The sequence below is a fragment of the Amblyraja radiata genome, chromosome 20 (assembly GCF_010909765.2).
Source record: "Amblyraja radiata isolate CabotCenter1 chromosome 20, sAmbRad1.1.pri, whole genome shotgun sequence".
Taxonomy (NCBI): Eukaryota; Metazoa; Chordata; class Chondrichthyes; order Rajiformes; family Rajidae; genus Amblyraja; species Amblyraja radiata.
In genome coordinates this window covers 38,335,887-38,479,581 of record NC_045975.1, presented here as the reverse complement: position 1 = coordinate 38,479,581, position 143,695 = coordinate 38,335,887, and the positions used below count along the sequence as shown (strand labels likewise).

General features: G+C 42.8%; 1 protein-coding gene across 1 annotated transcript; it reads left to right on the top strand.

Annotated features, from left to right (window-relative positions):
• Nucleotides 1-46,612: 46,612 nt before the first annotated feature.
• On the top strand, nt 46,613-143,128 carry LOC116984418 (mucin-2-like). The gene is made up of 52 exons (XM_033038570.1): nt 46,613-46,667; nt 51,122-51,383; nt 54,271-54,385; nt 57,670-57,760; nt 57,861-57,976; nt 61,964-62,180; nt 64,193-64,318; nt 66,160-66,277; nt 66,378-66,516; nt 68,739-68,849; nt 70,580-70,649; nt 71,801-71,938; nt 73,399-73,563; nt 75,473-75,567; nt 76,864-76,990; nt 78,495-78,750; nt 78,835-78,892; nt 78,982-79,071; nt 79,872-80,023; nt 81,199-81,337; nt 82,979-83,089; nt 83,197-83,376; nt 83,817-84,056; nt 84,149-84,305; nt 85,976-86,104; nt 87,444-87,585; nt 88,440-88,483; nt 88,582-88,773; nt 90,789-90,839; nt 92,443-94,847; nt 94,945-95,694; nt 95,982-97,856; nt 98,047-98,836; nt 98,923-107,943; nt 110,576-110,787; nt 113,064-113,238; nt 115,470-115,717; nt 116,460-116,643; nt 119,171-119,396; nt 119,830-119,948; nt 120,714-120,968; nt 122,438-122,510; nt 122,664-122,764; nt 122,902-122,933; nt 125,086-125,263; nt 127,420-127,524; nt 133,586-133,626; nt 133,719-133,841; nt 136,442-136,570; nt 137,173-137,212; nt 142,408-142,528; nt 142,634-143,128. Exons 1-52 carry the CDS (start codon nt 46,613-46,615, stop codon nt 143,013-143,015), a joined length of 21,471 nt encoding a protein of 7,156 aa, XP_032894461.1. The 3' UTR covers nt 143,016-143,128.
• Nucleotides 143,129-143,695: the final 567 nt, after the last annotated feature.

Genomic DNA, 143,695 nt, shown 5'->3' with positions numbered 1-143,695 from the left:
AGTGGATGTAGTATACCTGGACTTTCAGAAACCCTTTGATAAGGTCCCATACAGGAGATTAGTGGGCAAAATTAGAGCACATTGTTTTGGGGGTAGAGTATTGACATGGATAGAAAATTGGTTGGCAGACAGGAAACAAAGAGTAGGGATTAACGGGTCCCTTTCAGAATGGCAGGCAGTGACTAATGGGGTACCGCAAGGTTCGGTGCTGGGACTGCAGCTATTTACAATATACATTAATGATTTAGATGAAGGAATTAAAAGTAACATTAGCAAATTTGCAGATGACACAAAGCTGTGTGGCAGTGTGAACTGTGAAGAGGATGCTGTGAGGTTGCAAAGTGACTTGGACAGGTTGGGTGAGTGGGCAGATGCATGGCAGATGAAGTTTAATGTGGATAAATGTGAGGTTATCCACTTTGGAGGCAAGAAAGGGAAGGCAGATTATTATCTGAATGGTGTCAGGTTAGTAAAAGGGGAAGTACAACAAGACCTGGGTGTGCTTGTACATCAGTCACTGAAAGTAAGCATACAGGTACAACAGGCTGTGAAGAAAGCTAATGGCATATTGGCCTTCATAAAAAGAGGAGTTGAGTATAGGAGCAAAGAGGGCCTTTGGCAGTTGTACAGGGCCCTGGTGAGAGCACACCTGGAGTGTTATGTGCAGTTTTGGTCTCCAAATTTGAGGAAGGACAATCTTGCTATTGAGGGAGTGCAACGTAGGCTCACGAGGTTAATTCCTGGGATGGCGGGACTGTCATATGATGAAAGAATGGAGCGACTATGCTTATATTCACTTAAATTTAGAAAGATGAGAGGGGATCTTATGGAAACATAAAAAATTATTAAGAGATTGGACACGCTAGATGCAGAAAACATGTTCCCGATGTTGGGAGAGTCCAGAACCGGGCCACAGTTTAAGAATAAGGGGTACTTTATTCTTTAGGAAACGGAGGTTCCCCTCTTCAACTATAGATAAGGCTCTCACCAGGGTCTCCTCTACATCCCATAGCTCCGTTGTCACTCCCCATCCTCCCACTCGTAACAAGGACAGAGTCCCTCTTGTCCTCACCTTCAACCCTACCAGCCGTCGCATACAACAAATAATCCTCCGACATTTTCGCCACCTCCATCGGGATCCCACCACTGGCCACATTTTTCCATCTTCTCCCCTTTCGGCTTTCTGCAGAGACCGCTCCTTCTGTAACTACTTGGTCAATTTGCCCCTTCCCACCCAAACCACTCCCTCCCCTGATACTTTCCCTTGCAAACGCAGGAAATGCTACACTTGTCGCTTTACCTCCCCCCTCGACTCTATCCAAGGACCCAAGCAGTCTTTACAGGTGAGGCAAAGGTTCACCTGCACCTCCTCCAACCTCATCTATTGCATCCGCTGCTCTAGATGTCAACTGCACTACATCGGTGAGATCAAGCACAGGCTTGACGATCGCTTCGCCCAACACCTCCGCACAGTTTGCATTAACCAACCTGATCTCCCGGTGGCTCAGCACTTCAACTCCCCCTCCCATTCTGAATCCGACCTTTCTGTCCTGGGTCTCCTCCATGGCCAGAGTGAGACCCACCGCAAATTGGAGGAGCAGCACCTTATTTTTCGCTTGGGTGGTTTACACCCCAGCGGTATGAACATTGACTTCTCCAATTTCAGGTAGTCCTTGCTTTCTCCCTCCTTCCCCTCCACTTCCCAGCTCTCCTACAGCCTACTGTCTCCGCCTCTTCCTTTCTTCCCCCCCCCCCCCCCCCGCCACATCAATCTGAAGAATGGTCTCGAGCCGAAACGTCACCAATTCCTTCGCTCCATAGATGCTGCCTCACCCGCTGAGTTTCTCCAGCATTTTTATCCACCTAAGAATAACGGGTAGATCATTTAGAACTTAGATGAGGAAAAACCTTTTAACACAGAGAGTTGTGAATTTGTGGAATTCTCTGCCTCAGAAGGCAGTGGAGGCAGATTCACTGGATGCATTCAAAAGAGAGTTAGATATAGCTCTTAGGGCTAGCGGAGTCAAGGGGTATGGGGAGAAGGCGGGAACGGGGTACTGATTGTGGATGATCAGTCATGATCACATTGAATGGTGGTGCTGGCTCGAAGGGCTAAATAGCCTACTCCTGCACCTAATGTCTATGTATCTATTTAGAAGGGCGTTGAGACAGGTCATTTAAAGGCACTTGGACAGGTACATTGATAGGAAAGGACATTTAGAGGGATATGGGACAAACACAAGCAGGTGGAACCAGTGTAGATTGGACATACTGGTCGGCATGAGAGAGTTGGGCCGAGGGGCCTATTTCCATGCAGTATTATTCTATGGCTCTATGACTATGAGAGACTCCCACTTAATGTCAAAACTGCCGATGGTTAAATCCCTTCACCAGCACATTATAAAGAAAGAGCAGAGTAACCCATCACCCTCCGTTCCCCCAGCCCAGTAAGGATCACCTTCAACTGATACATGTCCATGGAAGTCATAATCCCCACCACTATTGCAAAGTGGCATGGGCAGGCCTCCTGGGCAATGCCAGTTCCCATTAACTGTCGATGGCCAGTTACACTTTGTCATGGCAACCGCTGTGATTTTAAACAAAATCCTGAAGGTGCATAGGATTTGGAAGAGTGTACAAGATAGCTAAGCAGGTCTCTCTTGGAATATGTAATGAAACTGTGTAGTAGGTTCTTTACTCTTTATCTGTAATAATGAGGAGAATTTAATGGGAGAGAACAGACTGCACATTATTAATACTATTATTTTGTATCCTAGGAGGATTTGAAGGGGTGATGTAGAGAAAGTTTGCATGATATCTACTCTACATTTCATTAGGCAGAATGCAGAAACAAGGAACTGCACATGTTGGTTTACAAAAACAAAAGACACAAAGTGCTGGAATAACTCAGCTGGTCAGGCAGCACCTCTGGAAAACATGGATTTGTGACATTTCGGGTCAGGATCTAAGAAGGCCCCGATCCGAAGTGTCACCTATCCATGTTCTCCAGAGAAGCTGCCTGACCCGCTGTTACCCCGGCACTTTGTGTCTTTCTTTGGCAGAATGTGTTGGTTGGGGCATTACTTGGACCAGGGATAACTCCTGCTATGTAACTTAGTTACCCTTGACCTAACAAAGGTGCTACAAAGAACAACACGGAGGGAGCTATACATTATATTATATTGCTGTAGCTTATCAGAATTTAGAATTAATTCATAACTTATAAAGTCAGAGTCCAGATGCTATTGCAAAACTTAATCGGGCAATAATGTTTTGAAATTGGTGAGCCGGAAACTATCTATTGCCGTTTTTATACTGAGATCAATTAACTCAAATCACTTATTTTATTGTTCTTATTGATTCTTTTGTCCTGTTTAATGGTTTAATATATATTTTAATGTTTTTAAATATTTGTTCTTGCTCAAGAATGGTTGCGGTTAAAGCTGGTAGTTTGTAAAATATTTAATATTTTCATGTTATAAAATGTTCTAATGTTTTAAAATATATAATCTTGCTCAAGAACACTTGTGGTAAAAGCTGACGGTTTGTGCTTAAAACCTGTTAAATATTGTCTAATTGCTGAGGACTGAAGAGGATGCAGGTCATTGAAAAGGGAGGTGTGAAATGAGGCATCATTCACATATTATTATGACCGAGGTTAAGATTTGAAAGCGCTCGGATGGTAAGTTCTTTGCGTGCCTGCAGGCAATCTCTGAGTGAACACAGCAGTTTAAAATGGAAACCATTGCTCACCATTTGTCAACACAGAGCCATTTGGGATGTGAGAGCATGAAGCAGCCACCTCTTGGTGACGCACAAGTCTGTTATCAGGAATCACAAGTCAGGTTGCACGGCTGTTATTTGAGTTAAATAAACCAGGTAACTGGGCAAGGTTTTGTTTAAACAAAGGATTCAAGGTGGGAACCATAAACCTTAAAAGGGAAATCTCTACTTGCGTAACAATTTAACAAGATTACCCAAATCTCCTCTGCATTCCTCTGTTCATCTGGTGCATTCTTGCACTTGTCAAGAATGTTAATATTTTCTTAATAAGTCTCCTGCCTTTTAAAACAAAATTTGCATCCCTGCCTGACCCACTCAAATCAAGAGGAGACACGAACAAGTGCAGGTGATGGAGGCTTGAGCAAAAGGCAAGTTCTGGAGGAACTCAGTGGGTCAGGCTGCATCTGTGGAGGGAAATGGAATCTCCTTTCTGCGCCAGCGTTGAAGAGGATTGAGACCTGATATGTCAACTGTTCTTTCCCACCAAAGATGCTGCCTGGCCTACTGTGTTCCTCCAGCACTTTTGTTCCATCAAATCAAGTACTGATGCCACGCACCTTATATATGTACTGTACAGTCGTTAAATCCAGGAAGGCTGACTTTCTAATGATGGGGTCAACCCCCAATGGGCTAGAGATGGTGTAGGTGAGGGGATTCCTATCTGCTAAACATTCCAGAGCATGGTCATCAAGGCGTCGTTACTTATAAATCTATTTCTCTACCCCATTTTCCAAATGACAAAATTACTTGCATGCAGCAACAGATAGAGTCATCGAGTGATACAGTGTGGAAACAGGCCCCTTGGCCCAACTTGCCCACACCGGCCAACATGTCTCAGCTACACTAGTCCCACCTACCTGCACTTGATCCATATCCCTCCAAACCTGTCCTATCCGTGTACCTGTCCAACTGTTTATTAAACATTGGGATAGTTCCAGTCTTAACTGCTTCCTCTGGCAGCTCGTTCCATACGCCCACCACCATTTGTGTGAAAAAGTTACTACTTCAGATTCCTATTCAATCTTTTCCCCTTCACCTTAAACCTATGTCTTCTGGTCCCCGATTCACCTACTCTTGGCAAGAGACTGTGCATCTACCCGATCTATTCCTCTCTTGATTTTATCGATCATGATTTCTGACAGCTTCTGCCTCTTCCATTTTTTGACAACAACTTGGCACAGGATATTGAGCATTTCTGCAAGTCTTCCATAGGTAGGGACCCGTTGCAAGTATGAAGACACAAGAGTTCGGCAGATGTTAGAATCTGGAGCAAAAAGCAAACTGCTAGTTTGTGTCATGGTATGATGGCAGCCTAGTACTTATCTTCAGCAAGGCAAAAGATTGGTTCTTGATGTCAGGAAGCAAGAGGGTGAACACAACCTTGACTACATCAACAGAGTTGAAGTAGAGATGGTCGAAGGCTTCAAGTTTCTAGGAATCCATATGACCAGCACCCCAACCAAATCCCTTCACACTGATGCGGTGTTCAAGAAAGTACAACAGCGTATTTACTTTCTAACGAGTCTGAGAATATATGGCACTTCCTCTGGGATTCGCTTGAACTTCCACAGATGTGCTATGGAGAGTATTGTCACGAGGTGTACCTCAGCCTGGTGTACCTTTTGATCGCTTGAACATGCAAAGTGGTGAACGCAGCCCAGTCCATCACAGGCTCATCACTTCCTTCCATTGAGCCCATCGTCATGGTGTGTTACATCAGGAAACAGACATAGAGTCATATAGTGGGGAAACAGGCCCTTCAGTCCAACCTGGCCATTCTAACCAACATTCCCATCTACATTCGTCCAACCTGGATGCGCTTGGCCCTCTAAACCTATCTTATTCATGTACCTGTCCAAATGTCTCTTAAACATTATGATAGTACCTGCCTCAACTACTTCCTCCAACAGCTTGTTTCATATACTCACCACCCTTTGTGTAATAACGTTACCCTTCAGATTCCTATAAAATCCCCTTCAACTTAAACTTATGTCTGCTTGTTCTCGATTCTATTACACTGGGCAAAAGACTGTGCATTTACCTATTCTTCCCAATAAGATTGTTAAATACACCTCTATAAGATCACCCCTCATCCTCCTGCGTTCCAAGGAATAGATTAGATTAGTTTAGATTCAACTTTATTGTCATTGCACATAGTACAAGTACAGGTACAACGTAATGCAGTTTTGCATCTAACCAGAGTGCAAAGTAGTAAAGTGCTGATTAAGACAAAATATACATAGAAACATAGAAAATGGGTACAGGAGGAGGCCATTCGGCCCTTCGAGCCAGCACCGCCATTCATTGTGATCATGGCTGATCGTCTCCTATCAATAACCCGTGCCTGCCTTCTCCCCATATCCCTTGACTCCACTAGCCCCTAGAGCTCTATCTAACTCCCTCTTAAATCCATCCAGTGATTTGGTGCTCCATTGCCCTCTGTGACAGGGAATTCCATAAATTCACAACTCTCTGGGTGAAAAAGTTTTTTCTCACCTCAGTCTTAAATGACCTCCCCTTTGTTCTAAGACTGTGGCCCCTGGTTCTGGACTCGCCCAACATTGGGAACATCTTTCCTGCATCCAGCTTGTCAAGTCCTTTTATAATTTTATATGTTTCTATAAGATCCCCCCTCCTCCTTCTAAGCTCCAGTGAATACAAGCCTAGTCTTTTCAATCTTTCCTCATATGACAGTCCCGCCATCCCAGGGATCAATCTCATGACCTACGCTGTTCTGCCTCAATCACAAGGATGTCCTTCCTCAAATTAGGAGACCAAAACTGTACACAATACTCCAGATGTGGTCTCACCTGAGCCCTATACAACTGCAGAAGAACCTCTTTACTCCTATACTGAAATCCTCTTGTTATGAAGGCCAACATTCCATTAGCTTTCTTCACTGCCTGCTGTACCTGTAAGCCAACTTTCAGTGACCGGTGTACAAGGACGCCCAGGTCTCGCTGCACCTCCCCCTTACCTAACCTAACCCCATTGAGATAATAATCTGCCCCCTTGTTTTTGCCGCCAAAGTGGATAACCTCACATTTATCAATATTATACTGCATCTGCCCACTCACTCAACCTGTCTAGGTCACACTGCAACCTCCTAACATCCTCTTCACAGTTCACACTGCCACCCAGCTTTGTCTCATCCGCAAACTTGCTAGTTTTGCTCCTAATTCCCTCTTCCAAATCATTAATATATATGGTAAACAGTTGCAGACCCAACACCGAGCCTTGCGGCACTCCACTCGCCACTGCCTGCCATTCTGAAAATGACCCATTCACTCCAACTCTTTCCTTCTGGCCTGCCAACCAATTTTCTATCCATGTCAACACCCTACCCCCAATACCATGTGCTCTAATTTTAGTCACCAGTTTCCCGTGCGGGACCTTATCAAAGGCTTTCTGAAAGTCTAGATACACTGCATCCACTGGCACCCCTTTATCCATTTTACTTGTCACATCCTCAAAAAATTCCAGAAGATTAGTCAAGCATGATTTCCCTTTCATAAATCCTTGGACTAATCCTTTTACTGCTATCCAAATGCCCCATTATTACCTCTTTAAAGACTCCAGCATCTTTCCCACCACCGAAGTCAGGCTAACTGGTCTGTAATTCCCCGTTTTCTCTCTCGCTCCTTTCTTGAAAAGTGGGATAACATTAGCTATCCTCCAATCCACTGGAACTGATCCTGAATCTATTGAACATTGGAAAATGATCACCAATGCGTCCACTATTTCTAGAGCCACCTCCCTGAGGACCCTGGGATGCAGACCATCAGGCCCAGGGGATTTATCATCCTTCAGTCCCATTAGCCTACCCAATACTATTTCTCGCCTAATGAATTTTCTTTCAGTTCCTCTACCCCTTAGACCCTCTGTCCTCCAGTACATCTGGGAGATTGTTTATGTCTTCCTTAGTGAAGACAGATCCGAAGTACCTATTCAACTCTTCTGCCATTTCCTTGTTGCCCATAATAATTTCACCCGTGTCTGCCTTCAAGGGACCCACATTTGACTTTGCTACTCTTTTTCCTTTAACATATCTAAAGAAGCTTTTACTGTCCTTCTTTATATTCCTGGCCAGCTTCCCTAAATACTTAATCTTTTCAGCCCGTATTGCCCGTTTTATTTCCTTCTACTATGAAAGTTTCCCAATCCTCTGGCTTCCAGCTACTCTTTGCTGTGTTATACATCTTTTCTTTTAGTTTTATTCTATCCCTAACTTTTCTTGTCAGCCACGGTTGCCTTCTACTCCCCTTAGAATCTTTCTTCCTTTTTGGAATGAAATGATCCTGCGTCTTCTGGATTATGCCCAGAAATTCCTGCCATTGCTGTTCCACCGTCATTCCTGCTAGGATCCTTTTCCAGTCTACTTTGGCCAGCTCCCCTCTCATGCCTTCATAGTCGGGACTATACAAATGAGGATATATTGGTGAATGTACATAGGCATATACATATATACAGATAGTTGTTAAGGTGCAAAAGATTGACATGCGCTATATTCTGGTGAATAAGAGCTTGACTATAAATTATATAAACTATAAATAATACTGATGAGAAGGTGGGGGAGGCTAGCGCTGGGCCTGTGAGTTCAGCAGGGTAATGGTGTTGAGGAAGAAGCTATCCCTTAACCTGCTGGTGCGAGACCTGAGGCTCCTGTACCGCCTCTCTGATGGGAGGAGGGCAAACAGTCCATGGTCGGGGTGTGAGGGGTCCTTAATGATGTTGCAAGCCCATCTCAGACACCGTGTGCGGTGAAGGACAGCCATGGCAGGGAGCGGGGCACCGATGATGTGATGGGCGGTTTTCAACAGCCGTTGCAGTGCCTTCTGTGGTGCAGCCGCTGTACCACACCGTGAAGCAGGTGGTCAGGATGCTTTCGATGGTACAGCGGTAGAAGTTGGACAGGATCTGAGGGGACAGGTGAGCTTTCTTAAGCCTCCTCAGAAAGTAGAGGCGCTGCTGCGCCTTTTTAATCAGTTTGGCGGTGTTGAGGGACCAGGCCAGATCCTCTGAGATGTGTACCCCGAGGAATTTGAAGTTGGAGACGCGCTCCACCTCAGTCCCATTTATGTGGATGGGTGTGTCTGCCGCCTCTGGTCTTCCGGTAGTCCACAATGATTTCCTTCATCTTCTGTGTGTTGAGGACAAGGTTGTTGTTGGTACACCAAGCTGCCAGGTGCTGGACCTCCTCCCTGTAGGCTGATTCATTGTTGTCACTGATCAGTCACTAAAGTCTTATAGGAAGGATATCAATAATCTGGAAAGAGTGCAGAGAAGATTTACAAGACTGTTGCCAGGACTCGAGGGCCTGTGTTAAGTGAGAGGGCTTGTGAGAATTTTGGATTTTATTTCTTGGAATGCAGAAGGATGAGGGATGATCTTATAAAGTTGTCTAAAATCACGAGGGAAATAGATACTGTAAATGCACTGTCTTTGCCCAAAGTAGTGGAATCAAGAAGCATAGGTTTTAGGTGAGAGGGGTAAAATATAATAGGAACCTGACTGGCAACCTTTTTGCACATATGGATATATGCACAGGTGGGTATATGGAACAAAATGCCAGAGGAGCTGATTCAGGCAGGTACAATAACCACATTTAAAAGACATTTTGACAATACATGGACAGGAAAGATTTGGAGGAATATTGATCAGATGCAGGCGAGTGGGACCAGCGTAGATGGGTCATATTATTAGGCATAGATGAGTTGGGCTTAAGGGCCAGTTTCCGTGCTGCATGACTCTATGATGATTCTATCCTTATGCCCCTGTCCCACTTAGGAAACCTCTGGAGACTTTGCGCCCCACCCAAGGTTTCCGTGCGGTTCCTGGAGGTTCCCGGAGGTTTTTGTCAGTCTCCCTACCTGCTTCCACTACCTGCAACCTCCGGCAACCACCTGCAACCTCCGGGAACAGCACGGAAACCTTGGGTGGGGCGCAAAGTCTCCAGAGGTTTCCGTTCAGGTTTCCTAAGTGGGACAGGGGCATAAGACACCTCGGCACTGTCTCAAGTACAACCACATCCTTCCTATAACAGACTGGAGTAACTCAGACAGCATCTCTGTACCGGTGAGTTACTCCAACTTTGTGTCTATCTTCGCTTTAAATCAGCACCTGCAGTTCCCTCCGACACTTGCTTCCTATAGATCGATGACCAGAACTTCACACAGTACTCCAAGTGCAGTATGACCATTGTTTTGTAAGATTGCAACATAATGTGCCAACTTTTATATTCTGTCTGCCAACTTATGAACGCAAGCCTGCCATTTGCCTACTTTTCCACCCTGTTAACCTGTGTGCCACATTCAGGGAACAATGTACGTGCACCCCCAGATCTATCTGTTCATCAACAGCCCTGAGTACTTTTCCATTTGCTGTACTTGTCATACCCATGTTTGACTTCCCAAATCACATCCATCTGCCAATGCTCCACTCAACTTCCCATCTGACCTATATACATGTGCAATCTCAGTCAACTTTCCTTGCTATCCACAACTCCAAAAGAAAAGGAATAGGTGATGTTTTGGGTTGAGACCCTTCTTCAGACTGAGTTAGGGAAAAGGGAAATCAGAGATATAGAAGATGATATAGAGAGATGTAGAACAAATTAATGAAAGATATACAAATAAGTAACGATGATCAAAGAAAACACCAATTATTTGATCAAGAACAGAGTGCTCGTGGAACTCAATGGGTTAATTGGCATTTATAGGGTAGTAGGGGTGGGCAGAGGGAGGTGCACTGAAGGAAGGAATTGTCAATATTTCAGGTCAAGACCCTACATCAGGACCAGAATCCAAATGCTCCAGATTCCAGCATCTGCAGTCTCTTGTGTCACAACCATTTTTCCGCTAACTGGCTAATCATAAGATCAAAAGAAATAGGAGCAGAATTACCATTTGTCCATCCAGTCTGCTCTGCCGTTTGGTCATGGCTGATCTATTTTCCCCTCTCAACCCCATTTTTCTGTTGTCTCCCCATAAACATTGATATCAAGAACCTATCAATCTCCACTTTAAAAATATACAATGACGGTCTCCTCAGCTTGCTATGGCAATGATGTCCACAGATTCACCGCCCTCTAACTAAAGAAATTTCTCCTCATCTCCATTCTAAATGTATGTTCTGTTATTCTGAGGCTGTGCCCTCTGGTCCTAGACTCTCCCATTACTGGAAACATCCTCTCCATATCCAGGCCTTTCATTATTCTGAAAGTTTCAATGAGATACCCTCTCAGCCTTCTAAACTCCAGCAAGTACTGGCCCAGAGCCATCAAATGCTCCTCATATGTAAAGCCAATCGTCCCCAGGATCATTCTCGTATACGTCCTCTGGAATCTGTCCAATGCCAGTACATCCTCCCTCAGATATGGGGCCCAAAACTGCTCACAATATTCCAATGTGGCCTCACCAGTGTCTTATAAAGCCTTAACATTACATCCTTGTTTTTATATTCTAGTCCTCTCAAAATGAATGGCAACATTGCATTTGTCTTCTACTACCTACTCAACATGTAAAGTAACCTTTTGGGAATCCTGCACCAGTACTCCCAAGTCCCTTTGCAGCACCAATTTATAAGTCCTCTCTCCATTTAGAAAAATATCTACATCATTATTCCTACTACCAAAGTTCATGACCGTACACTTTGTTACGTTGTATTCCATTCTTCTTTGTTCAAGAAGGAACTGCAGATGTTAGAAAATCGAAGGGTTTCGGCCTGAAACGTTGCCTATTTCCTTCGCTCCATAGATGCTACCGCACCCGCTGAGTTTCTCCAGCACTTTTGTCTTCCGTTCTTCTTTGCCTACTATCCCAACCTGTCCAAATCCTTCTGCAGCTTCCTGCTACCTCAACACCACTGCACATCCACCTATCTTCAAATTATCCCAAACCCAGCCACAAAGCCTTCAATTCCATCGTATAAATCATCAACATAAAAAGTGAAAAGTAGCAGACCCAACACCAACCCCCTGCGGAACACCACTAGTCACCGGCAGCCAAACAGGAAAGGCCCCCTTTATGCCCACTCTTTGCCTTCTGCCAGTCAGACAATCTTCTTTCCATGTTAGAACCTTGCCTCTAATACCACGGGCTCCTATCGTCTTCTCGTGTCGCATCTTATCAAAGGCCTTCTGAGAATCCAAGTAAACATCCATTGACTCTCCTTTATTGATCATGCTTGTTACAAATAATACTTCCTCAATTCATACCCAGATTATTAATAAATGTTTAGATGTAATCCGAAATTGATTATCTTGATAATCTTTCCTCGTTACTGCTGATAATCCTGTCATTAAAATCAAATCCTCATTTCGTACCCACTTGGTCATTCAGTGATGCATCACACTCAGACTGACAGCAGGCAAGCGGCAACACAGCTGATGAGATGAGAAACAGGATGCTTTCCATCCTGGCCAAAGCAAACATGAAAAAACAGGCCACTACATCCTGAGCTGCTCCATGTACCTGCACCATGTAGCTACAACCAACAGATTACAAACAACGTTTTCCAAACAGTTAAGCGGATTCCCAAGAATAAAATCAATCAATATAAATATACTGAGAGATTAAACCATGCTGTTTAAAAATTACTGTGTAAATTACTGCGTATCAGCTAACACCACCAACTGCATAGTCCAACTGTTTATCACTGAGCTGATTAGTTTAAAAGATATTTTAAATTATTGCAGGAGGATGCATTAAATCGCAAAGATAAATGCCTCCGTAGAAATCTATGGATTAATGGCAGTGGCCACTTAGTCAGGTTAGATTGGTAAACCCAACCCCAGGACGTGAAAAGCTCAATCCCATAATGTTCAGAAACATAGAGAATAGAAGGAGTGGGCTATTTGGCCCATTGGACCTGCTCTCTCATTCAATGCATCACAGACACAGTCCCTTCCAACCTTCGAAAACATCAACGTGAAGCGCCATCACTTGGGATTGGTTTCGTTTATTGTTATCACGTGTACCGAGCTTTTGTTCATCTATCATCAAGGATCTCCACTATTTGGGCCATGGCCTCTTCATGCTGCTACCGTCAGGCAGGAGGTACAATGTCTGAAGTCTCACACCACCGGGTTCAGGAACAGCTACATTCCTACAACAGGTTTAGTTTAGTTTTATTTAGAGATACAGCACAGAATCAGGCAATTTGGCCCACCGAGTCTGCACCGACCAGCGATCTCCACACAAAGTCATCCCACTATACAAAGACAGAAATCAATTTACAAATTACAGGCCGGTGTCGTTACTCTCTCAGTTCTCAAAAATATTAGAAAAACTGTATGTAAGTAGATTAGATAACTTTATCGAGAAGCACGAATTGCTAGTTGATAGTCAATATGGATTCAGGTCAAACAGATCGACATCCATGGCATTAATGGAGTTAATTGAAGACATTACCAGTTCTATAGATAACAAGAAATATGCAGTGGGTGTATTTATAGATTTGAAAAAGGCATTCGATACAATTGATCATCATTTGCTAATCAAAAAACTGGAAAAGTATGGAATCAGAGGGGTTGTACTAGAGTGGATGAGAAGCTACATAAGTAAAATACATCAGTTTGTGCAAATAGGGGACTGCAAATCAACATGCTTAGAAATAACTTGTGGAGTCCCACAGGGGTTGGTTTTGGGCCCCAAATTATTTATTTTGTATATTAATGATATATGTAGGGTGTCAAACCTCTTGAAATTTGTGTTATTTGCAGATGACACTAATATTTTCTGTGATGGGGACAATTTGCAGCAGCTTTTGGAGGTGGTCACAGCAGAAATGAGTAAACTAAATACATGGTTTGATTTGAATAAATTATTACATTTAAACAAAACCAAACTTATGCTGTTTGGAAAACGCAAAATAAATACACAAGTAAAAGTAATGATAAATAATGTTGAAATAGAAAGAGTGTATGAAAATAAATTTCTGGGTGTGATTCTTGATCGCAATATCTGCTGGAAACCCCATATAAAACACGTGAGAGCAAAAGTAGCAGGGAGTATTGAAGTGATGGGGAAAGCAAGGCATGTTTTGAATGAGAGAGCACTGTATATTCTGTACAGCTCACTTGTGTTACCGTATTTAAATTACTGTGTGGGAGTATGGGGCAAAACCTACAAAACCACCTTACAATCTCTAAGCACACTACAAAAAAAGAGCTATTCGTATAGTAAACAATGTAGGATATCATGAACACACCAATATACTGTATTTAAAATTACACACCTTAAAGATTAAGGATCTGGTAGAATTTAAGACTGCACAAATAATTTATAAAGCAAAAAATAAACTGCTACCTGTAAACATACAAAAACTGTTCAAAGACAGAGAGGGGGGTTATAACTTTAGAGGGAAACTAAACTTGAAACAGCATTATGCTCGGACCAATTTAAAAAGTATGTGTATTTCCATTTGTGGTTTTGTGGAATGGTCTTGACGAAACGATTAAACAAAGTATGAATATAATGCAATTTAAAAAAATGTACAAAAGATATATCTTTGAAAAGTACAGTAATGAGGAAGGAGAATGTAAATCTCACAGATGTTAATGGTGCTTGTTCTTTTTGTTCTTTTCTTTTTTGTTCTTTTTTTTTTAATAGCTTGATTGGAGTAGTTTTATTTGAATTGGCTGTTTATTTTATTTGGTGAAGAATGGGGGTAAGACTTGACAAGCATAGGCTTCTTCCTATCCCTTTTTGAACGAGTCTAATGTGTATTATGTTGAAATTGGCTTTTGATTTTTTAATTTATGTATGTACATATATGTTATGTATATGTGTATGTGTATATGTATGTATGTATGTATATATGTACATGCATATGTATGTATGTGTGTATGTATTTATGTATATATATATATGTATATATATAATTTTCCTTTTATTTATTCATTTTTATCTTTTCTTTTCTTCTTTTTTTTTAATCGTTCGAAATAAAGATATCATTCATTCATTCAAAGATATCATTCATTCATTCATTCATTCATTCATTAACACTTCCCTATACACACTAGGGACAATTTTACTATTACACCACAATTAACCTACAAACCTTTACGTCTGGAGTGTGGGAGGAAACCCAACATCTCGGATAAAACCCACACAGGTCACGGGGAGAACGGATATACTCCATACAGACAGCAACCATAGTTAGGATCGAACCTGGGTCTCTGGCTCTGTAAGGCAGTAGCTCTACCGCTACACCACCATGCCGCCCTTGGTTCTTGAACTGTCCTGCATAATCTTAATCCTAATCCTACATTGGCACACTATGAATAACCTCTTGCACTATCAAGGACTTGTTTCCTAATTGTGTTTATCACAAATGTCTTCCTTTTTGTGCAGTCTTTCTTTTCACTTGATAAATTTGTGTGCAATTTATGTATAATTTCCTGTTTATGCTGTCTGAGTCTACTGTATGTACTTGTGATGCTGTTGCAAACAAGAATGTTGCTGTACCTGTACATCACTGTACTCTTGCATTTGACAATAAACTCGACTTGACTTGAACACAATCAGAGGTGATCAACCACTTCAATACTCCATTTCCACCTCAAAAACATCCCAGTCTTGTAAGCATTAACAATTATATCTGTCTTCTTGAACGAGCTAGCTTCCGCTGGTTGAGAGTAGGGAAGATTCAAACAAGAGGACATGATTTGAGAATTAAGGGACAGAAGTTTAGGGGTAACATGAGGGGGAACATCTTTACTCCGAGAGTGGTAGCTGTGTGGAATGAGCTTCCAGTGGAAGTGGTGGAAGCAGGTTCGATTTTATCATTTAAAAATAAATTGGATAGGTATATGGATGGGAAAGGAATGGAGGATTATGGTCTGAGTGGAGGTAGATGGGACCAGTAGCAGGAGTTTGTGGATGTCTCGTAGCGGCTCGTACGAGTAAAAACTAACAATTTTTTTCATCACAAGTATTTTTTTTACTCGTGGACATTATTTACATGGATGAAACAATGTCACGTGTTTACCGGATGTCCCGAGTACCTACCGTTAGCATTACAAGCCGCTACGAGACATCCATGAACTCCTACGGACCCGCTACGGACATTCTACAAGTTCGAATCAGGGGAAAACTCGGGAGAACTCTTGAATTACCTGATACAGTGGGACAGGGGCTTCAGTCTCTGAAGAAGGGTCTCGACTTGAAGCGTCACATATTCCTTTTCTACAGAGACACAGTTACTCCAGTTTTTTGTGTCTATCTTCGGTTTAAACTAACATCTGCAGTTCCTTCCATCACAAGGCGTAGAAGAATATTGACTTGAGGTAGGCAATGGGATTAGTTGTCAAAGAGAGTTGTAACCTTATTGCCCATTAAATCATTTATGCAACCATTATTTTCAAGCCAGTCAGTCAACACTATTTCAGTGAGGAGGGCGTGCAAGAGCACAGCTCAGGGTTTACTTAAGACTGATGAGGTGCCCGTCAAGTGAAGCTGCAATGCAGGGCTACATGTCTGCTATACAGCAAGGATGGCACGCAATAGATACAAATACCACAATCCATTTATGAGATCAAAGCCACAGCATTGCCACAGTCAATGGGTAAAGGTGGCTGCTGGACAATGAAGCAACTGGTCGGAGGTGGTGCTCCATTAAGTTCTCCATCCTGACCTATACCTCTTGCTTCACTTCTGGCTCTTCCATTCTAGCTACAGAGTGTATCACCTGCAAAGTGCACACCGTTAACTGACCTGAGCTACTCCATCAACGTACCCGCAGTTTCTACCAGCGGGAAAGACAAGGGATGATGTTGCAAGGGGACTCTATCACCTGCAGGTTCCCCATCATGGCTTACACCTTGCCTGGAAATATGTTCCCTCATCACTGTCTGCTCTCAGATCTGGGTTGTACGGTGGGAGAAACTTCTCCAGAATTAATAACGATGGCGGGGATTCATTCATCCCACTGACTGGCCAGAATACAAGATGCAAATTCTGAGCTGACTTCACAGTTTTGGAGCTGAACTTGTGTGGCACTCAAAGAGGTCAATTGCTTGTGGGATGAACACACACTTCATTATGTGCACAAGAATAATGCAGCAATTACATTGAAACAGAAGTAGAAAGCTTTCGTGATAACATACGTCTTGAGCAGTTAGTTGTTTGAGAGGTTTGTTCCATGTTGATCAAGTAGATCACCGTCATTGACTTCTTCTACCTGCCAGCTTGTGAATTGCAAGCTCTGATCAAACAGGGAGAAGAGGCCATGCAGACTCTAAAGGGAGTCCCTGCTTTTCCCTTTCTTTCCCCTCCCCTTCCCAGCTCTCCCACAGCGCACTGTATCCGCCTCTTCCTTTCTTCTATCCGCCCCAACATCAGTCTGAAGAAGGGTCTCGACCCAAAACATCGCCTATTTCCTTCGCTCCATAGATGCTGCCTCACCCGCTGAGTTTCTCCAACATTTTTGTCTACCTTTGATTTTCCAGCATCTGCAGTTCCTTCTTAAACAGACTCTAAAGAGAGATTAGTTTTACTATTGTCAGGTGTGCCGAGATAGAGTGAAAAACTCTGTCTGCGTGCTATCCAGTCAAATCTGTTGGTAAGGAATGAAATTCAGTCACTTGCGAGGGGTGACATAGATTCCAGACATGTAGAGTCAGTATGGATAGAACTGAGGACTTGTAAGAGTAAAAAGTCCCTAATGGGAGTTAAATACAGGCCCCCCACAGTAGCCTGGATATAGGGTGCAAGTTGAATCAAGAGTTAAAATATGCATGTCGCAAAGGTAATGCTACGGTGATTATGGGAGATTTCAACAAACAGGTAGACTGGGAAAATCAGGTTGGTACTAGACCCCAAGAAAGGGAGTTTGTGGAGTGCCTCTGAGATGGATTGTTAGAGCAGCTTGTACTGGAGCCTACCAGGGAGAAGGCAATTCTGGATTTAGTGTTGTGCAATGAACCACATTTGATAAGGGGACTCAAGGTAAAGGAGCCATTAGGAGGTAGTGACCATAATATGATAATTTTTCATCTACAATTTGAGAGGGAGAAGGGAAAATTGGAAGTATCAGTATTACAGTTGAACAAAAGGGACTATGGAGCCATGAGGGAGGAGCTGGCCAAAGTTGACTAGAAAGAGACTCTAGCAGGGATGACAGTGGAACAACAATGGAAGGTATTTCTAGGAATAATACAGAAGGTGCAGGATCAGTTCATTCCAAAGAGGAAGAAAGATTCTAAGAGAAGAAGTATAACATAGACAAGATGAGCGGCAAGCCAGAGGATTGAGAAACTTTCAAAGAACAACAGAAGATAACTAAAAAGGCAATACGGGGAGAAAAGATGAGGTATGAAGGTAAACTAGCCAAGAATATAAAGGAGGAGACTAAAAGCTTATTTAGGTATGTGAAGAGGAAAAAAATAGTTAAGACAAATGTGGGTCCCTTGAAGAGAGGAACAGGTGAATTTATTACGTGGAACAAAGAAATGGCAGACAAGTTGAAGAGGTACTTTGGATCTGTCTTCACTAAGGAAGACGCAAGCAAACTCCCAGATGTACTAGTGGCCAGAGGACCTTGGGTAAAGGAAATTCACATTAGGCAGGAATGGTGTTGAGTAGACTGATGGGACTGAAGGCGGATAAATCCTTAGGGCCTGATGGTCTGCATACCAGAGTACTTAAGGAAGTGTGGCTCTAGAAATCGTGGACGCATTGGTGATCATTTTCCAATGTTCGATAGATTCAGGATCAGTTCCTGTGGATTGGAGGGTAGCTAATATTATCCCACTTTTTAAAAAAGGAGGGAGAGAGAAAACAGGGAATTATAGACCAGTTAGCCTGACATCGGTGGTGGGGAAGATGCTGGAGTCAATTATAAAAGATGAAATAGCGGCACATTTGGAAAGCAGTAACAGGCTCGGTCCGAGTCAGCATGGATTTACGAAGGGCCTTTAAGAAGAGGCCTGAGGAAGGTGTGGGAAAAAGCAACAGCAGAAGAAAGGGAGGGCATCAACCTCCTTCAAGAGGACCTAAAACAGAGGTTCTCAAAGCTGCGCAGAGCAGAGAATTTAATGAAACGGCGCAAAAAGAAGGAAAAAGCAAGAACAGACCTACAAAGATCCCTTTAAGTTTGTGAAAGGCATTTTCACAAAAGAGAAAAGCGGATCCCTGAAAGCATCATAAAGGAGGTTGAAGGACACATCAGAACTATCCACACTGATGAGTTAAAAGATGAACCGATATTTGTCCCCGCTGACATCTCACCAATCTCACCCCCACAACATCAATGTGACATCAGCCCTCCCAAGCTGGATGAGGTAAAAGAAGTAGTGAGGAAGGCAAGAACGGCATCTGCACCAGGCCCTAATGGTATTCCATATTGTGTCTACAAGAATGCCCTGGATATTCTGAAATTCCTCTGGAGGAAAATGAGGGTTGCGTGGGAAAAGCAAGTTATCCCCAAAGCCTGGCGAAGAGCAGGGGGGCTTGCTGATCCCGAAATAAATAAATTTGTCCACCATCGAACAGTTTCGGCAAATGAACCTTCTTAACATAGAAGGTAAGATCTTTTCCAGTGTGTTGGCGAAAAGACTTACAAAGTATCTGAAACAAACCCATTTAATTGATACGGTCAATCTAAAAGGCTGGCATAGCTGGCTTCTCAGGATGCCTTGAACATACCAGCATCATATGGCGTCAAATCCAGACCGCTAAGAAAGAACTAAAGAATCTGCATGTCTTGTTCCTTGACCTGGCCAATGCCTATGGATCAGTTCCTCATTCGTTACTATGGACTGCTTTTGAATTCTTTCAGGTACCTGCAATAATAACAAATCTGGTAAAAAACAACTTCCAGGATCTGCAATTTTGTCTCACAACATCAGACTTTACCACAGTGTGGCAACCACTGGAAGTAGGCATCATGGCGGGGTGCACCATCTCCCCATTGACCTTCACTATGGCAATGGAGCTCATTATCTGTGTCACTGGATCTTGGACTTTCTGACAGAGAGACCGCAGTCAGTCCGTGTTGGCAAGAACACCTCAGGCTCGATCACGCTGAGCACCGGCTCCCCTGAAGTCTGTGTGCTCAGCCCGCTGTTGTTCACACTGCTCACACATGACTGTGCTGCCAGATTCAGGGACAATAAGATCATAAAATTTGCGGATGACACAACAGTGGTGGGACTCATCAGCGGAGATGACGAATCAATGTACAGGGAAGAAGTAAAACAACTAGTGGACTGGTGCGGCAACCACAATTTAGCATTAAATGTCGACAAAACAAAGGAGATGATTGTCGACATCAGGAGGGCGCAGCCAAAACACGCACCCCTCAGTGGCACCACAGTGGAGAGAGTGGAGAGCATAAAGTTCCTCAGAGTGCAAATTACAGACAGTCTCACCTGGTCCAGGAACATCACTGGGATTGTCAAGCGATTGCACTTCCTGAGGAAACTCAAACAGGCCTCACTCCCCACCAACTTCCTCAGGACCTTTCACAGGGGCACGGTGGAGTCTGTACTCACGTACTGCATAAACACGTGGTACTCCAACTGCAACTGCTCAGACAGGAAGGCACTGCAGAGGGTAGTGAGGGGAGCAGAGAGGATCATTGGCGTCTCCCTACCCTCGGTACAAGAACTGTTCCAGAGCCGCTGTCTGATAAAAGCTCTGAGAATAGCTAAGGCCAAACTGCACCCCCTCCACACACATCTGGATCTCCTGCCATCAGGCAAGAGATACCGTAGCATCAAAGCCCGGACTACCAGACTGCTAAACAGCTTCCTGCCACAGGCTGTGAGGCTGCTAAACAGTCACTCTGTACTCACAGCCACCTGATTCTGCGGCTTTGCACTGACATTTTAATAACTCTGGCACTGGCCACTCAAATCAACTGCCCAGAACATTTTAATGATTGTTTTTACTGTATTTTAATGTTGCTGTTTTACCTGCGTTTAACTATTTATACTGTTTCATCAGGGACTGGATTGTTTTTACTGTTATTATGTGTGAAATGTTTTAAGTTTCATGTGCGATGCTCCGGTATTCCCTGGGAAACTACTTCTCATTTTGCACTGTACAACTGTTGCTTTGCAAGATGACAATAAAGGTTGAATGATTGATTGATTGATTGATATCAGAGCATCAAAATGGGTTGTGGGAGGAAAATGGTCAGCGGTTGCCACCTATACGAGCCTACATGAACGATATAACAACACTAACAACAACTATCCCCTGCACCAAGAGACTTCTGGAAAAACTTCATCAAAGCATCACATGGGCAAGGATGAAGATTAAACGCAGCAAGTGTAGAAGCATCTCCATTGTCAAAGGTCAAGTCAAGGATCAAAGATTTCATATTGACAGAATACCTGTTCCAACTGTTTCAGAAATGCCAGTGAAGAGTTTGGGCCGATGGTATGATGCAAAGCTCAAGGACACCAAGCAGTTTGAACAACTCAAAAAGGATGCCATCACGCACATAGCTCGCATCAACAAGACCTTGCTACCAGGAAAACTCAAGCTGTGGTGCTTCCAGTTTGGCATACTACCAAGAGTCATGTGGCCTTTAACTATGTATGAAATCCCCATCAACAAAGTGGAAAAGGTGGAAATAATGATCAGCACACATGTGAAAAAGTGGCTTGGACTTCCACGATGCTAAAGTGCTATCGGACTGCATGTGAGTGGCAAATTGGAATTACCCATTGCAGGTCTTGTGGAAGAGTTCAAATGCACTAAAGCAAGGTTGGTCATGACCCTCACTGAATCTGAAGATACTGTTGTTCAAACAGCAGCCCCCCATGTGGCAACGGGGAGGAAGTGGACTCCATTTGATGCCGTTCAGAGTGCTAAGTCTGCTCTTCATTTCCGGGATGTGGTTGACCAAGTCCAACATGGGAGAGCCGGGCAAACGACCAAAAATGCTTCCCCACAAACATCGGCAGGAAATGTCCACTTCACAACATTTGTACCAGCAGGCCAACCTCCAGAGCACCAGATAACATCAAAGGATGCACGGGGTTGGAAAATGGACTTGGAAAAAAAGCTTGTGTTTCCCCACAGACATTGTGGCTACAACACTCCGGCCAGACATGGTCCTGTGGTCCACAACAGTCAAGTCAAGTTGGCATACGTTGTGGAATTGACAGTACCATGGGAAGATGGTGTTGAAGAAGCTTATGAGAGGAAAAAGACCAAGCACTCTGAACTTGCAACTGAAGCTGCCCAGAATGGCAGGAATACCAAGATTTTCCATGTAGAAGTGGGATGCAGGGGATTTGTTGCGACATCTACGACCAGTCTATTGAAGAAAATAGGGGTGAGGGGTCGCTCTCTCCAACAAGCAATCCAGTCATTATCAAATTTGGCAGAAAAAAGCAACAATTGGCTTTGGATTAAAAGGAAAGACAACAATTGGGCTGCAAGATGAAGACAGGAAGGTATGGAATTGAGGGGGGTGTACCTGGGATGCCAGGTTTCACCGTTGAGCCCTCTGGAGATGTTGTGGGCCTATCACTGAAACGTCAAAGAAGGAGGGTGCCCACCTGATGAACCGATGATGTATCTACCCTACCTTTCACCACTCCAATCCCACTGCCAATATCAAGAGTGCCGACTTACTACAGGGATTGAAACATTGTCCTATTAGCTCTACTGGACTTTTTTGAGGATGTAACTAGGAAAATGGACAAGGGAGAGCCAGTGGATGTAGTGTACCTGGACTTTCAGAAAGCATTTGATAAAGTCCCACATCGGAGATTAGTGGGGAAAATTAGAGCACATGGTATTGGGGGTAAAGTACTGACATGGATAGAAAATTGGTTGGCAGACAGGAAACAAAGAGTAGGGATTAATGGGTCCCTTTCAGAATGGCAGGCAGTGACTAGTGGGGTGCCACAAGGCTCGGTGCCTGGACCGCAGCAATTTACAATATATATTAATGATTTAGATGAAGGGATTAAGAGTAACATTAGCAAATTTGCAGATTACATATCTGTATATATTTGAAATATTGATTATCCTTCAGTTTAAATTTTAATTTTAATTGTTGAAATGATAACAATTTGCCCAATTCATACATATCTCCTACTTTCCTAATCCCCAGTCTATCCCATTGTTTATATGTTTTGTCGATAAGAGATGGTTTGAATGCAGGGTTGTTCAATAGTGGGGTTAGTACTGATAGATTATTTAATTTCAAGGATAATTTTATTTGTTTCCAAATTCTTATTGTATTGTGAATAATTGGGTTCTTCTTATATATTATACTATTCAATTTTATCGGTGAGAACAAGATCGTTCCTATATCGTACGGGAAACACTCCTCTTTCTCCATTCTTATCCACTCCGACTGGTGAGTGGAACTATCCAACCAGTACATTATGTTCTTAATATGCACTGCCCAGTAGTAATACGTAAAGTTAGGTAATGATAAGCCCCCAACTTCTTTAGGTTTACACAAATGCTTTTGTTGAGTTCTGTGTGCTCTGTAATCCCATATAAAATTAGTGATACAGGTGCACAACCTTTTATCCGAAAGCCTTGGGACCAGACACTTTTCGTAATTCAGAATTTGTCGGCCTTCGGAATGGAAATTTTTTAGCGTAGATTTTAATGGCTGTGGTAGAGTGCTCGGCTCATATCCGCAAGGTCGCGAGTTTGCGCCTTGATCCCGGCAGTTACTCGGTCGCGAGTTTGAGTCTTCAATGTCGTTTTTTCTTGCAGAATAAATGTCGGTATGAAATGCAGTGTGTTGAATGAATTCCTGAATTTGTAAATGTGCCCGCAGCATTGAATCACCTCTCGCACTCATGTCACCCTAGCGGGGCTACATGCCCTTAGGCGGTCGCGAGTTTGCGCCTCGATCCTGGCAGTTACTCGGTCGCGAGTTTGAGTCTTCAATGTAGTTTTTTCTTGCAGAATAAATGTTTGTATGAAATGCAGTGTAGGAGAGGTGTACTGACTGTGTGGGCTGTGTATCGTGAGTCTACCGTGGGAACTTTTTAACTCAGCGGGCAGGCAGCATCATATTGTCAATTATTAACCCTCCCGCGCAATATACCCTCACCTTCGCTTTTATGAATGGGGATTTAGTTCCCCTTTCTTCGAGGACCGACCGGAGGTTCCGCTGTCACCTCTGCGGGCCGCCCTCGGTGAACGTTTTCAAGGACCTTTCTTCAAGGACCGAAAAAATGTCCGCTATTCGGAGGTTTTCGTTATTTGGATCTTCGGATAAAAGGTTGTGCACCTGTAGTAGAATCTAGTTTTTTTTTTAATATTTTGGAATATATATTGGGATCGCTTGAAACAAATATATTAATTGTGGTAAGAAAGTCATTTTTATAGCGTTAATTCTACCTATCAATGAGAGCGGGAGCGTTTTCCAAAATGTAATCATATCATTCAGTTTATTTAATAGTGGCATAAAATTGGCGCTAAATAATGATTTGTGTCTTCTCGTAATTTGAATACCCAGATACTTGAATTTTTCTGTTGCAATTTTGAAAGGGAATTTTAGTAAGTGTCTCGCATCCAGTGGTTTTAGAGACATAATTTCGCTTTTATTCCAATTTATTCTATATCCTGAAAAAGAGCCGAATTCCTCAATTAGTGTTAATAAGGTGGGTATACTCGTTTGTGTATTAGTAATATATAAAAGAATATCATCAGCATATAATGAAATGTTATTCTTTGAGTCCTTAGTGTTATATCCGTGAATATTCGGATGATTTCTAATCATTTCAGCCAGCGGTTCTATCATAAGGGCAAATAGCAATGGTGATAAGGCACAACCCTGCCTATTACCCCTTGATAAATAAAATTTTGGAGATAACATATTATTAGTTAATATTCTTGCCGTAGGTTTATCGTAAAGTAGTTTAACCCATCTAATAACATTCTCTCCCGTGTTAAATTTTTGGAGTACCTTATATAAATACTGCCATTCTACCTGATCAAATGCCTTCTCTGCATCCAGCGTAACAACTGAAATATCTTCAATGTCATTGTGAGAGTACATTATATTGAAAAGCCTTCTCAAATTATTAAATTATTGTCTTTTGGGTATAAATCCCGTTTGATCCGTGTTTACCAATTTGTTAATATAATTATTCAGTCTTCTAGCTAGAATCTTTGCTAAAATGTTCTGATCCGTATTTAGAAGTGATATAGCTCTGTAAGAACCCGGTTCATCTAAATCTTTATCTTTTTTTGGTATAAGCGTTATTGTTGCTTCTGCTAAAGTTTCTGGTAGTTTCTTTTCGGTATAAGCCTGCGTGTATAAGTTGAGTAATCTTGGTACAATTGAGTCCTGAAATCGTTTATAAAATTCATTACTAAAACCATCTGGTCCTGTGGTCTTCCCATTTTTCAGTGAGTTTATTATTTGTTTTATTTCTTCACTAGTAATCCGTGCTCCTAATTCCTCTTGTTCTAAACTATCCAATTTAGGGAGATTGCAATTATCTAAAAAATTTGTAATTTTACTAATATCTGTATTTATTTTAGTTGTATATAAATTATGATAAAATTGGGCAAACCTCTTATTAACATCCTGTGGTAATGTTAGAAGCTCACCCTTATCCGATTTAATGTTAGTGATAGTATTTTCCTTTTCTTGTTGCTTCAGTTGCCTAGCAAGTAATTTATGTGGCTTATCCCCAAATTCGAAGTATGCCTGTTTTGTAATTTGGAATAGTCTTATTACTCTTGCCGATAATATTCTATTGAGTTTATATTTCAATAAGGTTATCTTATGTTTATCTATGGTTGGGTCAGTTGCATTGTCCAATTCTAGTAATTTTATTTCCTGTTCTATCCGCTGAAGTTCTCTTTTATTTTCTTTATTTTGAAAACTTTGATAAGAGATTATAGCGCCGCGAATGTATGCCTTAAAGGTTTCCCATAATAGCGATACAGAAATACCCGGCGTCTCATTTATTTCGAAAAAAAATTTTGTTTGTTCTTTTATATGCTCATAACCCTGCGGGTTATTTAATATTTGTGCGTTGAATCTCCAAAAAGGTTTTATACCCGGCATTCCCTCAATTTTAAGTATAAAAGTCAATGGTGAATGATCGGAAATAATACTATGATGGTTTATTCGTAAACGGGATTAATTTTGTATCCAATAAGAAATAGTCAATTCGTGAATAAGTTTTATGAACCGATGAGTAAAATGAATATTCCCTTCCACTTGGGTTTGCTATTCTCCAAACATCAGTTATGTTATTATTTTTTATATAAGTATTTAAAAATTCACAGGTCTTAGTTTTAACAAGACGCTTCCCTACCTTTATTGATTTATCTAAATATGGGTCTATAACACAATTAAAATCTCCCCCCATTATTATATTTTGATAATTATGCTCTGCAATTATATCTACTATTTTCTTAAAAAATAGTGGGTTATCAAAATTAGGCGCGTAGATATTTATCATAGTTAATGGTGTATTATAAATTTCTCCCGTGACTATAACGTATCTTCCCTCTTTTATCAGATATGGATTTCTTTAATTTAAAAGGTATACCTTTCCGAATTATAATGGCCGTGCCTCTTGCTTTAGAGGTGAATGCGGAGTAGTAGGTTTGACCTATCCAGTTTGCCCTTAATCTGGTCTGAGTTTGTTGTTTCAAATGCGTTTCTTGTAGGAAAGCAATATCCATATTTAATTATTTTAATTGTGCCAGAATTTTACCCCTCTTAATTGGCTCATTCGCACCTCTGATGTTCCAACTACAGAAAGTGAGACCTCCGGTATTTATTCGACTATTATCTATTAAGGCAGATAATTATCTGAATGGTGTCAAGTTTGGAAAAGGGGAAGTACAACGTGATCTGTGGGTCCTTATTCATCAGTCACTGAAAGTAAGCTTGCAGGTACAGCAGACTGAAGAAACCCAATGGCATGTTGGCCTTCATAACAAGACGAGTTAAGTATAGGAGCAAAGAGGTCCTTCTGCAGTTGTACAGGGCCCTAGTGAGACCACACCACCTCGTCTACGTTTGTCCCATCGACGTAGAGGAGGCAATGCCGAAATCACTGAATGCATTCGATGAGGTTGGAGGAGGTGCAGGTGAATCTCTGCCTCACCTGGAATGACTGTTTACAGACAAATTCAGCAAGACAGTGAAAATAAAATGATAGCAGAAAACAAAACATCTGTGCAAAAATACAAACAAAACATTAGTGCAAAAATACACAATTAAAAAACGAATTCATGGTCGTGTAAAGGTTGCCCACAGTGTTCCATCGCCAAGGTAAGGTTAGGCTTGTGTAGATTGGTTCAAGGATCTGATGGTTGTAGGAAAGCCGCTGTTTCTGAACCTGGTGGAGTGGGACGATAGCAGCAAGACGAGGGCATAGCATGGATGGTGGGGATCCTTGATGATAGATGCAGTCTTCTTGTGGTGGTGCCTCACACAAATCCTCTTGATGGAGGGGAGGGCAGTGCCCGTGTTGGGCCAGGCTGAGTCCACCACTCTTTTCAGTCTATTGCATTTCTGTGCCTTGGAATTGCTGTATCAGGCGATTATGCAACCCAGCATGATACTTCCTACAGGGCATCCGTAGAAGTTCATAAGTGATAGGAGCAGAATTAGGCCATGCGGCCTATCAAGTCTACTCTGCCATTCAATCATGGCTGATCTATCTTTCTTTCCGAACCCCATTGTCCTGCCTTCTCCCCATAACCCCCACACTCGTGCTAATCAAGAATCTATCTATCTCTGCCTTGAAAATATCCATTGATTTGGCCTCCACAGCCTTCTGTGGCAATGAATTCCACAGATTCACCACCTTCTGACTAAAGAAATTCCTTCTCATCTTCCTAAAGGAATGTCCTTTCATTCTGAGGCTATGACCTCTTGTCCTAGACACTCCCACCAGAAGTCTGGTGTAGTATTCAGTGACATGGCAAATCTCTTGAAACTTCTTAAACGTAGAGGGGCTGGTGCATCTTCTTCATGATTACATCCATGTACTTGGCCCAGAAAAGGTCATCTGAGATGTGGATGCCCTAGAATTATGATCTCTTTACAAGTTAGTTTCCAATTTAGTTTTGTGTAAACCTGAAAAATTAGTGATTAAACCTATTGTGCCACCATCCAAGTAATTTATGAAATTCATACGAAAACTTCAGTGATACATTGCTCATTGAATCTCATCAACCAGAAAAAGATCGATTGATGCCTGTCTCGTGTTAGCAAGCCAATCTCTGGCACATCAACATGTTATCTCTTATTCCATCTGCTCCTGTGCTTTGCAATAACCGTGTGTTGCTTTGCTCTATGTTCCATCGTATGCTTTATTAATGAGTAATAGTTAGAGCCATTTCTCACATGCAATACTGAGTCCCTTTGCAAAGTTACTGTGAACAGCCAAAACACCCACCAATATTAACAATAGTTCAGGAAGTACCTATGGATAAACTATGATTACTGAGGAATAAGATATACATGTGTTTCCATGGACAAGGGCTGATTAGGAATAGTCAGCACGGTTTTGTACATGGGACGTCGTGTCTCACAAATCTGATTGAGTATTTTGAAGGTGACCAAAAAGGTTGATGAGGGCAGAGCTGCCGTATAGTCGTACAGTATATATGGATTTCAGCAAGGCATTCGACAAGGTTACACACAGTAGGCTGCTCTGGAAGGTTAGGGCACGTAGGATCCAAGGAGAGATGGCTGAATGGAGAGAAAATTAGCTTCATGGAAGAATGCAGAGTGTGATCCATAGATACCTAGTAAATAGGTGCAGGAGTAGGCCATTCGGCCCTTCGAGCCTGCACCGCCATTCAATATGATCATGGCTGATCATCCAACTCAGTATCCCGTACCTGCCTTCTCTCCATACCCCCTGATCCCTTTAGCCACAAGGGCCACATCTAACTTCCTCTTAAATATAGCCAATGAACTGGCCTCAACTACCCTCTGTGGCAGAGAGTTCCAGAGATTCACCACTCTCTGTGTGAAAAATGTTTTTCTCATCTCGGTCTTAAAGGATTTCCCCCTTATCCTTAAGCTGTGACCCCTTGTCCTGGACTTCCCCCAACATCGGGAACAATCTTCCTGCATCTAGCCTGTCCAACCCCTTAAGAATTTTGTATGTTTCTATAAGATCCCCCCTCAATCTCCTAAATTCTAGCGAGTGGAAGGTTGCTTCACGGACTGGAGGCCTGTGACTAGTAGTGTGCCTCAGGGTTCGGTGCTGGGTTCATTGATGTTTGTCATCCAAATGAATGATTTGGATAATATTGTACATGGCATGATTAGCAAGTTTGCAGATGACGCAAAAGTCATATCGTAGATAGTGAAGATGGTTGTGAAAAATTGCAGCATGCCCTTGAACGGTTGGGCAGGTAGTATGGGGGATGGTATTTAATACAGAGAAATGTGAGGTGTTACATTTTGGGAAGTCAAACATGGCCAGGACCTATACAGTGAATGGGAAGGCTCTGGAGAGTGTTGCAGAGCAGAGGGATCGAGGAGATCAGGTACATTTTGCAGGCACATGTTATAGAATAATAATAATAATAATAAATTTTATTTATGGGCGCCTTTCAAGAGTCTCAAGGACACCTTACAAAAATTTAGCAAGTAGAGGAAAAACATGTAAGCGGAATGAAATAAATAGTAGAGACATGACTAGTACACAAATTAAAGACAGAATTCAATTCAAAACACAATATGAGGCAATTCAAGCACAGATGAAAAGGGAGGGGGACGTGGGGCTAAGGATAGGCAGAGGTGAAGAGATGGGTCTTGAGGCGGGACTGGAAGATGGTGAGGGACACGGAATTGCGGATCAGTTGGGGGAGGGAGTTCCAGAGCCTGGGAGTTGCCCTGGAGAAGGCTCTGTCCCCAAAACTGCAGAGGTTGGATTTGTGGATGGAGAGGAGACTGGCTGATGTGGATCTGAGGGACCGTGAGGGTTGGTAGGGGGAGAGGAGGTCAGTGAGATATGGGGGGGCCAGATGGTGGAGGGCTTTGTAGGTGAGGACCAGGATTTTGTAGGTGACCCGGTGGGAGATGGGAAGCCAGTGAAGTTGTTTGAGGACTTGAGTGATGTGATGCCAGGATTTGGTGTGGGTGATGAGTCGGGCGGCTGCGTTCTGGACCAGTTGGAGTCGGTTGATGTAGGTGGAGCTGATGCCAAGGAGAAGTGAGTTGCAGTAGTCCAGTCGGGAGGAGATGAAGGCATGGATGAGTCTTTCAGCAGCGGGAGGTGTGAGAGAGGGTCTGATTTTGGCGATGTTGCGGAGGTGAAAGAAGGAGGTTTTAATGACATGGCGGATGTGAGGCTCAAGGGAGAGGGTGGAATCAAAGATCACGCCAAGGTTGCGGGCCTGGGGAGATGGGGAGACAGTGGTGCCGTCGATGGTGTAGTGTAGAATGGACGTTGTCGAGCTGGTAAAGGGTGTAGAGTAGATTAAAGAGGATTTTGCCAGAACTCGGGGACCTGAGCTATATGGAGAGATTGAGCAGCCTAGGATTCGATTCCTTGGAGCGCAGGATAATGATCGGTGATCGTATAGATGTGCACAATATCATGAGAGGAATAGATTGGGTAAATGCACAGTGCCTCTTGCCCAGAGTAGGAATCGAAGACATAGGTTCAAAGTGAGGGGAAATTATTTAAGTTCAAGTTCAAATTTATTTGTCACATTGAAATGTAATTCACCATGCAGAGTTACAATTAAAAAAGGACATAATACAGACATCCACCACAGCATTCTTCACTGTGGTGTAAGGCAAAACAGTTCAGACAGTCCTCCTCCTCCTCCTCCTCCCTTGTTCACCCGTGGTCGGGGCCCTGACCCTTCGTAGTCGCCGCAACGGATGGCCCAATGTTCAGGTCGAGCACACACCGCGGCCCGGAGCTCACAATCGGCCACCTCCTTACTGGAGACTGCGGCTTCCAGATGATGTAGGCCGCAGGCGGAGCTCTTCTCCGGGGACCCCCAGCGAGGGATTGCCCGCTCCACGATGGTAAAGTCCGCTCCACGCCTGCCGCCTGAAGCTTCGCAGACCGACGCTCCAAGATGTTGTAGGCCGCAGGCCAGCGGTCGGAGCACTTCTCTGGCGACCCCCGGCAAGGGGATCCGCAACGTTAAAAGTCTTCTCTGCGCCACCGCTGAAGCCGCAACAAACCAGCTGTAAGGCGGCGAGGAGGGCGGGGGGGGGGCGAAGAAGCAACAAGGAAGAAAGTTGCATCTCCATCGAGGTAGGTGCCTGAAAATGGTTTCCCCCAATCCTCCCCCCGCCACCCCCACACGAGACATACAGAGAAACACTAACACATACTTTTGGACTGACTTAAAAAAAAAAAAACAAGTCGAAACAACGAACCCACTGCAGGCGAGGCAGCCGACTCACAGCGCCATCGGAACCGGGAATTTAATTGGTACCTAAGGGGTAACTTTTTTATACAAAGGGTGGAAGGTGTATGGACTGAGCTGCCGGAGGAGGTAATTAAGACAGATACTATCACAATATTTAAGAAACATTTATACAGGTATATGGATAGACAAAAAGTGCTGGAGTAACTCAGCGGGACAGACAGCATCTCTGGAGAGAAGGAATGGGTGATGTTTCAGGTCGAGAATCTTCAGTCTGATAGTTGGGGAAAGAGAAACGATAGATACAGACGGTCTTCTTCCTCGTGTCCGGCCATCTTCCATATTAGGTCTTTCCGGTCGGTCAGTGACGGTTGACGGTCGGTGGTTGCAGAATTGGCTACTTCAGTCAGTCACTGTGGTACAGTTTCTGTTGTCAGCATTGCCCGGAATGCGCCACATGGGGGGCTTCTGCTTGCATCCCACGGTGATGTACATAGATGTAGAACAAATGAATGAAATATGTGCATAAATGTAACAATGATAAAGGAAACATGTCATTGTTAGCTGTTTGCTAGATGAGAACGAGAAGCTAGTGCGACTTAAGTTGGGGAGTAATGGAGAGAGAGGGAATGCACGGGTTACGAAGTTAGAGAGGACAGGTTTAGAGGGATATGGGACAAATGCAGGCAGGTGGGCCTAGTGTAGATAGGACATGTTAATCCGTGTTGGCAAATGGGCCGAAGCGTCTGTTTCCACGCGGTGAGACTATGACCCTCTATGACTCGATGACTACACTATTAATGCAACAAAAGCAAGCAATTAAACATTTCAGTCTGAGTCACTCCCTTTTCGTCAATGCCCTCACCACACCTCAGTATAAATAGATAGTAATTGAAACTTCTCTGCATCATGTTGTGTTCCTGTTTCTGGATCCTGTTTGGGAATGGGTGACAATTTGTACAAATAGCAACCATTGTATCATTCACTCATAAAGATGTTTGCACTCGTGAAGCCAAACAATAGAAACCCATGTAAATTGTACAACTGAAGATTTTATCGGAGAAATAGTTGAGATAACTGCAAAATAACTCTAAATGTTTACAAAACTAAACACGATTAATTTATTCATTTGAAAAGAATACGATTAATTTATTAACGAAAATAATATCAGTGTAAGCATCTTTCGACTAAATACCAACCCATTGTATAACTAGCTAGGTATAAGTTAGTTGGCTCTTTCCATCAGAGATAGTGGCAGAGCATGGGTGGCTGATTAACATAGCAAGGGGCACTCAAACTCTACAGCTGCAAGGACCCCAGTTCAGTCCTGACCTCGGGTGCTGTCCTGTGGCCGTGTGGTTTTCCTCTGGGTGCTCCAGATTCTACCCACATCCTAAAGACTTTCGAGTGGGTTAAATGGCCAATGCAGATCACTCCTAGGTAAGGAGAAAAAGAGTCAAAAAGGGGTGATGGGAGGTGTGAAGGAAGTTGCAGAGCTATCGGAGAAAAGAGGAAATAGGGGAATGGTGCAGATGTCATCAGTAGCTGGCATGCACTCTTTGGGCTGAATGGCCTCCTGTTTTGTAGTGTCCATTAAAATTCATGCTGATTCAGCAGTCATCGCGAGAGAAGTAATGAGCACTGAGATGAGCAGGCAGCAGCTTTTTCGTTATGAAGGAATTAAGAATACTTCCATCGCATTATTGTTTATCATTTCATAGAAGAAGCACTGTGTCCCACTGTCTGCACTAGGTTTTGAACAGAGCAATCACTGGTTGCATGTACAGATTCTTTCTGAATCCTCCCATTTGAAGGACTCAATGGACCCTGTGTCCATCATGTCTACAGGCAGTACATTCCCAATTCCAGCTACGTACCGCATAAGAAGGGTTTTGCCTCCTGTCACAATTCTTTCCCTTTTATTTTTCTACCTGACTTCTAGCTTCACCCCTTCCACCAACAGGATCATGCTCCCAATATCCACTCCATACAGATCTCTCATCATTTTATACGCTTTGAGTCATAGAATCATACAGCATGGAAACAGGCCCTTCAGCCTAACTAGTCCTTGCCAACCAAAATACCTCATCTTCTTTTATCCCACCAGTCAGCATTTGGCCCATAAACCTTTCCATATGAGGGAACGGGTTGTGTTGGGGGAACAGGCCTCCCGTGGGGGCTATGGGTGAATGGTCGAATATTGCGTTGAGGAATGGGTTGCGTTGGGGGACCAGGCCTCCCTTGTGACAGGAACCCAACAGGTCCCACTTGGTCTAGTATATTACTAAAACTCTCATCTTGTTTGTGAGAGAGATCCCAAAATTACACCAAAATGATATACGATAGCACTAAAATATTTGCACCACCTTACTCACAATTTTCTTGTGGTATGTTTTCAACAAGTTTCGTTCAGATTGATGTTATATTTTACGTTATGAACATTTTTAGCTTTACAAAATTCCACTTTCAGAAAGATTTCTTCCATCTGAACTGGCAGTTACCAGCCTTGATGTCAAAATTCCCCTACCAGCTACAATGTTGCTATCCCAGTCCTTGATAGTGAATGTCCTTCAGGGGAAGAATCTACAGCACATATGTGATTGCAAAGCCACAGCAAAGTGTAATGGCCTTGTCGGTGGCACCTACATCGCATTAAGGAATAAAAACATGTCAGTGCAATTTTTTAAAGTTTAAAATGAAGGAGGGTGAAAAAATTAGCTGACCTGCACAGTTGGGGACTATGTTGGGGAACGGGTTGCATTGGGGTCCCAGGCCTCCCTTGGGTGCTATGGGTGAGTGGTGGAATATTGCATTAAAAATCAGCCGACCTGCACAGTTGGGGGCTATGGGTGAGTGGTGGAATATTGCATTGGGGGAACGAGTTGCGTTGGGGGACCAGGCCTCCCATGTTACAGGAACCCAACATATTACTAAAAACTCATCTTGTTTGTGATTCTGTGTGCGTGCGTGCTCCTGGAACTACACCAAAATGGTACACGATAGCACTACAAATTTTTGGACCACCTTACTCACAATTGTCTTGTGGTGTGTTTTTATTAAGTTTTGTTCAGATTGATGTTACATTTTTCAAGTTTTTCACATTTTTAACTTGACGTAACCAGATTGCGAATGAATCACTTGTACTTGCAGTGGCAGTTACAGCTATGACGTCACAATGGGATCTCATTTACATAAACTGCCCATGAGCAGTGCTCCAACTGACAATGACATCACAATGGGATCTCATTTACATAAAGTGCCCATCAACAGTGTTCCACCCAGTGCGATGAGAGATTTGTTACATTGTTGGAACAAGGAGAGGGAGAGAGTGGGGAAGGGGAGGAGGAGAAATGGTATTTAAACATTGTGTTTAGTGGGGGAGTGCAATAGGTGAGAGGTGAGGAGGGGGAGCAGGGAGATAGAAAGAAAAGAGGGGGTAGGGAGGGGAGAGGGGTTATGGAGGGAGGGAGTGACTGAGGGTAGGGGAAAGGAGAGGAAGGAGGAAGTGAGGGAGGGAGGGGAGGAGGAGGAGAGGGGAGAGAACAGGGAGGGTGAAGAGGGAATGTATGAGCCGCACCTGCGCAGTTGGGCACTATGGTGGAATATTGTGTTGGGGGAACGGGTTGTGTTGGCAGAATGGGTGAGTGGTGGATACAGGTTGCATTGGGGGAACGGGTGAGTGGTGGAATATTGCATTGGGAGAACGGGGCCCAACAGGTCATGGGGTAGGGAGGGGAGAGGGTTTATGGAGGGAGGGAGGGAGTGACTGAAGGTAGGGGAAAGGAGAGGGAGAGGTGAGGGAGGGAGGGGAGGAGGATAGGGGAGAAAAGGAGGGTGAAGAGGACGAGATGAAGGGAAATGAGCAGCACCTGCACAGTTGGGGGCTAAGGGTAAGTGGTGGAATATTACGTTGGGAGAACAGGTTGCGTCGGGGGATGAGTGAGTGGTGGAAACAGGTTGCATTGGGGGAACGGTGAGTGGTGTAATGGTTTCATCTAAATCATTAACAGTTTCTTTGTCCATAGATACTACATGACCTGCTGAGTTTTTTCAGCAATTTCTCGTTTATTTCAGATTTTTGGCTTCTTTGTATTTTTAAGTTTTTTTTGGTGAAATGAACAAGCATTTAATGATCTGGAACTGGACTAATCCAGGTAATTTATAACATGGCCTTTATTGAATATAAAGGTTCAGTTTTTATTGGATTTTTCTCATAATCCAGCCTATTCTCATGTGGCGAGGCTGTTAACAGCTGCGGCTCGCCTGCAGTCCATCTGTTTTTACATTTTTTTGTTGTTTTCTTTGACCTGTTTTAGTTAATTTTGGTTTATTAGGTTGTGTGTGGGAGCGGGGGACATGTTTTCTGTCTCTTCCTTCGGGGAATGCGACTTTTTCTTGTCGTATCCCCCTTCTCTGCCTCCGTCTGCGCTGAGGCCTAATGGCGGAGCAGGTAGCCTCCAACTGTGACTGACCTCGAGGCTCCGGAGGCAGAGCCGGCCAGGACTAGGCTGGCCGACCTCGGGGCTGAGGCGGTGGCGGCCCGACTTGGAGCTGAGGCGGCGGGACTCGGAGCAGAAGCGGCGGGACTCGGAGCTGAGGCGGCGGGACTCGGAGCTGAGGCGGCGGGACTCGGACCTGAGGCGGTGGCAGCCCGACTCGGAGCGGAGGCGGCGTTCCAGTTTCGGCAGCGGCCCGATTCGGAACTGAGGCTGCGTTCCGGCGTCGGCCCGACTTGCTGAGGTGGTGTTCCGGCTTTCGGCAGCGGCCCGAATCGGAGCTGCGGCGGCGGCGACATCACTTCGGAGGTTCGGCCGCGGGCCCAGTGGACGACCGGGAGCTCGCAGGTTGCAGGTTGGTGACCTGTTTCCGGAGCTCCCGCAACTACAGCTGCGTCCGCTGGACTGGAGGGCGGCATCTTCGGCCTCAGCGCAGAGAGAGAACAAGGAGGGAAGAGACAGAGACTAAGACTTTTGCCTCCATCACAGTGAGGAGGTGCTTGGTGAACTCACTGTGGTGGATGTTAATTTGTGTTTATTGTATGTTTTGTTATTTATTATTATTGTGTATGACTGCAGGCAACGAAATTTTGTTCAGACCAAAAGGTCTGAATGACAATAAAGGAATCTAATCTAATCTATTCTAATCTAATCTATCCGTGATTAAGTGGTTGTTAAATGTACTCTGGCAAGGCACGTTCTAAGCACCTCAAAAAACAGGAGACATCAAGTCACTGTAGACAGAAGTGGTAAAGCCATGGAGCTGTGTGCCAGTTAGAAGAAACATGGGTAGACACAAAATGCTGGAGTAACTCAGCGGGAGAGGCAGCATCTCTGGAGAGAAGGAATGGGTGACGTTTCGGGTCATGACCCTTCTTCAGACTGAAGAAACATGGGTCTAGAAATTGAACATTCTTTTTCCTAATATACCCTAAAATTCACTTGATTTTGCACTTCTTGTCTCATTTGTATTAAATCAACTTCTTGTGGACATCTGTTAGATCCTTTGGGCAGTTTACTATTGGAAGCCTTCAGACTGGCAATTGCTGCAAAGCTAGTATTTTGAACAGGTTTTGGAAGAAGAAGAGGAGGCATCCATAATGAGAGGGGATGGGAGCACGGCAATTGCGAGGAAAGTGCGGCTCTTGAGAGTGAGGAGGATCATTCCTGTACCCTGAGTCCACCATCAGAAAAGTGTTTTCCAAAACATTTTTAACAGTACAACACATGAACAGGCCCGTCAGTCTACAAAGTCTATGCTGAATCTGATGCCAAATTAAACTAAAGATAGACACAAAAAACTGCAGTAACTCAGCGGGTCAGCCTGCATCTCTGGAGAAAAGGATTGGGTGGCATTTTGGTACGAGACCCTTCTTCAGACTGAGAGTCAGGGGAAAGGGAAACGAGAGATATAGATGGTGTAGAGAGATATAGAGCAAATAAAATAAAGATATGCTGTAGAGTCAGAGAGCAGGAGGAATCACAGAGGGGGATACCCAAGAAAGTATGTTACAGAACTTGGGTCATATCTCGTCGTATTCGAGAGAGGAGAACTTCTTCAAAGTATGCATACCTTGAGTATATCCTATCTGTCTACATATGATCCATTTACCTTCATTCCCTGCAAGTTCATGTAACTGAGTTTAAGGTCTCTTAAATGTCACTATCAGGATTTTTTCCACCAGCACCCTGGCAGCACATTCTAGGCACCCACTACTTCTGTGTAAAAAACCGTGTCTCGCACATCACCTTTAAACTTTACCACAGACCCAAGTCCTCTCATCTTTGAGATTTTCACCTTGGGTAAAAGGTTCCGACTATCTACACTGTCTGTGCCTTTCATAACTTTGTATATTTCTATCAGGTCTTCACTTGAACTCTCCAGAGAAAACAATCCAAGTTTGTCCAACTGTTCCTTGTAGCTCTAATCCGCCCAACATCCTGGTGAACTTTTTCTGTGCCTTCTCCAAAGCCTGCACATCCTTCCTGTAATGGGGAGACCAGATATGCACACAATACCCCTAACCATAAAGCTGCAACATGACTTATTGACTCTTATACGCAATGTCAAAAACCAATGGACCATGCATACCGTATGTTTTCTCTACCGCTCTATCTGTCCGTGTTGCAACTTTCAGAGAGCTATGGACATCCATCACAAGATCCATCTGAATGTTAATGCATTTAAGGATTTTGTACTCTGTAGAGTGGGATCTCAGGCTTCTATACCTCCTGCCTGATGGTGGCAGTGAGAAGATGGCATGGTGGGGATCATTGGTGATAGCTGCCGCTCTCTTCAAGCACTGCCTCACGTAGGTGGTTCAATGGTGGGGAGAGTTGTGGCCATGTTGGACCGGGCTGAGTCCGACCACTTTCCAGAGTTTCTTGCATTCCTGTATCATCGGAATGTATGTTTCAGCCTATGATGCAACCAGTCAGGATACTTTCTCCAGTACATCTGTTGAAGTTTGTTAGTGCATTTTGTAACATGCTGAATCTCTTTAAACTTCTAAAAATAAAGAGATTCTGGCACGCCTACCCTCATGGTGCCACTGTTTCAGGAGCAGAAGGTGCTCAGGATTGCAGCTCTTGCAGCTGCCAGCATTTAACATCACAGCTGAGAGTTCATCAGCCAGCCCTGGAAGGACTCATTACACAACAACATCCCTATGGAATGTTGGGACAGTTAGTTATCCTGACAGAGGCCGTTTCAAGCTGCAAGCGAGTTGTTAGAGTCATAGAGTCATACAGTGTGTAAACAGGCCCTTCGGCCTGACCTGTCCATATGGACCAACCTGTCCCATTTACGCTATTCCCACCTGCCTGTGTTTGACCCATATTACACAGGAGGTGGTGTGTACATGAAATGAGCTGCCAGTGGAGGTGGTAGAGGTGGGGTACAATTATGGCATTTAAAGGGCACTTGGCCAAGTACACAAGAAAGCTTTAGAGGAAGATGGGACAGGTGCAAGCAAGTGAGACTTGCTTGGTAAAACAACTTGATCGTCATGGATGAGTTAGGTCATAGGGCATGTGTCCATGCCATTTAGCTCTATCAGGATATCATTCTGATTTATTTAACTATACAACCAACGTGTTTTCCCAATCCATCTACCAACGCTACAAATGTAAATATTGTGACCTCGTTTTTTACTAGCTCCATTTCATTCAGATAGTGCTTGTTCCCACAGTGCAGTTCTACTTGGTGTGAGATCTGAGACCAGTTTCTGTGATGTGGGAACACCTGTCTTCTGTGCTACTCCTTCATTCATTTGATCTTCAGATCTGTCAACCAATAGACAGCTGACCAAACTACAACTCGTGATAGCGTTCAGACTGATTTTAATTTAATTCCGAGTCTTTGTTCCGCCCTTGCTCTTCCCTATGCAAATGGCAGTGGCACGGACTGTGGAAATTAGATTGTGGATCTCCCTTACCATTCCTGGTTGCTCCGAGCATTCTTTCTGTAGGCGCACACGTGCCTGGACTCTCCCCGAATTAACTAATCATCTATGACCAACCCCTTCCTATTTGACGTATAAAATGTATGAAATCATGGGAGGAATAAATCGAGTAGATGCACCGTCTCTTGCCCAAAGTAGGTGAATCGAGGACCAGAGGACATAGGTTTAAGGTGAAGGGGAAATTATTTAATAGGAATCTGAGGAGTAACTTTAATCACACAAAGGGTGGTGGTTGTATGGAACAAGGTGCCAGTTGAGGCAGGGACTATCCCCAAAATTTAAGAAACTGTTAGACAGGTACATGGATAGGACAGGTTTGGAGGGATATGGACAAAACACAGGCAGATGGGACTAGTATAGCTGAGGCATGTTGGCCGGTGTGGGCAAGTTAGGCCAAAGGGCCTGTTTCCACACTGTATCACTTTATGACTCCATGACTTCCTGCTCACCAAATAATGCTTCCCTCAATGCTGGCTCTCTATGCACCTTCACCGTTGCCCCAGTACTTAACACCCACATAATTTTGGGATAGAATCAGTGTAAATTTGCAGAAAACACTAATTCTAGAGATATGTGGTACTATGAATGGCTTCATACTACCTTCTCAACGTTCCCTAGATTTCCCATCTCTGGTATCTTACCCTCCTGTCAAAATAATTACAAAATATCTTGCTGGGATTGGAGTGTAAGGTCCAAACATTGATCAGTATGTGCAGTGAGAAGCAAGAAACTGTAGATGCTGGTTTACAAAAATAAAACAAAAAGGTGGAGAAAGTCAACGAGTCAGACACCTTCTCTGAAGGACGTGGATAGGTGACGTTTTGGGTCTGGACCCATCTTCAGACTGATTGTAAATGAAGGGTGAAAGCTGGAAGAGAGATGAGGGTAGGGCAAGTGGGACTGGCAAAGTCTGGCAAATGAAAGGTGGATACAGCTGGGGGGGGGGGGGGGGGGGGGCGTTGGTTGGCAGATAGGTGGACAAATGCTTTAGGTAAAATGGAAACAAAAGGAGAAAGGATAAGTCAGGGGGAGGGATATAGATAGAACGGTACAGAGGGAAGGCATATGCACCCATTTTTCTCTCTTCCCTGGATGGGGCACAGGGAAGAGAGAAAAAAAGATGGGAGTGGGGGTTGTTACCTAAAATGTGAGAATTCAATGTTCACACTGCTGTGTTGGAAGTTACCCAAGTGGAATATGACGTGCTGTTCCTCCAGTTGTTTTTTAGTTTTAGTTTAAAGATACAGCACGGAAAGGAGTCCTTCGGCCCACCGAGTCCGCACCGACCAGTGATCTCCACACATTAACACTACCTTACATACACTAGGGACAATTTTACATTTATAACCAAGCCAATTAACCTGCAAATCTGTACGACTTTGGAATTTGGGGAGGAAACCGAAACCGAAAATCTTGAATAAAAACCCACGCAGGTCACGGGTTAGAACGTACAAACTCCGTACATACTCGTAGTCAGGATCGAACCCGGATCTCTGGCGCTGAAAGGCAGTACCTCTATAGTTACGGCACCCTTATAGCCCTTTTCTACAGGGAATTTGGATTGGGGAAATATATGAACACATCTTGATTAAGATTAATAAACAAATAAAATGCACTTCTAAATGTTATGTAACATAGATACATAGATACATAGAAAATAGGTGCAGGAGTAGGCCATTCGGCCCTTCGAGCCTGCACCGCCATTCAATATGATCATGGCTGATCATCCAACTCAGTATACCCGTACCTGCCTTCTCTCCATACCCCCTGATCCCTTTAGCCACAAGGGCCACATCTAACTCCCTCTTAAATATAGCCAATGAACTGGCCTCAACTACCCTCTGTGGCAGAGAGTTCCAGAGATTCACCACTCTCTGTGTGAAAAAGTTTCTTCTCATCTCGGTCCTAAAGGATTTCCCCCTTATCCTTAAGCTGTGACCCCTTGTCCTGGACTTCCCCAACATCGGGAACAATCTTCCTGCATCTAGCCTGTCCAACCCAATAAGAATTTTGTACGTTTCTATAAGATCCCCTCTCAATCTCCTAAATTCTAGCGAGTATAAGCCAAGCCTATCCAGTCTTTCTTCATATGAAAGTCCTGACATCCCAGGAATCAGTCTGGTGAACCTTCTCTGCACTCCCTCTATGGCTATAATGTCCTTCCTCAGATTTGGAGACCAAAACTGTACGCAATACTCCAGGTGTGGGCTCACCAAGACCCCGTACAACTGCAGTAGAACCTCCCTGCTCCTATACTCAAATCCTTTTGCTATGAAAGCTAACATACCATTCGCTTTCTTCACTGCCTGCTGCACCTGCATGCCTACTTTCAATGACTGGTGTACCATGACACCCAGGTCTCGCTGCATCTCCCCTTTTCCTAATCGGCCACCATTTAGATAATAGTCTGCTTTCCTGTTTTTGCCACCAAAGTGGATAACCTCACATTTATCCACATTATACTGCATCTGCCAAACATTTGCCCACTCACCCAACCTATCCAAGTCACCTTGCAGTCTCCTAGCATCCTCCTCACAGCTAACACTGCCCCCCAGCTTAGTGTCATCCGCAAACTTGGAGATGTTGCCTTGAATTCCCTCATCCAGATCATTAATATAAATTGTAAATAGCTGGGGTCCCAGCACTGAGCCTTGCGGTACCCCACTAGTCACTGCCTGCCATTGTGAAAAGGACCCGTTTACTCCTACTCTTTGCTTCCTGTTTGCCAGCCAGTTCTCTATCCACATCAATACTGAACCCCCAATACCGTGTGCTTTAAGTTTGTATACTAATCTCTTATGTGGGACCTTGTCGAAAGCCTTCTGAAAGTCCAGATACACCACATCCACTGGTTCTCCCCTATCCACTAACATGATACCTGGTGGATTGAACGGACATCAAAATATTTTTACTGTTCTTACTGACATCGAACCCGGTTTGGTACATTTAGTTTGCTTAGTTTAATTACCTTTCAAAATGGGTTAGGGTTAGGTTTTTTTAGTCTCTGTACTACGTGTTTGCATGTGGTCCAGGATGTTCATAGTGCGTACAGCAAACAATTCCATTGCACAACAGCTGGTAAGCACACAGGGTTCCAGGGAGGAACCAGGCCAGCCCTTGGTTGACATGCACTTGTGTTTATTTTATTAATATCTAAAATGGCATTGAAATAAATACGGAATCTTTATGACAAATCTATTCAGAATTTTATTTAGTTTTGGGGTGTTCCAAGACAATTTTATCACACTACTCACTCACTCCTAGAATCTAGTTTGAACCTTATCCAAACTGACCACCTGTTGTGACCAAGTTAAATGCCCTAACTCAGTTAGAGTCGAGAAGTTAGGATTAAGCATTCCAAAACCCTTGGTATGAATTATATAGCACCAACGCAGGCCCTTCGGCCCATCACATCCATGCCAACCTGTTTGGCAATCTACACTAATCCCATTGTTGACAATCTAAGGGTCAGAGGAAATGTAAGTGTGGACGAGAGGGAAATATTTCAGAAGTAAATTTTTTATCTCTTTGTTGAGAATCCAACCAATATTGCAACTGCCCTGAGGAATATGATGGAAGAATATTGGGGTAGCTTTATTCTGAATCATACTAACGCTTCAGTTGGACTCAAAGTAGACAAAAATGAGGATGTAGTCTCTTCACTGTCATTTCTCACCATAATTAATATATTAATCATTGAAAAATTCACATTCAATTAACCTTTATCTCATGTAATTTTGTTGAAATGATGAAGGAAGCTAACTAAAATTTAAATCACAGTCTATATCTACATTCAGGACCCACGGTTGTGTGCTAAACTCACAGTGTAAGAGGGAGAGAGGAAAGGAGAGGGTAATTAACTGAGTTAAAAAGGTTACAACAATACTCATGACCTTTAAGGCACTTTTGACCAAAAAGATTATTTGTAAATGTAGTAAAACCTGCTACTTATCATTTTGACGAGCAGCATAGATTTCTTCAGAAGTTAGACACAAAAAGCTGGAATAACTCAGCGGGTCAGACAGCATCTCTGGAGAAAAGGAATGGGTGACATTTCGGGTCGAGACAGTGTGAAGAAGGGTGTCGACCCGAAATGTCACCTAATCCTTTTCTCTAGCGATGCTGTCTGACCCGCTGAGTTACTCCAACTTTTTGTGTCTATCTTTGGTTTAAACCAACATCTGCAGTTCCTTCCTATAGATTTATTCAGCGTTGACAATTTGCTGTTCAATGTACATACACAGACTGTAGCTGTGGCTTGCAACATTTAACAAACTGGGTCGTGTGCCAGCAAGTATGTTGTGCATGCACATGCAGCACTGAGAGATGGTGATATTGACATTTGCCAAAATGGGGTGAATCAAATAATTTAGCCAAAGGAAGATTTCACGCAGCTCCCGACCCACCACTGCCAAATCACTAGAACATAGAAAACAAAATAGTACCGCACAGGGACAGATCTATCAGCCCACAATGCCTGTGGCACATAATCACCTTCCCCGAGCAAACTATGATCTAGTCTGCATATTTCTTGATCTTCGTCCCTTTTTGACCTCTCAATTTCACACCTTACCCTTCCATATCTCTCGTTTCCTACTCCCCTGACTCTCAATCTGAAGAAGGCTCAACTCGAAACGTCACCCAGCTATCCAGAAATGTTGCCTGTCCCGCTGAGTTACTCCAGCATTTTGTGTCCATCTACAAGATAAACTAATCTCATCTGCCTGCACATGATCCATACCCCACCATTCCCTGTATATCCATGTGCCTACCTAGCAACCTCTTAACTGGCACTATCAAATCTGTCTCCACACACACCCCTGGCAGCGAATTCCAAGCTCCCATCACCATCTGGGAAAAAAACTTGCCCCACACATTACCTTTAAACCTGGCTGCTCTCACCTTTAAGCTGGTGCCCACTAGTCTTTGACATTTCCACCCTTGGAAAAAGGTTCTGACTGTCTCCCCTATCTATGTCTCCAATAATTTTACATATTTCTATCAGGTTTCCCCTTAACCTCTGGCATACCAGAAAAAACAATCCTAGCTTCTGGAAGGAGCGGCCGGATGGGTCTGCCAACTGACTGTGCCAACTCTGCTTCTTCGGATAGAACAAAGCGATCTCACAACCAACAGGTAACATCTGAACTCTGCAGTTCTGCCACATCTGGTTGTGTATTGTGGCAGATAATTAAACAACTCACTGGAAGAGTAGGCTCTACACTATCCCACTCTTATCAAAGATAGACTCAAAAAGCTGGAGTAGCTCAGTGGGTCAGACAGCATCTCTTGAGAAAAGTAATAGGTGACTTTTCGTGTCGAGACCTTTCTTCGGACTCTCATAAAATACTCACATACACAATGGGGCTACAAGAGCAGGTCTAAGACTAGGAATTCTGTGAGTGACAGTTCACCATCTGTAAGGTTCATGTCAGGAAACTCTCCCCGCTCCTGGATAAATGCACCTTCAATAACATGCAAGAAGATTGACACCATACAGGACATTACAGCCCACTTGATAGGCACACCATCCACAACCATTCATTCACTCCACCACCCATCCATAGTAGCAACAGTTTGCACTGTCTACAGGATTTAAGAGAGAGTTAGATAGAGCTCTAGGGGCTAGTGGAATCAAGGTATATGGGGAGAAGGCAGACACGGGTTATTGATTGGGGACGATCAGCCATGATCACAATGAATGGTGGTGCTGGCTCGAAGGGCAGAATGGCCTCCTCCTGCACCTATTTTCTATGTTTCTATGTAACTCACCAAAGCTCCTTAGGAAGCACCTTACAAACCCACAACCTCCACCAGCTACAAGAGCAGAGGCAGCACAATCATGGGAACACCACCACTGGAAGATGCCCTTCTAACCTCACACCATCCTGAGTTGGAAATAAATTGCTGTTCCTGCACTGTAACTGGGTCACCCTCCCTAAGGTGTGGGTATACCCCCCAATGCTGGTACACCCACACTCCAAGAGTTGCATTGATTCAAGAAAGCAGCTCACCAGCACATTACCAAGGGCAGCTCGTGACGGTCTATCAAATTATGGTTCAGGCTGCAAATATCACATCACTTGAATGTACAAAGAATGGATATGTGCTGATGGTTTATGTTGGCAGCTCCCGGCCATCTCAGTCAGCTATGATACTAACACACCACTCTCATTGACGACCAATAAGGTCCCGCACTCTGTTCCCTCGATGCTTCGTTCATGCATCGATCGACATGTGGGCAGAATTGTCTCTTCAGTCACAGGAGGAGGGCTGGTGGTAATCACAAGGAGGATTCCTTACCCTGTTTGACGCGGTGTCTTAATCATCGAGTCATAGAGTGGTACAGCGTGGAAACAGGCCCTTCAGCCCAATTTGCCCACACCGGCCAACATGTCCCTGCTACACTACATGTCCCACCTGCCAGCATTTGGCCCATAATCCGCCAATCCTGTTCTATCCATGTACCTGTCTAACTGTTTCTTAAACATTGGGATAGTCCCTGCCTCACCTACCTCCTCTGGCCACTTGTTCCATACATCCTTTGTGTGAAAAAGTTACCCCTCAGATTCCTATTAAATCTTTACCCCTTCACCTTAAACCTATGTCCTCTGTTCCTCGATTCACCCAGCCTGGGCAAGAGTCGCAGCCTACTCAACCTTATAGCTCAGACCCTCTAGTCCTGGCAACATCCTCGTAAATCTTCTCTGTACCCTTTCTAGCTTGACAACACCTTTACATCTTAAATACTTCCAGTGATCTAGCCTCACATCAACCTACAACGTTTAACAGGACTGGGAAGGCCATGTACAGATATTCCCAATGGTTTGACTTCTTGGATGCAGGTGCCATGTTGCAGATGGCTGGAGCCCAGGACCAATGGATATGGCTTCAGGGCATGGGATGAGCCATTTAAAGCTGAGATGAGCTAATAAGTTTTCACTCAGTGATGACATGTCAGATTTTATCTTCCACAGTTAGGAGTTGATGGTAAATTATTAAATGTATTTAAGAAAGGGCCACATACAATTACCTGGGGTAAAATGATAATGGAAAATGGGGAGAAAGCTGGGACATGGAATAGAACTGGCATGATCTACTGTGATCACATTGATTTGTGGACCAAAAGGCCAGATTGTGGCCTTATTTTCCATGTTTTGTGTTTTTATTTGAGAATGGAAGTATATTGCCATTCCTTCCTTGAGGATTGATGATAATCCCGGCATTGTGTACATCATGTGCAGCACATCTACCATCGCCTCAACTGACAATAGGGATTGATAATAGGGATAGTTCCTGCCTCGATTGCCTCCTCTGGCAGCTCATTCCATAAAACCTACCAAAATTGACTATTTTGACTATTTCCATGCTGGGACAAAGGTTAGGAGCATCTCTACCTTTCAAAGTGTTAATAAAGATATTAGGAGGGCATGCGGATAATCTGGAGTAGGTCAATAATGAGAAGATCAGTAATTAGAAGGAGAAAGCATTCATATCATGGAACACATAGAGGTAGATACATTCCTGGGCCTGATGGGATCTAGCTCAGGTTTTTATGGCGAGCATAGCTGGAGCATTGCTGGATATGTTTCCATCTTTATTAGTCACAGGTGAGATGCCAGAATACTGGAATATAGTAGATGTTATTATTTTATGTAAAATGGTCTGCAGGGATAAAGCAGGCAATTGCATGCCAGTGATCCTTGCAGCATGATAGGGGAGTTATTGCAGATAAGATTGATGTACAATTGAAAAGGGAGAGTCTGATTAGAGATAGTCAGCATGGAGCTCTCATTCATATTTCATTGAATTTAGTTTTTTGAAGAAGCAACAAAGGAAATTATTGAAGTCAGGCCAGTAGACATTGTCTATATGGACTTTAGTGAGGCATTCAATGAGTCCCTGTGGGAGGTTGCTCCAGAAAGTTAGGGCCTAACCTGAAATTTGCAAAGTTGTACATAATACCCAACATGGGATCCAAGGCAATCTGGCTCATTGGATTCAATATTGTGTCATTGATAGAAAGCAGATGGTGGTAGCGGAAGGATGACTTTCTAACTGGAAGTCTATGGCTCCTGATGATTTGCAGGCATCAGGGTTGAAACCTTTGCTATTTGTGAGGTACATTTACAACTTAGATGCTAATGTACAAAGTATAATTAGTAAGTTGGGATTGTGGATAACGAGGAAGTTTGTCTGATGTCACAGCAGGATGCACATCAGATGGAAAGTTGGCCCAAGTGGTGGCAGATAGAATTTAATCTGGCTAGCGTGAGCTGATGTATTTTGGAAAGTCAAACAGGGTTAATCAACATGCTCAGTTCCTTAGGTGAGCAAAGAGAGCTTAGGGTTCAGGTCTATAGCTCTTTGAAAGTAACAGCACAGATTATAAGGAGGTGAAAAAAGCATGCTTCCTTCATAGATTGGTGCACGGAATATAAAAGTTGGGATATTATGTACAACTTTGCAAATTACAGGTTAGGCCGCTCAGTCCTTCTCTCCAGAGATGCTGCCTGTCCCGCTGAGTTACTCTAGCATTTTGTGACTACCTAAGAGTATTAGATGCTGCTTTGGTCACTGCACTATGTAGAGGGTGCGGTTGCGCTGGAGAGAATGCAGAGGAGATTCACTCTGATATTTCCTGGTGTGGAGCACTGTAGATATGGTGAGTGATTGGATAGGTTGGGCTTGGTATCCCAGGAGTGCAGGAGGTTGAGAGCTGACATAGAATTATAACAGGACAGATAAGGTGTATTTCATTGTGTTTTTTCTCATGGTAGGGGAATTAAAACAAAAAGGGCATAGGCTTAAGGTGAGGGGGATCTGAGGTAAATGTTTCGTCCTGTAAGTTTAGTTTAGTTTAGTTTTGCGATACAGCATGGAAACAGGCCCTTCGGCCCACGAAGTCCATGCCAACCATCAATCACCCGTACACTAGTTCTATCACACGAGGGGCAATTTACAGAAGTAAATCAACCTACAAACTTGCTTAACTTTAGGATGTGGGAGGAAACAGGAGCACCCAGACAAAGCCTACATGGTCACCCTACAAATTCCATACAGACAGCACCCGAAGTCAGGATCGAACCCGGGTCCCTGGCGCTGTGAGGCAGCAGCTCTACCTCTGTGCCACTGTGTTGCCTCTTTACAAACAAAAAAGATGTGAACTTGTTTCTCTTAGTTGGTGGTGGTTCTTTGGAACGCTTCTCAAAAGGCCCTGACAGCAAAATCACTGGATCATTTTGAAGGGAGGAGGTGGAGAGGTACAGGATAAGATGGAATTTTATGATTACCACATGTTGTTGAGGTTACAGTTGAATGAATCACAATTTTATTGAATGGTGGCGCAGGCTGGAGAGTCTGAGGGACCTCCGCCTGTTACTCATTTTCATGTTCTTATGATGGTACCACAACCATGACCAGATGCGTGGAGGAATATGGACCAAATGCAGCAAAATGGCATGTGTAGGTAGGCACCTTGGTAAGCATGACCGAGTTGAGCCAAAGAGTATGTTTCCATGCTGTACGACTGACAGTATGATTTTCATAGAATAGTGAAGGGCTTGGATGTGGAGAGGATGTTTCCACTAGTGGGAGAGTCTAGGACTAGAGGTCATAGCCTCAGAATTAAATGACGTCCCTTTAGGAAGATGAGGCGGAATTTTGTTTGTTAGAGGGTAGTGGATCTGTGGAATTCTTTGCCACAGAAGGCTGTGGAGGCCGCAATGGATATTTTAAAGGCAGAGATAGATAGATTTTTGATTAGTACGGGTGTCGGGTTATGGGAAGAAGGCAGGAAAATGGGGTTATGAGGGAGGGAGCCATGATTGAATGGTGGAGCAGATTTGATGGGCCGAATGGCCTAATTCTGCTCCTATCATTTATGAACTTAAGATTTCCCTGCACCAAGCACAGACCGTCTTGTGATGTTGCATCATTAAACAAGTGCAAGATATGTTCTCAGTCTTCACTAGATGGCCAATGTACAGGCATGAGTACCATTTTGGGCTCCAGACATCCAGTGAGAGTGAATGGAGTAGATCAGGGGTGTCAAACTCATTTTAGGCCACGGGCCGGATTCGGCAAAATGTGACTTCATGCAGGCCAGATCAGTTGTACACGCACAAACGCACGAGCACATGTTTCCACAGCTTTCGTTCCCTTCGTTTTTTTCAACCCGCTCTCATGTGTCGCAGTCTCTGCTATAACTACAAAGCGTTTCACTTTACGAATTTTGTTTCTTATGAAGATTGTCTAGCAAGCATTACTTTTATGATTGGCATTAACAGAGAAATAGGCTATAAGAAAGTTGTGAGTAATGAGCGAGAGAAAAAACGATGCTATTTTTTGCACTTGCACTCTATACTGTCTTTTTAACTTCAAGATAGACACAAAATGCTGGAGTAACTCAGCGGGACTGGCAGTCATCTCTGGAAAGAAGGAATGCCCCCCCCCCCCCCCCCCATCATAACACATCTGTAGTTCCTTCCTACACATTTTTAACTTCAAGATTGATCTCATTGTAGAAATCAAACGCAGTGACCACGTGCGTTTAGTTCATGGGACCACCCTGAAGGTCTTGTTGCCTGTCACCGTAAATCTCAATCCTACTCCCACTCCGACCTATTGGTCCTCTATAACTCAGTAAAGATAGGGAATACATGATAATTTTGTATAGGAAGGAACTGCAGATGCGGGTTTAAACCAAAGACTGACACAAAATGCTGGAGTAACTCAGCGGACAGGCAGCATCTCTGGAGAGAAGCAATGGGTGACGTTTTCCTAAATTTCTTTAAAAATAAAAGTTTAGTGGCAGGTCCACTAAATGTTTCACTTAACATTGAGAACGGTTTAAAATCTTTCTGCTGTCCGTGAGATGTGGAGCTTCTAGAGAGGTTGGATGTAGGCGGCAGGCGCTGGGACCCGGGTGAGCACAGGGCTGGTCGCGGGAGCGAGCGCGGCTGGTCGGCTCTCATTGAAGCGGATGGTGGTGCGCGGGCACGGGGGAGACGCAGCGCTGGGACTGGGTCGGGCGGGCGACCGCGGGGTTCCGCTCACCGGAGAATAAAGTGAAGGCGAACCGGGCAAATCATTTCCCCAAATCATCCCGGCAGGCCAGATTGGACCAAAGATACATTGGACCCCTTCGCGGGCCGCATCCGGTCCATGGGCTGGTAGCTTGGCACCGCCGGAGTAGTTGGCATGCACAAGGGTTCCCATGTATTAACTCCACCCACAAGTAGCCATATACATACACTATCACGAGGAAGACTAACATGCTCTTCATAAACACACCCTACAATAAACTTTATATGACACTCGAAAATGGTTTATAAAGGTGCAGCATTGTGTGATTTGCGCCTTTAAGTTTGCACATCCTGATGCTCTGCTTATGATGGCCATTTGGAGTATCACGATATGGTTGCTGAGTTGGGCCATTTCACATACATTCTGTGTGGAAATCAAACATGGTGAGAATTAATTTTGAATATTTCATTTGGTGCTGTGCAATAATAATTGTAATTTGTCACTAACTATTCGGGATTTATTTATTGTGGTAACATTGTAGATTTGGAGGATTGGAAGGGAATAATGAAATTGTTCTGTCTTTTGCATAAAACAAACTGCTGGAGGAAGTCAGTGGGTCAGGCAGCTGTGTGAGGGAAGATAGACACAAAAAGCTTGAGTAACTCAGCAGGTCAGACAGCATCTCTGGAGAAAAGGAATGGGAAACATTACCTATTTCTTTTCTCCAGAGATGCTGTCTAACCCGCTGAGTCACTTCAGCTTTTTGTGTCTATCTTCGCTTTAAACAAGCATCTGCAGTTCCTCCCTACACATCTGTGTAAGGGAAATGGGCAGGCAATATCTCGGGTTGCAGCCCTTCGTCAATTACTCCAGCAGTTTGGGGGTTTTTTAACTAGATTTCAGCATTTGCAGTCACTTGTGTCTGCTTTTCCTTTATTTAATTTTGTGATCTCTACTCTGAAAGTCCAGATTGTAGTTATTTCTCAGTCTACGTTTTTCTCGGTCGTTACTAAATTTGAGACATTTCATTTCACAGCCAGATTACCGAACCATCGGGACCATGTCTGCAGCACCTGGGGGAACAATCACTTTAAGACCTTCGATGGAGACGTCTACCAATTTCCAGGAACATGTGACTATAATTTTGTGACTGACTGTAACTCACAAAGTAAAGAGTTCTCCGTTCATATTAAACGTACCATTTATAAGGGACACCCCAAAATACATGGCATCACAGCAAAGATCAAGGATATTGTGATTTACATGACACCAAAATTTATAGTCATCAATGAAGAAATGTAAGTGAGACAATTATTTTGTATTGAATGTGTGTTTCTTGTCAGTAATTAAGAAGCCTTTGTGGGCGAACCATGCTGATACACTGCTTTTTTTTTTAAAGTTCTCTCCTGCGCTCCCTTCTTTTGCTCTCTGTCTTGTCATTGGCATGGATTTTATGTCTGTGGTGATGAATAGCAATCTCACTCTGTGACTCATTGGACTTTCTTCCTATTAATTTAGGATATATATTAGATAATTGTAATTTGCACTTTTGACTATTTCCCCTGGCAAGAAAGCAAAAATAATAATTCAGCTGGGACAGAAACAGATTTAGCTGTAAGGGAACAAATTTGTAGAACCACAAACTTTTCTCAAATGGTCATTGTTCCTTGTGAGCTAAGCTACTTAACGTCGAGGATCTACAAGAAAGCTAAACCAGTTAAAATTAGTTAGCACAGCATTCATCTGGTGTAATAGACAGGATCTGTCCTATGTGACTGTAATACTCTTTCTATGTTGTAATGAAGTGTGAAAAATAATTTTCTCAGACTGGTTCTTTCTGATGCTTCAAGTATCATTTCACCATCTAATCTCAATTCAACTTGCATATATTGTGCTCGTCATAGCGTTGTACGGCACAGGGACAGGCCAATCGATCTATCATGTCCATGCTGACCATTCCACCCATCTATACTAATCCCATTTATTGCATAAGGTCCATAGCCTTCAAATTCCTTGGCATTTCAAGTAACTGTCAAGATGCTTCTTAATTGTTGTGTGAGTCTCCACCTCCATCACCTCTTCAGGCAGCATGTTCCAGATTCCAACCACCTTCTGGGAGAAAACATACCTCTCAGATCATCTCTAAACCTTCTCCCTCTCACCTTAAACCTATGCACTCCTGGCTCAGTCTCCCAAATCAAGAGGAAGAAATTCTTCCTATCTATCGTATCCATGCTTCTCGCAATTTTGCATGCCTCCATCATGATACCCTTCAATCTTCTCTGCCTCAGGGAAAACAAGCCACATTCAAAGTCCCTGCACATTTGGATTTCATGACCAATTTCAGGATGACAGGGGCTAGATATAGCAATGTTACAAAATTTTGAGATTTTAAAAATCAAGTCTGTAATTTATCCCATCAGATAAAGCATAAAAATAAGTTTAATTTGACACCTAATTCACTTTCATATCTTAAGTATTTAAAAAGTTATGGCCATTTTCATACTCGGAAATGAGCATCTTGTTCCCTATTGATTTTCTATGGACATAACAAAAAAGCTGTGATCGTGAACAGTCAAAAGCCCATAACTTTCTTAAAAATTAAGAGAACTGAATGAAATTTTCAGTTATCATAGATTGAAGCATTCTGAAACAAATATAAAATAATCTTACTTGGATGACCTGAAATTAAAGCATATAATTAGTTAGTTGCCTAATTGTAGCTAATTTCAGACTTCAATTACTAGATCTAAACATCTATCCATTTCTTAATAAATGATTAACATTTTTAAATAGCCTAAATGTCCAAATAATATTCACAAATAATTCACAATAAAACATGATTTTTAAATCTCATTTACATTAATTTATAGACCAAATGGAAGGAATTTAGTGCTCAATTGCTGTAAATAAATGCCCATTTAAATCAGCTTTCCAGTGGGTCCCTGTGGAACGCGCTGGTTTAGAACGTTCACATTGCGGTAGATTTGTGCCCCAAATGCCGAGAAAAATACTGCGGGATATAATGGGCCCAAAATGAGCTACTCGCAATATTAAACTTTGTATAAAGGGATCTTTAGAAGCCCTTTTTAATGTAAAAATATACAGCCTAACTTCAATTGTTTGCTTTATGAGGCCCTGCGGTTGCTGGCGGTCGCGGGTTTAGAGATTGATTTTTAAACTACTATAACTATTATACGAGGCCTTTAAAACTAATAATAGCTTTTGCGACGGGGTCTTCCAGCGATTTTTCGTTAATAATTAACTAGGCTGAACATCTTCGATTTGAACAGCTTTGAAAAATGCAATTGCACTTGCTAGGGCTCCCAGGACTCCGTGTACTGGGATTGCAACATTGTAGCAGGCAGGGCTACAATCGCATTGTAACATCATAGCTGTAACTGCCACTGCAGATGGAAGAAATGTTTCTCAAATGGGAGTTTGTAAAATAAAAAATGTGAATAACTCGTAAAATATAATATCAATATCAAACTTGATTTTTTTTAAAAGACACCACAAGACAATTGTGAGTAAGGTGGTCCAAAAATTGTAGAGCTATCGTGTACTGTTTTGGCGTAGTTCCGGGACCACATACACACACATACAACAGACATCCACACACACACACACGCACGTAGAAACAAACATTAGTTTGTTTAAGACATTAGTTAGGCTACAGATATACACCATGGAAACAATGTGATCATACTAGAGAAAGTGCAGAAGAGATTCATAGAATATTACTTAGGATAGAACATTTATCTTCTTTGGAGCTGAGAGTGAATTTATGGAGGTATTAAAAAAATGAAGAGGGTCATTCACAGCATTGGTCATAATGAACCTTTCTCCGTTGCAGAAGAGTCTAAGACCAGAAAGTAAAGGTTGAAGAAAGCAGTTAGAGGTTTAAAAGAATTTGAGGGAGAATTTTTCACCCAGAATTTGGTTGGAGCCTTGGACACACTGTCCAAGTGATTATACAATGACAGAGACTCTCATAACATTTGAGAACTTAAGCACTTAAATCAACAAGCCACAGAAAAATATGAACCAAGTGTCGGAAAAAGAGCTGGATGTAAACTGGATGGTCAGCATGGTGGGCTGAAGGGCCTGATTCCATGCTTAATCACTTCAGTGTGGCATTAAGAGGGAAGTCTGTTAATGTATTTTTAACTGATTCTTTTTCAGAGTCTCGCTCCCTTACTTTGGGCCTGGTGTGTATGTAGAACATAACACTCAGTACACTAAAGTCTACGGAAAATCTGGGATAACTCTGATGTGGAATAGAGGAGATGCTCTTATGGTAAGTGTGAAGGCTGGAGAGAGATTCCAGAAACAATGACCTTGCTGTAATATCTTGAAGTACATGGATCTGCGTGGAATAGAGGGATAAGGATCAGTTGCCAGCAGAGGCGATTTGATTAACTTAGCATCAATGTTCAGCATGGACAACGTGGGTTCGAAGGACCTGCTCCTTGCTGCACTCTTCAATGTTCTAAGTTCCAAGCAATAGAGAACAGCGATACATTGTTTGTGCCATAACCTATTCAAAATTACATGAACTGGCTCCTCACACTGCTTGGGCACTGCGTACCATGATCCATGCACATTGAATCTCTGAGAATGTTTCTTGAGCATATAAAATATGCTATAGTCTCTATTGTACTACAGGATATTTATCCTGTAAAAGATATACAGGATTTATACATTTGTGTATAAAATCATGGGAGGAATAGAACGGGCAGACGCACAGAATCTCTTGCCCAGAGTAGGGGAATCGAGGACCATAGGCTCAAGGTGAAGGGGAAAAGATTTAATAGGAATCTGAGGAGTAACCTTTTCACACAAGGAGTGGTGGGTGTATGGAACTGTTGGGCCTTGTTGGGCTGAAGGGCCTGTTTCCACACTGTATCACTCTATGACTCTCTGACTATTACACAGAGTCTGCTGAGATGCTAACCATACACAATAGTGTTCACCTAAATTGTAACAAAATTTACTGTTCTGATCCAGGTCCTGATCTTTTCTCACCTCCAGCTCTTAACCACCCACCCACAGCCCCACACACACACACCCACCCCCTATGTTCAGTCTGAAGAAGGGTCCTGATCTGAAACATCATCCATCCTTTATCTCCAGAGATGCTGCCTGATCTGCTGAGTTACTCCAGTACTTTGTGTCTAGCTTTACCACAGAATATAAATCAGTTACAGATAAGGGCAGAGAATTGGCAGATTAACTTTAATCTGAGCAACTGTCTGTCAGGTGCACTTTGGACGGTCAAATGTAAGGGAAAAGTATGCAAGGTTAAGGGCAAGACCCTTAACAATATTGATGCAGAGAGTAAACCTGGATATGGACCAAGCGCAGGCAGGTGGGACTAATGTAGCTGGGACATGTTGGCCTGTGTGGGCAAGTTGGGCCCAGTGGCCAGTTTTCACACAGTATCACTTTATGACTCTGACTCTATATGCTATGTTGTATCATGTATCAAGGCATTGAGAATAAGAGTCAGGAAATCATGTTGCTGTTTTGTAAAACTACGATGAGGTCACATTTGGAGTATTGTGTGGAGTTCTAATTGCATTGTTACGGAAAGGTGTTCAAGGATTTGTTGAAGGTACCGAAGAAGTTTACCAGATTGCTGTCTGGATTAAAGAGTATTTTAAGGAAAGTTTCTATATATTGTTGGTAATTGAGGGGAGCCTTGATAGAAGCATATAAAATTATATAAAGGACACACTGAATCAGTTTCCCAGGGTGTAAATATCAAAAATTAGAGGGCATAGCTAGCTTTAAGGTCAAAGAGGGAAGTTTAAAGGAGGTATACGGAGCAGGTTTTGCATGTAGAGAGAGCAGAGTGCCTGGAATGCGTTGCCAGGGGCGGTGGAAAAGAAGATATGGCAGTGATGGCTTAACCTTGGGTTCTGTTGGTGTCGATGTTGCATGTTCTCCTTGTGACCACATGGGTTTCCTCCGAATTCTCTGGTTTCACCCATATCTCAGATATGCCGACTACAAATTGCCCCCACCATTAGGTGAGTGGTAAAATCTGTGGTATGCACAGTGCAGGGAGAAATGTATTAATGTAGGATTAGTGCCAATGGATGATTGATGACCAGTTTCAATTTCAGTTTGTTTTTTGTCACGTGTACCAAGGTACAGTGAAAAGCTTTTGTTACGTGCGAACCAGTCGGCATAAAGACAATACATCATGAGAATCGACTCATTTACAGTGTATAGATGCATGATAATTGAATTACGTTTAGTGTAAGGTAAAGCCAGCAAAGTCCAATCAAGGATAGTCCAAGGGTCACCAAAGAGGTACATAATAGTTCAGCATTGCTCTCTGGTTGTGGTAGGATGATTCAGTTGTCATAGAGTCATAGTGTAATACTGTGTGGAAACAGGCCCTTCCGCCCAACTAGCCCACACCGGCCAACAATGTCCCAGTTACCCTAGTCCCACTTGCCTGTGCTTGGTCCAAAACCCTCCAAACCTGTCCTATCCATGTACCTGTGACTGTCCAACTGTTTCTTATATGATGGGATAGTCCCAGCCTCAAGTACCTCCTCTGGCAGCTTGTTCCATACACCCACCACCCTCTGCCTTTGTCTGATAACAGCTGGGAACAAGCTGTCCCTGTATCTGGAGGTGTGCGTTTTCACACTTCTATACCTTTTGCCTGATGGGAGAGGGAAGAAGAGGAAGTGGCCAGGGTGCGATGCGTCCTTGATTATGCTGCTGGCTTTGCTGAGGCAGCGTGAGGCAGCGGCAGATATGGTAGTGGCAGTTAAGAGGATTTTGGAGAGGCACCTGTATATGTTGGAATTAGAGGGAAATGGAGCACGTGCTGGCAGAATGGCATCGCGCTTGACACAGACGTTGGGCTGAAGGCTCTGTTCCTGTGCTGTACTGTTCTATGCTACTAGATTTTTGTGCATGTCTACATTTGAAAAATAATAGACAACAGACAATAGACAATAGGTGCAGGAGTTGGCCATTCGGCCCTTCGAGCCAGCACCGCCATTCAATGTGATCATGGCTAATCATCCCCAATCAGTACCCCGTTCCTGCCTTCTCCCCATATCCCCTGACTGCTATTTTTAAGAGCCCTATCTAGCTCTCTCTTGAAAGAATCCAGAGAACCCGCCTCCACTGCCCTCCGGGGCAGAGAATTCCACAGACTCACCACTCTCTGTGAGAAAAAGTGTTTCCTCGTCTCCGTTCTAAATGGCTTACTCTTTATTCTTAAACTGTGGCCCCTGGTTCTGGACTAATCTTAGTTTTGTGCCTGGGTATATAAAATCTTTTCTTCCAGACGTTTTATTGATAAATATGATTTAGGCAAACATATTTCATTTTACAGTCAACAGTATGTCGAGAGTTATTACAACATTCAACAAACGAGCTGGGCTAAATGCCGTTGCCTGTATTATTACCTCCATGAGGATCTATACCCAAACCAGAGGGCAACTACTTCAGACGTGCTTGTATCTTGTGGTCAAAATAAGGTCGTAAATGAGGATGTGATATGTCCATTAAGTATTGGCAAAATACTGATCTCCTTATTATTCATTATTTTAGATTGAGCTCGATATAAAATATCACAATCAGACCTGTGGGCTCTGTGGAGATTATAATGGGATTCCTGTTTACAACGAGTTCATCGTAGATGGTAAGTCAAGAACCCGAGTCTTTTTTTTTACTATGTTGGAAAAATAACGTGTTCATTGTGCAGTTCTACATGTTACTTGCTGTGTCTTCATAAATTGCAGGTCTGAAGCGTTCACCCATTCACTTCGGAAACCTGCAGAAAATACATATGCCAAACGAGATATGTCAAGATATCGACGAGCATGAGATGGAAACCCGTGCGCTGTGTGAACAATACGTAAGAATTCACTGAGGGGTTTGAAAGGGTTGTATTTTGAATCTATGATCGGAAAAGTCATGCTTCTCTCCATCCTTTCTCCACCTCTCCCTTCCATAAGAAAATACTGCATTTAAAGTACATTTAAAGTGAACCATCCACTTGCAAAGACAAGGCCCTATAGTCATAGAGAGTCATAGTGATACAGTGTCGAAACAGGCCCTTTGGCCCAACTTGCCCATACCGGCCAAAATATGTCTCAGCTACACTAGTCAACCTGCCAGTATTTGGTTCATATCCCTCAAACTGTCCTATCCATGTGCCTGTCTAACTGTTTCTTAAATGTTGGGGTAGTCCCTGCTTCAACTATCTCCTCTGGCAGCTTGTTCCATACACCCACCACCCTTTGTGTGAAAAGGTTATCCCTCAGTTTCCTATTAAATCTTTTCCCCTTCACCTTAAAACTATGTCCTATGACAAAACAGTCCTTGATTCGCCTACTCTGGGCAAGAAACTCTGTGCATCTACCCGATCTATTCCTCTCATGATCTTATACACCTTTATAAGATCACCTCTCATCCTCCTGCTCTCCAAGCAATAGAGTCCCAGCCTACCCAACCTCAGCCTATAGCTCAGATCCTTTAGTCCTGGCAACATCCTCGTAAAACTATTCAAGGTATTGTTTAAATGAAGACATCTGCAGAAGCCAAGTAGTTGAGCTGAGAAACCCCTTAAAGGCAGGAAGAGTGAGCAGGTAAAATGTTAAACTTTATAAGGAAGTACCTCTGGAAATTATTCCTGGGAACCATTTCTGGAAATGTCACATTGATCATGGAAATAAAGATAAGAACAAATAAAACAATACATACTAATGCATGTGCCCCATATATCTTATCCATAATCATATTTGAAACTATATTCACACCCATAAATTCACAGACAAAACAAGTAGCTAGAATAATACGGTCAGTAAAACACATACAAACTTACATCAGGTGACACTCCCAGTGGGAACTTTCAGAAATTATATGGACAATTCCATCCATTGGGGAACTGCATGTTGAAAAGATCTTCTGCGGTGTAAGGAACATCACGGGTCAAACACTCTTGCCTTAGCATTCAGCGACAAACATTGACATCCTTCAGACTTAGCCTGAACAATAAAATCTTTGAAAACACTCAGAATATCTACATTTTAATTTATACGTCTAATATGTTTATAAAAGGAGTTTGCATATTGAAAAAGGAGTTAAGAGTAAGCTTAAATTAATAACACATATAAAAGTCCCTTTGCATTATCTGGAATGTCATAACTGCCCCTCCATATCAAGTGGTGGAGAGAGATATGTGTAGGAAAGAACTGCAGATGCTGGTTTAAACCAAAAATAGACACAAAAAGCTAGAGTAACTCAACGGGACAGGCAGCATCTCTGGAGAGGAATGGGTGACTGTTTCAATCCTAATTGGTCTACCTCATCTCAATCCTAATTGGTCTACCCCTTATTTGTACACTGTGACCCCTGGTTCTGGATTACCCCAACATCGGGAAAATTTTTCCTGCATCTAGCCTGTCTAATCCTTTAAGAATTTTATATGTTTCTATAAGATCCCTTCTCATCCTTTAAATTCCAGTGAATATAGTCGACCCATTCTTTCATCATATGGCAGTCCCGCCATCCCAGGAATTAACTTGGTGAAACTACACTGCACTCCCTCAATAGCAAGAATGTCCTTCCTCAAATTAGGAGACCAAAATTGCACACAATACACCAGGTGCGGTCTCACCAGGGCCCTGTACAACTGCAGTAGGACCTCCTTGCTCCTAAACTCAAATCCTCTCGCAATGAAGGTCAACATGCCATTATCCTTCTTCACTGCCTGCTGTATCTGCACGCATACTTTCAGTGACTGATGTACAAGCACACCCAAGTCTTGTTGTACCTCCCCTTTTCTTAATCTGACACCATTCAAATAATAATCTGCCTTCCTGTTCTTGCCACCAAAGTGGATAACCTCACATTTGTCCACATTATATTGCACCTGCCATGCATCTGCCCACTCACCCAACCTATCCAAGTTGCCCTGCAGCCTCATCACATCCTCATCGCAGCTCACACAGCCACCAGGCTTTGTGTCATCCACAAACTTGGAGATGTCACATTTAATTCCCTCATCTAAATCGTTAATATATTTTGTAAATAACTGGGGTCCCAGCACCGACCCTTGCGCCACCCCACTAGTCACTGACTGCTATTCTGAAAAGGACCCATTAATTTCAACTCTTTGCTTCCTGTCTGCCAACCAATTCTCTATGCATGTCAATACCCTATCCCCAATACCATGTGCTCTAATTTTGCACACTAATATCTTGTGTGGGACCTTGTCAAAGGCTTATTGAAAGTTCAGATACACCACATCCACTGGCTCTCCCTTGTACCATTCTACTTGTTACATCCTCAAAAAATTCCAGAAGATTAGTCAAGCATGATTTCCCCTTCATAAATCCATGCTGACTTTGACCGATCTAGTCACTGCTTTCCAAATGCGCTGCTATTGCATCTTTAATAATCGACTCCAGCATCTTCCCCACAACCGATGTAAGGCTAACTGGTCTATAATTCCCCATTTTCTCGCTCTCTCTTTGGCTACCCTCCAGTCCACAGGAACTGATCCAGATTCGAGAGAACATTGGAAAATGATCACCAATGCATCCACAATTTCTAGGGCCACCTCCTTGAGTACTCTGGGATGCAGACCATCAGGCCCTGGGGATTTATCTGCCTTCAGTCCCAACAGTTTACCTAACAACATTTTCTGACTAATGTGGATTCCCTTCAGTTCCTCCTCCCACTAGATCCTCAGTCCCCTAGTAATTCTGGGAGATTGTTTGTGTCTTCCTTAGTGAAGACAGAACCAAAGTACTTGTTTAACTTTTCTTCCATTTCCTTGTTTCCCAATATAAATTCACCCGTCTCTGACTGTAAGGGACCTACATTCGTCTTCACTAATCTTTTCCATTTTACATATCTAAATAAGCTTTTAGTCAGTTTTTATATTCCCCGCAAGCTTTCTTTCATGCTCTTTTTTCCCCCTCTTAACTAATCCCTTTGTCCTCCTCTGTTGAGTTCAAAATTTCTCCCAGTCCTCTGGTTTGCTGCTTCTTCTGGCCAATTTATATGCCTTTTCCTTGGATTTAACACTAGCCTTGACTTCCCTCATCAGCCGCGGTTGAGCCATCTTCCCAGTTTAATTTTTCGCCGTACAGGAATGAACAATTTCTGGAGTTCATCCATGCGGTCTGTAAATTTAGCATCTCCACCGTCAACTCTTCAAGTATAATTTTTCCAGCCTTTCCTAGCCAATTCCCGTCTCATCCCTTCAAAGTCTCCTTTATTCAAGTTCAGGATCCTAGTCTCTGAATTAACCGTGTCACTTTCCATCCTAATGCAGAATCCCACCATATTATGGTCAATGTTGCCCAAGGAGCTTTGCACAACAAGATCGTTAACTAATCGTTCATTACACATTTAACCAGCAATGCCACCCCACCTCCTCTTCCTTTCTCTCCATTCTTCCTGAATATTGAATACCCCTGCAAGTTTAGTTCCCAGTCTTGGTTACCCTGGAGCCATGTCTCTGTAATTCGGACTATACCTTAACTACTAACTGCACATTCAATTCATCCACCTTATTACAAATGTTCCTCGCATGAAGACACAAAGATTTCAGGTTAGTGTTTCTTATCTCCCTTCTATCTTTTGCTTCTGTCCTCCTTTTATGGCCCTCTGTCTCCTTGCATTGGTTCCCATCCCCCTGCCCTGTTAGTTTAAACGTGACCTTTCCTACACTCTCTTTCCCGTTAACTGCATGCATACGCTTCCACGTTGTTGACTCCAACCCCCCACTGTTTGGTTTAAACCCACCCGTGTAGCACTAGTAAACCTTCTCCATTGTGGGTGCTGTTGTTTCAGACAATGATCTCCAATATTTTACCATGCTGTTTTTCAGAGGGATGCCTGTGAAAATCTTCTCTCAAAAAGCACGTTTTCAGACTGTACGTCCCGCTTAAACAACGAGCACTACATACAGGCCTGCATGCAGGACATGTGTAGCTGCAACAAAGTTTTGGACTCCTTCTGCCTGTGCAGTACCATCTCCGAATATTCACGGCAATGCTCTCATGCTGGAGGCAAGCCAAAAAACTGGAGGACAGAAACATTCTGCCGTAAGTGAAATATCAATCCGGTGATTGAACGATGAAAGCTGCTGAATGCTAATTATTCATTTGCAGGATATAGCCAAGTTGGCAGAGGTCAAAGAGCAAGCAGTGATTATATAAAGGCTCCAGAGGAACAAGGGTCTAATTATTTATATACGAACATACAAATTAGCAGCAGGTGTTCACTACTTAGCTCCTCTAGTTTGTTTAATAAGATTAATAAGATCATGGCTCATCTGTTTGTAACCAAAATTCCCCATTGCTGTCTCATCTTTTGTCTCCCCCTTTGCTTATCAAGAACCTATCTAGCTTTGCAGACCCTGCTTCCAAATGTTCCAACACCGAGAGACGAATTCAAAAGTAGACCAAAAATGCTAGAGAAACTCAGCGGGTGAGGCAGCATCTATGGAGAAAAGGAGTAGGCGACGTTTCGGGTCGAGACCCTTCTTTAGAGAAGAATTCATCTCATTTTAGTCTGAAAATAGGTGACCCTCTGTTTTAAAACGGCAATCCCGCCGCATATTCACCCTGTGAGAATCCCTCAGGAACGACATTGTTTCAACCATGTCCCCTCCCATTCTTCCAATAACCAAAGCATAATTGCCAACTTCTGCATTCACTTCTCCTCACAATAAAAAATAAAACATTGTCTTTGCTTTCCAAATCAGTCACAGTATATGCATATATAAATCATGCACTTGGACATCTAGACCCTCTGCATCTCAGAGCTTTGTAACCTGTCGTTATGTAGATAAAGTAGTCCCATGGAGTCGTGCAGCACAGATACAGGTCCTCTGGCCCACCACGTCCATGCCAGCCTTTTTGCCCATCTACACTAATTCCTTGCCCGCACTTAGATGGGTCGAAATGATGAACTTTTCCCGACAAAAGAGGTGCCTAAAACCAGAAGACATAGCTTTACTGTGAGGAGAAAGGTGGTGAGTGGAAATCCGAGGAAAATATTTTTACCGAGAAAGTGGTTGGAATCTGGAAAGTACTTTATGAGGTGGTTGTAAAGGCAGAGACTCGTGTAACATTTATCTGGACAAGCACTTCACTCAGCAAGGAGTAGAAGGTTACCGACCAAGTGCTGGCAAATGAATGAATCTTTTTTTGTGCTTATTGTTTATATTCCTCATTCTTGCTATCTCAGATCCCGCCATTTTGATGTGAACTGATTGATTTGCAACAGCAATTGGAGTCATAATATATTGCAGCATCATGAACTCAGGCCATTCTACCCAACTCGTCCATGCTGACCAAATTGCTGACCTGTGCCTGTCCCATTTCCCTGCATTTAGCCATATCCTTCTAAACCATTTCCATCCATGAGCCTGTCCAAACATCTTTTAATATCCCACCTTTGATACCACCACCATCTGTCAGAGGGGACCACAACATATTAATCCTACTTTGCTGAGCGGGATACATTCTGCATTTCTTTTTTACTCCGGGAGAATGTTTTCTCCTTTATGGTTCCCTTATCCTCTCCCTCCTCCGTTCCTGTCTGTCCACATCCTCCCTTATTTGGTTCAATTTCCTCATAGATTCTGTCACCTTTCTTTCCTGACAGTTTCCATTATCTGCACCCTTTTGTTGCCTTCACCTCTCACCCACTCTGTTGCTATGTCCACACCTCCCCCTGCCTCCCCCTCACCCCACTCCTCTGCCAACCTCTCCTCACCTGTACCCACATATTGTTTTCCACCTCTAGCCCTATCCACCCCCACCTCTTTTACTGGCTATCTCGCCTCTACTCTTTCATTCCAGATTGAGAGTCTCAACCCAAAATGTTGTCCATCCATTTCCCACCACAGATGCTGCTCAGCCCACTGAGTTCCTCCAGCTGGTCATTGTTTGCTCCAGAATCCAACGTGTACTGTCTTTTGTGTCTCCATTTTTCCCCCTTTTATCAAGGCCTGCTCCCGGCTTCTTAAGATGCAACCTTATTTGTTTCATATGAATAATATCAGAAAGTACCCCAGTTTAGCATTTCAACATTGCTTGTTCCTCTACAGCAAAGAAGTGCCCTTTAAACATGATCTACAAGGAAAGTGGTTCTCCCTGCATGGACTCTTGTTCTCACCTCGACACAAGCATCTTGTGTGAGGAACACTATATGGATGGTTGCTTCTGCCCCCCAGGTAAGCAATTGTGGCCCATCTTTTCCAATAAAATGCTTGTAATTTGATGTTTGCTTGCATCTTTAACGATAGTTGTGTCTGTAAAGCTGCAGTAAGTAGGAATTTCATTGCTCCATCCAGGTGTATATGACAAATAACCATCCTTCACTCTTGGTCTGATCAACCACCTCAGAACACACAGAGCTTGAATGACAGATCACACGCGGGTGCAGCAGTTAGTGCAGATTCTTCACAGCTGCAAAAGCCTTTCCACTGGCCCTGACCCTACTACCCACTGATGGTGTGGAGTTTGCACCTTCTCCCTGTGATCGCATGCCTTTCTCGTGGGTGTTCCAGTTTCCTTCCATAGTAATGGGTCACTCTAAATTAGGCAGATAGGCAGCTGGGGGAAGTGGGAGTTGATGGAACGTGGCATGTGAGAGATAATCGGTTACAGAAAAGTGGGTCTGGTGAAATGCTGATAGGCAGCACAACTTGATGGGACAAATGGCCTCCTTTTATGTCATTAACCAGGTTAGAGTCACAGAGTCATCTTGTCCATGCCGACTAAGTTGCCCAACCCAGCTAGTTCCACTTGTCTTGCCTGTTACCACGAAACCATGTAGAGAATCCAAATTGCTATCAGTTTGTATACCATCGCATTTTTGATGTGATGCTGATGCTGAAAATCACAGTTTTTGTGGCCTCTTTCGGCTGGTTAGGGAACCCTGAGGCCAAATAAACTGTAATGTTTACTTTACTGACTGGGCAGTGAAGTGCCAAATAAAATGTCTCTGGGTGATCTAACACCGTGTGGACCTGGCAATAGTCACAGCAGCTGTGTCGACTCACCGTTGCCTCAGAAATACCACAGGAACAAATGCACCAACTTCCAGAAGGAGAATTTGGGTAAAAGTAAACTCCAAGCACCACCAATATCAAACATCACAATTGCAACCAATCCAGCCAGCAAGATAACATCCAGGATGCATTGAACTGGTTAATAGTCAGTAGATGGTTACTGTCTGAATAGTTGTGCTAAAGTGTATTGTGTAATGCAACTGTCTCAGTGCATATGACAACTAAACATTCTTGATCTGATCAGCCACCTCATAATGCATAGAACTCAAGTGACAAGGCAAGGAATCTTTAATATGAGTGTTCCCTGCAGCATTCCAACCTTAGTTACTTTAAGAATGAAGAACAAAGTGTTTAGTTCAGTTTAGTTTAGTTTAGAGATACAACCTGGAAACAGGCCCTTCAGCCCACCAAGCCCACGCTGACCAGCGATCACCCCGTACTCTCTGTTCTGTTTATCAATTTCAAAAACTCTGACCTCAACAAGCTCATAGTTCCCACAAAACATTAGAAGGTTCTTCCATGGATTTCTGCATAAGTCTGCAAGAAATTGCAGATAGTTTTGGAAGTGGTCCAGTTCATCACATGAAACCAGCCTCCTCCCCATCGATTCCATCGACACTTCATGTTGGAAGCAACCGACACAATCAAGGACCACTCATACTCTGGTCATTCCCTCCTCTCCCCCCTCGCATCAGGCAAAGGCTGGTAAGCATGGACCACTAGATTCAGGAACAGCTTCTCTCCCACTGTTATAAGACAACCGAACGGTTCTCTCATGAATGATGGTGCACTTTCACTTTCACCTATAATGCTATAAAATTGCACTGTATTCTGCTATTTTTGTCCTGTGCTTGAGGTACTTGATTATACTCATGCATAGTGTAATTTGATGGATAGCTCGCAAAATTCTTCACTGTATCTCGGTGCACTTGTCCATAATCAACCAATATCAATAGCCATTGAAAACCCACAGCAACAGTTACAGACTTCTCTTCTTTCAGGAATGGTCCTTGACGATTACTCTGACTCTGGATGCATCAAGGTGAAAGACTGCAAATGTACACTGAAAGGCAAACACTACAATCCAGGCACCATGATTTCATCTGAGTGTGAAGAATGGTATAACCAGCATCAAATCTTAATTGTAAAAAATAACGAATCACCTTATATCGCACAACTTTATTAAACTTAACAAATTCTTTGTCCCTTTTCATTCAAGTGTCTGCAATGGCGGTAAATGGCTATGCAAAAACATGCCTTGTCCTGGTGTGTGCACCCTTGAGGGTGGAGCGCACGTCTCCACTTTTGATGGCCTGGAATACACATTTCATGGTGACTGCTATTACATTCTTTCCAAGGTAATATAATCTTTTCAATATCTATCGATTTTATATGTCTAGTCAAAGATGTCCTAATGTGTCTGTGTGCATATTATATCACGGTAAGATATTGGACCAATCTGTCCACCAAAGCCACACCGAGCTCCTGATTACAAGCCATTTTAATTCCTCTTCCCATTCCCAAACACCTGCCTCTCTCCATCCTCCACCCCTGCCAGGGTGAAGCCAAATACAAACTAGCGGAAAGCACCTCCTATTCTGCCTGGGTAGATGATGGCACATTGGTAGAGCTACTGCCTTACAGTGCCAGAGACCCGTGTTCGATCCTGACCAAGGGTGCATGTCTGTAAGGAGTTTGTACATTTTCCCCAGTGACCTGTGTAGGTTTTATTGAAGATCTCTGGTTTCCTTCCACACTCCAAGGACATACAGATTTGTAGGTTAATTGACTTGGTATAATTGTAAATTGACCCTCGTGTGTGTAGGATAGTGTACGTGTACAGAGATCGCTGGTCAGCGCGGACTTGGTGGTCTGAAGGGCCTTTTTCCACGCAGTATCTCTGAACTAAACTTAACTAAACCCATTGGCAAGAACATTGAATTCTCCACTTTCAGGTAACCACATCCTCTGTGCCTTTCTCTCTCTTTATAATCTAATAGAGTGCAAAAAGTTCAATTGATTCACTACAAAATCTACAAATACATAAGTTTTCAAAAAGAGTACATATTTGGAGAAACACCAGGGAAATTTTGATCAAACATTACTACTTGTCAGTACAGAGTAATGAGAGCAGAAAAGTACAGTTAATCGGGGCAGCAGAATAACATTCGGGATCAATTGAAATGGTCAACTGTCAGCAGGAAGTCACGAGACAAGTGTGTTTATTTGTGAACCGGAACAATAAAATTATTTCGTGCTTGCATGTTAATTGCAATGATAAAACAAAAATAAAAATATAATATAATTAGTTATTCTAAATAAACTGGACAATGATAGCATAAATCAAAATACATAGAATAACAATAATAGTGCAAAGTCATAGAGGGTTTTGACTGGGGGAAGGTGGAGTTAGGGAATTCCAGGGTGATGTCAGGAGCCTGACAGTTGATGGAAGAGCTGTTCTTGAACATGGAGCTAACAGTTCTCAGGCTCCTCCTGTACCTTCTTCCCAAAGGTAGCAGTGAGAAGACAGTGTGGCCAGGGTGGTGTGAGTATTTGGTGATATGAGCCGCCATCATGAGGCAGTGCTTTCTGTAAGTCCCTTCAATGGTGAGGAGGTCAATACCCATGATAGGCCGACCAATGAGCACCACTTTTTTGCAGCCTTTTTTGTTCTTGAGAATTCAAATTTACAATCTAAGCAATGATGCAACCATTCAGTGTTCTCTCCACCATACACTTGTAGAGATTTGATACAATATTTGAGACATGCCTGGTCTCCATGAAAGTATATAGTTAGTGCATTTACTTTTTAAAACACCTCAGAGAATGATCCAAAAGCTAACTCTCAGTTAATGCATGTTGTACTTTTATGAATTCTCTTCAACTTATTTTCCAAAAGACTTTCTAGAAAAGAAACACTCTTAAAATGTTTTTTTTTTTAACTTTCAACGTATGTACAAATGTCCAGCCAATGTTCCAACCCCTGATTAGCATTCAACAATCCCTGCTAGGAAGTGTAAGAGTAGATGCTTGCAGAGGTTTGGACATGATGTTACAACCAACTCTGCTAAACAGCCTTCCAACAGAGGCATTTTGGCCCTTGAACCCTTTCCAAGCAAAGATCTGATATAGTTTTGATAAGGAAAATCAGGAAGAACACCTGTCCCTGAGTCCTAGAGGAACATGTGCAAATGACAAGGCAGCAAACTAAAATGCTAATTGAAACAATCAATGCCACAGATCGATTTTGATGATTGAAGCATCGGAAAAAACGTACTGTTCATCTTAAATTACTTTACATATATTATAATTGTAAAATTGTTGACCATCTATGGTGTCTCCTATTCACACAGCATTGAACGTAACTAAATCAGAGGTAATGCAATGAATGTTTAACAACTATTAGGTTGATGTCATAAAACCTCCAGGTTTAGAATTAAGTACTTTATTTTTTTTAAATTAAATATTAAAGTGATTAACTGCAATCGATTCCAAATACATATTTTTGTCTCGCTCATTCCTGTTTCTGAATCTAAACCTATCTCCAATAACACCCATAACATTTTTCTGTTCACAGGTCTGTGATCAACAGCTTTATACTTTACTGGGAGAGATAGTGCCGTGTGGAACAATAGCAACTGAAACCTGCCTAAACACTGTGGTGTTATCAACAGACCATAAACGCAATGTAAGTTCTTTTCAGAGATAATGACGCTAACAATAGACACCAACATCTCATTTTTAATCCCATTATTAACTATGATATACAACAACATTCAGACAATATACCTTCTGATCTCAAACTGAACTCTCTCATAACTTAGTGTTTAAGAAGGAACTGCAGATGCTGGAAAATCGAAGGTACACAAAAAAGCTGGAGAAACTCAGCGGGTGCAGCAGCATCTATGGAGCGAAGGAAATAGGCAACGTTTTGGGCCGAAACGTTTCGGGCTTTCGGTCTGAAGAAGGGTTTCGGCCCGAAACGTTGCCTATTTCCTTCGCTCCATAGATGCTGCTGCACCCGCTGAGTTTCTCCAGCTTTTTTGTGTACCCTCTCTCATAACTTACCTTGCTGGAGTTTTATTTGTTCTTATTGCGGAAGCTTCCCTTTAATATTATACCTGTACAAATATTTTCCTTTCTGTAACTTTTACTCTTTGGAATTGTTCGTGTTCATAAGTTCATACGTGATAGGAGCAGAATTAGACCATTTGCACTTCAAGTCCACTTCGCCATTCAATCATGGCTGATCTATCTCTCCCTCCTAACCCCATTCTCCCACCTTTTTCCCCATAATCCCTGACATCCATACTATATCTCTGCCTTAAAAATATCCATTGACTTGGCCGCCACAACCTTCTGTTCAGCCTACACAAGGCAAGACTTTAATTCCCATATCTCAGGATGCCCATTCTTATAGATTTCAAACACACCTTGAGTTGTTACAAACGGGTAGAATTGAGTTCATTCTTTGCAATGTGAAAGTGGGATCCAGGCAAACATCAAAACTTGAAACCATGATGAAACCATTGTAGTGTGACCATCCACTTTATGGTACTTCACAGTAAGCACAGATTTCTGCCAGCTAAGGTTAGCTTGCCACAATATAGTTGCCACCATGGCCCATACTCCATTCAGCATCAATGCTGAGGAATGCTGACATACTCCTATATAAGCATGGCAATCAACTTGGCTAATATTCTGGCTGGACAGAAAGGCCATAAGGTCATAATTGATATGAGCAATATTAGGCCATGTGGCCCATCAAGTCTACGCCATTCAATCATGACTGATCTATCTCTCCCTTCTAACCCCTTTATCCTGCCTTCTCCTCTTAACCCCTGACATCTGTACTAATCAAGAATGTATCTGTCTTTGCCTTAAAAACATCCATTGACTGGGCCCACACAACCTTCTGTGGCAATGAATTCCACAGATTCACCACCCTCTGACTAAAGAAATTCCTCATCTCCTTCGAAAAGGAATGTCCTTTATTTCTGAGGCTATGTCCACTGGTCCTAGACTCTCCCACCCGTAGTAACATTCTCTCCACATCCACTCTATCCAAGCCGTGTGAAACTGTGTGATTGTTACCCTTGTCCTGGACAGAGGTGGCCATATTTCCATGTAGTGTGCAAGCAGTTTTGGCAAGTTACTGTTAGCAAAATTTTAACTGGCACAGAGAGTTGTGGTGGGTAAATCAGCGGATGTCTGAGATTCAACTGATTCATTATAACAACTGTGAATTCAGATCAATAAAATGTCATTTAAAAAAGGTGATCATGTATTGATCACTTCAAACATATGGGATTGTAGTAAAGGCAATCTGAGGTTAAAATGCAGATAAAAAATAATCCATTAATTCAAATCTTCAATTTCCACCATGTGTTCATCTATTATTATTGGGATTTTTTTCAGATCCTTGTTTTTAAAAATGATGGTAATGTTATCATGAATGGTGCAAGGATGACTTTGCCTCTGGTAACAGGTAAGATCTGGTGAAGTCCGTTTTGGGCGCCTTGTTGCTAATTTAATATTATCAAACATACTTTTACCAGTGAATCAATGAATTTTGAGGATTTACTTGTTGCAACGAACAGCATCTCAATCCTTGTATTCAGAAGTAATTTCTCCTGATAGCCTGACAATAAATTTGTTTAATATTCTAACATATTGAAATAGGAAGCAACAGATGAATATTTCATATGGTAATAGTTAGTCCATTTGAAACATTATAAATATATTTTAGAAACTTCAATGTTAATTTGAGTTTATCTACTATTTCAATTTGCTAAGTTTTCATCTTTATTACAAATCCCCTGCCCCATATATTCCATCTAATCTACTTAAATGTAATGGCAGTTTTTTAAAACGTTCTCAGTAGCCAATTTCGATAGCCATTAATTGTCGGAGATGATTTGAAGGTATAGCACTCACGACACACAAAAGACAGCAAAGATTAATCTTCCAGACGTCCTTTCTTGATTAATTAGTAGTTTATTGAAGTAATACAAAACAAAGAAATAACTCATAACTTTCCGTTCTTAATTGCTATTCCATTCACGTCATATAAATCACATAAAAGCTTCTTCTTATAAAGGTATGTCGTCTCGTAACATGTGTGTGTTGTGATCATGGTAGAAAACTATTTCCCCTCATTCTCCGACACAAAACTAAAATTTCTACTCTACGAGTCTGCGCGAGACTCCTCTAACAAAAGAACACACCCCTATTATGTATAAAATCCCACCCATATTAACACAGGCAGATGATAATTAAAGTTAACTAGACTATAATAAACTTACTTAAGCTTAATGGCTCCAACAAACGGAATATGATATTATGAATTAAAACTAAATTCCTTGCATTGTAGCCTTGTGCTGTAGCCTTGCAATTAAAATGCTATAGTTGCATCAAGAAGTGAATGAGTGAACACCGTTTATAACATCAATAATAGGTGGATATATTGTAAGATCATAGTACAGTGGGTGACGGTTCAACTGCAGGGGAAATTACATAATGTTTTACAATTAATTGTACCATACAGGGATGGATGGAGCGAGAAAGATCAGGAATAATCAGTGAAGAAAAGAGGAATTATAAAAACAGTCAGTCATATTCATGTTTTTTTTCCGGCAGCAAACTATACAGTGTTCAGACCATCAACATTCCACATACTGCTGGAATCTAAACTTGGTCTGCAACTACAGATCCAGCTGGTTCCTCGGATGCAAGTCTACATAACATTGGACCAATCTTATAAGGGGAAGACATGTGGTAATTATATTCCTCCCCATCTCCATGGCTGAATAGTTTGCCTTCAGCAGAAACCACAACTGTGAAGCCAACTTCCAATTCCCTGCCCCCCCCACTGCCTCCTCGTCACCACGGGTGTCCAGTCCTCGCACTGCTCCATCCCCATCAGGAAGGTGAAAGGTCTCTCTGCTGTTTCCTGCAACAAAGAGCCAACCAGCTCTCCTCTGATCGCCTGGCAAAACATGTTCACAGCCTCAACACCCACTCGTCTGATTCCGCTTACTTCCTACGAGTGAAAGAAACAGCCGCAGGCACTCATATGGGACGCGTCTACACTTGTCTTTTCATTGGCCACGTCGTCTGCCCTTCTTCCTAACTTATTCTGGCACCACTCCCCAATGCCTTCTCCACAACATCGATGACTGCATTGGTGTTGCCTCCTGCGCTCATGCAGAACTCACCAATTTCATCAACGTCACCACCAACTCCTACACTGACCTCAAATTCACCACAGCCATTTCAAACGCCTCTCTCCCTGTGTTGGATCTCTCTATCTTTATCTCCTCCCTCACCACCATCCAGGGACCTAAGCAGCCCTTCCAGGTGATACAGATGTTCATCTGCACCTCCTCCCTGGTTCTCTCCACACAAACACACTCACCTGTTCACCTATTTTTCGTTGTTATTTGTTCATCACCTCCCCTCTCCACTTCCCACTTGGCTCTCTCCACCCCTTCTCCTCCTCATCTGGCACCACCTAATTGCCTCTGCCTCACCCTCTATATACTGCTATTCACTGACAGTTTTTTCCCACCTACTCTCAGTACTGATTCAGGATCTCAACTCAAAACGTCACCTGAAGAAGGGTCTCGACTTGAAGTCTCACCAATTCCTTTTCTCCAGAGATGTTGCCTGACCCGCTGAGTTACTCCAGCTTTTTTTGTCTATCTCTGACATCAACTTGCACCTTTTACCTCCATAGGTGCTGCTCAACCCACAAGTTCTTCCGGCACCTGTTTCCATCTTAGATTCCAGTGTCAGCAGTCTCTTTTGTCATCATATTCTCAAGTCTGTCTTTGTTATAAGTCACTCAGGCCATTCAAACTAAATTAATTGAAAAGCAAAATGCTGCAAATAGTGAATGACTGAGAAGAAATTCCAGAAGTACAGGACTGTTCCCAGCCAATAATCCCTCGCACAATAGCTGTGAAGAAAGATCAATTGCCCGAAATATATATTTTTTAATTCTACGCCGTTGCTCCCTGACCTGCTGAGTATTTCCAGCATTTTCTGTTTTGCTTTCAAACAAAGTATTTCCTGTTTCCAAATAAATTTCCAATGCTACAATGGGGCCCATATGGCTTTCCTGTTTATTTTTGATGAGCCTCATATTCTCTGTACTTCTATGCTACATTTACCATCTTTTTTAAGGTCAACATAAAAGGCCAGTGGAGTTGACATTATCATTTTACTTCTCCAAGGTTTCTGTGGGAATTTTAATGACATTCTGCACGATGACTTCAAGGCAAGTAACGGATTGATTGAGGGCACGGCTACACCATTTGCCAACTCTTGGAAGGCCCAGCACAGCTGCCCCTCTGTATTAGATCATCTGGAAGATCCCTGTGCCATTAGCATTGAAAACCGTAAGAACAATTTTAAATGACTGTGGGCTAGATTGGCTAGGGTAATCTAAAGTCAAAACTGCACTCTTCAAGCAAGCCTTCCTTTATGCTAAAGTAGTGCAGAACCTTTTTATGCAGTGTGGAAATGTCAAAGACAAGGGGGCATAGCTTTAAGGTGAGAGCAGCAACGTTTAAAGGAGATGTGCGGGGTGAATGTTTTACGCAGTCATATGTGCCTCGAATGCTCTGCCAGAGGGGATGGTGGAGGCAGATAGTGGCATGTAACAGGCTTTTGGATAGGCATATGGATATGCGGGGAATTTCGGAATATGGATTATGTGCTGGCAGATGAGATTAGTTTTCCTTGCCATCATACTTGGCATGGACATTGTGGGCCAAAGGGCCTGTTCCTGTGCTTTACCATTCCATGTACTGATGCTGAGATTAAAAAGAACATCAGAAATATTTCCAGGAAATATAAATCTGTCCAAAAAAAAGAAAGAACCAGCTTGTTCTGAGATATTTATGTTCCCCCATTAATTGATCATTCTTACATGGTCTTTCATGATCAGTGAACGGGTCCTCCCTCTGCTGATCTGAACCATATTTGGCTGATGGAGGTTCAGCCAGTAAATTATCTCTGATAACACCATGAGAACACAAGAAATAGAAGTAGGCCATTTGGCCCCTCGTGCCCAAGGTGCTGTCTCCACAGTGTAGCTCCTCCTGCACAGACTGCAATCCCTTGATTTCTTTATGTGGCACATGTGTAAAGATACAGTGTCAACCTTGTTTTGCGTGTTGTCCAGGCAAATCATGCCATATATAAATCGTGAAAGGCGTGGATGGAGTGGATATGGAGAGGATGTTTCCACTAGTGGGAGAGTCTGGCACCAGTGGTCATAGCCTTAGAATTCAAGGATGTTTCTTTAGGAAGGAGATGTGGAGGAATTTCTTTGGTCAGAGGGTGGAGAATCTGCGGAATTCATTGCCACAGAAGGTTGTGGAGGCCAAGTCAATGAATATTTTTAAGACAGAGATAGATAGATTCTTGATTAGTACGGGTGTCAGGGGTTATGGGGGAAAAAGGCAGGAGAATGAGGTTAGGAGGGAAAAATAAATCAGCCTTGATTGAATGGGCTGAATGGCCTAATTCTGCGCCTAGCACGTGACTTTAATATCCAAAAAAATCATCGACCCCATCTTGAATATACTTGATGATCAAGCCTCCTTGGATGGTAAATTCCAAAGATTCAACACCCTCTGCGTTAAATTAAATTCTCATCTCTTCCTTGAAGTGTTGACCCTCATTTGGAGACTGTTACCGCTGGTCACCAATTACTTGTTGTGTATGGTATGACATGATTTGCCAGGACAACATGCGAAACAAAGTTTATCACTATATCTTGGTACATGTGACAATAAACCAATACCTGTATGGATTTAAAGTGGAGGAAGGAGTTTTAAAGAGAGCTGAGGGGATAGGTATTTTTTAACACAGACAGTGATAGTTGATTTCTGGAACGTGTTGCCAGAGGAAGCGTTAGAATCAGATGAAATCACTATATTTAAGAGCTATTTTAAAAGGCACTTAAATAGGCACGCTATGGAAGATATAACCTATGAGGGCAAATAGGACAAGTGTAGGTGGGGAAAATAGTCGACCTGGACACGGGTTCAAGGGCCTGTTTCTGCTCTGTACCATGTTATGACTTCACCCTGATCCTGTGCCTCACCCTCTCCTGGAGCCGCTGAAGGATGGTGTGGGCCATCCCAACAGCGGGCTGGTAAAGGGAATGGCTGTAATACTACCATGCCCAGCTTTTAGGCATGTGCTGTGCATATGATTTGCACAGAAAACCCACCAACCTTTACTGCAGAGTTATTTATGTACATTACTCAGATATACATGTCCAAAATTCTCTTGCAGAAAACTATGCTGAATATTGGTGCGCCCTTCTGAAAAAGCCTGAAGGAGAATTTTCTCCTTGCCATGCTACCATCAATCCAAATGAGTACTTCAAGGTAAGACAATACTGTTCCCTGTACTGTTACCAGTGTTTTTGCAGTGAACGTTCCTCTTCTGCCAAACACAAGGAGATGAATCTTTAAACTTACACCAGTTATGGAATTGCCACCCAATGGAGATTCCGGGCCTCTGCTGCTGTATGCATCTCAGTCGAATAAATGAACCACTGTCAGGTTGAGCTGCAGCTGCCAGCACCACCTCATTTGGTAGCACATTTGCCCCTGACTGCAACTATTGCATAGCTGAGGGAGTGCTGCAATAACAAAAATGCCATCTTCAGAAGGCCATAGTAAACCAAAGGCCCATTTATTCTTCTGAACCCTAACATACACAATTGCAATTATGCTACTTTGAAAAAAAGCACAGTTATCCATTGTCTCCTGACATTTTTCTCCATCAATCAATTTTGCTTAAACAGATTAGCTGCTTATCCTTGCTTGCTGTATGTGAGAGTTTGCCATTGTAAAAATAGCGGATGTTATTCCTGCACTACAAGTGGATTCATTTAAAGTGTGTTTTGTTAATTATATCCTACAGAACTACAAGTCTTTCTCAACTGTGCAAAGAGAGTTGGTTGCTTCAGATTTTTCTTCCCTTAAACCTTCACGCGTAGATGAAGTATAATTCATGCAAAATAATTTTCTGAAACTGAGTCGTAATAACTTGGAATGCCACCCGAAAGCTGGGCATTCGCACAGAAGTAAATCTGAGGTAGTCTTCAATGACATGCCCTTCTGTGAATGAAGCAAAAAACTGCATAGGATAGAAATACAAAACCAAACCAGAGAGGATGTTGGAGACATACAGCAGGTCAGGTAGCAGCCGTGGGGAGAAATAAAGAGTCGATGTGTCGGGACATTGAGCTGAAATTTCATTCGCTCTCCATAGACCTGCTGAGTATCTCTGGCCTTTTCTGCTTTGGTTACATCCCTTGTTGTATTCGAAAATAGAACATTTGAGGTAGTAGAGGCACAGGCCCTTCGGCCCACAGCGCCTGTGCAGAACATGATGCTGAGATAAACTAATCTCATCTGCCTGTATATCATTCATATCCCCTCATTCCCTGCATACATATGTGCCTATTTAAAAGCTTCTTCAACACCACCGTATCCGCCTCCACTATCACCCCTGGCAGAGTGTTCCAGGCCCCCACCACTCTCTATATAAAAAAATTTCCCCACTCATCTCCTTTAAACTTTTCTCCTCTCACCTTAAAACTATGCTCTCAAGTATTGATCTCCCTTGTAAGTATGTGATCCAAATGCATGCCTTTTACTTTCCCTTTACCTTAGAAATGTAAATACGACAGCTGCAACTGTGATGAAAACGAGGACTGTATGTGTGCTGCCATATACTCCTATGTGCGAGCATGTGCGACCAAAGGAGTCATATTAACCAACTGGCGAAGAAATGCGTGCAGTGAGTAAACCTTTGATGTTTTCATACAGTGCAGTGGGATCTTACAATTTTGACATATTAGGTTAACAAAGGAAGGAATATTCACAGCAGATCCATTTGACAAGTAATGGCCAACTCCGTTTTCAAAGGTCTCTTAACAACTTATTTCCAGAAATAGTTACGTGCAAACACAACAATGCAGCAGAATATTGATGTTATTTGAAGATGTGTTTTCAGTAATTCATGCATCCGAGAATCATCGAGTATTTGATTAAAGATGCTCCAAGTGAGTGTGTCATCATCAGTGTTTGAATACACTCTCACTTCACTCATCCAGTTGAACTTCCACTAGAACAATGGGAATTTATATAGCACGTTGAACATGATAAACCTATATTTCACACTGTGCCACCGGGAGAGTCATTACAATGAAAAACCTTGTTAAATTGGAAGGTTTGTAAACATATTTTGAAAGAGGAGAGCAAGGTAGAGTAGTTTAGAGAGTGAATCTCAGAGATTAGGGCACAGTTAGCTCTAATTGATAATTAAGTCCAAAGCAATTTAGAATCATCCAGCGGTGAGGACACGGAGACACATGAGTAGAAGGATGACAAGTTTAAACTCAAAATATTGTCTGACATGGAGTTAAGTCTCTTCACTGTCATATGTGCAAGTTTGGTGAAGAGTGAATGCTATGAAAATCTTGCAGCAGACACAGACATTCAGACGACAGACAAAAACACGTTATATATATAAATTACACACATCGTACAAGACAGTGAAAAGAAAGAGATATAAGTGAAATACACAATTACAAAATATATCCATGGTAGTGCAAGAAGTGGTCCATAGTGCTCCTTTGTCAAAGGTAGGTTAGCATTGTGCGTTTGTTTGAACAATCTGATGGTTATAGGAAGGTATCGATTCTTGAAGATAGTGGGGTGCAATTCCATGCTGTTGCCCCTCCTGCCCAACACTGGAAGGAAGAAGTGGACATGGCTTGGGTGCTTGGGATCACTTTCTTGAGACCATTGAGATGCTGTGGATGGTGGGGAAGCCTGTGCCCGCGGATGGCCCCGCCTCGTTAGTGAGCATAGTTCCCACTAGTTTTTATTTAAGTGTAGGAAGTAACTGCAGATTGTGGATTAAAGCAAAGCTAGACACAAAAAGCTGGAGTAATTCAGCGTCTCAGCGGGACAGGCAGCATCTCTGGAGAGAAGGACTGGGTGACGTTTTCCGGGTCGAGACCCTTCTTCAGACCCTTTCAGAAACGTCATCCTGTTCTTTCTCTCCAGAGATGCTGCCTGTCCCGCTGAGTTACTCCAGCTTTATTAGCTCAGTTTTTATTTAATGTAGCCTCTGACATGAATTTTGAGATTGATAAACTATAATCAGAATTAAAACTAGTCGTTTCATAATATCGGAGATATGTTCACACGAGAGCCTCTTTAGCAAGATTTATTGTAAAGTTTTTGATACTGACTAGATTGTTTTCAGCTTTTATGTTTCCTATGTTCTGTCTTAGGCTCCTACACAAAAAGCTGCCCAGAGACACAGACGTACGATTATGACATGAAGAGCTGCAGGCGTACTTGTCATTCACTAAGTGAGAAAGACGTCACTTGTGGAATCCAACATGTGCCGGTGGATGGATGCGGATGCAAGGAAGGAACATATATGAACGAGAAAGACAAATGTGTGCCCTCTATCCAATGCCCATGCCTCTATCAGGGCTCCCTCCTAAACCCTGGAGAACTTTTCAGAATAGGAGATACACATTGGTAAATTAAGTTGCCATGAGGATCTTTACTCAATTACGATGACCATGTGGCACATATGCAATTTAATTTCCTTTTCTGTTGCAGTGTATGTAAAAATGGAAAGGTTCAGTGCACTAGATTACTGGCAAGATCGATGGGTAAGGCTTACTACCTTGTTGTCTTAAAAAAAAAGAATATTTACATATAGTACATGATCCTCATAAGTCTGTCCACTTTGCAGTGTGTTCAAAGCATATGGTCAACATCAACTGTGATACAACTGAGCCAGGCACAACAGGGGTAGAATGTCGAAGGACCTGTAGGAGCCTGGGTCTTGAATGCGTAAGTCGTTTTCAGAATGAAGTTTCACAATTAGTACAATCACAGATTAAACACATGCCCTGTAGATATGTATATATGGGTAATATCCCAAACGTTGGAATTATAGAACTGAAGAATGATAAGTAAGCCAAAATAACCTTTCATTGAAATAATTAGTAACATTGAGATAGACATTTGGATTAATAGGCAATTGATCAAGTTCAAGTTCAAATTGATTGGTCACATGCACCATAAGGTACAGTGAAATGCGCTACAATTAAAAAAGGACATAATACACAACATAATTCAACAAAGACATCCACCACAGCATTCTTCACTGTGGTGGAAGGCAATACGGTTCAGACAGTCCTCCTCCTCCTCCTCCTCCTCCTCCCTTGTCACCCGTGGTCGGGGACCTGAGTCATATGCACAAGTACGGTGATGTACAAGTACAATGAAAATCTTGCTTGCAGCCACACCACAGGCACATAGACAAACAGACATAGTCTGAAAAAGGGCCTCGAACTGAAACGTCACTGATTCCTTTTCTCCAGAGATGCTGTCTGACCCGCTGCATTACTCCAGCTTTTTGTGTTTATCTTTGGTTTAAACCAGCATCGGCAGTTGCTTCATACACATACATAGATACATACAGATGTATATACAAACAAACGTGTATATATATACATTATACATAGATAAATTACGCATAAAATGCCTACAATTAAAAAAAAGATGAATGCAAACACAATTACAAAAATGACAGTGCAAGAAGTGAACCATATTAACCGTAAACTGTATCTGCTTCTTGGTCTCTACAGTACAGTGAAAAGTGTGTGTCAGGTTGCGTTTGCCCTGAGGGGCTCCTGGACGATGGAAATGGAACCTGCGTGACAGAGGAGAAGTGCCCTTGTATGCACAATAATATACAATACAATCCAGGAAGGACACTTGCAGTCGACTGTAACACTTGGTAACTTTTAAACTGTAAAAAGTATCTTCAAATGTTAAATATATCATGGTATGATACCATGTTTGTTTAAGTGTTTCAGAAATGTGATAGTAAATTTGTGAAATTACTCTTTGCTCAGACAGATTTAACGTTAACTATTATACTTTAGAAATTGTGGAAACATTTTGCCTTAATCACGCATGTTAAATTGGTAATGACCATCTACAACAAAACTACATTTCAGAACTAATACAGAGCACATAACCTCTGATAGACTGTGCATCAGTGTGATGCTGCAAAGAAAGATGTTCTCGGCTTGGACATTTACCAATTGCTTGGCTCCCACGTAATGGTGCATTATTTACCCAAGTCCGTATCTGTCTAAATGCATCATGATCTTTTAATAAAATGTATCCCAATTAATCCCAATTATCCTTTTAATTTATCCCAACATTTAAGAATCAGTTAGGTACATGGATAGGACAGGTTTGGATGGATATGGATCAAATGCAGGCAGGTTGTACTAGTGTAGCTGGGACATGTTGGCCAGTGTGGACTAGTTGGGCCGAAGGGCCTGTTTCCACCATGTATCACTCAATGACTCTAAAATCAAGTCTATGCTGAAAGAAATATCAGCATGGAAATGCAGCTTGCTGTCACAGAACTTGGCAAACTCTCTGCTGCAAAAAGTAAGGTGCTGCAGCAACGCAGCAGCAGAGTCTGGTCCACAGATGCTGCCTGACCCATAGAGTTCCTCCAGCAGTGTGTGCTTTTGTTCCAGCTTGCAGCATCTTCAGCCTCTTACCACTTATTTGCTGTGCTGTGGCTGCCATGGAATGTGATCTTTAAAGCCTGACCCATTTCCAAGCACTTGGCAAAGCAACAATGCAGCTCCACCACAAGGTGAAATTATTGTGCACAATGCAAGATATTTCACCCACAATTATCATGAAAAAGGGGTCATCATTTCAGGACTTAGCACACACAGACTAGTTTTGTAGCTCATGTTATGGATCACACTCCCCTGCTGAACTCCAAACGCTTGCAACTCTACTTAAACCAACAGCTTAAATTCATGAGGGTAAAAAGCTTTTTGATTTGAAGTATCGATCAGAATTTCCATACCATAACTCAATGTGTCCCTCAGCTTACTTAGTAATCATGTTATTGCTCTCAATTCATCTTGTTCTGTTTAGCACCTGTACGAAAGGCAACTGGACCTGTTCCGAAAATCAGTGCCTTGGAACTTGTACAATATATGGTAGTGGTCACTACATCACATTTGATGGCAAGCGTTATAACTTTGAGGGAGATTGTGAATATATTGCTGCCCAGGTAAGGTTTCATCTGTCTTCTTTATGTTGGGCACAATGCACCTAGCATTAGACTGGCATGGGAGCAGTCTGTAACATTTCTCAAGGACTCTCACACAATTCTGTGATAGTCCTCCAGCTGATTTTTCTCCATTCCTATCATGAGGAGGCCTTTGGTCAAAACCTTGTCCCCATCATTACAGTTTCATGAGGCAACATCAACATGAAATTAGCTGCGACTATTAGAGTCATAGATTCATATGGCATAGAAATGGGCCCTTCGGCCCACCACATCCTTTAAATCAATCTACTATTTGCCCATACTAGGTGTGTAATGTTCGATGCTTTGCCCGAAAGGATGTGTTTGTGTCTGATTCCACCACCTCATCCGGTAGTGAGTTTCAGGTATCAACCGCCCTCTGTGTAAAAAAACTTCCCCCTCCTTTAAAACCACTTCCCCTCACCTTGAACCTATTCCCTTCCATTTTTAATACCTTTACTATTAGAAAGAGACGCTGAATATCTACTCTATCTACTCTATCTATGCCTCATAATTTTATATATGTCTGTCAGCTCCCCCCCCTCCCCCCACCCTCTTATCCATTCTTTCTGCACAACTAAAGTGCTCCAGTCTGAGCATGACCCGGGTGAATCTATTCTGCACTCTCCCTAGTACAATCTTATCTCCTCTAGTGTGGTCATCAGAACCACACAGCATACTCCGTACAGTATATCCAGTGTTATATTAATATAAATATAATGACTCAACATTTATATTCTATATCCTGAGCTATAAAGGCAAGCACACAATAAACTTTCTTCACCACTCTATCAGCTTGTGTGACCACTTTCAACAAACTGTGCTTGAACTCTAAGGTCCCTCAGTTCATCAATATTAATTGGCAACATACCATTTACTGTACACATCCTTCTCTATTTGATTCATCACCTCACACTTGTTGAAGTTAAACTCCATCTGCCAAGGCTCTGCCCACCTTTCTAATTGATCTGTATTCTGCTGTAACCCGAGACAACTGCCCTCATTATCTCAACACCACCAAGCTCCGCGTTGCAGAATCACAGAAACATGCAGCACAGAAACAGGCCCTTTGGCCCACTCTGTCCACACCAGCCATCAAGCACCAATCTACACTAATATGATATTAGCAAAAAAATGTATTAGAGGAGGGAATTCACAGTGGACACTTAACTTACCTACTGCAAACCAACATTTAAGTTTAGTTTAGAGATACAGCCTGTAACACGCCCTTCGGCCCACAGAGTCCACGTCAACCAGTGATCCGCGCACGAACACTATCCTACACAGTACAGGGACAATTTATAATTTTACCAAACCTATTAACCTGCAAACCTGTACGTCTTTGGAATGTGGGAGAAAACTGGAACACCCGGAGAAAACCACGCAGGTCACAGGGAAAACATATAAACTCCATACATACAACCCCCATAGTCAGAATGGAACCCGGGTCTCTGGCGCTGTAAAGCAGCAACTCTACCGCTGTGCCACCATGTCGCCGTATCACCATATTTTACCTTGTGCTAATCTGCATTTATTTTAAGTTCACAAACTAGTAACAGAACCTTTTTCACGCCAATTTCTGAATTACTGACACTGTATTTTTACTGCACGTTTTATCTGCAGGACTACTGCGGAGATAATAAAAGCAATGGAACCTTCAGCGTAATCACAGAAAATATTCCCTGTGGAACCACTGGGACAACTTGCTCAAAAACAATCAAGCTTTTTTTCCAGGTATCCAGTTTTCGTGCTTGCAATTCCACACCAAGAAATCATTTAAATTCATCTCAATTGTACTTTTGCCTACTGCAATGCTGAATTGTTGTCTCATCCCAATGCAGAATTTTGAACTGAAGTTAGCAGAAGGGAAGCACGAATTGATTCATCGAAATGACAACAAAAAAATCCCTTTCACTATCCGAACTCTGGGACTTTACCTTACAGTTGAAACTACTACCGGATTACTTCTAATATGGGACAAAAAAACTACTATTTCTATTAAGCTGAACCCTTCTTACAAGGTATGAATAAAGTTATTCATATACTATCATTTCTCTTCTCACTACTTAAGTATTAGTAGATATATATGTGTAGGGAGAACTGCAGATGCTGGTTTAAATCGAAGATAGACGCAAAATGCTGGACTAACTCAGCGGGACAGGCAGCATCTCTGGACTGAAGGAATGGGTGGCGTTTCAGGTCGAGACCTCCAGACTGATGTCAGGGGAGTGGGCGGTTCAAAGATAAAATGTAGTCGGAGACAGTAAGACTGGTAGGAGAACTGGGAAGGAGGAGGGGATGGAGAGAGGGGGAAAGCAAGGGCTATTTGAAGTTAGAGAAGTCAATGTTCGTACCGCTGGTGTGTAAGCTGCCCAAGCGAAATATGAGATGCTGTTCCTCCAGTTTGCGCTGGACCTCACTTACAGTAGACATATATGGTTGTTTTTTTTTTAAATTCCAGCATAATACCTGTGGCTTATGTGGTAACTTTGATGGAAATGCCAACAATGACTTGATGACAAGAGGCCGGTCCGTCGTTACAGAAGTGACTGAGTTTGGCAATTCCTGGAAGCAGGGAACCTCTTGTCCCGATGCTGTGGCCGATCGTGATCCTTGCATTATGAATCCACATCGTAAAGCCTGGGCAGAGAAGCAGTGCAGTATAATCACGAGCGACGCCTTCAAAGATTGTTCCACGACGGTTGTGAATTTATTCATTTTAAAAAAATTTGTTTTCTCTTGCTGTCTTTCCTTCCAACTGCCACCAGACGTAGTGATCTGCTTCATCAACAGGTTGACCCGGCTCCATATTTCGAAGCTTGTGTCCATGATTCCTGCTCGTGTGACAGTGGTGGAGACTGCGAGTGTTTTTGCACAGCTGTAGCTGCCTATGGGAGTGCATGTAATGTATCTGGGATATGTGTTAACTGGAGGACCCCTGACATCTGTCGTAAGTTTCACACAGTACTAACTCCAGAAGTTATATTCATGAATGGGAATTGTAATAAAATTATCAGCTTTGGATGAGCAATATAACAGTGTTGTAAACATAACATGTAAAGGAAGGAACTGCAGATGCTGGCTTAAACCAAAGATAGACACTAAATGCTGGAGTAACTCAGCAGGACAGGCACCATCTTTGGAGAGATAGAATGGGTGACGTTTCGGGTCGAGACCCTTCTTCAGAGAAGGAATGGGTGACATTTTGGGTTGAGAGAGAAGGAATGAGTGACATTCAGAATGCGTTTGAAGAAGGGTCTCAACCTGAAACATCACCCAAACATAAACATGTAATGGCCCCAGTCATTTATAAGGACTCCTCGGCAATTCACTATCTTGTTACTTTACAGGCCTTGTTTGATGATAGCATATACTAGTACAGGTAGTTCTGCTACAAAGTTTTTGTTGCATCCCATGTAATCTCGTATTATAGAAAACCATGTTATAATGACAATTGTGTCTTTGGGGAACAGGGGAAGGTTAGGAGCTAGAGTATTTCAGACTTGTAATAATAAATTACTTTTGTCACAGGTTTTTCAAAAGTAAAGGTCTTTTCAATGGCAATGCTACTGCATGCTAAACATACTATAGATTGGATTGGATTGGACACTTTGATTGCAAAGTGTCTATTCAAGCGATCGCTTGTCAATGTCAATGATTTTCAGTGAACTTGACGGTGTTCTTAAGAGAAAATAATGTCCGATTATTGAGGGGAGGTACATTGAAACAAGTCTGATAGAGTTGCTGCCTCACAGCACCAGAGACCCAGATTCAATCCTGACCTCAGGAGCTGTCTGTGTGGAGTTCACACGTTCTCCTTGTGATCGTGTGAGTTTCCTCTGGGTGCTCTGGATTCCTCCCACATCCCAAAGACGTGCAGATGTGTAGGTTGTAAAGTCATCCCAAGTATGTAGGGAACGGAAGTGGGGTAACGTGGAACTATTGTGAACAGGTGATCGATGATCGGCATGAGCTCAGTGGACCAAAGGGCCTGTTTCTATGCTGTATCTTTATGAAAGAAATTCAAGTAAATAAATACATTTTCACCCTATCCAATACAGCTTGGAAATTACTGTCACTTGCTGCTTGGTGCCAGAAATGTCCATTCCCAGCAGTTGTTAAACGAAGAATGGCCCAATGCAGAAAGTGCATGTTGCAGATGGACACAGCTTCGCTCAGTCACAAATTAAAAATACAAATAATGATGAAACTTAAATATTTGCAGTTGTGATTAATAATGAATGCATCTTACTTTAAGCAATACTCAAATTGCAAATGTAGGTAATGAGCTGGAACTCCGCCACTGACTGATTCTATCATAGACATAGCGTGAGATAAAAGAGATGACTGATCATTAAATTTACAGATGAAGGATGATTAGAGAATATCAATGTTAGAAAGATGCCAGAAGATGCAGCGTCATAAGCAACTGAAACATGCAGAGGGGTGAACATTGAAGGAATCAATAGTTTAAGCAGCAATAAAAATGTTCAACTCATGGTTAAAAGGAAAGGAAATGAGACAAGATACTGGTAATAGAAATAACAGCCTGATGGCTCTAGAAAACGATGTAATATCTTAATTTCATGTGCAGTGAATATCTACGTTCTCTTCTTTCAGCCATGTACTGCAGTTTCTACAACCCTAAACCTGAAATGTGTAAATGGCATTATCATCCTTGTGGAGTCCACTGCTTTAAAAATTGCCTCAACCCTCAAGGTCTCTGCAATGCCACGTTACAGCTTGAAGGTAGATATATTTATGATATTTTTAAAACAAATCCTCAAACGCTCTGCTGCTATTAAATATCAACCTATGCCTGATATGCAGGAAAAGTTCCTATAGGAATTCCCATTTTCAGTTTCTTGTCCAAACCAAGTTTGCATAAAAATGACAACATAAAGGGCTTGTCCCACTTGGCGATTATTTTGGCAACTGCCGTCGACTGTCATAGTCGTAGCAGCTCGCCGAAAAACCAGCAACAACCTACGTCATCCTGGTGACAAACTACGACAGCACTTACGTCAAATTGCTCATTGGCGTCAAACCCACTGTCGGCGAAAAATTTAGCGGCAACCAGAAAGACGTTATGACTTTTTGCGTGACTGAGGAGACTACTCCGGCGACCACCAGCGAACATGTGGCGACAATCTAGTCGCCTGTAGTGGCCTAAAAAATCGCCTAAGTGGAACAGGCCCATAAGCAACAGAGGCAGGAGCAATGAAAACTTGCTCAACTTTTGTGGAGGAGAGATCTTGCCTGACAAATCTGTTGGAAGTCTTTGAAGAAGTAAATAGCTGGATAGACAAAGGCGAGTCAGTGGATGTTGTTTATAAAATTTCAGAAGGCCTTTTGACGAGGCAAGGGTGCTAAAGAAGATAAGAGCCCATGGCAGATACTAGCATGGATAGCAGGTTAGCTGGGTGGCAGAAGGGAAATAGTGGGAATGAAGTGGGCTTTTTCTGATTGGCTGCCAGTAACTAGCTGAGTTTCGCAGGTGCTGGGTCCACTACTCTTCATGGTGTATATCAATGATTTAGAATTGAAGGCTTTGTGGCCAAGTTTGTGGATAATATGAAGAAAGGTGGAGGGGCAGAAAAGTAGAGAAAGCAGAAAATCTGCAGAAGGATTTAGACAGGTTGGTGAGTGGGCAAAGAAATATCAGATGGAATACAGTGTAGCAAAGAGTGGAGTCATGCATTTTGGTAGTAAGAATAAAGGCATAGACTACGTTCTAAATGGGAAGAGGATTCAGAAATCAGAGGTGCAAAGGGACTTGGGAGTGCTGGTGCAGGATTCCCCAAAAGCTAAGTTGCTGGTTGGATCAATGGTAAGGAATCCTTCTTCCTGCAGTGGTGCAACCAGATCAGCACATGATACTTCAAACGCAGCCTAGCCAAAGTCCTATGAAGTGGCATCATGACTTCTTGACTCTTATACCTCCTGACTTGAACTCACACCATTCACTAGTTTCTCTCCAAAAGGTGGCCACACGACCCAGCTCCTGGCTTGTTGACTCTAATCTCTGTCCTATGCTGTGTTTCAATTTCTCCCCATGACCCTTATAAATGTGGATTTTTTTTCTTAGGTTGCTACCCTAAATGTCCGGAGGAAACACCTATTTATGACGAACATACCAAGCAATGCGTTGCTGAATGTGGCTGTTATGATAATGGAAAGCATTATGAAATTAATGAAACAATAGAAACCACCAATAACTGTGAAACATGGTATTGTTTGATTTTTATAAACTATGGGATTATACTGTACAATAAAGTAAAAATAAAATGGAATTCATATAGGATTAGTGTATAGAGTGGTTGATGGTCAACATCAGCATTGATGGTTCAATGGGCTTGTTTCCCTGCTGTGTAACTCTAGCGTGATACAAGCACTTTCATGCAAGACTGAACTAATATCACTTTAATCTCTGAATAAGATGTATTTTTCTGCGTTAAATTCCATCAACCATTCCTTAGTCCACTTGGCCATTTGATCAAGCTAATTGATCAAGATCAAGCGGGGAAAAGATTTCATAGGAGTCTGAGGGATAAACTTTTCACATGAACGGTGGTGGGTGTCTGGAACAAGCTGCCAGAGGAGGTAGTTGAGGCAGGGACTATCCCAACATTTAAGAAGCAGTTAGACAGATACATGATAGGACAGGTTTGGAGGGATATGGACCCAATGCTGGCAGGTGGGACTAGTGTAGCTGGGACATTTTGGCCGGTGTGGGCAAGTTGGGCCAAAGGGCCTGTTTCCACACTGTATCACTCTATGTTTACGATTCCTGCTCCAAATGCATGCCTGATACAAATGTCAATTGTGATTCCTCAAGCAGTATCCTTGTGATGCCAGTCAATATTCTGTATATTGCATAGTCAGCCATTAGCCATAGTGTTGATTCTACAATCATGTGCAAAGTGTGTTTTGCATGTATATCCAGCAGCGTTTACTTTTAAGTTATGAAATATTTGGAAATTTCCAAAGGCTTGATAATGCACATAAATTAAAGTACCATTTTTTTGTATTCACTACCATCATGTTAAACTCTTAGAAAAACAAATAAACATTTTTTTTTCAGCCTGTGCACACCAGATGGCATTAAATGCATGAATGACAGCAGTGGCAAGTGTCCATTTAATTCTCCTATGAAATAAATTATTCAGTTTAGAATAATATTGCATATGAAGGTACTCAAATCATCCTGTAAATTCTCTCCACAGCTTGTGTGTGTATATATAATGGCACGGTGTATCAGCCGAATGACGTTATCTACAATATAAGTGATGGCCTTGGGCAGTGCATCACAGCAATCTGTGCTGAAAACGGAACAATTATTAGAACATTTGAGCCATGTGAAAGTTTCACAACCGCAGCAACGCCATTACCATCATCTTCAATCACCGCTAGTACAGGTAACTTTCCTGTTAACCTTTTTTTACTTTACAACTGAAACACTAAAAGTCACGCCAAGGTTCAATTCTGTTCTCGGATTAAATACTGGATTTGCCGCAGATAAGTAGACAACTGAATTCATGAAGTGTGCAAATGGTTAGCAGATTAGAGAAATGGGATTGAAGAGAGGGGATTCTGCAACAGACAGACAGCCAGAGGTCCATCAATGAACAGTTTTATTCAAGCAATGGTGTGAAACTGTTTTCATGAAGGACTGGAGTGAAAAATCAGATGACCTCACCCGAATGCAGAAGTCAAAATCTTCTTGGGAGAACCTCATTGCATTTGCAATCCAAGTTCACATCTCTCATGGAATCCAGCAACAGAATGCTGCCTTCCTGAAATCTCACCATTATTGCCCAGGCAATTGACTCGCTGAGCCTGTGATAAATTGGACCTGGGATCAGAGGTTCATTCATGCCAATGGAGTCAATGGATATTTTAAGGCAGATCGAGATAGATTCTTGACTGAAGAAGGGTCTTGACCTCAAACGTCACCACTTCCTTCTCTGCAGAGATGCTGCCTGTCCCGCTGAGTTACTTCAGCATTTTGCGTCTATCTTAGATTCTTGATTAGCATGGGTGTCAGGGTTTATGAGGAGAAGGCAGGAGAACAGGGTTAGGAGGGAGAGATAGAGCACCCACGATTGAATGGCAGAGTAGACCAAGTAGACTTGATGGGCCGAATGGCCTTATTCTGCTCCTATTACATATGATCTTATGAGTGACCAAATTGCATGTAGGCTTCAGGGAATTTGCATTGTGTGAATTCATGTTTTCAATCATTGATCGCACTTAATTATTTTAGGTACTTTATGTTTACATTTTTTGGCAGATTTCTATTCTAGTTGTTAGTAAATTGCCAGGGACAATTTACAGCCGATTGACCTACAAACCTGCATGTCTTTGAAATGTGGGAGGAAACTAGAGCACCAAGAGAAAACCCATGCGGTCGCAGGGAGATCTTACAAATTCTGTACAGACAGCACCCATAGTCAGGATCAAACTTGGGTTCCTGACACCGTAAGGCAGCGCGACTTCCTAAATGGGGAAAGGATTCAGAAATCACAGGTGCCAAGAGACTTGAGAGTGCTGGTATAGGATCCCCAAAAGGATCATTTGCAGGTTGAGTCGGATGTAAGGAAGGCAAACGCAATGCCAGCATTCATTTCAAGGGGACTAGAATATATAAGCAAGGATGTAATGCTCAAGCTTTATCTGGTGCTGGTGAGGCCATATTTGGAATATTGTGAGCAATTCTGGGCTCCATATCTAAGGAAGAGTACGCTGGCTTTGGAGAGAGTCCAGAGGAGTTTTACAAGAAGGTTCCCGGGGATGACAGGGTTAGGAACGTTTGAAGGCTCTGAGCTTGTACTCGTTGGAGTTTAGAAGAATGAGGGGGAATTTCATTGAAATCTACCAGATAATGAAAGGCCTAGATAGAGTTGAGTTGGAAAGGGTGATTCCAGTAATGAGAGGGTCGAGCCTTAAATGGCACAGCCTCAGAATTAAATGACGTACCTTCAGAATAGAGATGAGGAGGAATTTCTTCAGATAGAAGGTGGTGGGCCTGTGGAATCATTTACCACAGAAGGCCCTGGCAAAGTTATTGGGTATTTTTAAAGCAGATATTTATAGATTCTTGATTAATGTCAAAAGTTATGGGAAGAAGGCAGAAGAATGGGGTTGAGATGATAAACAGATCAGCCATGATTGATTGGTGGAGTAGTCTCGATGGGCTGAATGGCCAAAATCTGCTTCTATGTCTAATGGTCTTATGGTAAGTTCATCAAGGACAATGGCAACCAGAATACCTCGTTAGCCATTTGTACCAGTGTGCAGACTAACCCAAGACCAAAATGTAACAGAGTGATACATTTAAGCACCAATTCACAGATGTTTACATAATTCATTTACACTATTCTGAAATGACCTGCACATTTTTAAAATCAGTCTATTGATTTCTTTTCTGCAGTGATTTTGACATCAACGCCACCTTTCTCCACAACCAGCAAACCATTGACCTGTAAGTAAATTGAAATGTCGGGAATGTGAAGGAACTAAGCACTGATTATCTCGATCTGTCAGGTTTGCAAGGTTTCAGCTTATTGGATGGCAAAGGGAATTAAATGAAAGCCATCAAAAGAGAATTCACTAAATCCTTATTACTCGCAAGGAATGAGGGCACAGAGTACCTGTGGGTGACACCCGACCTGACTCCTACCAGTGCTGGTGGCTGTGACTCATCCATGGCTTAAACTCCTATGTAAACTTCAGTGTGTCGAAACAATATATTTCATCAGTGATCTCCAGATTGCTCCTGGTGCCAGCTGATAGTGAGGGTAGGAATAGGAAGAAAGTACCGATTAATGCGAGAATGAGAATTTGATGTAGGGGGCAGAGACTTTTGGACCTTGGGAATCTCTTCTGGGGCAGAGGTGATGTGTACAAGAGAAATGGGTTGCACCTGAACTGAAGGTAAACCAATATCCTGCTAGGCAGGTTTTCGAGTGCTACACTGGGTGGGTTTAAACCAGATTGGCAGGAGGCCATGATCAAATGCAGGGCTGTGACAGTTGAGAGGTTGGAAGATGATAACGAAGATGATGAAAAAAAGTTGAGTGCACAGAATAGGCAGGAACACAGCAGGGAGGGAGGAAGGACTGTTAGATTGAATTATATTCATTTTTATGCGAGAGGCTTGATTAGTAAAGCCCCTGTCCCACTTTTACGACCTAATTGGCGACCTCTGTCAAGTTTGCCCTTGACTCATATTCGCAGCATGGTCGCCACGAGGTTATAGGAGGTCTTCGTAACTCTTCTCATGCTCGTGAGTGGTCTCCGCGTACTCGTGGCCTCAAGTAGATCGCGGCGTTTTTTCCAGCCTGATAAAAAATGTCCACGAGTAAAAATAAGGTTGGCATGGAAAAAATTGATACCTTTTACTCGTAGGTAGGTTGTAGGTAGGTCGTGGTGATAGTCGTAGGTCGGATACTGGCCCGAGAAAAAAAATGCAAATATGACATCATTTTATCATGTGATCATTTTCCACTCGTAGCTAGTCGTAGTTGGTCTTAGGTGTGGAAGACTGAGGTCGAGGGGGGTCGTAGGAGGTCATAGACATTGTCGTAGGAGGTCGTAGACATGGTCGTAGGAGGTCTTTTAATTCGGTGAATCAACACGACCGTGACATTTTTTTTCAACTCGTCTAGGGTCTTCTAAATTTGTGGATTAGGTCGTCCAAGTGGGACAGGCCCTTAAGGTGATGAATTCAGAGCATGGATAGATATGTGTGACTGGGACATTGTAGCCATTATGGAAATCTGGCTGAGAGTGGGACAAGATTGGCAGCTTAATGTTCATGGTCCAGGTGCTACAGGAGGGATAGAGTTGGGAGTAAAAGAGGAGGCGGTTTTACTTTATTGATTACGCAGAATGTCATAGCAGTAGCCCAAGATTACATTACTGATGATTCACAAGCTGAGATTACTATAGTATATTTGTAAATATGATGCATCTATTCTGATAATAAAGGTATACTGGCTGCAGAACCATGCGTAAGAAATCATCTTCAATTGCTGCATAACACTGCGTTAAATAAATTAATGTATCTTTTCATAACTCCACAGCAACTTGTGTGATCGTGGAACAATGCGAATGGAGCAAATGGATAAGTGTAAGCAAACCGACACATGGTTACGGCGGAGGGGATATTGAAACATATGATAAAATCAATGAGAAAGGAGACCTGCCCTGCAATGCTCCAAGCAGGATTGAGTGCAGAGCAACACATGCACCAGAAGTGGATCTCGAAGACCTCGAACAGACAGTGCAGTGTAATGTTTCCTTTGGGCTGACATGCAGAAACAAGGATCAACATCCAGTGAAACAGTGCTATGACTATGAAATACAGGTACGGTGCTGTGACTTCATTTGCCAACCTCCAACAACAACACCAGAGCCAACCACAACCTCAAGTCCCACAACACCAACTCAGTTACACACAAGCCCCACAACTCCTGAAACAGGAACAACATCCAAAACACCTCATACCACTGAAATCACAACAAGTACAACAGGTCCCACTACACCTACAACAGAGCAGATTACCTCTACATCTCCAGTCTCAGGTACATCAGAAAGTACTACACCAGAATTGACCACAATTTGTACAACTGAACTAACAGAAACTACTGAATTACCTACAACCACCAAGTCCACAAGCACTACCCAGACCCCATTGGTGCCCACAAGCACAACTCCGGAAACAGGAACAACGTCCACAACCACAAGCTCAACATCATCGGAAACCACAACACTGCCCACTCACACCCCAACAACCGTCCCAACAACAGTTACAAAAACACCACATTCAACCACTTTTACAACCACAACCGTAAGTCCCACGACACCAACTCAGTTACGCACGACCCCCACAACTCCTGAAACAGGAACAACGTCCACAACCCCTCATACAATTGAAACCACAACCAGAGCAACTGGTTCCACTTCACCTACAACAGAGCACACAACCACAACGCCTCCAGTGTCAGGAACACCACAAAGTTCCACACCTGAACTGACCACAACTTCCACAACTGCAAAAACTGAATCTACCGAAACACCATTTACCACCAAGTCAATAGGAACTACTGAAACTACACAGGTGATCTCAACCAAAACACCTCAAACACAAACAAGATCCACCACGACCACATCAACACCAACTGAAACCACGACAATACAGACGCACAGCTCCTCAACTGGCACAAGCTCAGAAACAAAAACACCATATTCTACCATTGCTACAAGCACCACAGGAAGTCCCACAACACCAATACAGGTACACACGAGCCCCACATCTCAAGGCAGAGAGACAACATCAACAACACCTCATACCACTGAAATCACAACCAGTACAACTCGTCCCACTACACCTACAACAAAGCAGATTACCTCTACATCTCCAGTCTCAGGTACACCAGTAAGTACTACACCAGAATTGACCACAACTTATACAACTGAACTAACAGAAATTACTGAATTACCTACAACCACCAAGTCCCCAGGAACCATCCAAACCCCATTGGTGCCCACAAGCACAACTCCGGAAACAGAAACAACGTCCACAACCACAAGCTCAACATCATCGGAAACCACAACACTGCCCACTCACACCCCAACAACCGTCCCAACAACAGTAACAAAAACACCACATTCAACCACTTTTACAACCACAACCGCTAGTCCCACGACACCAACTCAGTTACACCCGAGCTCCACAACTCCTGAAACAGGAACAACGTCCACAACCCCTCATACAATTGAAACCACAACCAGAGCAACTGGTTCCACTTCACCTACAACAGAGCACACAACCACAATGCCTCCAGTGTCAGGAACACCACAAAGTTCCACACCTGAACTGACCACAACTTCCACAACCGCAAAAACTGAATCTACCGAAACACCATTTACCACCAAGTCAATAGGAACTACTGAAACTACACAGGTGATCACAACCAAAACAGCTCAAACACAAACAAGATCCACCACGACCACATCACCACCAACTGAAACCACGACAATACAGACGCACAGCTCATCAACTGGCACAAGCTCAGAAACAAAAACACCATATTCTACCATTGCTACAAGCACCACAGGAAGTCCCACAACACCAACACAGGTACACACGAGCCCCACATCTCAAGGCAGAGAGACAACATCAACAACACCTCATACCACTGAAATCACAACCAGTACAACTCGTCCCACTACACCTACAACAAAGCAGATTACCTCTACATCTCCAGTCTCAGGTACTACACCAGAATTGACCACAACTTGTACAACTGAACTAACAGAAACTACTGAATTACCTACAACCACCAAGTCCACAGGAACTACCCAAACCCCATTGGTGCCCACAAGCACAACTCCGGAAACAGAAACAACGTCCACAACCACAAGCTCAACACCATCGGAAACCACAACACTGCCCACTCACACCCCAACAACCGTCCCAACAACAGTAACAAAAACACCACATTCAACCACTTTTACAACCACAACCGCTAGTCCCACGACACCAACTCAGTTACACCCGAGCTCCACAACTCCTGAAACAGGAACAACGTCCACAACCCCTCATACAATTGAAACCACAACCAGAGCAACATGGTTCCACTTCACCTACAACAGAGCACACAACCACAATGCCTCCAGTGTCAGGAACACCACAAAGTTCCACACCTGAACTGACCACAACTTCCACAACTGCAAAAACTGAATCTACCGAAACACCATTTACCACCAAGTCAATAGGAACTACTGAAACTACACAGGTGATCTCAACCAAAACACCTCAAACACAAACAAGATCCACCACGACCACATCAACACCAACTGAAACCACGACAATACAGACGCACAGCTCATCAACTGGCACAAGCACAGAATCAAAAACACCATATTCTACCATTGCTACAAGCACCACAGGAAGTACCACAACACCAACACAGGTACACACGAGCCCCACATCTCAAGGCAGAGAGACAACATCAACAACACCTCATACCACTGAAATCACAACCAGTACAACTCGTCCCACTACACCTACAACAAAGCAGATTACCTCTACATCTCCAGTCTCAGGTACACCAGTAAGTACTACACCAGAATTGACCACAACTTGTACAACTGAACTAACAGAAACTACTGAATTACCTACAACCACCAAGTCCACAGGAACTACCCAAACCCCATTGGTGCCCACAAGCACAACTCCGGAAACAGAAACAACGTCCACAACCACAAGCTCAACATCATCGGAAACCACAACACTGCCCACTCACACCCCAACAACCGTCCCAACAACAGTAACAAAAACACCACATTCAACCACTTTTACAACCACAACCGCTAAGTCCCACGACACCAACTCAGTTACACCCGAGCTCCACAACTCCTGAAACAGGAACAACGTCCACAACCCCTCATACAATTGAAACCACAACCAGAGCAACTGGTTCCACTTCACCTACAACAGAGCACACAACCACAATGCCTCCAGTGTCAGGAACACCACAAAGTTCCACACCTGAACTGACCACAACTTCCACAACCTGCAAAAACTGAATCTACCGAAACACCATTTACCACCAAGTCAATAGGAACTACTGAGACTACACAGGTGATCTCAACCAAAACACCTCAAACACAAACAAGATCCACCACGACCACATCAACACCAACTGAAACCACGACAATACAGACGCACAGCTCATCAACTGGCACAAGCACAGAATCAAAAACACCATATTCTACCATTGCTACAAGCACCACAGGAAGTCCCACAACACCAACACAGGTACACACGAGCCCCACATCTCAAGGCAGAGAGACAACATCAACAACACCTCATACCACTGAAATCACAACCAGTACAACTCGTCCCACTACACCTACAACAAAGCAGATTACCTCTACATCTCCAGTCTCAGGTACTACACCAGAATTGACCACAACTTGTACAACTGAACTAACAGAAACTACTGAATTACCTACAACCACCAAGTCCACAGGAACTACCCAAACCCCATTGGTGCCCACAAGCACAACTCCGGAAACAGAAACAACGTCCACAACCACAAGCTCAACACCATCGGAAACCACAACACTGCCCACTCACACCCCAACAACCGTCCCAACAACAGTAACAAAAACACCACATTCAACCACTTTTACAACCACAACCGCTAGTCCCACGACACCAACTCAGTTACACCCGAGCTCCACAACTCCTGAAACAGGAACAACGTCCACAACCCCTCATACAATTGAAACCACAACCAGAGCAACTGGTTCCACTTCACCTACAACAGAGCACACAACCACAATGCCTCCAGTGTCAGGAACACCACAAAGTTCCACACCTGAACTGACCACAACTTCCACAACTGCAAAAACTGAATCTACCGAAACACCATTTACCACCAAGTCAATAGGAACTACTGAAACTACACAGGTGATCTCAACCAAAACACCTCAAACACAAACAAGATCCACCACGACCACATCAACACCAACTGAAACCACGACAATACAGACGCACAGCTCATCAACTGGCACAAGCACAGAATCAAAAACACCATATTCTACCATTGCTACAAGCACCACAGGAAGTACCACAACACCAACACAGGTACACACGAGCCCCACATCTCAAGGCAGAGAGACAACATCAACAACACCTCATACCACTGAAATCACAACCAGTACAACTCGTCCCACTACACCTACAACAAAGCAGATTACCTCTACATCTCCAGTCTCAGGTACACCAGTAAGTACTACACCAGAATTGACCACAACTTGTACAACTGAACTAACAGAAACTACTGAATTACCTACAACCACCAAGTCCACAGGAACTACCCAAACCCCATTGGTGCCCACAAGCACAACTCCGGAAACAGAAACAATGTCCACAACCACACGCTCAACATCATCGGAAACCACAACACTGCCCACTCACACCCCAACAACCGTCCCAACAACAGTAACAAAAACACCAACACTTTCAACCACAACCGCTAGTCCCACGACACCAACTCAGTTACACACGAGCTCCACAACTCCTGAAACAGGAACAACGTCCACAACCCCTCATACAATTGAAACCACAACCAGAGCAACTGGTTCCACTTCACCTACAACAGAGCACACAACCACAATGCCTCCAGTGTCAGGAACACCACAAAGTTCCACACCTGAACTGACCACAACTTCCACAACTGCAAAAACTGAATCTACCGAAACACCATTTACCACCAAGTCAATAGGAACTACTGAAACTACACAGGTGATCTCAACCAAAACACCTCAAACACAAACAAGATCCACCACGACCACATCAACACCAACTGAAACCACGACAATACAGACGCACAGCTCATCAACTGGCACAAGCTCAGAAACAAAAACACCATATTCTACCATTGCTACAAGCACCACAGGAAGTCCCACAACACCAACACAGGTACACACGAGCCCCACATCTCAAGGCAGAGAGACAACATCAACAACACCTCATACCACTGAAATCACAACCAGTACAACTCGTCCCACTACACCTACAACAAAGCAGATTACCTCTACATCTCCAGTCTCAGGTACACCAGTAAGTACTACACCAGAATTGACCACAACTTGTACAACTGAACTAACAGAAACTACTGAATTACCTACAACCACCAAGTCCACAGGAACTACCCAAACCCCATTGGTGCCCACAAGCACAACTCCGGAAACAGGAAACAACGTCCACAACCACAAGCTCAACATCATCGGAAACCACAACACTGCCCACTCACACCCCAACAACCGTCCCAACAACAGTAACAAAAACACCACATTCAACCACTTTTACAACCACAACCGCTAGTCCCACGACACCAACTCAGTTACACCCGAGCTCCACAACTCCTGAAACAGGAACAACGTCCACAACCCCTCATACAATTGAAACCACAACCAGAGCAACTGGTTCCACTTCACCTACAACAGAGCACACAACCACAATGCCTCCAGTGTCAGGAACACTACAAAGTTCCACACCTGAACTGACCACAACTTCCACAACTGCAAAAACTGAATCTACCGAAACACCATTTACCACCAAGTCAATAGGAACTACTGAAACTACACAGGTGATCTCAACCAAAACACCTCAAACACAAACAAGATCCACCACGACCACATCAACACCAACTGAAACCACGACAATACAGACGCACAGCTCATCAACTGGCACAAGCACAGAATCAAAAACACCATATTCTACCATTGCTACAAGCACCACAGGAAGTCCCACAACACCAACACAGGTACACACGAGCCCCACATCTCAAGGCAGAGAGACAACATCAACAACCCCTCATACCACTGAAATCACAACCAGTACAACTCGTCCCACTACACCTACAACAAAGCAGATTACCTCTACATCTCCAGTCTCAGGTACACCAGTAAGTACTACACCAGAATTGACCACAACTTGTACAACTGAACTAACAGAAACTACTGAATTACCTACAACCACCAAGTCCACAGGAACTACCCAAACCCCATTGGTGCCCACAAGCACAACTCCGGAAACAGAAACAACGTCCACAACCACAAGCTCAACATCATCGGAAACCACAACACTGCCCACTCACACCCCAACAACCGTCCCAACAACAGTAACAAAAACACCACATTCAACCACTTTACAACCACAACCGCTAGTCCCACGACACCAACTCAGTTACACCCGAGCTCCACAACTCCTGAAACAGGAACAACGTCCACAACCCCTCATACAATTGAAACCACAACCAGAGCAACTGGTTCCACTTCACCTACAACAGAGCACACAACCACAATGCCTCCAGTGTCAGGAACACCACAAAGTTCCACACCTGAACTGACCACAACTTCCACAACTGCAAAAACTGAATCTACCGAAACACCATTTACCACCAAGTCAATAGGAACTACTGAAACTACACAGGTGATCTCAACCAAAACACCTCAAACACAAACAAGATCCACCACGACCACATCAACACCAACTGAAACCACGACAATACAGACGCACAGCTCATCAACTGGCACAAGCACAGAATCAAAAACACCATATTCTACCATTGCTACAAGCACCACAGGAAGTCCCACAACACCAACACAGGTACACACGAGCCCCACATCTCAAGGCAGAGAGACAACATCAACAACCCCTCATACCACTGAAATCACAACCAGTACAACTCGTCCCACCAAACCTATAACAGAGCAGATTAACGCTACAGCTCCAGTCTCAGGTACACCAGTAAGTACTACACCAGTAAGTACTACACCAGAATTGACCACAACTTGTACAACTGAACTAACAGAAACTACTGAATTACCTACAACCACCAAGTCCACAGGAACTATCCAAACCCCATTGGTGCCCACAAGCACAACTCCGGAAACAGGAACAACGTCCACAACCACAAGCTCAACATCATCGGAAACCACAACACTGCCCACTCACACCCCAACAAGCATCCCAACAACAGTAACAAAAACACCACATTCAACCACTTTTACAACCACAACCGCAAGTCCCACGACAACAACTCAGTTACACACGAGCTCCACAACTCCTGAAACAGGAACAACGTCCACAACCCCTCATACAATTGAAACCACAACCAGAACAACTGGTTCCACTTCACCTACAACAGAGCACACAACCACAACGCCTCCAGTGTCAGGAACACCACAAAGTTCCACACCTGAACTGACCACAACTTCCACAACTGTAAAAACTGAATCTACTGAAACACCATTTACCACCAAGTCAATAGGAACTACTGAAACTACACAGGTGATCACAACCAAAACACCTCAAACACAAACAAGATCCACCACGACCACATCAACACCAACTGAAACCACGACAATACAGACGCACAGCTCATCAACTGGCACAAGCTCAGAAACAAAAACACCATATTCTACCATTGCTACAAGCACCACAGGAAGTCCCACAACACCAACACAGGTACACACGAACCCCACATCTCAAGGCAGAGAGACAACATCAACAACACCTCATACCACTGAAATCACAACCAGTACAACTCGTCCCACTACACCTACAACAAAGCAGATTACCTCTACATCTCCAGTCTCAGGTACTACACCAGAATTGACCACAACTTGTACAACTGAACTAACAGAAACTACTGAATTACCTACAACCACCAAGTCCACAGGAACTACCCAAACCCCATTGGTGCCCACAAGCACAACTCCGGAAACAGAAACAACGTCCACAACCACAAGCTCAACATCATCGGAAACCACAACACTGCCCACTCACACCCCAACAACCGTCCCAACAACAGTAACAAAAACACCACATTCAACCACTTTTACAACCACAACCGCTAGACCCACGACACCAACTCAGTTACACCCGAGCTCCACAACTCCTGAAACAGGAACAACGTCCACAACCCCTCATACAATTGAAACCACAACCAGAGCAACTGGTTCCACTTCACCTACAACAGAGCACACAACCACAATGCCTCCAGTGTCAGGAACACTACAAAGTTCCACACCTGAACTGACCACAACTTCCACAACTGCAAAAACTGGATCTACCGAAACACCATTTACCACCAAGTCAATAGGAACTACTGAAACTACACAGGTGATCTCAACCAAAACACCTCAAACACAAACAAGATCCACCACGACCACATCAACACCAACTGAAACCACGACAATACAGACGCACAGCTCATCAACTGGCACAAGCACAGAATCAAAAACACCATATTCTACCATTGCTACAAGCACCACAGGAAGTCCCACAACACCAACACAGGTACACACGAGCCCCACATCTCAAGGCAGAGAGACAACATCAACAACCCCTCATACCACTGAAATCACAACCAGTACAACTCGTCCCACCAAACCTATAACAGAGCAGATTAACGCTACAGCTCCAGTCTCAGGTACACCAGTAAGTACTACACCAGTAAGTACTACACCAGAATTGACCACAACTTGTACAACTGAACTAACAGAAACTACTGAATTACCTACAACCACCAAGTCCACAGGAACTATCCAAACCCCATTGGTGCCCACAAGCACAACTCCGGAAACAGGAACAACGTCCACAACCACAAGCTCAACATCATCGGAAACCACAACACTGCCCACTCACACCTCAACAAGCTTCCCAACAACAGTAACAAAAACACCACATTCAACCACTTTCACAACCACAACCGCTAGTCCCACGACACCAACTCAGTTACACACGAGCTCCACAACTCCTGAAACAGGAACAACGTCCACAACCCCTCATACAATTGAAACCACAACCAGAACAACTGGTTCCAGTTCACCTACAACAGAGCACCCAACCACAACGCCTCCAGTGTCAGGAACACCACAAAGTTCCACACCTGAACTGACCACAACTTCCACAACTGCAAAAACTGAATCTACCGAAACACCATTTACCACCAAGTCAATAGGAACTACTGAAACTACACAGGTGATCTCAACCAAAACACCTCAAACACAAACAAGATCCACCACGACCACATCAACACCAACTGAAACCACGACAATACAGACGCACAGCTCATCAACTGGCACAAGCTCAGAAACAAAAACACCATATTCTACCATTGCTACAAGCACCACAGGAAGTCCCACAACACCAACACAGGTACACACGAACCCCACATCTCAAGGCAGAGAGACAACATCAACAACACCTCATACCACTGAAATCACAACCAGTACAACTCGTCCCACTACACCTACAACAAAGCAGATTACCTCTACATCTCCAGTCTCAGGTACACCAGTAAGTACTACACCAGAATTGACCACAACTTGTACAACTGAACTAACAGAAACTACTGAATTACCTACAACCACCAAGTCCACAGGAACTACCCAAACCCCATTGGTGCCCACAAGCACAACTCCGGAAACAGAAACAATGTCCACAACCACACGCTCAACATCATCGGAAACCACAACACTGCCCACTCACACCCCAACAACCGTCCCAACAACAGTAACAAAAACACCACATTCAACCACAACCGCTAGTCCCACGACACCAACTCAGTTACACACGAGCTCCACAACTCCTGAAACAGGAACAACGTCCACAACCCCTCATACAATTGAAACCACAACCAGAGCAACTGGTTCCACTTCACCTACAACAGAGCACACAACCACAATGCCTCCAGTGTCAGGAACACCACAAAGTTCTACACCTGAACTGACCACAACTTCCACAACTGCAAAAACTGAATCTACCGAAACACCATTTACCACCAAGTCAATAGGAACTACTGAAACTACACAGGTGATCTCAACCAAAACACCTCAAACACAAACAAGATCCACCACGACCACATCAACACCAACTGAAACCACGACAATACAGACGCACAGCTCATCAACTGGCACAAGCACAGAATCAAAAACACCATATTCTACCATTGCTACAAGCACCACAGGAAGTCCCACAACACCAACACAGGTACACACGAGCCCCACATCTCAAGGCAGAGAGACAACATCAACAACCCCTCATACCACTGAAATCACAACCAGTACAACTCGTCCCACCAAACCTATAACAGAGCAGATTAACTCTACACCTCCAGTCTCAGGTACACCAGTAAGTACAACACCAGTAAGTACTACACCAGAATTGACCACAACTTGTACAACTGAACTAACAGAAACTACTGAATTACCTACAACCACCAAGTCCACAGGAACTACCCAAACCCCATTGGTGCCCACAAGCACAACTCCGGAAACAGGAACAACGTCCACAACCACAAGCTCAACATCATCGGAAACCACAACACTGTCCACTCACACCCCAACAACCATCCCAACAACAGTAACAAAAACACCACATTCAACCACTTTTACAACCACAACCGCAAGTCCCACAACACCAACTCAGTTACACCCGAGCTCCACAACTCCTGAAACAGGAACAACGTCCACAACCCCTCATACAATTGAAACCACAACCAGAGCAACTGGTTCCACTTCACCTACAACAGAGCACACAACCACAACGCCTCCAGTGTCAGGAACACCACAAAGTTCCACACCTGAACTGACCACAACTTCCACAACTGCAAAAACTGAATCTACCGAAACACCATTTACCACCAAGTCAATAGGAACTACTGAAACTACACAGGTGATCTCAACCAAAACACCTCAAACACAAACAAGATCCACCACGACCACATCAACACCAACTGAAACCACGACAATACAGACGCACAGCTCATCAACTGGCACAAGCTCAGAAACAAAAACACCATATTCTACCATTGCTACAAGCACCACAGGAAGTCCCACAACACCAACACAGGTACACACGAACCCCACATCTCAAGGCAGAGAGACAACATCAACAACACCTCATACCACTGAAATCACAACCAGTACAACTCGTCCCACTACACCTACAACAAAGCAGATTACCTCTACATCTCCAGTCTCAGGTACACCAGTAAGTACTACACCAGAATTGACCACAACTTGTACAACTGAACTAACAGAAACTACTGAATTACCTACAACCACCAAGTCCACAGGAACTACCCAAACCCCATTGGTGCCCACAAGCACAACTCCGGAAACAGAAACAATGTCCATAACCACAAGCTCAACATCATCGGAAACCACAACACTGCCCACTCACACCCCAACAACCGTCCCAACAACAGTAACAAAAACACCACATTCAACCACAACCGCTAGTCCCACGACACCAACTCAGTTACACACGAGCTCCACAACTCCTGAAACAGGAACAACGTCCACAACCCCTCATACAATTGAAACCACAACCAGAGCAACTGGTTCCACTTCACCTACAACAGAGCACACAACCACAATGCCTCCAGTGTCAGGAACACCACAAAGTTCCACACCTGAACTGACCACAACTTCCACAACTGCAAAAACTGAATCTACCGAAACACCATTTACCACCAAGTCAATAGGAACTACTGAAACTACACAGGTGATCTCAACCAAAACACCTCAAACACAAACAAGATCCACCACGACCACATCAACACCAACTGAAACCACGACAATACAGACGCACAGCTCATCAACTGGCACAAGCACAGAATCAAAAACACCATATTCTACCATTGCTACAAGCACCACAGGAAGTCCCACAACACCAACACAGGTACACACGAGCCCCACATCTCAAGGCAGAGAGACAACATCAACAACCCCTCATACCACTGAAATCACAACCAGTACAACTCGTCCCACCAAACCTATAACAGAGCAGATTAACTCTACACCTCCAGTCTCAGGTACACCAGTAAGTACAACACCAGTAAGTACTACACCAGAATTGACCACAACTTGTACAACTGAACTAACAGAAACTACTGAATTACCTACAACTACCAAGTCCACAGGAACTACCCAAACCCCATTGGTGCCCACAAGCACAACTCCGGAAACAGGAACAACGTCCACAACCACAAGCTCAACATCATCGGAAACCACAACACTGTCCACTCACACCCCAACAACCGTCCCAACAACAGTAACAAAAACACCACATTCAACCACTTTTACAACCACAACCGCAAGTCCCACAACACCAACTCAGTTACACCCGAGCTCCACAACTCCTGAAACAGGAACAACGTCCACAACCCCTCATACAATTGAAACCACAACCAGAGCAACTGGTTCCACTTCACCTACAACAGAGCACACAACCACAACGCCTCCAGTGTCAGGAACACCACAAAGTTCCACACCTGAACTGACCACAACTTCCACAACTGCAAAAACTGAATCTACCGAAACACCATTTACCACCAAGTCAATAGGAACTACTGAAACTACACAGGTGATCTCAACCAAAACACCTCAAACACAAACAAGATCCACCACGACCACATCAACACCAACTGAAACCACGACAATACAGACGCACAGCTCATCAACTGGCACAAGCTCAGAAACAAAAACACCATATTCTACCATTGCTACAAGCACCACAGGAAGTCCCACAACACCAACACAGGTACACACGAACCCCACATCTCAAGGCAGAGAGACAACATCAACAACACCTCATACCACTGAAATCACAACCAGTACAACTCGTCCCACTACACCTACAACAAAGCAGATTACCTCTACATCTCCAGTCTCAGGTACACCAGTAAGTACTACACCAGAATTGACCACAACTTGTACAACTGAACTAACAGAAACTACTGAATTACCTACAACCACCAAGTCCACAGGAACTACCCAAACCCCATTGGTGCCCACAAGCACAACTCCGGAAACAGAAACAATGTCCACAACCACAAGCTCAACATCATCGGAAACCACAACACTGCCCACTCACACCCCAACAACCGTCCCAACAACAGTAACAAAAACACCACATTCAACCACAACCGCTAGTCCCACGACACCAACTCAGTTACACACGAGCTCCACAACTCCTGAAACAGGAACAACGTCCACAACCCCTCATACAATTGAAACCACAACCAGAGCAACTGGTTCCACTTCACCTACAACAGAGCACACAACCACAATGCCTCCAGTGTCAGGAACACCACAAAGTTCCACACCTGAACTGACCACAACTTCCACAACTGCAAAAACTGAATCTACCGAAACACCATTTACCACCAAGTCAATAGGAACTACTGAAACTACACAGGTGATCTCAACCAAAACACCTCAAACACAAACAAGATCCACCACGACCACATCAACACCAACTGAAACCACGACAATACAGACGCACAGCTCATCAACTGGCACAAGCACAGAATCAAAAACACCATATTCTACCATTGCTACAAGCACCACAGGAAGTCCCACAACACCAACACAGGTACACACGAGCCCCACATCTCAAGGCAGAGAGACAACATCAACAACCCCTCATACCACTGAAATCACAACCAGTACAACTCGTCCCACCAAACCTATAACAGAGCAGATTAACTCTACACCTCCAGTCTCAGGTACACCAGTAAGTACAACACCAGTAAGTACTACACCAGAATTGACCACAACTTGTACAACTGAACTAACAGAAACTACTGAATTACCTACAACCACCAAGTCCACAGGAACTACCCAAACCCCATTGGTGCCCACAAGCACAACTCCGGAAACAGGAACAACGTCCACAACCACAAGCTCAACATCATCGGAAACCACAACACTGCCCACTCACACCCCAACAACCGTCCCAACAATAGTAACAAAAACACCACATTCAACCACTTTTACAACCACAACCGCAAGTCCCACAACACCAACTCAGTTACACCCGAGCTCCACAACTCCTGAAACAGGAACAACGTCCACAACCCCTCATACAATTGAAACCACAACCAGAGCAACTGGTTCCACTTCACCTACAACAGAGCACACAACCACAACGCCTCCAGTGTCAGGAACACCACAAAGTTCCACACCTGAACTGACCACAACTTCCACAACTGCAAAAACTGAATCTACCGAAACACCATTTACCACCAAGTCAATAGGAACTACTGAAACTACACAGGTGATCTCAACCAAAACACCTCAAACACAAACAAGATCCACCACGACCACATCAACACCAACTGAAACCACGACAATACAGACGCACAGCTCATCAACCGGCACAAGCTCAGAAACAAAAACACCATATTCTACCATTGCTACAAGCACCACAGGAAGTCCCACAACACCAACACAGGTACACACGAACCCCACATCTCAAGGCAGAGAGACAACATCAACAACACCTCATACCACTGAAATCACAACCAGTACAACTCGTCCCACTACACCTACAACAAAGCAGATTACCTCTACATCTCCAGTCTCAGGTACACCAGTAAGTACTACACCAGAATTGACCACAACTTGTACAACTGAACTAACAGAAACTACTGAATTACCTACAACCACCAAGTCCACAGGAACTACCCAAACCCCATTGGTGCCCACAAGCACAACTCCGGAAACAGGAACAACGTCCACAACCACAAGCTCAACATCATCGGAAACCACAACACTGCCCACTCACACCCCAACAACCGTCCCAACAACAGTAACAAAAACACCACATTCAACCACATTTACTACCACAACCGGAAGTCCCACAACACCAACTCAGTTACACACGACCCCCACAACTCCTGAAACAGGAACAACGTCCACAACCCCTCATACAATTGAAACAGAATCAGCTCCAACCTCCAGCAGAGTCACTGTAAACCAGTCTTCGTCTTCAACCGCCGCATGGACTACTACCACTGCCGTCACTGTTCGACTCACCACTGGTAGATCATCAACTTCTTTGTCTGCATCTACGACCGGGATGCCCTCAACATTTTCTTCCCGACCTACTGGTTCCATTGAACACTCTACCCTTTCTCCAACCACAAGTTCTTCGCCTCCCACCACAGAATGTGTCTGCATTGTGAATGGAACTGTGTATTCCCAAGGTAAGCTACTGGTGCTTAGTTTGCTAGATTAAGCATTTGGAACATAGAACAGACCTGCACAGGGACCCACACTGTCTGTGCTGTCAATGTTTCCAAGTTAAACTTATCACCTCTACTTTTGCGATCCATGTCCCTCCATTCCTTGCATACCCATGTGCGTATTTTAAATGCTCAGAAGCACCACTAACACATCTGCTTCCACCACCACTCCTGGCAGTGCAATCCAGGCACACACCACTATGTAAAAAAAAAACTCGTCTTACACATCTCCTTTACACTTTTCCCTTTCTGACCTTAAAACAATATATTCTAGACTTTGACATTTCCATTCTGGTGATAAGATCCTGACTGTCATAATTTTATGTACTTCTCTCATGTCTCCCCACAACCTTTGACATTTCAGAGGAACAATCCACATTTCTCCAATTTGTCTTTAAAGCTCATACTCTCTTATCCAGGCAGCATCCTGGTAAACCTCGTCTGCATCCTCTTCAATGCTTCCACATCCTTCCTGTATTGAGGCGATTAGAACTGCAAACAATACTCCAAATGTGGCCTTATCAAATTTTTCTGACATACTCTTATACTCAAAGCCCCGAAAGCAAGCATACTCTTTGTCTTCTTTGCCATTCCATCTACTTGTGATGCCATTTTTGAAATGTTTCCATCATACATAGTTCCACATGCTTTACGAAGAAGCCAGATTTCTCAATTTGTTTATGCACATTGCAGATAGTTCTTAATGCAAATGGAAGTAATATGAATATTTTAAATACATGTTTGAGAAAAATGTGAAATGTGAATGGTCTAACAAGCATTTAATCCTGAAGTCATAAAAACAAAATAATATTGATGCATTGCACAAGGAGAAGCAAGGTAAGAAACTGAGGTGTATAAATGGTCAAAAGTGGTTACAAATGGTGGTGGTATCATACTAGGTTTTCCAATCATTATTTAGTTTCAGTGACTCCAACAGCATTGAATAGAAGGCTAACATGTAACAGAAGAAAGACAAGATAAACAAAGAAAGTTAAATTATCCTTATGTTGATTCAAGAATTGATAGGAGGGAAGTGGAAACTGAGAGATATGTAGACTAAAAGAAAGGGAATAGAAAAAAAATTAAGTCAATCCAAGACCTGGGTGATGTTGAGTTTCTTGAGTGTTAAAACTTGCAGAATTCTGTGTGTAATATATGTATAATTTTTGTTCTTGCGTATCTGTCTGTCTATGCGCATGTGCAAGGCAATTGCTCATCTTTTGTTCATTCTTCTCAGCACCTTAGATTCTTCACACAGAGAGTTGTGAGTCTGTGGAATTCTCTGCCTCAGAGGGCGGTGGAGGCCGGTTCTCTGAATACTTTAAAGAGAGAGCTAGATAGGGCTCTTAAAGATAGCGGAATCAGGGGATATGGGGAGAAGGCAGGAATGGGGTACTGATTGGGGATGATCAGCCATGATCACATTGAATGGCGGTGCTGGCTCGAAGGGCCAAATGGCCTACTCCTGCAGATTGTATATTGTCTATTCTTCCCCTCAGTGCATAATGCCACTTTGATCTTCAATCCCATTCTCCAATTTCACATGGATTTAGACAACCTGATGGGACTTTGCTAGAGAGATCAGACTAACTATCAGTTTGATTAAGATATGTTATTTGCTAGTAATTCAGACTTTGGCTTGGGAGGCTGGGATCTATTATGCTGAAGATACACACAAAAAGCTGAAGTAACTCAGCGGGTCAGACATAGGTGTCGTTTCGGGTCGAGTGAAGAAGGGTCTCGACCCAAAACGTCATCTATTCCTTTTCTCCTGAGTTACTCCAGCTTTTAGTGTCTATCTTTGGTTTAAACTGGCGGCTGCAGATCCTTAGCGGAACCGGCAGCATCTCTGGAGCGAAGGAATGGGTGACGTCTTTGGTTTAAACCGCATCTGCATTTCCTTCCTACACATCAGTTATGCTGAAATTGCTAACTCTAATTTAGTTTTGAAGTCTGTCCCTGTCTCTCTGAATTACATCCACATGTTGCTCACATTCAAGGGACTGGTTGCTGGGGAGGCATTAGTGTACAGGTTGATGTTTGGTTGTGCGTTGGCACAGATGGGACACTGGAGGTGGAGTTGGAGGTGGATAGGGGAACATTAATCTGACCTGCTCTTATAACAACTGTAGTCATATTGCATGTTCAGTGGCATTCCCCCATTGTAATTTGCAGAAGTCAATGAACTGTCAGAACTGTCGATGTTCCCAAACTATCCTCACTGTAAAATGCTGCACATCCATGCAAGGTTCACATAGGATTTTAATGATTTTCCAAGCCGGAAAATTTACCACTCAAATTCTCTGGCCATTACAAGGCTAATACCACATTTGGTATTTGGTGTCCTGTCAATAATGTTTTTTTAAATTCCACACTCATTTAAAATAAACTTATGCTTTTATTTATTTTCTAAATTTATGATGTCAACTTTACTCTTGTTTCAATTTAATCCCAACTTTTATATCATTATTTCACTCTACATATGAAAGCATTAACTAAAAATCAGCACATTTTATATTTGAGTTTGTTACCTCTGAACGTTTCATTACGTATCCCAATTCAACAGTAAACCATCTTCTGCTTCCATTTTTAGATTCAATTATATACAACTACACTGATAAAGCTGGATTTTGCATCTATGCAAAGTGTAATGATACCTGTGACATTGAAAAACATATCCGGCCCTGTGGAAGCACAATGCCACCGTTAACAAGTGTACCTACAAGCAGTACCAGCCGTCCAACATTGTCAACTGAACCTATCACCATACTTCCAGGATGTCCCGTTCTTAAACCACCAAGGGAGGTAAGCATGCATAACATCATAATTCACACAGTTGGGAAAAGCCATTGTCGACTTTCTAAAGATTTTGGTGGTGCAGCTGAATAAGTTTCACCTCTGGAGACACTGCATTTATGGCGAAGTTGTTGACAATGAGCTAATTGATGGCACATGATGCTCAAACAATCTAGCCTCAAAGAACAACCTTAGCAATGTGAAGTAATTTGTATTGTAGAGAATTCCCATGTTTCAGATCATTTTTTATTTTCTAGTAGTACAGCACTGAAACATCGCTACATAGGGGCCCCATTACGTCCAAACCAAGTATTTTGTGCATCTACACTAATTCAATTTGCTACATTAGGACTATATCATTCTAGGTCTTGACTGTTTAAATGTCTATCTAAATGCCTCAATGTAGTACTTGCATGTAATTCCACAATCTCCTCTGGCAACGTGTTTCAGATGTCACCCCTCCCTGTGTGAAAACAACCTGAAATCTCATTTAAAACTCATTTCATTCATCCTAAAACTATGCTCTCTTGTTTTGGATAACCTGCCATGGGAAAAATATTTTGACTTTCTTCACTATCTGCGCCCCTCATAATCTTATATACTTCTAAAATGCTCACTCTTGTTGGGATTGAATTCCATCTGCCAATACTCTAGTCAACCATGGTGATAGTCTTGTTGAGTTGGATGCAAAAAAAGTATTTCACGGCACATAGAAACATAGAAACATAGAAAGTAGGTGCGAGAGTAGACCACCAGGTCCGTCGAGCCCGCACCGCCATTCGCTCATGGCTGAACACTAAACAGACACACTTACCCACAAACAGTAGACACAAGACACAGAACACAAGACACTACCCTCCCCTTTATACCGCTATCACCCCTCTCCACCCCAAGAACCTCGTGATCTCCTGGGGGAGGCAAAAAACCGGATAAAAACCCAGGTCCAATTCGGGAAAAAAATCCGGGAAATTCCTCTCCGACCCCAATCCAGGCGATCGACACTTGTCCAGGAGATCACTCAGGTCTTACTATACTAACCATACCTAGGTCCATATCCCTGCCCTCTCCCCGTAGCCCCTTATCCCCTTGGCAGCTAAAAAACCATCTATTTTAGTCTTAAATATATTTAAAGTTTCTGCTTCCACTGCTCCCTGGGGCAGTGAATTCCATAAATTAACCACCCTCTGGGTGAAGAAGTTCTTCCTCATCTCAGTTTTAAAAGAACCTGGGTACGCGTGATAATAAATAGGGAGACATTAGATAGGCTGCCATTTTATTTGGAGCATTGAAAGCTAATGGGTGACCCTATTGACGTGTACCATGAGGAACACGGATAAAGTGAACGCTCACAGTCTTTTTCCCAAGGTAGAGAATTGTAAAATTAAGGGGACCTCAGAGAATTTTTTCACGTAGTGGGTTGGCTGTATCTAGAATTAGCTTCCAGAGGAAGCCATGGAATTGGATATAATTCTGACTTTAAAAAGACATTTGGACAGATATAAGGACAGGAAGCATTTAGAGGGATATAGACAGGCTAAATGTAGATAAATGGGACAAGGCCAGAATGCCAACTTGGTCAGCATGGACAAAATATGTAGAAGGGCCTGTTTTTGTGCTGTATGGCTCCTTGACTCTATGCTGTAAACATGTTCCATAATTCCCAAATTCCACCCCCAACATCAATGCCCCTTAACCAAGGTAATCCAAGTCAATATTGGGGAAGTTAAAATCAACCACTGCTATAGGGTCTCTACCCGAACCGTCACTTATTCCTTCTCTCCAGATATGCTGCCTGTTCCGCTGAGTTACTCCAGCATTTTGTGCAATTAACTTACATAAACATTGCCCCGTACATCGCCTTTAAACTTTGATACACAATGCTGGAGTAACTCAGCAGGACATGCAGCATGTGTGGAAAGAAGGAATGGGTGATATTTCGGGTCGAGACCCTGCTTCAGACTGATGTCAGTGGAGTGGGCAATACAAAGAATAAATGTAGTTAGAGACAGTAAGACTGTCTTTCCCTCTCCATCCTAGGAAAAAGGTCTTACTGTCTATCCTATCTTCGCCTCATAATTTTATATATTTCTCTCGGGTTGTCCGTCAATCTCCGCAGTCCTGAGTATAAGGATAGGATTAAAAGCTGCAGCAACTATCTAATAACGAAAGCATATTATGGAGTCAGGGCCGCTGAAACAGGGAGAATCAACAATAATGAGATATTAACCAATAATCGGTGCTAATGTAATTCCAGAAATCTCTAAAATGCTTTCTCCTCGTTTCAGTATAATGAGAGCTGGCTGCTGTGCGATTGTATGATGGCAAAATGTATAGAAAAAAACATTGTTGCTTTATCCCCCGTGGTGTGTCCCACCAGCGCACCTATTCAATGTGCCAATGGCCATATTCCAATCAAGGTTTATGATGAAAATAAGTGTTGCTACCATTACGAGTGTAACTGTAAGTACCTCCATTTCATAAAAGATTGTTTTTACATCGTTTTTACTGATTGCTTTTACCAATATAGTTACTATCATTCTAAATTGTAAACCTATGCTTTTATTCTGGCAGTGTCGGTCAGAGATTTGTTGCAATAACACAAGTATGTTTTGTCTGTTGAAGTTAATACTTAGAACATAAGAAAAAGGAGGCGGCCATTTTGATCCCTGAAGGTCACTCTTGACGTTGATGTGTGATCTTCCACCTCAGCTCCATTTTCCTGCATTGTTGCCCCATCCCTTCATCCTTGCAATATCCAAAAATCAATCACGGTTTTAAATGCCATCTGTGACTGAGACTCCACACTACTCAGAAGTAAAGAGTTCTCCATTCTCAAATCACCAACCTTTGAGTGAAGATACAATACCTTATTGAAACTCCAAACCCCTTCCCCATATTTTGAACCTTTTATCCCAACTTCTACATCTCAGACCCAGGAGAAACATTTTCCCACATCTGCTTTATCAAATAGAGTCATAGAGTCTAACAGAGTGGAAACAGGACCTTCGGCCCAACTCACCCATACCTACGAAAATGTCGCATCAACACCAGTCCCACCTGCCTGTGTGTGTTGGCCCATATCCCTCTAAACCTGTCCTATCCATGTACATGTCTAAATGTTTCATAAAAGTTGCGATAGTACCTGCCTCAACTACCTCCTCCAGCAGCTCGTTCCATACACCCACCACCCTCTGCGTGAAAATGTTACCCCTCAGGTTCCTATTAAATCCTCCCTTACCTTAAACCTATGCACTCTAGTTCTCAATTCCCCTACTTTGGGCAAGAGACTTTGTGTGTCTAGCCCATCTATTCTTCTCATGATTTTGTACACCTCTATAAGATCATTCCTCATGCTCCTACAGTACAAGGAATATTGTCCTAGCCTGCTCAACCTCTCCCTGTAGCTCAGCCCCTTGATTCCTGGCAAATCCTCGTAAATCTTCTCTGTACCCTTTCCAGCTTGACAACATCTTTCCGATAACATGGTGCCCAGAACTGAACACAATGCTCTAAATGTGGTCTTATACTACGGCAACATGACCTCCTAACATCTATACTCAACTGAAAGATTTTCTCGTCAGTTCTCACATTGATGGTTCTATAGAGGGGGGATGCACAGTTTGTTGGCCTCTACAAATGTTGTTCTGGAGTTAGCTGTTTGGAATTGTTCAGCATTGAATCTCCCTCTGATTCACTGTCCCCTCTCATTGTGTTTGCTCATGGTGCAGGCTACTCTAGTTTGACCAGAGTTCAGCATTCTGGAAATCTGATATCCCACTGTTCTCTGGCATTGTATGTCCCATTGGACAATACCACTTATCCTCTCTGGATAGGAATACAAGGAAGAATACAGAAGCAGTGAATCAATTGTGGTGGATACTTGCTCACGTAGAACATAGAACAAGCCAATAAATCTTTCCATTTTGAGTTTGCTCACTTTGTGGGCATTTTCATATATTACCCAGTGACTTCCGACAAGCAATAGGCACAGGTGGAATTAGTATCTTGGTCAGAATTCCAATTTCAATCGACCGCAGTTCAATACTGAACAGAAGTGAAGACTACGTGAATTGTTTTCAAATCTTCATTCCATTGGAAAATTGCATGTCACTCAATGAGCAAAGTAGGCTCACGATGGCTGTGGTTTAAGTTTAATCATCAATATGATACCTTTCGCAGTTGTTACATTTATTCACTTGCTGCATCTGATTTTATTGTGAAAAAACTAAAGGGCCTGTCCCACTGTACGAGCTAATTCAAAGGTTCTCCCGAGTTTACCCTGATTCGTGCTCGGAGAATTATGGTAATGGCCGCTCGTAGGTACTCGGGGCTCTCGTGGACATTTTTCAACATGTTGAAAAATCTTCACGAGCTTACCGCGTTTCCCGAGTACCTGCCGTTAGCGTTACGAGCCGCTAAGAGACATCCCGAGCTTCAACGTACCCGCTACGTACATTCTACGTACTTACCACGAGTTTGATTTTTTTTTTAACTCGGGAGAGCTCTTGAATTATCTCGTACAGTGGGACAGGCCCTTAAGTTGCCAATTGTAACTGTTTTTCGTCACAATAAAGGATGTTTAATACTTAATATATGTAATATGTAAAAAGAATTAACATTTCCTTTCTTTGAGAAAGTTAGCAATATATTATTGTTGAGATTAAATTCAGGTGAATCTATTGCCCACACAGGCCATTGCAATGGATGGGGAGGCTCACATATTGTTACCTTCGACGGACAGTATTATAACTATGACGGAAGCTGCACCTACGTGCTTGTGGAAAATACAAAGCCATCAGGTCAAAATTTTGGTGTTTACATTGACAATTACTACTGCGACACACAAGACAGCCTCTCCTGCCAGCGGGGTATCATCGTGAAATTTGAAAAACTTGACATACAAATCAGGAATATTGCTGCAGATGAAATTCATAATCTGGTAACAATCATTGTTTTAAGTTTTCTTCCTTCTGCATGTGTTGAACCAGCGTGGCTGAAATAATGTATCGATGTTGATGAGCAGGCAGTGTTTCGAGTATAGACACAAAATGCCAGAGTAAAGGCCCTGTCCCACTTTCCCGAGCTACTCACGAACTCTCCCGAGTTTTCCCCTTTTTTCGAACTCAGAGAATTACGGTAATAGCCATTCGAAGGTACTCGGGGCTATTTTTTTTACTCGTGGACATTTTTCAACATGTTGAAAAAACGTCCCGACTTACCTGATGTCCCGGGTTCCTACAGCTGGCATTACGAGCCGCTACAAAACATCTATGGACTCCTACGGACTCGCAACGGACATTCCCCGACATTCCCCGAGTTCGAATCAAGGGGAAAACTCGGGAGAGTTCGTGAGTAACTCGGGAAAGTGGGACAGGGCCTTAACTCAGCATCTCTGGAGAGAAGGAATGGGTGATGTTTCGGGTCGAGACCTTTCTTCAAACTGAGAGTGAGGCGAGAGGGAGACATGGAGATGAGAGGGGTGAAATGTGAAAACGGGCGGAGTTCAAGGAAAATGTAGAATGGATCATTGTTAAGTTGAGGAAAAGGTGACAATGATGTATATAATCAGTAAAATGTAATCAAAGCTTTAGGGGGTTTCTTATGAATGCTAACATTGATGATTCCATGTGATAATCATTTTGCTCCTGAGCGAAATACTGAAGCTTTGTCTTGTTACGCAGGTAAAAATCAATGGAAAACTTGTGTCTCTACCATATTCAAAACATGGAGTGAAGATCATCAGTTTGGGCATTAATATAATTGTTGACATACCCCAATTAAAGGCCCAGGTCACTTTCAGTAGTTTTGCTTTTGCAATCAAACTCCCGAGTGAAATATTTGGAAACAAGACACAAGGGCAGTGTGGTAAGGATGAAGATTGCTTTGTAGATTTTTTTAAATAAAATGTTTAGTACAGGTATAAGAATGTAAGTAATAGAAACAGTTTAGGATGAAGATTATGCCTTTTGCGTTTATGCCTAATTCAATAGACAATAGACGATAGGTGCAGGAGTAGGCCATTCGGCCCTTCGAGCCAGCACCACCTTTCAATGTGATCATGGCTGATCATCCACAAACAGTACCCCGTTCCTGCCGTCTCCCCATATCCCCTGACACCGCTATCTTTAAGAGCCCTATCTAGCTCTCTCTTGAACGTTTCCAGAGAACCGGCCTCCATCGCCCTCTGAGGCAGTGAATACCACACTCGCAACTCTCTGTGTGAAAAGGTCTTTCCTCATCTCTGTTCTAAATGGTTTACCTGCTATTCTTAACATCCACAATTCATTGACATCCACAATTTTACAGAGCTCTATTTTGAATTAATTCAGCTGCAGAGAATTTGAAAGATTCCAAATTTTTGTGCAAAGTAATTCCTTCCCATTTATGCCCTAAATAATACACAGTTAATGGCAAGACCCTTAATAGCATTGATGTACAGAGGGATCTTGGGGCCCAAGTCTTTAGTTCCCTTTAAGTGGAAACGGAAGTAGAAAAAGGAGTAAGGAAGTCACATGGTATGCTTGTCTTCATTAGTCAAGGCATTGAGTTTAAAGGGCCTGTCCCACTTGGGCGAATCTCAAATCCCAAAATCCTGGGGCGCCGCGCGCGACCGCCACATCTCACCACGCACCCTGCGAGTGTAAATGCACCCCATGCGTGCGTCACGATGCGTGCGTCGTCACGCATAAATGATGTCGCATAAATGATGCGCAAATAATGCCCAAGTAGGACAGGCCCTTAAGAGTCAAGAAGTCATGTTGCAGCTTTATACAAGTTTAGTTGGTTCGCCTTTGGGGTATTGTGTGTAGTTCTGATCATCCCACAACAGGGAGGATGAGAATGCTTTGGAGAGAATGCAGAGGTTTACCAGAATACTGCCTGGATGAGAGAGTAATAGCTAGATGGAGAGGTTGGCCAAACTTGAAATGTTTTCTCTGGAGAATGAGAAGCTGGGAAACTTGAAAGAAGTGTATACAAATATGAGGTGCATTGATTGGGTGGACAGAACATTTTCCCCAGTGTGGAAATACAAAGACCAGAGGGCAGAAAATGCCCAGTGCCTGGGAAAACTGCCAGGAATGAATGTGGAAGCTTTTAGATGGGCACATGGATATGCACGGGATGGAGAAATATAGATTGCATAGAGGAGATTAGTTTAACTTGGCATCATGTCTGGCATGAACATTATGGGCTGAAGGGCTTATTCTTGTGCTATACTGATCTATGATCTATGTTTTAAAATGGCCTACTCTTCATCTTGAGACTGCAAGGCCTGCTTAGTGACACTCAGCAGAGGGATCATACTCATTGTATCTAATCTGTACCAAGCAAAAATGTTGCATGTTTAAATAAGATCTTATTTTTCCAATCAAGAGTAGAGGTCGAATACGCCTAATCCCTTCACAATCCGAAGCAGATTATTTTCCTCTAACGACCAGACGTGAACACAGTATTCAGGCCTGAACACCTTAATGCAGTGGTAGATTTGCTTCCTTCCAGCACCAGAGACCCAGGTCCAAGCCTGACTAGGGATGCTTGCCTGTATGGTGTTTGTACGTTCTCACTGTGACCACACGGATTATCTCTGGGTATGCCAGTTATCTCTGGGTATTCCAGATCTGCCATTGAATCAGATGAATAATGTATGTGAAGCATGGGGTTGAACAGTCGTTCAAACCTCTTCCTTCTAAATAGAAGCAAACATTGTAACAAGTATCTAGATGATCACTTGTCTTGCCAAATCATGAATGCTACAGATTAAACTCAGATAAATGAGTTTATTGTGAATGGTATGGATATGGTGGACTGAAGTGCCTGCTTCTATTCTACATTAATCCATGACACCAGATAGAATTCTACAGGGGCAATTTAATATCCGGCGTATATCTCTTTATGCTGTTTGTCTTGCTGGAATAATCTGTTTTGCCCATAAAATACCAGTGTCCTTTATGCACTGTGCTAGATCACCATCGAGATTGGACTTTGCCATAGATTATGGGCACAGTACAACTTTGGTATATGAATTTTAACTAATGCAACGGGGATATCAGTCTGTTGAATATCAATTTGCCATTTAATATTTAACCCCAAAATGATAATAAAACACGGACCTATTCTAAAAATGCATTTTTTAAACAGAAAAGGGATTGCAGGATCACATCCCAAATTGTTTGCATATGTTTGCGTTTTCATGCCAGACTGAATTCTGACTGAGAAAAATCCATTCCACAGTTCTGTGAATTTATATTTCAGACAATGTAAAGAAAGTGTTCCACAGGCAGCAATAATGGTTCCATCTAGAGCAGTATCTATTAAATGAGATTAAAGAAGCGTTGAAGTGGACACATACAGTAACATTGATAAAATGACATTCCCTGATCTGTCTTCTTAGGAACATGTAATAATATTCTGCATGATGACTGCATGCTACCCAACGGAAAGATCGCATCCTCTTGCTCTGAAATGGCTGATTACTGGCAAGTCCCAAATTCCGGTAAACCAAACTGTAATGGACCATCCATATCGCTGACCACACCACGACCTCAAGTGACAAATGTTCCTCAAACAACTCAAAAACCTTGCCGCTCCAACTCTCTCTGTGGGCTCATCACCAGCAAGTAAGAAACTTTATTGGGCATTCATTTTAAGATGCTTCTCAATTATTAAAACCAGTGGATGTTTACAACGAGAAACAACATAGGATTCCTAGTAGATTCCTTTTAGAGGTAAACGTAGAGTTAATAAACAACTAGTGTAAAAAGACCGTGATGGGAGTTATAGACAAGCCCTCAAATGGCAGCCAGATGCAAAGTACAAATAACATCAGGAGATAGAAAAGCCATCTAAGGAAGGTAATGTGTCAGTGGTCATGGGGGATTTCAATAAGCAGGTAACCTGGGAAAGTTAGGATGGTACTAGATCTCAAGAGAAGGAATTTTTAGAATGCCTACAAGATAGATTTTTTAGAACAGCTCGTGGTCAAGCACACAAGGGAAAAGGCAATTCTGGATTTGGTGTGTAATGAACCAGATTTGATTTGGGAGCTTAAAGTGAGGAACCCCTAGGAGGCAGTGATCATAATTTGATAGAGTTCAACCTGCAATTTGAGAGGAAGAAGCCAAAATCAGATATCATCGGTACTACACAGTTGGGTAAAGGTTGCAACAGAGGTATGAGGGAGGAGCTGGCTAAAGTTGACTGAAAGGGGACCCTAGCAGGAATGATGGTGGAGCAGCGATGACAGGAGTTTCTGGAAGAAATATGGAAGATGAAGGTGAATGAGGACACAGCGGTTGACAAAGGAAGTGAAAGGCAGCATGAAAGCAAAAGAGAAGGTATATAATAACGTAAAGATTAGCGGGAATCTTGAGGAGTGGGATGCTTTTAAAAATCGATAGAAACCATTAAAAACCAAAAACCAAAAAAGCAACAGGAGAGGAAAGATGTAATATAGCCAATAAAATAAAATATAGCAATTTTTTATTAATTAAAGAGGCAATAGTGGATATTAGACAGAAGGCAAAGAGTAGGGGGGCTTTTCTGGTTGGCTACTCATGACTAGTGGTGTCCCACAGTGGTTGGTATAGGGTCTGCTACTTTTCACACTATTGGTAAGGATCTGAATGAGGCAATTGATGGCTTTATGGCCAAGTTTGCAGATGATACAAAGATAGGTGGAGGGGAAGTTGGTGTTGAGGAAGCAGGGAGTCTGCAGAAGGACATGGACAGGTTGGGAGAGCGGGCAAAGAAGTGGCGAATGGAATACAGCATAGCAAGCTGTTGCACTTTGGTAGAAGGAATAAAGGTGTCGATTTTCAAAATGGGGAGAGGATTCAAGTGACTTGGGAGTGCTGGTGCAGGATTCTCAAAAAGGTTAATTTGCAGGTTGAGTTGGTAGTTCGGAATGCAAATGCAATGTTAGAATTCATTTCAAGAGAAGTGGAATTTCTTCACACCGGGTCCCCATTGTCCTTTGTCCCCCCCTCCTTTAATGATCTTTATTATTTCTAGGCTGTTTGCACAATGTCATGCCATGGTTCCACCAGACTCCTACTACCAGGCATGCATTCACGATGAGTGTCTGACAACAAGTACTTCCGTCATGTGCTCCAGTTTGCAAAGTTATGCAGAGACATGCATGAGGCACGGTATCTGCGTTGAATGGAGAAATTCCACACGTGGGGAATGTTGTAAGTATTACTTAGTCATATCGTAGCTCCAACAGAGTAATAGGTCATCCACCCCATTAAATTATTGTTGATCTTTATGCTCCAGTTACATGTTCTACCAATTTTCCCCATCGCGCCTCAGCAATATGTCCTTTTACGACTTTGTCCCAGGTTAGAAGTTTTAAAGACGAGAAGGCAAAGCTTTAAGGTATGAGGGCCAAAGTTTAAAGAAGATGTGGAGAGCAATTTTTTTTAGACAGAGTGGTGGGTGGCTGGAATGTGCTGCCAGGGGTGGTGGTGAGACAGATACGATAATGGGATTTAAGAGGCTTTTGGTTAGGCACGTGGATTTATTGGAAATGGAGGGATATGGATCATACGCAGGCAGATGAAATTACCTTAATTTGGCATTATATTCGCACAGATATGGGTCGAAGGGCTTGTGCCTGTGCTCTTCCGTTCTATATTCTATGTTCTGTATTCTTCGATCTGTTTATCAAAATTCTCCCTTTGGGCATCAGTACTAATTATCTCAACTAGCCTTTGCGACATCAAATAACTCGTTTTGATCAACCACTGGATAAAAAAATATTTCCTAAATCACCGACTGAATTTGCATTGAGATTACCTCCTATTTACTGTTAAATTTGAACAAACGGAACAATTCCATCCTTTATACATATTTGTATCCCGCCATTTCCAAGAACAAGAATTCATCTAACACATGGTGCCAAGTGGTGAGAAATGAGATTGATGCAACTGCAGACTTGATAGACCACAGGCACATAGTGGGCTGAGGGGTTTGTTTCTGGTCTGTATGACTCTATGACACTCCCACTCTAACTGGCCACAAGCTGTAATGTACAGAAGGTAGACAAAAGTGCTGGAGAAACTCAGCGGGTGCAGCAGCATCTATGGAGCAAAGGAAATAGGCAACGTTTCGGGCCGAAACCCATCTTCAGACTGATGTAGGATGGCGGGGGGGGAGAAGAAAGGCGAAAGGAAGAGGAGGAGCCCAAGGGCTGAGGGAGAGCTGAGAAGGGGAGGAGACAACAAGGGCTACCGGAAATTGGAGAAGTCAATGTTTATGCCGCTAGGGTGCAAACTGCCCAAGCGGAATATGAGGTGCTGCTCCTCCAATTTCCGGTGGTGCTCACTCTGGCATTCTTTCCGCCTGCCTGCTGTTCAGATTAACAAGGCTAGGAATGACAGGAGTTGTGAATCTGTTAAGATTTATTTGAGTTTTTCACCTACATTCTGGAAGGTTCTTTTTCTGAAACTTGTCCCATCTTTGAAACATGACCCAGCCCCAGAATATGCTAAATGCAATTATATTAGCTTGTATTCTTAGCATGAACAGAAAGGTGTGACTTTCTCATCTCAAAGACCTAATGTGCACTACTTAATTTTGTTTTCATCCTTTTACCTTCAAAAGTCTTGTTCTAATATGTAGGTTTGGTAATAATCTGATTTTTTAATTTTCAATACAGTGTTTAATTGTCCTTCAAACAAGATGTATAAAGCATGTGAGATCTTTCAAGCAGAACCTACTTGCACCACAAGGTTAGTAATGATCAGGAAATAGAGTGCACTGCACTGAAATCAAATCTAAATATAATAGTAATTAAAATATTTTAAATGCATTTAATGTATTTGTTGCCATAGATCAGAATAAATATATTGTACTAATATATATTATGTATGTATATTCCCAAGCAATTCAGATTTGACTGGTCTTAGCTTCATGGAAGGTTGTTTCTGCGCCAGTGGTACTATTCTCTTCAGCCCTGACACCGACCTGTGTGTGAATAAATGTGGTAAATATTGTGACTCGTTAACTTTATGTTCAAAATTATTTAAATGTCTTGCCTTATTATTTGTGTTGTTCCAAAATCTTCCAATCCATGGAATCCTTTCAAATTTATGTAAGCAATTGTTGTGTTTGCTTTTACAGGGTGCATCGGGCCTGATGGATTACCCAGAGAGGTATGAGATTAATAATGCTCTCATTAAAATACGTATCTTTGATTACTAAATTTGCTTAATACATGAAGGAGATTATTCACAATTTGCAACTCCATACATAACGACTGTCAGGTTATTCATTTTCATTGTTGTTGACTCAGAGGTACACTCTCTACCCCAGCTCAGGGTAGCATTCTCAGTGAGCTATTTTCTCAAAGATGCATCACTTCAGATCGACCATTACAATGAAGTTGTATCTGCCCTTTCAGGTGGATACAAAAGATCCACTGTACATTACAACGTCTTCTAACCTGTGAGAGTTGGTAGATAGCCGCTGCCACACAGCGTTGGAGACCCAGATTCAATCCCGACCTTGGTGCTGTCTGTGTGGAGTTTAAACGTCCTCCCTGTGACATCATGTGTTTCCTCCGGGTGCTCCAGCTTTCTCCCATATCCCAAAGACGAGATAGTTAGTTCCCCACTGTAAATTGCCCCTAGTGTGGATATCCTGGGAGAATTGATGGGAGTGTGGAGAGAATAAAAGATGAGATTAACGTTGGTCAGGTCGGCGGGAGTTCCCACCGCCATGGGTACCATGTAATCCTGTGCTACCTGCTCCATGGTCGGATAGTCAGCGACTAAACCGTCTCCCCCACCTGGTTTGCCAGGTGAGGAGGGGGCTGTGGACCCCCAAAAAAGAAGACCTGTCAAAGGGCAGATAAGTTCCTAGCGAGCCAACGGCCATCCACACTTCAGAAGAAGTTGCGATCACTGTCGTACATAGCATTGTAAGGCACCGTGTCCGTTGATGTTTTCAACTATGATGATGATTAGTGTGCATGGTAGTTTGATGGTGGGGATGGAATTGATGGCCCGAACCGCGTATTACCATACCAAACTGTATGTCTTTATGGGACGTCTTATTCACAGGTGATACAAACTTCTGAATTCAGAACAAGTTTAGGCCAGTTAGCCCTTTGAGCCTATTCCTCTGTTCAGAAAGTCTAGCCACAGTAATCCTTCATGACAACCCTTTTGTTAATTGACACAATCTATTTGCCTCTGCCATGAAGAATCTGCTTACATCGCCCCTTGATGAAGAAAGTTCCAGAGATTCATGCTTATTTTATCATTCCAGTTTTTGTCATCTTATCATGTGCAAATCAGTAGCTACTTTTCAACCTAATGTCCCTGCTTCATAGGTACGGACACATTATGCTTAAGAGAGAGAATGAGAAAATATAGAACTAATAATATGTTTTTTTTAAATCTACTATCCACACTACACAAAACCGCATTTAGTTTGGTATTTATCTAAGAATATCACTGTGAGCACAAGTGTAGAAAAGACAAAGAAAGAAAGAGGGAAGACTTTGGTGAATTGCCATTGTGCAGAAAAGAAGTGGTCATAAAGAGGAAGCAGAGAAACTATTACACACGGAAACACAAGAAACTGCAGATGCTGGAATCTTGAGCAAAACACAAAGTGCTTGAGGAACGCAGCAAGTCAGGCAACACCTGGGGAGGGAATGGACAGGTGACGTTTCGGGTTGAGACCCTTCTTCAGACTGATGTACTCCCAGATGGTGAGTTCCTCTGGCACTTTGTGTTTTGTGCCAACCATTATTTATATATGTTTAAAATTTTCTTGAGAAATCCTGAGGAGATAGCAGAAAAGTCTTTGAAATTACAGATAATGTATCCATGTTCTCCAGAGATACTGCCTAACACAACTGAGTTACACTCGCACTTTGTATCCTTTTATCTTAACATCAGTATTAGGAGAGATATAGAATTCCGCAAACTTGCAGGTCTGGCTTCACATTCGTCATCCTTGGTCTTTTATAAAAGGCTGTTGGAAACTATTTGCCTTTTAAAACAGAAGCAGGATTTGGGTGAAAACATTCAGCCCTGGTTGAGATTCTACGTGAAGAATTAACAGGCACGCTGACATTTTACCCTGTTAGAAATTGTTCACTTGCTTCCTGTCACGACACATAATTGCTAATAATCTGGATTGTCCATGTCTTGCGAATCAATTGATGTTGCAATTTCCTGCAGTACAAATGGTACAATCTGTGTAGATAGAATGGTCATCCTGTCTAAAGAGCGCAGAAAACACAAAGTGTCCAATCCAACAGCCAGCCATAATGATTGTATTTTTCTTCGCTAGCTTGATGAAAAATTCAAGTTCAACTGCCAGGACTGCGTTTGTGACAAGACCACACATCGCGTCACCTGTCAGCCTCATCGTTGTTCTCATTTCCCCGAGCCACCCTGTGATGGAGACGGACTTATCAACGTTAACATAACCATGCCAGACGATGATTGTTGTACAAAACCTGTCTGCAGTAAGTTGATCGTTATTTTACCACATGGATGTTCATTGTGATATAATTTAATGTCCTTAACGAGAGATGAGTCAAAGGAGAACGTGCTTCTCTTCCATCTGCTATCATTTTATAAAATAACATGTTGCTGGTTAGAAAGTGGTTGACACCTTACGTATGAAAAGAAAATGCTGAAACTGTCAGCAGTGGTTCCAGAATTTTTTGTTTTTATTTTGTTTTGAATTTCCATTATCTGCAGTTTTTAGTTTGGTATGAAGTCTTATTCGTGCAGACCCATGAATTGGCATAGTTACAATGTTCCACTCCATTGCTATTGTACTGGGGTCGATCATCCAGGAATGGTTGAGCGGGCAGAGCAGAAGGCCAAGGCTCTGGTTTGATTATACTCATCTCCTGACACTCAAAAATACTTTCCACCACCTCCAAGGCCCATCAGGAGTGAGATGGAATTAACGTTGTATGTCAGTTCCAATTACACACAAATGTAGCCCCAACCCAGACAAAGCAGTCCACTTGACTGGTGCCCCGACAAGCATCCTGCATTACCTCCGCCTCTGATCAGCAGTCACCTACATGCCATCTACAAAAGGCAATCGCCAAGCAAGCCAGCAGGCATGTCGGTTCACCACCACCTACAAATTCACATCCAAGTCACACACCATCCTGACTTGGAAATACATAATTGTTCATTCATTACTAGATTTAAGTCCTGAAACCCTCCCACTAACACTGTGGGAGGAGGAGGACTCTAGTTTACCAAGGGACAGTTCTCAAAGGCAATTGGATATGGCTAATAAATGCTTCTTTAAAGGTGAACAAATGAAATACTGTTCGGGATTGGCAAAGGTTTCAGGTCCTTATAAGAATATGAGATTGATGGCAGATTCAATAAAGCTTTAGGTTCCCGTTGACCTTGGTCATTCCTGACTAGTTATAACTCTGTTCTGAAGGAAATGATTATGTGATTGTTTCATGGTCAAGGCAAAGATACACACTTAAGCTGTCACAGTTTTCACCTGAACTAACCAATTCTGAAATGCAGAGTTCTGCTCTGCATCCTTCCTATGTTATCCCACAAATGACCAGACTTTCTGCATTCTGCAAAGTCATCTCAAAGATAGACAAGTATTTCACTGACACTCAGACCAATTTGGAGTTACAGCAACTGTACAGAATTGGTGGTTAGCATCGTGCTAACCACTGAACAGATGACCTAATCCAACCTAATGTTGACAATGCCGTAGACATTAGCAGCGTCTTCCACAATGTGATGCTGTCAATGTGGAGCCAGAGTAAACCCCCGCCCTGGGAAAGAGGAGAACAGCCATGTTATCTGCCTTAGTTGAAACTGTCAAAAGCTGTCAGAAACTGAATGATTCTAAATTCTCAACCATCGGTTAAAAAAATCTATTTCAAGAAATAATTTATTGCAAACTTTTTAAATCAACAAACTTCATAACACCAAAAAATTAGATTCTAAAGCAAATATAAACTAGATAAATTCAAACATGATGTGATGTCTATGTGGACGGGGTGGCATATTGGCACAGCAGTAGATTTGCTGACTTACTGCACCAGAGATCCAGGTTCGATCCTGACTAAGGGGGCTGTTTGTATGGAGTTCGTACATTCTCCCTAGGACCGCGTGGGTTTTCTCTGGGTACACCAATTTCCTCCCACACTCCAAGGACGTACAGGTTTGTAGGTTAATTGGCTTTGTTAAAATTGTAAGTTGTCCCTGGTGTGTAGGATAGTGCGAGTGTACGGGGATCACTGGTCGGCGTAAACTTGATGGACCTAAGGGCCTGTTTCCACACTTTATTTCTAAAGTCTAAAGTTTTAAAGTCTAAACCAAACAGTGCTTGCCCCACACCCAGCGGCCGTTATTCTGTTGAAATGAATGAAGAACAATTCTCTCCACCAGTGCGTGCATAAGTAATGGGAAATTAGTGAATCTTCACATTTCCCGACCTCACATCTCAGGGAAATCCAGGTATGCACGGAAACTCCAAAGTTGCTCATCATTGTAGAAGACCATTCTGCATCCCACAGAATTCAGGTCAACACATTTTATTCAATCAGATAGCATCAGAAATAGCTTGCCACTAATTTACAATAATGTTGATTAATTCATGCATTTGTTGTGATTTATCTAGGGTGTGATAACAGCCTCTGTCCTCAGAATGAAATCCAATGTAAACTTGGATTAGAAGCATCATCAAAGATTCTAGAAGGGAGCTGTTGCCCAGTTTATTCATGTGGTAAGTTAATATAGCACCATGTGTCTTTTAAGATTATTTTCCTTGGCTGCCTTGGGAAAGAAGCCAACTTAACCAAGGAGTACTCACACCCTGGCCACTCTCTCCAGGCAGACAGTACAAAACCTTGAAGGCACAGTGTTAAAAGACTTTTGAACAGACCTCACTTAAGTTCCTGCACTCTCCAATCTCAATGCACCCCTTGCCCTTTTATTTAAATCTGCACTTTCATTATAATTGTAACTATATTCTGCCATCTGCTTCTTTTTTCCCTTTGCACCCCCTGTTATATTCATGCATCGTATGATTGCATGCATGTTTGATATGATTTACCTGGATAGCAATTCCACAAACTAGGGTTATGTTCAATTCACTTCTATCGTATTGAGGCCAGTGGACTTTGTCTCTGGAGTAGATGCACTACAATGCGCTACAATGCTGAGAACTATATTCTGCATTGAATCTCCCCCTTTGCTTTATCTATTGTAGTTGAGTTTGAACTGAATGTATCTATAGATAGCATATCTGATCTCCCGGAATAGCTTGCAAAACAAAGCTTTTCACTCTACCATGATACACGTGACAATAATATACCAAAACCTAGCATAGAAAACAAATGTTTTCACTGTGTGATAAGGTCATATGATCAGAATTATGCAAGTCTATTCTGCCATTCGATCATGGCTGATCTATCTCTTCCTCCTGACCCCATTCTCCTGCCTTCTCTCTGTAACCCTTGACACATGTCTTGGCACATGTAACAAAAATAAACTAATACCAATTCATAAGCAGCAAACGTCCAGCATCTTAAATCATACTGCAATATAACTATGGTTTAGAGCTTACATAAATCATAAACACAGACAGGGTCATGCCTAAAGTAAATCTATTTCTAGTTAACAGTGCAATCTTACACATTGTTGACTCTAGCTCTGAGCAATCCTGTCTGCTGGGAAAAGGTACCCAGGTGTACAGTCAGTTCAGCACAACTCTGAGAAATGTGCCACAGATTGGAACAGGCACACAGTCCCCAACCCTTTCTCTAATGACCACTCCCTCCACAACTCCCTGCTTCACTCATCACTTCCCACACAATCAGTCCTCTCCTCAGGCACTTTCCCCTGCAAGATGGGAACTGCAAGATCTGTAACACCTGTTCCCACGGGGTGGCACGATGGCACAGCGGTAGAGTTGATGCCTTACAGTGCTTACAGCACCAGACACCCGGGTACGATCCTGACTATGGGTGCTGTCTCTATGGAGTTTTTACATTCTCCCCATGACCGCGTGGGTTTTCTCTGAGATCTTCAGTTTCCTCCTACCCTCCAAAGATGTACAGGTTTGTAGGTTAATTATTTTGTAATAATTCATGATTGACCAGTTTCTGTAGACTTTCATCTTTATCTTTCCCAAATGTAATCTTTAATCTTAAGTTATCTGTTATTTAGAAAACCAATCTCCGATTTATCTAACAAATGGGCACAATAAAAGTAATTTCTCCCTGATCAGTTTTATTGCCCTCAGTTTAGTTTACAACCCACAATGTTTATTTTAACTCTATGCTGTGGAACCTAAGCACTGTGATATTTATTGCCTCACTAATCTTATGTTCCCGTTGAAGGCCATTTGGCCCATCATGCTTTCACAGTACGTAAACACTTAGGTTAAGATTATAAACTAATCTTCTTAATTATAATTTTCAAAATTTCCAACATTAGTTACTGGGAAATATCTCTGAAATGAGCAACCTTTATGACATGGTAGTTGTCCATGATCCATGAGATTATGTTCATGGATCCAGGCCTGAAGTGCACTGTATCGAATATCCCAACACTGATGCCTGGTGAATTCCACACACAGAAATTCCCTCTGGTCTGAAAAAGAAATTCAGCACACTCTCTGCCTTCCGTCCATTAACCATTTTCAGAACCATGGACATCTTTGACTTGTGCAGGAAGGAACTGCAGATGCTGGTTTAAACGGAAGATGGACACAAAAAGCTGGAGTAACTTTTTGTCCAGGGAAAAATGACCTGCTATCTTCTAGTTTAACTTTATACATTCGCAAAAGTCACTACTTCTAGGAACAATGCTAGCTTTGTTAACTTGTCTTTTTTAAATATCCACAAATACAAATTGTTTTTTGTGGATGACATGAGGTTCACATTGCACCCTGATAAAACTGGGGCTGACAAAGTGAAATAGTGAATTGTCACTACTTTCTAACTCATTTATTAAACATCATGGAAAGAGGCCCTTCAGCCCATTGTGTCTACACTGAACATCAAGCACCCGTCTGCACTGATCCTGTTTTGTTTTTTTTTGCGTCCTCATCCACTACTACCCCAATTCTCCAGCTATCTTCTGGATAGCTATTCATGCTGCAGTCAATTTATGGTAGCCAGTTAATATACATATCAGTATGTCTCTAGGACATGACAGTATCTGGAGAGACCCATAGGTCACAGGGAGACTGGCTGACTCCAGAGGTCAGGATCAAACTCAGATAGTTGGAGCTATGAGATCACAGTTGTAAATCATGCACCACTGTGCTATCCTTATTTAGAGTCATAGAGTAATACAGTGTGGAAACAGGCCCTTCGGCCCAACTAGCCCACACCGGCCAACAATGTCCCAGCTACACTAGTCCCACTTGCCTGCGCTTGGTACATATCCCTCAATACCTGCCCTATCCATGTACCTGTTTAACTGTTTCTTAAAACAATGGGATAGTCCCGGCCTCAACTACCTCCTCTGGCAGCTTGTTCCATACACCCACCACACTTTGTATGAAAAAGTGACCCCTCGGATTCCTATTAAATCTTTTCCCCTTCACCTTGAACCTATGTCCTCTGGCCCTCGATTCCCCTACTCTGGGCAAAATACTGTGCATCTACCTGATCTATTCCTCTCATGATTTTGTATACCTCTATAAGATCTCCCCTCATCCTTCTGCCCTCCATGGAATAGAGACCCAGCCTACACAACCTCTCCCTATAGCTCACACCCTCTAGTCCTGGCAACATCCTCGTAAATCCTTTCTGAACTCTTTCAAGCTTGACATATATCTTATTAATGGATATAAATAATGGTTCAGTTCAGTTTAGTTCACTGTCACGTGTACCGAGGTACAATGAAAAACTTTTGTTGCGTGCTAACCAGCCAGTGGAAAGACAATACATGATTACAATCGAGCCATTCACAGTGTACAGATACATGATAAGGGAATAACGTTTAGTGTAAGGTAAAGCCAGTAAAGTCCGATCAAAGATAGTCCGATAGTAGTTCAGGACTGCCCTCTGGTTCCGGTAGGATGGTTCAGATGCCTGTTAACAGCTGAGAAAAAACTGTCCCTGAATCTGGAGGTCTCTGATGAGAGAGGGGAGAGGAGGGAATGACCAGGGTGCGACTTGTCTTTGATTATGCTGCTGGCCTTGCCGTGGCAGCGTGAGGTATAAATGGAGTCAATGGAAATGAGGTTGGTTTGTGTGATGGTCTGGGCTGCGTCCACAAAGGATGTAATTACTCGGTGAATTTGGCACATTGGAAATGAAAACATATTTGAAGTTGATTTATATTTATCCCACTGGGAATAATCATGCCAATGATTACTACATTAGAGGATGCGGTAGTGATAGAGAGAGAAGGAGAGATTCATGTGATGTTGCCAGGAATGGAGGGCTGTAGTTATCAGGGGAGGTGGGACAGGCTGAATTTATTCTCACTCAAGTGCCTAAGGAGTGATCTTCTGGAGATTTACAAAGTTATGAGAGCAATCAGGGCGTCACGGTAACACAGCAGTAGAGTTGCTGCCTTACAGCAACGGAGACCTAAACATAGAAACATAGAAAGTAGGTGCGAGAGTAGACCACCAGGTCCGTCGAGCCCGCACCGCCATTCGCTCATGGCTGAACACTAAACAGACACACTTACCCACAAACAGTAGACACAAGACACAGAACACAAGACACTACCCTCCCCTTTATACCGCTATCACCCCTCTCCACCCCAAGAACCTCGTGATCTCCTGGGGGAGGCAAAAAACCGGATAAAAACCCAGGTCCAATTCGGGAAAAAAATCCGGGAAATTCCTCTCCGACCCCAATCCAGGCGATCGACACTTGTCCAGGAGATCACTCAGGTCTTACTATACTAACCATACCTAGGTCCATATCCCTGCCCTCTCCCCGTAGCCCCTTATCCCCTTGGCAGCTAAAAAACCATCTATTTTAGTCTTAAATATATTTAAAGTTTCTGCTTCCACTGCTCCCTGGGGCAGTGAATTCCATAAATTAACCACCCTCTGGGTGAAGAAGTTCTTCCTCATCTCAGTTTTAAAAGAGCCCCCCCTTATTCTGCAACTATGTCCCCTAGTTCTAGTTTCCCCGATCATTGGGAACATCCTCGGTGCATCCACCCGATCAAGGCCCCTCACGATCTTATATGTTTCAATGAGATCGCCTCTCATTCTTCTAAACTCCAAAGAGTAGAGTTCCAGCCTACTTAACCTTTCCTCATATGTCAATCCCCTCATTGCAGGAATTAATCTTGTAAACCTTCGCTGCACTGCCTCCAGGGCTAGTACATCCTTTCTTAAGTATGGACCCCAGAACTGTACACAGTATTCCAAATGTGGTCTCACTAATACTGTGTACAGCTGCAGCAAGACCTCCGTGTTTTTATACTCAATCCCCCTAGCAATAAAGGCCAAAACTCCATTGGCCTTCCTGATTGCTTGCTGCACCTGCATACTAACTTTTAGTGATTCATGTACTAATACCCCTAGATCCCTTTGCGTTGCATTACAACGCAGCTCCTCCTCATTTAGAAAATAACTTGCCCTATCATTTTTTTTCCCAAAGTGAATGACTTCACATTTATTAGTATTAAATTTCATCTGCCAAGTTGTTGCCCACTCACCTAGCTTATCTATATCCTTTTGCAGACTCTTCCTATCCTCCTCATCCCCTACTTTTCCTCCCATTTTTGTATCGTCCGCAAATTTTGATATATTACACTTGGTTCCCTCCTCCAAATCATTTATATAAATTGTGAACAACTGGGGTCCCAGCACCGACCCTTGCGGAACCCCGCTAGTTACCGGTTGCCATCCCGAGTATGAACCATTTATCCCCACTCTCTGCTTCCTATTTGTTAGCCAATCCTCTACCCATGCTAATATATTACCCCCAATCCCATAATTTTTTATTTTTAGCAATAGTCTCTTATGTGGCACCTTGTCAAAAGCCTTTTGGAAGTCCAAGTATACCACATCCACCGGTTCCCCTTTATCCACCCGGGTTGTTACTTCCTCAAAGAATTCGAGCAGATTCGTTAAACAGGACTTCCCCTTCACAAAACCATGCTGGTTCTGTCCGATGAAGTCATGTTTATCCAAGTGCCCCGTTAGTGTTTCTTTAACCTGGCTTTGTCCCGACTACTGGTGTTGTCTGCACAGAGTTAATATGTTCTCCCTGTGACTGCATGAGTTTTATCTGAGATCTTCGGTTTCCACTCACACTCCAAAGACGTACATATTTGTAGGTTAATTGACTTGGTGTTAATGGAACATTGTCTCTAGTGTGTGTAAGATAGTGTTAGTGTGCGGGGATCACTGATCGGTGCGGACTCGGCTGGCTGAAGGACCTGTTCCTGGGCTGTATCTCTAACCTAAACTAAACTAAACAATAGATGGTCAGAATTTTTCCCGAGGGCAGGGAATTCTACAACCAGAGAACATAGGTTCAAGTTGGGAGATGAGAAATTGAATGACGATTTGAGGGGCAAGTTTTTTTTACACTGAGGGTGAGGGTATCTCTACTGAGCTGCCAGAGGATCAAGAGAAAACAGGTGCAGTTACAACATTTAAAAGGCATTCAGACAGATACCTGGATAGGAAAGACCTGGCGCGATATGGGATTAGTTTAGATGGGCTTTGCAGTCAGCTTGGATGAGGTGGGTTGGAAGAGCCCATTTCTATTCTGCATGATTCTGTGATTTAGATTAAATAGCTATTTTATTTCAAAGCTATTAACTTTATGATCCTTGGTATATTTCCTTCATAGAGCCAATGGGCGTTTGTGTAGATGATGGAATTGTGTACCACGTAAGTTAATTATTTTGAACACATCTTTTCTTTCCAACTACGTTCATTTGAAGTAATGTACCAAGATAACGTATCTTCTCTTTTTCATACAGCCTGGTGCAACCGTTTCCACCTCCAAATGCCAAACATGCACTTGTAACAATGTGACAAATACAACTACTCTTCTGAACACCATGTTATGTCAGAATTATGAATGCAAGAAAGATTGTGCACAAGTAATAATTTATTCATTTGAGTTTCGAGTAATGAGTCCATTATTTTCCGGTAATTGCATGTTGAAAGTTGGTGATGGTTAATGAATTGTGCTGGATGGTTATCTCGCCAATATAATGGATGGTCCACATATTGAAACAGCATACAAGGCCGAGAAGTGATTAAATCACAAGTGACCTGTGGCTCATTGATCAAAACAAAATCAAAATCGAAGAGTGGCCAAAACAAATCAAATACTTAAATTTAACAACTCAATATTTGAATAATTATTATTTTATTGCTGGGATCTAACAAAAGTTTATGAGAGAAGTAACACATGTACTTTATAACAGGGATTTGAATACCGAGAGGTGAATGGTGAATGCTGTGGTAAATGCGTCCAGACACAATGTGTAATACATCCAGGAGAACACCTTGTCCAGCTTCTGCCGGTTTGTATATTAATATATTTTAAAGTAAATAACTGATTGTCATTTATGTTGTGACATTTGTCAATAAATTATTCCATAAGGCAAGCCCCTGGGGAGCATTATAGAGCAGAGGGATTTGGAAGTGCAGGTACATAGTTCCTTGTAAGTGGCATCACAGGTAGATGGGGTAGTCATGAAGGCTTTCAGTACATTGGCCTTCATCAATCAGGATATTGAGTATAGAAGTTGGGACTATTGTTTTTCGGACTGGAGGCCTATGACTAGTGTTGTGCCTCAGAGATTGGTGCTGGGCCCATAGCTGTTTGTAGTTTATATCAACAATTTGGAATTGAATGTGCAAGGCAGGATTAGTAAATTTGCAGGCAAACCAGGACAGGATCTTCACAGTGAATGGCAGGGGTCTGAGGAGTAGAGCAGAGGGATCTAGGAGTTCAGTTGAAATTGGCATTCCAGCTGGATGGGATGGTCAAGAAGGTTTTCGGCACATTTGCTTTCATCAGTCAGGGTATTGAGTATAGAAATTGTGATGTTATGATACAGTTGTACAAGATGTTGTTGAGGCCACATTGGAGTTTTGTATTCAGTTAAGGGAAAGACCCCATTAAGTTGTAAAACGAGCAGAGAAGATGTATGAGGCCATGACCAGGACTCGAGAGACTGAGCTATAGGGTTGGGCAGGGTAAGACTTTATTCCTTGGAGAACAGGAGGCTGTGGGATGATCTTATAAAGGTTTATAAAATCATGAGCTGAATAGATAGAGTGAATACACTTTTTCATTGAATAGAAGCATCAAGAACCAGAAAGAATGGGTCGACTGGGCTTGTATTCGCTGGAATTTAGAAAGATGAGAGGAAATCTTATAGAAACGTATGAAATTCTTAATGGGTTGGACAGGCTAGATGCGGGAAAAATGTTTCCGATGTTGGGGAGTCCAGAACGAGGAGTCACAGTTTAAGAATAAGGGTAGGCCATTTAGGACTGAGATGAGGAAAAACTTCTTCACCCAGAGAGTTGTGAATCTGTGGAATTCTCTGCCACATATGGCAGTGGAGGCCAATTCACTAGATGTTTTGAAGAGAGAGTTAGATTTAGCTCTTAGGGCTAAAGGAATCAAAAGATATGGGGAAAAAGCGGGAACGGGGTACTGATTTTGGATGATCAACCATGATCATATTAAATGGCGATGCTGGCTCGAAGGGCTGAATGGCCTACTCCTGCACCTATTTCTCTATGTTTCTATGACATAGATTTATGGTGAGAGAGGAAAGATTTAATAGGAACCCAAAGGGCAACATTTTCACAGAGTGCTGGACTTATGAAACAAACATTTGGAGAAGACAATTGAGCCCGGTACTATAATAACGTTTAAAAGACATTTGAACAAGTACGTGGATAGGAAAAGTTTAGAAGAAGCTACACAAAAATGCTGGAGAAACTCAGGGGGTGCAGCAGCATCTATGGAGCGAAGGAAATAGGCAACGTTTCGGGCCAAAACCCTTCTTCAGGTTTAGAAGAATATGGGCCAAACTCTAGCAAATGGGACTAGCTTAGATGGGGCATCTTGATCGGCATGGGCGAGATGGCCAAAAAGGCCTGTTTCTCTGCTTTAGTTTAGTTTAGCGATACAGCGCAGAAACAGACCCTTCAGACCACCGAGTCCCCGCCGACCAGCGATCCCCACACACTAGCACTATCCTACACACTAGGGACAATTTATCATAATACCAAGCCAATTAACCTAGAAACCTGTACGTCTTTGGAGTGTGGGAAGAAACCGGACTTCCCGGTAAAAACCATTGTGAGAACGTACAAACTCCGTACAGACAAACAGCAGTAGTTTGGATCAAACCCGGGTATCTGGCGCTGTAAGGCAGCGACTCTATCGCTGCGCTATCATGCCGCCCATGCTGTTTAATATAATATTAAATATAACTACTTACCTTTTTCATGAATCCGTGCTGTTCCCTTTCTCTCCAACCATCACTATAATGTTATGGCATTTTATTCTGTGCTATGTAACACATTTAATGATGGTAATATTATCTAAAAATATAATAGCATCTCCAGGCAGATAATGAGTTTTCAGTGAAACACATATCGCGCACATTAAATTCAATACGTAATAAACTGTGGATACTTTTTGAAGTGTTATCTTTATTTTCCATTCCAGCCTGGTGATAAGTGGCATTCGCCCAATAACAACTGTACGATTTATGGATGTATGAGAATTAATGAGAGCTTAATTTCGACCATTTCCAATGCCATTTGCCCTGATTTTCATCCAGAGGACTGTGAACCAGTAAGCATATTTCATGGAATCAACAAATAGTTGTGTTCACAATATTTAAAAAGTGAACTCAGAACTCGACTAACATATGATCAATTATAATAACTGTGTAGATTTTCTAGCACATAACAATTTATAGTGAAGGAAATTTTCTAAGTATCATTTATGAAATCACAAGTATAAAGGATGGTCTCCATGTTCGCTCAAGTCCTTTACAGCCGTTGAGAAAAACAGAGTACAAAGCGTAGAAGCAATTAAATCATGATCTGTGGCCCACGGGATCAAAATAACATAAAGAGGCCAAAGACAACCAAATATTGAACTTACAATTCAAAACTTTTGAAGCATTATTATTTTATTGCTGAGATCAAACAAAAGCTTAGGAGAGAAGTGATTCATGTGCAAGATTGGGCAGAGGATTGTAGGTTAAATTAACGTAATTTCAATATGCATACAAGAATTAATGTTAATCAACTGCACCTTAACAAAAGTTAATGTGAATAAATTAGTATTCTGTGCCTAGGTGCTGCTGGCTTGATTACATGTTTATAATGTAGGCATTTTAATGTATATCTGACCACGTGTGGGAGTTGACCATGTGTTTGACATTGCAGGGCACAATTACTACAATTAAAGATGGCTGTTGCAAGACTTGTAAGTATAGAAAACTATAGAAGTGTATAAAAGTATAGAAAACTTACAGTGCTATTTGGAATCACATATAAAGACATGGTTGCTAGTTTTTTAAATCACCCAACAGAATTGAACTCTCTTTATAGACAATAGGTGCAGGAGTAGGCCATTCAGCCCCTCGAGCCAGCATCACCATTCAGTGTGATCATGGCTGATCATCCACAATCAGTACCCCGTTCCTGCCTTCTCCCCGTATCCTTTGACTCCGCTATCTTTCAGAGCTCTGTCTAGCTCTCTCTTAAAAGCATCCAGAGAACCAGCCTCCACCGCCCTTTGAGGCAGAAAATTTCATAGACTCACAACTCTCTGTGTGAAAACGTTTTTCCTCATCTCCGTTCTAAATGGCTTACCCCTTATTCTTAAACTGTGCCCCCTGGTTCTGGACTCCCCCAACATTGGCAACATATTTCCTGCCTCTAGCATGTCCAAACCCTTAATAATCTTATGTGTTTCAATAAGATCCCCTCTCATTCTTCTAAATTCCAGAGTATACAAGCCCGGTCATTAAATTCTATCAACATATGACAGTACCGCCATCGCGGGAATTATCCTGGTGAACCTACACTGCACTCCCTCAATAGCAAGAATGCCATTCCTCAAATTGGGAGACCAAAACTGCACACAATACTCCAGGTGTTGTCTCACTAGGGCCCTGTACAATTGCAGAAGGACCTCTTTGTTCCTATACTCAACTCCTCTTGTTATGAAGGCCAACATGCAATTCGCTTTCTTCACCGCTTGCTGTATCTGCATGCTTACTTTCAGTGACATGAACAAGTACCCCAAGATCCCGTTATACTTCCCCTTTTCCCAACTTGACTCCATTTAGATAGTATTCTGCCTTTCTATTTTTGCCACCAAAGTGGATAACCTCACATTTATCCACATTAAACTGCATCTGCCATGCATCTGCCCACTCACCTAACCTGTCCAAGTCACCTGCATCCTCATAGCATCCTCTTCACAGTTCACATTGTCACCCAGCTTTGTGTCATCTACAAATTTCCTAATGTTACTTTTAATCCCTTCATCTAAATCATTAATGTATATTGTAAATAGCTGTGGTCCCAGCACCGAGCCTTGCGGTACCCCACTAGTCACTGCCTGCCATTCTGAAAGGAACCCGTTAATCCCTGCTCTTTGTTTCCTGTAGCCAACCAATTTTCTATCCATGTCAGCACCCTCCCCCTAATACCACATGCCTCTACCCCCAATACCATGTGCATATATATATATATATATATATATAGCTTTATGATGTTTGGAAATAAATCAGTAAAAGTTAATCAATGCGCATTTATTAGAGTACTACAAACACAAGGTTGGCACCAAAAATTAAATTAAAATAGAAATTGTTATAAATACCTAGCAGGTAAGATAGCATACGTTCATGTGATAGGAGAGGAATTAAGCCATTCGGCCCATCAAATCTACTCCACCATTCAATCATGGCTGATCTATCTTTCACTCTTAACCCCATTCTCCTGCCCTCTCTATAACCCCTGATACCTGTACTAATCAAGAATCTGTCTATCTCTGCCTTAAAAATATCCATTGATGGCCTCCACAGCCTTCTATGGCATTGAATTCCACAGATTCACCACCCTCAGACCCTCTAACATCTAGTGGAGGGAGAAACTAAGATATTGTTTTGGGACAATGACTCTTCATCTGTCCTTTTTTGATGTGTTTAGTCATTACACAACATATTCTCATACTCCATCCAACAACATGAGCTGAATATTATCTTTTAAATCTATAGGGAGCTGTTAATAAACTGAGACAAGACTGTCCACATGGTGCTATTTAAAAGCATACTGTACGCATGCAATCTGATGAATTCTGGAGATGGCAGAAGTCATGAAAGCCATAGAAACGTCACCTATTCCTTTTCTCCAGAGATGATGCCTGGCCCACTGAGTTACTCCAGCTTTTTGTGTCTGTATTTGGTTTAAACCTGCATCTGCAGTTCCTGCCTACACAATCATGAAAGCCACAGACATATGAAAAGATCAGTGAGTCTTTGCTGGATGGCTTGGTGGTGTCAATGCCTCCGGACATCTCATTCCCACATGACAAGAGAAAAATTCCATACAGCACATTGGGAAGGCATGATCTGAAGTTGCCATAACAATTAATGGCAGATCCCTACTTGTGGATTCAGTTCCATGTGCATTAAGAACATCATCAAATCAAGTAGAGTGAGGTCAGTAGGCCAGCACCAACAGCCTGAGGAGCAGTTTACTCTAACCACCACTCAAACCAACCTGAAACATTAGCACTGCTCTTCCCAGTGGTGGAGCCAGGCCAGCTGCCTGTTTCAGTTAAGTTGACGTTTCAGTTTTAAGTTTCAGTTTTAGTACATTGTCACATGTACCAATGTATAGTGAAAAGCTTTTGTCGCATGCTAACCAATCAGTAGAAATAAAATACATGGTTACTGACATGGTTACATGGTAATCGAGCCATTCACAGTGTACAGATACATAAGGGAATAACGTTTAGTGCAAGGTAAAGCCAGCAAAGTCCTATCAAGGATAGTCTGAGGGTCCCCGCTGAGGTAGATAGTAGTTCAGGACTGCTCCCTAGTTGCAGTAGGATGGTTCAGTTGCCTGATAACAGCTGGGAAGAAACTGTCCCTGAATCTGGACGTGTGCGTTTTAATACTACTATACATTTTCCCCAATAGCAGAGGGGGAAAGTCTTTTCTGTTTTAATTTTAGCATAATCCACTGAGTCACCTCTGCAGGTGTGATGGCCCGCAAACTCTATGCCCTTCTAAAGCACCACCATTAATACTCAGTCTTATCTGCATGTAATTATCTGCCTCGCCCTCATACTCACCAACAGCAGAGAACCTATCTGATCACATTTATCACTCTCACTTCCAGGTCCCTCTCCCTCCTTGTGGAATACAAATACACAGCGAGCAGCAGAATGTGAGGTGTGACCAGCTGTCTGGCACATTCCTTCTGTGGGACAGATGTCTGTGGAGGCAACTAGCACGACTGGATAGACACAAAATGCTGGAGTAATTCAGTGGGACAGGCAGTATTTCTAGATAGATGGAATGGGTGATGTTTCGGGTCAAGACCCTTCTTCAGACTGAGTCCTTCCTACTAGAATGACTGGATGCATGGTTACTTGAGATGGGGAGGCCAGGGTCTCATAGCAACCCGGTGACAGATGATTTTTCAATTAGTCACACTGTTTACTAAGCTTCCTCATGTGGTCTTGAAGTTACAGAGTTGCAGTCATAGTAATACAGCACGGCAATAGGCCCTTCAGCCCAACTCGTCCATGCCGACCAAGATGCCCCGTCTAAGCTAGTCCCATTTGTCTGCATTTGACCCATATCCCTCCAAATCTTTCCTATCCACAAACCTGTCCAAATCCATGTGCCTCCTGCTCTCATTACTTAATAGTTCTCATATTTACAGCAGAGTTTCCCTTTCGCCCATGTCTGAAGCAACATTCATGTTTTTTGCTCTCCTTTTATTTGTTTTACAGGAATTATTTATGTATTCATTTTCAGGATATGGATGTCACAGGCAAAGCAGTGTTTATTATCCATCATTAATTACATTGAGAAGATGGTGGTGCCTGTGTGGATAGTTACTGCTTGCCTGTTGAAGACGTTCCCACAATGTCATTAGGTGTGAAGTTCCTGCTTCAGGATCAAAAGACCATGTAGAAACAGCTACATATTTCCAAGTCAGGATTGCACGTGACCTGTACGAAAACTTGGAGTTGATGGCACTCCCAAGTATTAGCCTTCACGGCAGCACATGCTGTGAGTTTGGGTGGTGCCAGAGAAACAGTGGCAGATTCCTATAGCACATTGTGTAGGGGGAACATATTATGGACTGCTTTGCCAGGATGATGTTTTGAGAGCTCTTCTCACTACACTTGGTGCATCTGTGGGAAGTCATGGAGTTGAGGCAGTTCCATCACAGCTATCACTTGAGCTCTGTAGATGAAGGAAAGGCATGAGGAAGGTTTGGAGGTAGATTGCAGATACTCAGTCTATGACATGGTCTTGTAGCCACCATATCTTGTGGTTAATTGAGACCTCCTCCAAGGTGCTAATGGTGCGGGACTCAGTGATTGTAATACTGTTGAAAGATAAATGGTTAGTCTTTCTCTTGTCGGAGGTCATAACTGCCTTGCACTATTACGACACAAATGTTACTTGCCACTTGTCAGCCACACCAGAGTTTGGTCTAGGACTTGCCGAGTGCCAACATCTACTGCGGAGTTCTTTCGACACCAAATTACCAACTTTACAATTTGTTTAAGCCATTCCAAAAGTGTCAAAAGATGAAGAGCCATTAAAATGAGGGAAAATATGCTTCCATCCTCAGGAAAATGCAAACACGGATCAGTTTTAGTTGCGCTTGTTTTTATCATTGTTTAACGCTGTTCCAGGTGTGGACTCCTACATATCGGCAAAACCAAGTACAGGCTCGGGGATCATTTCACTGAACACCTCCACTGAATCCGCCTAAACCTACCTGATCTCCAGGTTGCTGAACACTTTAACTCCCCCTCCCATTCCCACATTGACCTTTCTGTCCAGGGCCTCCTCCACTGTCAGAGAGAGGCCCACTGAGATTGGAGGAACAGCACCTTATATTTCACTTGGGCAGCTTACATCCCAGCGGTATGAATATTGACTTCTCCAACTTCAAGTAACCATGGCTTTCCCTCTCTCTCCATTCCTCCCCCATCCTAGTTCTCTGACCAGTCTGACTGTCCGCCTGATTAAATTGTATCTCTGTTTGCTTTGTTGTCAACTTCCCCTAGCTAACAATGATCTATTCTACATTTTCCTTGACCTCATCTCCTTTGATGTCTTCCTTTCACACCTTACCCTTCCTTCTCTGTGCCTCCGTCTCCCCTGACGCTCAGCCTGAAGAAGGGTCTCGACCCGAAATGTCACCCATTCCTTCTATCCAGAGATGCTACCTGTCCAGCTGAGTTACTCCAGCATTTTGTGTCTATCTTCGGTGTAAACCAACATCTGCTGCTCCTTCCCACACTTGTTATCACTGTTGTTGCCCATTGGTCTAGAATGAAGCTAGTGCAAGGGCTGCTATTCATATTTCACACAGAAATTCCTACATTCATAACGTTTTTCCTTCCAATCGCTAAAGGTCACGTGAAAGAGAGCTGTAAGCTTAAGAAAACAATGGTCCGCATTACTCATGAAAGCTGCAAATCAGTAGAAAAAGTGGAAATCGCTACATGTGAAGGATTGTGTGAGACTTATTCCATGTGAGTAACATTATTTTACTTGGCACATCTGTCACCCCAAAATATCTTTCTGTCTCATGTGCTTTCCTGAATTAATTTGCTTACTTTATGTCTAATCATGCACAGATATTCTTCCGAAGCAAATTCAATGGAGCATAAATGTACTTGTTGTAAAGAGAGGAAGACACACCTCAGACAAATCAATCTAGAGTGCCTCGATGGAAGTGCTGTAGCTTATTCATACACCTATGTTGAATCGTGTGATTGCTTTGAAAACACCTGCAAAAATCAAACCTTGAGTACGGGACCATACTCTCGAGCAAAGCACATCCCTTCCACAGCCAACTATTCTGCAGACAAAGGAAACGTAATTAGTTCGAGAAGGGAGAAAAGCCCCAACAGTGCAAATGAAGCCGCCAAAGGTAAAGCGGAAGGAAACCTGGAAAAGTATCTTCCGGAACAGCAGCCGATGGAGAGAAAACAAAGGCAGCGAATGAACGTAAAGTAACTTGGAAAACCCAAGTAGAATGTCAATAATGATGGCGAATCAATTAATTATTTGCAATTTGAATAAAACGTTTGTTTATTGCTTTCTTTTGTAATGACCAATAATTACCAATTATTTTGACCTGGAAAATTGTAACTATTTATTGTCTGGACTGTTGCTTCATTGTGTGCAATAGAAAATAAATACTTTTCAATAATTCTAAGAGATTAAACTATCTACATATATGAATATGCTACTCATCTCATAGTTTTTCATTTTTATATCAGTTTCTCTTGAAAGTTGCCAACATTAGCTGATATCGTGACCACAGCAATTTGAAATTGATCTTTTATTGCTCAAGTTATAGAATAATTTTTTCCATTGAACTGAACTTTTTTCGATATTGTGGTTTACAAGATCTTCCAATGACTATATTGTCGACCCAGTCTCACCAGCTGTAGTCTAACCCACAGCCCGGATCAATGTTTAAGTTTGATAACATTGTTAACATTGGCAATCCAGAGTCTTTAGTAACTTGTCAGTTTCTTTGTTGAACTTGTTAACATTGGCAATCCAGAGTCCAATGACATGGTCTCAGCTGGAGATGCAGTAAGGGAGCCCCATACCCGGAACAAGCCCTGAGAGCCTTTAATCACTGGCAAAGCTGAGGACATGACTTCAGTTAACTATGTGTGTGTTAC

Coding starts and splice junctions, on each gene's coding strand:
- LOC116984418 (XM_033038570.1), top strand. CDS start 46,613: ATGGCGAGCATAGCTGGAGCATTGCTGGATATGTTTCCATCTTTATTA. Junction 46,668..51,121: donor TCCATCTTTATTAGTCACAG/GTGAGATGCCAG, acceptor TTCATTTCACAG/CCAGATTACCGAACCATCGG. Junction 110,788..113,063: donor TTCTTAAACCACCAAGGGAG/GTAAGCATGCAT, acceptor TCCTCGTTTCAG/TATAATGAGAGCTGGCTGCT.